The sequence below is a fragment of the Castor canadensis genome, chromosome 3, assembly GCF_047511655.1.
Source record: "Castor canadensis chromosome 3, mCasCan1.hap1v2, whole genome shotgun sequence".
NCBI lineage: Eukaryota > Metazoa > Chordata > Mammalia > Rodentia > Castoridae > Castor > Castor canadensis.
In genome coordinates this window covers 32107031-32250224 of record NC_133388.1, presented here as the reverse complement: position 1 = coordinate 32250224, position 143194 = coordinate 32107031, and the positions used below count along the sequence as shown (strand labels likewise).

Sequence of the window (143194 nt, the reverse complement as noted above, 5' to 3'; positions counted from 1 at the left end):
GTACTTTTATACACATTCCTGATTTACAATTAATGTTAGTATTATTTGCTTATTTGACTTGACAAAGAAATGGTAACATGCTCCTTATTTCTTTGATGCAACTACTTTTGTCATATATAGGTATTATAGTCTAGAATGAAGATAGTGTTTTAGGATAATGCTTATCACTCCTTACTGACTTTTCAGCTTCAGAAATAGTATTTTTAAGCTTATTTATCTAGGACTGGACATAGTGGTGCATCCCTGTTATCACAGCTATGAGGGAGGCATAAGTAGGAGGATCAAGATCCAGGGCCCACTTAAGGCAAAAAGCGTGAGACCTTATCTGAGAAATAACTAAAGCAAAAAAGGGCTGGTAGCATGGCTCAAGTGGTACCTGCACATGACCCTGAATTCAGATCCTAGTATTATTGCTACCAATAAATAAATAAATAAATAAATAAATAAAAAAAAACACTTATTTATCTTCTTTTTTTTGTTTTTCATTTATTTGACAAATAATTGAATTAGCAAATACTGTTTGTTAGATTGCCATAAGGGTAATATAGCCCAGACTGTGCTATAGCCCAGGCCAGCCTCAAATGCCTGATCTTCCTGCCTCATCCTCTTGAGTGCTGGAATTACAGGTGTGTGCCACTGAGTCTGGCTATTAAATAGAACCTTCTAAAAAAATCATTTGTTCAGCAAATATTTATTAAGTTCCTGCTCTGCTTATAGCAGTGAGTAAAACAGAACTGACAAAATCCCTGTCATCGTGGAGCTTACATCCTTTATATTTTCCTCAGTTAGGGAGATGACTTTCTCTTCTCTGAAATGCATGTTTATTTAGAAAAGAAAATTTATTTAGAAGAGGAAAAAAAAAGAGTGGTCTCTGTGTTCTTTCTTTTTATCTTTTAAAAAGTGTAAAATTTAGGACATGGTAATACATGCCTGTATCCCAGCACTTGGGAGACTGAGATGGGAGGATTGTGAGTTTGAGGGCAGCCTGGGCTGCATAGCAAGACTGTCTCAAAAAACAAAAGCAAAAATAAAAACAAAAAACCAAAAAAACCAAAAGCATCTCCTCCCAAAACAAAGAAACAAAGTATTAAATTCATCTTTCCAAGTTTGTAAGAATATGTTTTTCTCCTAGGGTAACCTAAATGCTAAATTTCCTATGGAAAAATATTTTCAATCAAGTTTTTATTGAAATTGGAAATTGTAGTGGAAATATATGTTCCTTACACAAAATTCAGACATTGGAGAAAAGTGTAGAGAAAAAGTGAATCATTTCATGCTATCATTAGGAGATTTAAAACATGCCGTAAACATAGGATCATGCTGTTTGTACTGATTATATTGTCTTATAACTTGCTTTTTCTACTCACTTTTGTTGCCTGGTTTTTCATCTTATTTCAATGGATCTATTATCATCATTTTAAATTTAAACCTATTTTAACATGTTAAACAATATATGTATATCTTTTGTTTTTTCCCAAGTTTAAACTTCTGAATCCAAAATCAAAGCTAAGACTAAGTTAGGTGTAATTAACATGAATTCTTCTGTGTACCAAGAAGCCTTGTTAGAGACTACACACCCGGGAGTTTTCTATAAAACCGGTGAGGTTATTCCACATTTATCCTTACAGACTGGAGCAAGAGGATAGATCACTTGGTCAGTCACTATTTAAGTCTGGTGGTTAATGGTGTGATTCAGATTCGTGCTGTCAGGATTACAAGTACATTTGTGGTCTTGATTTGTTTGGCATGTGTTTCATCTGGATTTGAATTTATATCTATCTCTTGGATTGAGCATCGCCTTTTCTGTCTGGAGACTAATTTGCTGTCAGAGAAGTACATTCTTAGCAGCTCATGAAATGTATTTCCTGCTTCTTTGAGTTCTATCATGTTAATGTTTTCTCTCTTTGCCTACCACATCTTGGCTTTGTAAAATTTAGGGCCTATTTTAGGGTTTTTCTTATCTTAAAGGTACAGTTAATAATCTCAGTGCTGGAAGAATTTTAGCATTTATCTATTGCAATACTTCTCTATGGCAACTTTTTTGTTTGCATTTTAGTTTTTCATGCTGGGTCTTGCATGCAACATCTTATTTCTCTCAATGATTTCATGAAGTAAATAAATAAGAAAAGGTGAGATTTGGGGAGATTATAAATAAAACTGCTCCCAACAATTATTCTGAGGTGAGATTGTAATCCACAGCCACTTTTAAGTCTGCTGTACTTCTTGTGGAAAGCAGGTGGACTCTGCTTGATCTTTGGCACTGTAACAAGGAGCACTGGCCTATAAAGTGTTGACAATTTTCTAGAAAATGTATTTTGTGCATTGAAGTTAAATATGTTTGTGTAATTTGTACCTGTTGATTCTAGATCTGCCTGTATGGAACAACACAATTAATTATCCAGTCCCTTTTCTGCAGTGTTTCACTACATTTACTTAAAAACTACCCTTGTGTTTTCCCACCTTGCCACCCCACTGCTCTGGCAGTCACATGAATTCTTTACTTTCCACATTATCTTTGATTCTAGACCTCTCCTGTTACACTGCTCACTGTTCCGTGAGCAGTTTGTTAGGCTTCTTCAGAATGAATGCTTATTTTGATGTAGAGAACCATGGGTCTATTCCCAACTTCATTATGCATATTGTACTTATCTAGTTTAACAAATTCTTTTTTGTTTCAGCACTCTCAAAATGTATAGAGCTAAACATTAGTTTGGCTTCCCAGGTATTTTTCACATTAGCTATTAAGCTATGTCTCTCTTATTCTCATCCTGAGCTTGCATGGTGTTTTTCTTTTTTTGTGTGGTTCTAGGGTTTGAACTCAGGGCCTCATGCTTACTAGGCAGGTGCTCTTCCACTTGAGACATTCTGTCAGCATGCATTTTTGCTTTTTTTTCTTTTTCTAAGACTTTACACTTGTGTTTGCATTTCATATAGTTAAGTTTGGGACATAATTTTAGTCCGCTGAAATCCTGGTGAATGTTGCTTATATTGTTCTAGGTATGTATAGCTTTTTCAGCTGCAACTTTTTTTTTTTTTTTAAGGCAGCATCTTGCTCTGTAGCTTAGGCTGATCTGGAACTGTAAATACTCCTATTTCAGCCTCCCGAGTACTGGGATTTAGGTGTTCACCACCAAACCTAGTTTCAGCTTCAACTTTAATAGAATGGCCTTTTTGATCTTGAATTGGATCCTTTGACTTGGATCCTGCTTGTATTAATTTACTTTGTTTTGAGAATTTTCCCCCAAGCTAGCTTATTTCATTGCCCTTCCTTTGCTCACTGGGTAAATAAAAAGTAGTTAGTGACTGTTGGTCAGGCATAGTTCTTTTTTCTCCTATGTAACTAGACTTAAAAAAAAAAATCAGTGGAAAACTGGTTAGTGAGTGAAAGAAGCTGAAGCAAGAATAATCTACACTGTTAAGGAAACTTGTGAACTCCCTTTATTAGCTCAGTTTAAACTGACACAATTGATATGGTAAGCCACTCTTAAAAAAAAAAAAAAGCTGGACAGAAAAAACAAGAATTGAAGACACAACTAAACTTATATACTAATAACATGCTATTAAAATAAAGTACTAAAAATTACTTTGAAGTTTTATAAAATCTAGATTTAGGCTGCTTTTTAAAAACTGAAGATTTCCAAAAAGTCTAGCCTATTGCATCGAGGGCAGCTGTTTTGACATTTTGTGTGTGTGTGTTAATCACTGGGTCTTCCTGAAGACTACCATTATTCCAAAAAACTGTCAAGCATTGATTTCCCAGGATCTTTTGTTTTTCAGTAATGCAACATTTTTATTGAAGGGTAACATGGAGAAGTGCACAATATTAAATGTACAACTCAGTGAGTTTTCACAAATCAGACACACTCATGTTATCATTTACTCAGATCAGAAATTTGAAGTTACTAGTATTGGAGTCTTCTTCAACCTCCTTCTCATTTTCTCCTACCCCAAACATGACCACAATACTGACATTTTACACCATAGATTGCCTATTCTTGAGCTTTATATTATTGGAATCATACTGTATATACTTCTCTGAGCGTGGTGTCTTTCACTTGACATTGTATTGTGAGATTCATTCATGTTGTGTATAGCATTTTCATTCCTGTATAATATTCCATTTTAGAAATACACCATAATCTGTTATTCAGTCTGATATTGATAGTGTTGATGTTTTGGGTTGTTAGGAAAAATGCTGCTGTGTGTCTTTTGGTGTTGTATACATCTTTTTTTTTTTTTGGGTGGTATTCAGGTTTGAATGGTACTATACATATCTTTTGAGATATGCAATATGTGCATGTATGTATATATTTTGTTCACATATATTGTATGTATGGGATGAAATCATACTGTAAGTACTGTTTGAGTGGCATCTTTCACTTGATGTTGTATTACTGTGAGATTCATCCATGTTGTGTGCTGTAGTTTATCTCTAATCATTCTTGTATAATATTCCATTGTGTGAATATACCACAGTCTATTTAAAGGGTTGGAATTGTTTGATCATAAGGTCTGCATTGATAGATACCATTAAATTTTTTCCAAAGTAGTCATTTCAGTTTACACCCTCACCAATAGTATTTCAGTGTTCCAGGTTTTTGTTTTTTTGGGTTTTTTTGCATCCTTTTCAACACTTAGTATTAAGCTTTTTTTAAGTTTTAGCAATGTTGGAGTGCTGTCGTGATAATAGTTTTAATTTATGTTTCCCAGATAACTAATGAGTCATATTTCCACTTGGTTATTATTCAGTTGCATTTCCTCTCCTGTGAAATGCTGATTCAAGTCTTTTCCTCATTTTTCTATTGGATTATCTGTTTTCTTATTGATAGGTAGTAGTTCTTTATAGACCTTAGGTATCAATTCTTTATGCATTACATGTGTTGCAAATTTCTCATTTTGCAGCACTTTTTACTTTCTTTTCTTTTTGGTGGTACTGAGGTTTGAGCTCAGGGCTTTGCACTTGCAAAGCAGGTGCTTTATCACATGCACTACATCTGCAGCGCGCTTTTTAACTTTCTTAACCCCCAGTGTACCAGAAAAGTGGCCATTACTATTTACCATCTAGGTCTGGTGGACCCATTTTATTTTAAACTTTAATTTACACAGGAATTTAAAAGAATAGTGAAAAACAACTTAGAAATTTTAATAAATATTTTAATGAGTAAATTTCCTTTGTATCAAATAAAGTTTGGCACACAATCACAAAAGATGAAATAATTGTTATATATCCTTTTAGTAAATCAAGGTGATCCAAGTTCTTGCCACAGAATATTTGATGAAGTCCTTCCTGTTAAGTAACCAAGTGGTGACAGTACTACATTTCTACTACATTTCTTATGTCCTTAAAAATACATTGTTTTTTTGAGCTGATGGAGTGGCTCAAGTGGTAGAGCGCCTGCCTAGCAAGTGTGAGGCCCTGAGTTCAAACCTCAATGCTGCCAAAAAGAGTATATATATATATATATATATTGTTTTTCCATCAAATCTCAAGTTTGAGAATATTCATCTAGAATATTGCCACCTGAGGACTCATAGTTGGAGATTTCACTTATATGATAAAAATTGATGTCATTTTTAGAATCTGGAATGCTGCTATCTCTTTGCATTTATCTTTATTTTTTTTGTGGTGGTGGTACTGGATTTGAATTCAGGGCTTTGCACTTGCTGGGCACACACTCTAACCACTTGAGCTATTACCAGCCCTTTTTGCTTTACTTATTGTTGAGATAGTGTCTTGTATTCTTTGCTTGGGCTGACCTTGGGCCATGGACTGAGATCCTCCTAATCTCTGCCTCTGAAGGAGCTCAGATTACAGGCTTGAACCCCCTTGCCTGGTTTGCATTTGTCTTTGGATTCTAATAATTTTAAAAACAACTTTCTCTGTCGGTTTTTTTCTCTTTGTTGTTATAGTCAAGAAATGAAAAATTCTGAATTTTTATCGTGCTCAAGTCCAAAAGTAGACTAATACTTTGGTTAACACTAAGGTAACGACAGTTTGTTTCATCCTTTTAATCACTTTCATCACTTTTTGTCATCTCCTTATTTTGATCTCTTTAAGTACAATTAAAGATAATTGACATGTATGATGAGTAATAGTGAATTCTAGGATAAGGAAATTATAGAATGTTTCAAGACAGGAAAATCATTAAAATCTCATAATTTGTCTTAGATTTATGAACGGATTCAATGAACTCAAGTGATAATTGCAAATCAATGTAATTTTTTTTTTTTTTGGGCAATACTGGGGTTTGAACTCTGCCTCACTCTTGGTAGGGAGACCCTCTACCATCAGCCCTTTATTTTTTTGTGTTAACTATTTTTGAGAGCCAGTCTCACAAACTAAACTGTTTACCCTGTCTGGTCTCGAACTGGAATCTTCCTTATCTGTGCCTCCCAAGTAGCTAGGATTATAGGGGCTAGCTGCCAGCACCTGGCTGGGACAGGGATTTTTTTTTTTTTTTAATTTTTATTTTATTCATATGTGCATACAATGTTTGGGTCATTTCTCCCCGCTTCCCCCACCCCCTCCCTCTTCCCCTCACCCCCTCGATACCTGGCAGAAACTATTTTGCCCTTATCTCTAATTTTGTTGAAGAGAGAGTATAAGGAATAATAGGAAGGAACAAGGGGTTTTGCTAGTTGAGATAAGGATAGCTATACAGGGAGTTGACTCGCATTGATTTCCTGTGCATGTGTGTTACCTTCTAAGTTAATTCTTCTTGAACTAACCTTGTCTCTAGTTCCTGGTCCCCTTCTCCTATTGGCCTCAGTTGCTTTAAAGTACCTGCTTTAGTTTCTCTGCGTTGAGGGCAACAAATGCTGTCTAGTTTTTGAGGTGTCTTACCTATCCTCATCCCTCCCTTGTGTGCTCTCGCTTTATCATGTGATCAAAGTCCAATCCCCTTATTGTGTTTGCCCTTGAGCTAATGTCCGCACATGAGGGAGAACATGCGATGTTTGGTCTTTTGGGCCAGGCTAACCTCACTCAGAATGATGTTCTCCAATTCCATACATTTACCAGCGAATGATAACATTTCGTTCTTCTACATGTCTGCATAAAATTCCATTGTATATAAATACCACATTTTCTTAATCCATTTGTCAGTAGTGGGGCATCTTGGCTCTTTCCATAACTTGGCTATTGTGAATAGTGCTGCAGTAAACATGGGTGTGCACGTGCCTCTGGAGTAACCTTGGAATAGGGTTTTGAATTCAGGTCTTCACACTTGCAAAGTAGGCACTCTACTGCTTGAGCCATACCTCCAGTCTATTTTTTGGTTATTTTGAAGATGGGGGTTTTGAGAACTATTTACCTGAACTGGCCTCAAATCACAATCCTCTTAATTTTAGCCTCCCAGGTAGCTAGGATTATAGACATGAGCCACTGCTGACCAGCCTTTCTTCTGTTTTTTAAAAATTAACTTTTCTCTTTGTTCATGGGTAGGCCTTTAAGAAATCATGTCATGAAATGTCAGTCCCTATAATTAGAACTATTTAAAATTTTTAAACTATAATTGGATCCTGTAGACCCTGGTAAACAAAAGAGTTAATGGTATCTTTTGATTAATAGAAACTCCTGTTTTTAATTTAATAGTCAAATTTATAAATCTTTTTTTCTTACGGTTACTGCTTTTTTGTATCCTGCTTAAGAAAAACTCTGAGGCCATAAATGTATTATCCTACTTTTATTTCTGTCCTTAAACCTTTTATTTATTTATTTATTATTATTTTTTTAAATTAACCACTCAGTCTCTTTTTATTTTTAGTTTAATTCTGCAGCCTAGAAAAATGTATGGTTTTTTTCCTTTCAGCGTTTTTTGATTACAGTCAGATTGAGAGAATTTTGTTAAAATAGCTTTTTTTTTTTCCTTTTTCTTTTATTATTCATATGTGCATACAAGCCTTGGTTCATTTCTCCCCCCTGCCCCCACCCCCTCCCTTACCACCCACTCCACCCCCTCCCGCTCCCCCCGCCAATACCCAACAGAAACTATTTTGCCCTTATTTCTAATTTTGTTGTAGAGAGAGTATAAGCAATAATAGGAAGGAACAAGGGTTTTTGCTGGTTGAGATAAGGATAGTTATACAGGGCATTGACTCACATTGATTTCCTGTGCGTGGGTGTTACCTTCTAGGTTAATTCTTCTTGAACTAACCTTTTCTCTAGTACCTGTTCCCCTTTTCCTATTGGCCTCAGTTGCTTTTAAGGTATCTGCTTTAGTTTCTCTGCATTGAGGGCAACAAATGCTAGCTGATTTTTTAGGTGCCTTACCTATCCTCACCCCTCCCTTGTGTGCTCTTGCTTTTATCATGTGCTCATAGTCCAATCCCCTTGTTGTGTTTACCCTTGATCTAATGTCCACATATGAGGGAGAACATGCGATGTTTGGTCTTTTGGGCCAGGCTAACCTCACTCAGAATGATGTTCTGCAATTCCATCCATTTACCAGCGAATGATAACATTTCGTTCTTCTTCATGGCTGCATAGAATTCCATTGTGTATAGATACCACATTTTCTTAATCCATTCATCAGTGCTGGGGCATCTTGGCTGTTTCCATAACTTGGCTATTGTGAATAGTGCCGCAATAAACATGGGTGTGCAGGTACCTCTGGAGTAACCTGTGTCACAGTATTTTGGGTATATCCCCAAGAGTGGTATTGCTGGATCAAATGGTAGATCGATGTCTAGCTTTTTAAGTAGCCTCCAAATTTTTTTCCAGAGTGGTTGTACTAGTCTACATTTCCACCAACAGTGTAAGAGGGTTCCTTTTTCCCCGCATCCTTGCCAACACCTGTTGTTGGTGGTGTTGCTGATGATGGCTGTTCTAACAGGGGTGAGGTGGAATCTTAGCGTGGTTTTAATTTGCATTTCCTTTATTGCTAGAGATGGTGAGCATTTTTTCATGTGTTTTCTGGCCATTTGAATTTCTTCTTTTGAGAAAGTTCTGTTTAGTTCATGTGCCCATTTCTTTATTGGTTCATTAGTTTTGGGAGAATTTAGTTTTTTAAGTTCCCTGTATATTCTGGTTATCAGTCCTTTGTTTGATGTATAGTTGGCAAATATTTTCTCCCACTCTGTGGGTGTTCTCTTCAGTTTAGAGACCATTTCTTTTGATGAACAGAAGCTTTTTAGTTTTATGAGGTCCCATTTATCTATGCTATCTCTTAGTTGCTGTGCTGCTGGGGTTTCATTGAGAAAGTTCTTACCTATACCTACTAACTCCAGAGTATTTCCTACTCTTTCTTGTATCAACTTAAGAGTTTGAGGTCTGATATTAAGATCCTTGATCCATTTTGAGTTAATCTTGATATAGGGTGATATACATGGATCTAGTTTCAGTTTTTTGCAGACTGCTAACCAGTTTTCCCAGCAGTTTTTGTTGAATAGGCTGCTTTTCTCCATCGTATATTTTTAGCTCCTTTGTCAAAGACAAGTTGGTTATAGTTGTGTGGCTTCATATCTGGGTCCTCTATTCTGTTCCACTGGTCTTCATGTCTGTTTTTGTGCCAGTACCACGCTGTTTTTATTGTTATTGCTTTGTAATATAGTTTGAAGTCAGGTATTGTGATACCTCCTGCATTGTTCTTTTGACTGAGTATTGCCTTGGCTATTTGTGGCCTCTTGTGTTTCCATATAAATTTCACAGATTTTTCAATCTCTTTAATGAATGTCATTGGAATTTTGATGGGAATTGCATTAAACATGTAGATTACTTTTGGGAGTATCGACATTTTTACTATGTTGATTCTACCAATCCATGAGCATGGGAGATCTCTCCACTTTCTATAGTCTTCCTCAATCTCTTTCTTCAGAAGTGTATAGTTTTCCTTGTAGAGGTCTTTCACATCTTTTGTTAGGTTTACACCTAGGTATTTGATTTTTTTTTTGAGGCTATTGTAAATGGAATTGTTTTCATACATTCTTTTTCCGTTTGCTCATTGTTAGTGTATAGAAATGCTAATGATTTTTCTATGTTGATTTTATATCCTGCTACCTTGCTATAGCTATTGATGATGTCTAGAAGCTTCTGAGTAGAGTTTTTTGGGTCTTTAAGGTATAGGATCATGTCATCTGCAAATAGGGATATTTTGACAGTTTCTTTACCTATTTGTATTCCTTTTATTCCTTCTTGCCTAATTGCTCTGGCTAGGAATTCCAGTACTATGTTGAATGGGAGTGGAGATAGTGGGCATCCTTGTCTGGTTCCTGATTTTAGAGGGAATGGTTTCAGTTTTTTCTCCGTGAAGTATAATGCTGGCTGTAGGTTTGTCATATATAGCTTTTATAATGTTGAGGAACTTTCCTTCTATTCCTAGTTTTCTTAGAGCTTTTATCATGAAATGATGTTGGATCTTATCAAAGGCTTTTTCTGCATCTATTGAGATGATCAAGTGGTTTTTGTCTTTGCTTCTGTTAATGTGGTTTATTACATTTATTGATTTTCGTATGTTGAACCACCCCTGCATCCCTGGGATGAAGCCTACTTGGTCATGGTGAATAATCTTTTTGATGTGTTGCTGAATTCGGTTTGCCATTATTTTGTTGAGGATTTTTGCATCAATGTTCATTAAGGAGATTGGCCTATAGTTCTCCTTTTTGGAGGTGTCTTTGCCTGCTTTTGGGATAAGTGTTATACTGGCTTCGTAAAATGTGTTTGGCAGCTTTCCTTCCCTTTCTATTTTGTGGAACAGTTTAAGGAGGGTTGGTATCAGTTCTTCTTTAAAGGTCTGATAGAATTCAGCAGAGAATCCATCAGGTCCTGGACTTTTCTTTTTGGGGAGACTCTTGATTGCTGCTTCAATTTCATTTTGTGTTATAGATTTATTCAGGTGATTAATTTCCTCTTGGTTCAGTTTTGGATGATCATATGTATCTAGAAATCTGTCCATTTCTTTTAGATTTTCAAATTTATTTGAATATAGGTTCTCAAAGTAGTCTCTGATGATTTCCTGGACTTCCATGGTGTTTGTTGTTATCTCCCCTTTTGCATTCCTAATTCTACTAATTTGGGTTTTTTCTCTCCTCATTTTAGTCATGTTTGCCAGGGGTCTATCGATCTTGTTTATTTTTTCAAAGAACCAACTTTTTGTTTCATTAATTCTTTGTATGGTTTTTTTGGTTTCTATTTCGTTGATTTCAGCTCTTATTTTTATTATTTCTCTCCTTCTATTTGTTTTGGGATTTGCTTGTTCTTGTTTTTCTAGGAGTTTGAGATGTATCATTAGGTCATTGATTTGGGATCTTTCAATCTTTTTGATATATGCACTCATGGCTATAAACTTTCCTCTCAAGACTGCCTTCAGCTGTGTCCCATAGGTTCCGGTAGGTTGTGTTTTCATTTTCATTGACTTCCAGGAACTTTTTAATTTCCTCTTTTATTTCATCGATGATCCATTCTTCATTAAGTAATGAGTTATTTAGTTTCCAGCTGTTTGCATGTTTTTTGTCTTTACTTTTGTTGTTGAGTTCTACTTTTACTGCATTGTGGTCAGATAGTATGCACGGTATTATTTCTATTTTCTTATATTTGCTGAGGCTTGCTTTGTGCCCTACGATATGATCTATTTTGGAGAAGGTTCCATGGGCTGCTGAGAAGAATGTATATTGTGTAGAAGTTGGATGAAATGTTCTGTAGACATCTAGTAGGTCCATTTGATCTATTGCATATTTTAGATCTTGGATTTCTTTATTGTTTTTGTTTGGATGACCTATCTATTGATGATAATGGGGTGTTAAAGTCTCCCACAACCACTATGTTGGCATTTATATATGCTTTTAGGTCTTTCAGGGTATGTTTGATGAAACTGGGTGCATTGTCATTGGGTGCATACAGATTGATGATTATTATTTCCTTTTGGTCTATTTCCCCTTTTATTAGTATGGAATGTCCTTCTTTATCTCGTTTGATCAATGTAGGTTTGAAGTCTACTTTGTCAGAGATAAGTACTGCTACTCCTGCTTGTTTTTGGGGGCCATTGGCTTGGTAAATCTTCTTCCAGCCTTTCATCCTAAGCACATGCTTATTTCTGTCGGTGAGATGAGTCTCCTGTAAGCAACAAATTGTTGGATCTTCTTTTTTAATCCATTTTGTCAAACAGTGTCTTTTGATGGGTGAATTAAGTCCATTAACATTAAGCGTTAGTACTGATAGGTATGTGGTGATTCCTGCCATTTAGTTGTCTTAGTTGTTTGAAGGTTTGTGTGTACCTAACTTGATGTTACTCTCTACTGTCTTGCTTTTTCTTATCCTGTGGTTTGGTGCTGCCTGCCTTTTCATGGTTAAGTTGGGTGTCACTTTCTGTGTGTAGGATCCCTTGCAGAATCTTTTGTAATGGTGGCTTTGTGGTCACATATTGTTTTAGTTTCTGCTTATCATGGAAGACTTTTATTGCTCCATCTAGTTTGAATGATAGCTTTGCTGGGTAGAGTATCCTGGGGTTGAAGTTATTTTCATTCAGTGCCCGGAAGATCTCACCCCACGCTATTTTTGCTTTTAATGTTTCTGTTGAGAAGTCTGCTGTGATTTTGATGGGTTTACCTTTGTATGTTACTTGTTTTTTCTCTTACAGCCTTCAATATTCTTTCCTTAGTTTCTGAACTTGTTGTTTTAATGATGATATGTCGTGGAGTAGTTCTATTTTGATCTGGTCTGTGTGGTGTCCTGGAGGCCTCTTGCATCTGTATGGGAGTATCTTTCTCTAGATTTGGGAAATTTTCTGTTATTATTTTGTTGAATATATTACGCATTCCCTTCGCTTGCACCTCTTCTCCTTCTTTGATGCCCATGATTCTCAAGTTTGGTCTTTTGATGTAGTCAGTGAGTTCTTGCATTTTCTTTTCACAGGTCTTGAGTTGTTTAATTAATAGTTCTTGGTTTTTCCTTTAATTACCATTTCATCTTCAAGTTCTGAGATTCTGTCTTCTGTTTGTTCTATTCTGCTGGATTGGCCTTCCGTTTTGTTTTGCAGTTCTGTTTCGTTCTTTTTTTCTGAGGTTTTCCATATCCTGGCAGTTTTCTTCTTTAATGTTGTCTATTTTTGTCCTGAGTTCATTTATCCGTTTATTCATTGTGTTCTCTTTTTCACTTTGGTGTTTATACAGTGCTTCTATGGTTTCCTTTTTTCTTCTTTTGCTTTTTCAAATTCTCTATTTTTGTTGTCTTGGAATTTCTTGAGTGTCTCCTGTACATTTTGGTTGACCCTATCCAGTATCATCTGTATAAAATTCTCATTGAGTACTTGTAGTATGTCTTCTTTTAAATTATTCTTGTGGGCTTCATTGGGTCCTTTGGCATAGTTTATCTTCATTTTGTTGGAGTCTGGATCTGAGTTTCTGTTCTCTTCATTCCCCTCTGGTTCCTGTACTAATTTTTTGCTGTGGGGAAACTGGTTTCCCTGTTTTTTCTGTCTTCCCGTCATTGTCCTTGGTGTTGTTACTGTCCCTGTACTGTGTGCAATTAAGTATTTTCTAGCTTGTAATAATAACAATGGTAATATTTAGAATGGAAGGGTGAGCTGAGATGGAAAGCAAGAAGTTAAAGAAAAGGGGAAAACAAATATACAGACAAGAGGGAGAAAGCAGAACAAGGTATCAGACAAGAGAGTTTCAAAGGTATAAACAGGGAGTGTTATCGACAGTAAGCTGAACAGACATTAGAGAGACAGAGAGAGGATTGAAAATCAAAGATAAAAAAATAAATAAGTAAATGAAAGAAATATCTATATATAAAAATGAATTAAAATAAAATGGAAAATAGAAAATGAAAAAAAAAAACAAAAAACTTCCAAGTTTATATGCAATGCAGTTTCAGTCTTAATAATTTGGGTGTCTGTCTCAATCTCCAGTCCTGGAGTTGGCGCCTCAGATGTTGTTCTGTAGTTGTCTCATCAAAGGGGAGACATAAAGTAGAACAAAACTACACACACACACACACACACACACACACACACACACACAACACACACACACACACACAAAAGCCCCACCAAGTGTCCCCAGTTCAAATGCAATACAGTTTCAGTAAGTTTTTCGGCTTGCAGGTGTAATTCAGTTGTTCTCTCATCAAAGGTAGGGAGAAAAAGAAAAAAAAAGCGTCTGGAGGCAGTTCTGAGAGTGGTATCTGCAACTGTGGCTTGCCTGCCTGCTGCTCTCAGCCTGTAGCTGGCGGCGTTATTTATGCAGATCTCTGGGGTGAGCTTAGCACTCACCTGGTCCCACAGGCTTTGTTTGCTCAGAGTTCTCCTGTGCGGGGGAGGGGGGCCTCTGCTACAGGCTTTTCCCTTTCCAAGCACTGGGAAAGGCGACACTGCCCCGCATTGTCAGGCCTGCGTGTTTATTTACAGTTCACGTGGGAAGTGGGTCTTCCCTCCTCTCACAAGCGTCCCCGCTCCTGGTTGCTGGGCGCGCCCCGCTCCCGCCAGAGCCTCTCCGGCCGCCCGGCTCGTTTTTTTACAGTCCCGGGAAGGGTTCCCTTCCCCCAATCTTCAGCGCTCAGGGCGCCCCACCCTCTTTCCAGCGTGTCTTAACTGTTCTTATTGCTTAGTACTCAGTTTCTCTTTTTTTTTTTTTTTCCCTGGTGGAGGTCAGTCTGTCCAGGGGGCTATGCTGCTCTGGCCCAGGCTTGTCTGTGGGGGAACCGCGGTACCACGAAGCTCACCTGGTCTGCGTCTTCCCAAGCCGTATGGGCGCTGGCCACTGGCGGCCCGGGGGCCTCCTCGGTTCTCCGTTTAACGTGAAGTGGAGATTCTCTGTGCCGGCTGGAGATGTGGAGGAGTCAAAGTTATGCCTTTTCTCAGTGATTATGCCTGCAAAGTGTGTCTCCAGCGTCTCTCCAAGATTTCACTATAGGAGGGTCGCTTTCTGCTTCCTCCCTCTAGCCGCCATCTTGGAATCCTCCAATAGCTTTTTAAAGGACAAGCATAATGATACAACTGTGCCTTTACTTTTCCAAAGCTGGCGTACACTACCCTCTGCTTCCTGAATCTAATTTACAGTCATCACCTATCATTTGTTAAGCACTTTCGCATTCATTATTTCCATAACCCGTATCATGCATGCCCACGTTACAGATCAAGAAACTAAGCCTCCAAACCTTTTATTTTTAAATCAACACTCCATATAGAATTGGCCTTTTTTGTTAAGGGCTGGTGTGATGTAGAAGGTCATCCCTTCTCTACTACTTTGCAGTGTCTCTGTCATAAAATCAAGCGTCTAAATGAATTTGTTTTTGGACTTTTTCCCTTGGTCATTTTGTCTATTCTTATACCAATGTCAAATGGTTTTAATTACTACAATTTTATAATCTTATCTGATAATGTAAATCTCCAATTTTATATTTCTAAATTTGGAAGTGGTCATTTTTTTCTATAAAGGGCCAAATAGCAAATATTGCTATATTTTCTTGGCCATACATAGCGGCCAATTAAATACTTTTCTTCTCTCTCACTCCCTGTCTCTCTCTCTCTGCCTCTGTCTCTGTTTCACTCTCCCTCTCAACTTTTAAACCTGCTAAAAATCATTCCTATTTAGCCCATATGTGGTAATTTGTTGATGCTTGTTCTAGATTGTTTTGATTATTCTCACTAGAATCAGCTTACCAGTTTTCAAAAATTTGCTAGAATTTTGATTATCACTTTATAGACTTTATTAGCCATTATAAGGAAGAATTGGCATCTTTGTAATATTAAGGCTTCTGACCATTCACAACAACTTTTGGTTGGTTTTAGAACTGGAATTGTGGGCCTCTTCCTTTTTTTGTAGCTGTTTTATTAGAATTAGTGGGCTTGGGTTGTAGTTCAGTGGTAGAAGGCTTGATTAGTAAGGGACTGTGAATACTAATAGCTTTTCTTTATGTTTCCACTTGTCATGGTTTTTTTCTGTTTATAGTGGCTATTTGTCTTTAGGAGTTTTTATACTATAACCTTGATTATGCATATTAGAAAATAGGCATTAATTTTAACAGAAAACAGAAAGAGAAGGAATTTGATTCCAAAATTTGAAATCTTGTAATTCCCATAATCTGTTGATTTTAGTATGTTTGTACAAATTGTGTGATACATACAATACCTCATTTAAGGGTATTTATTTCTTTATACATTTTATTTTTATGCCCAATTTTAAAATTTTGAATTCTGGTTTCAAGGGTTTTATACCTAGTGCTAGGGTTTTTATTTTTTAGGGATTTGTGAAATACTTAACTGTATAACAAAAATTTTCTAAATACTTAAACTTCAAGTATTTGTTTTTCTTTTTATCTAACCCTTGTGCAGTGCATCCATTCTTATGTGATTGTATTTAGTGAATACAGACTATGTTTTTATTGTATTTCAAATACTGTTTTTATGTGTCAGAAAGGTCATAGTGGGCTGGGGATGTGGCTCAAATGGTAGAGCTTTAGCACTTGCCTAGCAAGCTTGAGGCCCTGAGTTCAAACCCCAGGACTGTCAAAAAAAAAAAAAGGTCATAGTATTTCATTGCATTGATGTCAAGATGGAGTATTTTTTAAAATAAATGTTTAATGTGAGTTTCTCTTCATATATTTATTCCAAGGACCTAATAGCTCTTTTATAAATGAAAAAAGTTTTGGTTTTCTATCATTTGTAACATCTTTCAACTTTGAAACTTTGAAAATGAAGTAGTGATAAATATTTGCCTTTAATATGTAGTGTTAAAAGTATATTTTAAATGGTTTCAACATTTTCTGTTCCCAAAATGAAAATAAAATGACACCTTTTGGCTGTTAATCAGCAAAGCACCTTATCCTTTTCTGACCTTTGTCAGCCTTTCCTCCATGGTCTCTTGTCTACATACCTTTTAGTACCTCTTTCCATTTCTTTTCCTCTGGCCTGTGTACATGCTCATCTCTTTGTATGGAATCCCCTTCCTGCCACTTTTTTGCTTAATTAGTTAATTAATAGGAAGTAAGTAAGTCCTGTTTTTCCTGCACGAGAAGTAGCACTTCGTTAGTTGTGTATTGGGAGCCTTCAATGAGTCAGACGTTCTAGACACTGTGGTAAGCAAGACAGACATGTCCCATATTTATCAGATTCTGTTCTGATTGTCAATTTATTTGTATTACTCTTTCTGTGCACTTTGAACTTCCTTGAGATTAGATATTACTATTTTTAGCACTAGAAGAGTACCTGTCAATTAGTAAGTATTTAATAAATGTTGTTTGTGCCAAAATGCCAGTTATAAAATAAAATTCTAAGGGTATTCACAATTTAATTAGGGAGGCAGCTTGTTCATATTCAGAATTTATAATAGTAAATGGTGTTTTTATAAGGTTTCTCACTGACGTGTATTGTAAAAGATAGTAAGTCTTATTATTTATTAATCTAATACAGCAGATGATTTTGTATAATTCTTTTTTAGTGGAAATGAGGTTTGAGCTTAGGGCTTTGTGCTTGCAAAGCAGGCACTCTACTTGAGCCACACCTCTAGCTTAATTGTATAAAACTTTAATGACTTAATATATTATCCTGGGTATTTCAAATTAATAAATGTAACTAAAAAAAAAAAAATGAACCAAATCATTGCAAACCCTAAAGCAGTTTACTTTTTTCTCTGTGAATATGTGATCACTGACTTTATTTAGCATTATGATGTATACTTCAACAAGTCCCTTGTCAGCTCCTTTCCTCTGTGCCCATGGTAGCTGTGCCAAGTCTTCTATACTTTGCGTTGACTGTCTACCCTAGTACTGCTTTCTCGTTCTCAGCAACATTTTTATTTCACTTCATAAGCTTTAATATGGTTTCCTGCCTCACAGATAGAATCAAGGCTACCTATCAGGCCCAGTAAAACTACTCCCTTCCATGGTCATCTTATTTCTTATTGTATCCAAAGAAGCCTTTCTCCTGATAAGAGCCATTCCTTTCTCTGTGCCCTTTAAAGAAATACATTTTACATTTTCATCAAAGTAATACATACATAGATGGTTTTTAAAAATCCAGCAAAGGCTGGGTATTTAGCTTAGCATATACAAGGCCCTGGGTTCATTTCCCAGCACTGCAAAACAAACAAAAAAATTCCAGTAAAATGGACATCAGCTGCCTCACATCACCCTAGATGTAATCCCTAATGGTATCCTCTTTTACTATTAACTTTAGTTGTAAGGCTTGAGGCATGACTGAAGTGGTGGAGCACACCTGCCTAGTAAGTGTGAGGCCCTGAGTTCAAACACCAGTACAGCTAAAAAAAAAAAAATAAACCAAACAATAAACCCAAATACTTTAGCTATTTCATTGGATAACTATCTTCATATCACTGAATAATATGCTGCTCCCTTCTTGACTTACACATTTAGATATCACATATTTTCTGTACTGATAAAGATTTAGTTCTGAACCTTATCTTCCCAATCTATTTATAATACTGTTTTAATTCTTATAATGTATCCTCACCACAACCCCTTGAGCCACACCCCTACATAGGGTCTTTCATTGTCTTGGGTGGCCTCAGACTACATTCCTCCTACCTAACTACTGCCTCCCAGGTAGCTGGGATCACAGGCATGCTCCACCATGTTCAGCTTATTGATTGAGATGGGGGTCGCATTAACTTTTTCCCAGGCTGGCCTTGAACCAGTATCCTCCACATCTCTGTTCCTGAGTAGCTGGGATTATAGGTGTGAGCCACCACACCTGGCCTCTTATAATTTCTTTAAAATAATCCTCCATCCCTACTCCCCAAAGTCTGAGGTCCTTTCTCTTTGAGGGAGGTGGGAAAGGATCTCCCTCCCAAAGTCATGCATCTTTTGTCTTGGCTGGTTGGTTGTTGTGCATATCTGCCAGATGGCTGTTACTACATTTCCCTGGGCTATTCTCCTGGATGGAATTCACTGTTTATTGAATTTCTTGACTTCCTATTAGAGTTTAATGTTTCCTTTTCTGGGAGTGCATGCTCAAGTAACTTACTAAGGAAGTGTGAGTAGGAAGTAAAGTTTTTGAGTCCTGACATATCTGAAAGTGCCTTTATTTTTATCCTTGTCTGTGTAAGTATGTTTTATCACATGCTTGACTGTTAATGTAGAGATAGAATTTGGTGTTAAATATAACATTCCTCAGGACTTTAGGGTCATTGTTCTATTTTCTTCTGTCACCTGAAGTAGCTATTGTACTGTTCTGATTCTTATGTCTTTCCTTCCATTGCCAGAAATTTTTTAATTATTATTTCTAGTATTCTGAAGTTTCACAATTGTTTTTAATTTTATTAATTGTTCTGACTAAGTGCTGGGGAGATTGGAGTTTCTTTAACTCTGGAAAATTTCTGTGTGCTATTTCTTTATTTATTTTTTCTTTTCTGTTTTTCTCTTTCTGGAACTTACCAATAGAATTATTTTGGACCTGTTGAATTCATTATTTTTGTCTCTTTTCTCATTTTGTTGAACTTTCTGAGGTACTTTAACTTCTAATCCTTGTATTTTTATTTTGAGAATTTGGAAAAAATTCTATAGTTCTTTTGGGTCTGATCTCTTTTTTATAAATAGCAGGTTATTTTTTATTTTATAGGTACAGTCTTTTTAAGACTATTGCTAACAGTTCCAATTTGAGTGGATTTTTTTGTAAGTTCTCTTTTTTTAAGTTTTAGCAAGAATTTATTTTAGTATAACAGGATAAAGTAGGGCAAAGGAGGGGCATTTCATGTTCCCCATGTAGGAAATAGAAGTAAAGACTCCTGTTTTTTGCATTAATATTAATTCTCCTAATTCATGTTTTGTTTATCTCTCTTTGGTCTCTTCCTCTCATTTTGAAGGTGTTCCTCAAATACTTAGTGATACTTGGCTGTCCATTTGTATTAATTGTGGGAGACACAAGCTGATAGATCAACTGTCAGGTTTTGCTTTATTTAGGTGACAGGGCAAAAGCCTATCTATTACTGTAAGGGAATCCTCAAGTGTAAGAATTTAGAGACATTTAACCTAATTAATGGTTGTGAATGGAGGTTTTACTTTTTTTTTTTTTTTTTTTGCTGTACCAGGGCTTGAACTTGAACCACCCCACCAGCCCTTTTTATGTTAGGTATTTTTGAGATAGGATCTCTCGAACTATTTGCCCATGCTGGGTTCCAGCCACGATCCTCCTGATCTCTGCCTCCTGAGTAGCTAGGATTACAGGCCTGAGCCAATGGCACCCAGCGGTTTTACTTATTTTTAGCCCCAAGTTTTACTCCTGTCTTTCCATAGCATCCCTGGTATGTCAGAATCCTGACCCTCCCTGGGTTCACTGGACAAGCCAGCCCCATTTTAATTTTATCCTCTTTTGCTACCAGCACTCTAAATGGCAGCTTCTTCCTGTTTAATAAGTTACCACTCTATTCTTTCATTTTCACGAATCTAAAAACAAAGTCCTCATGTGCTAATGGTCATCTTTTTATTAAGGGTTTATGTAAGTTTAAATTACTTGTGATGTCTTGTAAAGTGCCAGCTAGGCTAGAGTGAACTTCATTTCTCAGAATTCCCTTTCTTACATGTTTCTGCTTGCAATGGGTCATCAGAATATTTTTATACCTAGCAGGAGACTTTTATCCCTGGACAAAAAACATCTCAGTCCTTTACCCAGAAGAGTCTTTTTGTCTCCTGGCTGATTCACACTCCCTGTTTTGATATTGTTTAACTTAAATACTGAGATACAAAGCTTATTAATAACACATCTCATGTTAGATGATAAAGAAGAAAACAAATGAACCGAAAATATTTGGTTGCTGTGTGTGTGTGTGTGTGTGTGTGTGTGTGTGTGTGTGTATCCAAATGCATATGTATCAAATACTCTATAACTATTACAGTTCTTAAATCTGCAGCTGGCAGTGGTCATAGCTGGTATTTATCTTCTGCTAGCCATTCCATTTTCATTTTGCTGTCAACCAGTATATTAGCTGGCCCTGATTCTTTGCCTGGGGGGATGACCCAGACCTCTGTTCTTATGGTCCTGCCTCAATGAGGCTATTGTACTGTACTTTCCTTTCTTTCTTTTTTTGAGTAGGGGGGTACTGGGGTTTGAACTCTGGATCTCACACTTGCTAGGTAGGCACCCTATCACTTGAAACACCCCGCTAGCCCTCTGTTGTACTTTCCATTGATTTTAATCACAGGACGTGGAAGTACTAGAAGGTACCCTGAAGGATATCTTGCATTTCAGACTCCTTACCCTCATTGTGCAGCAGTGATCCAATGTCCCCTCCAAATCAGGATCAGTCACCCCTGAACTGCGTAGGAGCCCCTTCTTTGCCTGTTGAATCTCATAGTAAAGTTATAATCTCATCTCCAGCTTAATAGAATCATTGTGCTCCCTGGTAGAATTATACCTCCCTTTGAAACTAAGACTTCTAGACTAGCAAAGCCTAAAGTCGCAGGAATGGGAACTAAATATTTTGCTGAAACTGAATTTATTACTCTTCATTGACTTCTCAAACAATGAAACAGAAACCTTTCCTAGTTTTCATTAAAGGCATGAAAGGCATGCATTGTCCCCATAGTCATCTAAGCCAGAAAGAAACTTTGGAATCATCCTAAATGCTTCCTTTTCCACAGTTACTTCTCACCAATTACAAAATCCTGTTCTATCTTCTTTCACTTCACTCACTTTATCTCCTCCTCTACATTCTCCCATTAGTCACTACCTTAGAATAGGTGTTACCTTCACTTGTCCAAATTATAAAAATAATCTTTCAACTTTCTTCCTCCTATTCATCTGCTGTTTTTCTTTTAAAGCAGCCTTTTAAAATTCAGACCATATTTAGTAATTCAGAGTGTTTATAAATAATTAAAAACGCCTTAATTGGCTGAATCAATTTATTTGTTGTAACAGAGCTTCAAAGACAGATGGCTTTAACAAGTTAGAAGTTTATTCTGTCAGGAGTTATATGATGGCTCAGGAACCCTTTCTGATTGGTTCCTTCACTATCCTTTAAGTATGTTGCCCTTATTTACATGGTCTAGGATGCTTCACCACTGTGTCAGAGCAGCATGGAAAAGGAAAGGGTGAAGAGGAAGACATGCCCTTCATTGTACAGGGACAACCCAGAAGGACATGTGAATCATTTTCACTCTCATCTCATTGGCCAGAATTTGACTGCAATTTCTAACTGCAAGAGAGGTTTGGAAAGAGTGTATAGTCTGATGACCTTTGTAATCTACCTAAAAATAGGAAGGCTCTATTTGATGTGGAAAAAGGGAAATTAGTACTATATGCCTTGTGTGGCCAATCATCAGTAATCTTGGCCACACAAGGAATGTAAGGTCTACTGGATACAGATGGTTGCCTGCCTCTTTATCTTATTTCTTAGTGTTCTGTCTTTCTACTCCTTCTTTCCCAGCTTTCCTGATTTTATTTCCCCTTTGCTTCATCTTTTACTAAACTATTTGTGCTTACAAACATCCTACACTGGTATGTACTTCTCTGTCCTTTGTCATTTTGCTTCCTGAGCCTGCCATGCCCTTGCCTCATCTCTAATGTACTCCAACAGCCTGGTCTCAGAGAATTTGTTTTTCATGATTCAGTTGAAGCCAGATGCTGGTGGCTCATGCCTGTAATCCTAGCTACTTAGAGGCAGAGATCAGGAGGATCTCAGTTCAAAGCCAGCCCTGGGCAAATAGTTTGTGAGACCCTATCTCAAAAGAAATCCATCACGAAAAAGGGTCGATGGAGTGGCTCAAGGTGTAGGCCCTAAGTTCAAACCCCAGTATCGCCCAAAAAAAAAAAAAGCACTCAGTTGAAACATTCCTTATCATATAAGGCCTTTATTAGACAATGCTTCTCTCACTCAGATAGAATTAACCATTCTCTCCTCTCTCGCCTCTTTTGTACACAGATGTTAGTCATTGTACACACTAGCATTTATTTACACTTCGATTCTCTTCCCATCTGAACATAAACTCTTTGAGGATACAGGTGACATTTATATGTCTTAGAAGTAGTATAGTATCTGACAGACAGGGAAAGTGCACTAAATACTTCTTTAATTGAGTGAGTGGGTCCATAGCAAAAACATCTCAGTTAAAGCTTTTTTTTTAAATGTCAGAGCACACTCTTAAGATATGCCTGCTGTTTTTAAACATTTTTGTCAATAAATAAAGATGTTAGTGCTAGTTTCAACAATATTTATAATTATCTTCTATTTTCTTGATAATTATTTTATGCTTATTTTCAGTTATAATTTAATTTAAAAGTACTCTCACAGTTAGTTATGGATGTTAATTTTTTCTACCTAAAATGAGTAGACTTTTCTGTATACCAAGGCACAATATTTGTAATTGCTTTTTAACAATTTAGTAGGTCAGTGACTTGCTGCATGAGATGTGTTGTAGGGGATTAGATAAATGCTGACATGATTTTCAAAGCTAGTCCTAAGACCTTCTGAGCACTGCCACCTTAGCATGCTGGTTCTAAGACATAGGTGACACGGGATTTGTTTAATGACTGAAAGAGTCATTGTTATAAACAAATTCTAAGGCAAGCAAGAGTGCCTTATATATTCTTACATGGAGAACATTTTTTTTTTTTTTGATTTACTGTCTGTGTAATATCTTTTGTTTTACTTGTAGATTTGATGGTCCTCGAAGATTTGAGGATTTAGGGTCAAGGTGTGAAGGACCGAGACCCAAAGGGCCTCGTTTTGAAGGAAATCGCCCCGATGGGCCAAGACCCAGATATGAAGGTCACCCCGCAGAGGGCACTAAAAGCAAATGGGGAATGATTCCCCGGGGGCCGGCATCTCAATTTTATATTACCCCCAATACATCCCTAAGTCCTCGACAGAGTGGACCACAGTGGAAAGGCCCCAAACCAACTTTTGGACAGCAACATCAGCAGCAACCTAAGTCACAAGCAGAACCTCTTTCAGGAAACAAAGAACCATTAGCAGACACCAGTAGTAACCAGCAGAAGAATTTTAAAATGCAATCAGCTGCATTTTCCATTGCTGCAGATGTAAAGGATGCCAAGGCGGCTCAGTCAAATGAGAATCTAAGCGACTCTCAACAAGAGCCACCTAAAAGCGAAGTCTCGGAAGGGCCCATAGAGCCCTCTAATTGGGACCAGAATTCTCAAAGTATGGAGACTCAAATGGACAAAGCCCAAGCTGTTACTCAGCCTGTATCCCTTGCAAATAAATCTGTACCTACTCAATCTACTTTTCCCTCAAAAGCAGGGGGCATGGAGGGAGGAACTGCAGTAGCAGCAGCAGCATTAACTGCAGATAATGATTTTAAACCTTTGGGTATTGGTCTGTCCCATTCAGAAAACAACCAAGATAAAGGGCCACCTCGGCCAGATAACAGAGATAGTAGATTAGAAGGCAATCGAGGCAGCAGTTCGTCTTACAGAGGTCCTGGGCAAAACAGAATGGAAGACACACGGGATAAAGGACTAGTAAACAGAGGTCGTGGCCAGGCAATCAGTCGAGGCCCTGGGTTGGTCAAGCAAGAAGACTTTCGTGATAAGATGATGGGTAGAAGAGAGGAGAGTCGAGAGAAGATGAGCAGAGGAGAAGGCAGCCGGGACAGAGGGTTGGTGAGGCCGGGAAACAGTCGGGAGAAAGTGCCAGGTGGTCTACAAGGCAGCCAGGACAGGGGTAGAGCTGGCAGTCGAGAAAGGGGACCACCCCGGAGGGCCAGCAGTCAAGAGAGAGGACCCACTCGAAGGGCTGGGAGTCGGGAGAGAGTACCACCCCGAAGAGCTGGGAGTAGGGAGAGGGGACCACCTCGAGGGCCTGGCAGTCGGGAAAGGGGACTGGGAAGACCAGATTTTGGTCGTGATAGAGGTCCATTCAGACCAGAACCAGGAGATGGTGGGGAGAAAATGTATCCATATCACCGAGATGAGCCTCCTAGGGCTCCATGGAACCATGGAGAAGAGAGAGGACATGAAGAGTTCCCATTAGATGGTAGAAATGCTCCAATGGAACGAGAAAGACTTGATGACTGGGATAGAGACAGATACTGGAGAGAGTGTGATCGTGACTATCAAGATGATACGCTAGAGCCATATAACAGGGAGGACAGGTTTTCAGCTCCACCATCTCGGTCTCATGATGGAGATAGGCGAGGCCCCTGGTGGGATGATTGGGAGCGAGATCAGGATATGGATGAGGACTATGGTAGGGAAATGGATAGGGACTTGGACAGGGATGTGGATCGGATTGGAAGACCAATGGATATGTACGATAGAAATTTGGATAATGAGTGGGACAGAGATTATGGGAGACCACTGGATGAACAAGAATCACAGTTTCATGAACGGGATATTACATCTCTTCCACCTTTACCACCCCTCCCACCTCTTCCACCTTTGGATAGATATCGGGATGATAGATGGAGAGAAGAAAGAAATCGAGAACATGGGTATGACCGAGATTTCCGTGATAGGGGTGAGTTGAGGATTCGAGAGTATCCAGAAAGAGGAGATACGTGGCGGGAAAAGCGAGATTATGTTCCTGAAAGAATGGACTGGGAAAGAGAACGGTTGTCAGACAGATGGTACCCATCTGATGTGGATAGACATTCCCCCATGGCGGAACATATGCCCTCCTCGCATCATTCCTCTGAAATGATGGGGTCCGATGCAAACTTAGACTCTGACCAAGGCCTTGGAGGGGTAATGGTTCTCAGTCAGAGGCAGCACGAAATCATTTTGAAAGCTGCACAAGAATTGAAAATGCTTCGGTAAGTTCACTCCTTAAGATCATTTCTTTTAGTTGAAACCAATTTTCAGACTGCTTTTTTTTTTAAGCGATGTGACATATTTAAATGGAATCATTTTATTTCATTTTCTTATCACATACTTTCAGTTTGTATTTCAATGCTGTTTTGGGGTTCAGATGAGTATTTAGGAACTGTGTTAATTATCAATGAATACCCTGAGATGTGCAAATTGAACACTATTCTTGGCCTTTGTAGATTTGTTGCTGGCATGCTTTGCCTGTGCATGTTTCAACACTTTAGGGCTCATGTATAACCTCCATTTTTTTCCAGTAAGCAGTTTGTTGTTTGGTATTAGATCTGATAGACTTTATATTCACTAATCTTTAATATAACATTGGAAAGTGCTGTTTTTCTCTTTTGAAGCTAACAATGGGTTACCTGGGAGTATCTTCAGATTTGTCTGACTTGATACTTTCTTTTTGGTATGTTTTATCTTTTACTATAACTAGAAGCAGACATTTCTACTTGAGAATATTACTTGTTTCTACCTAATCAAATATTTTCTTGGTGAGATTGAGAGTAGAATTTGGATTTCCTGAATCAACTATGTATGGGTATCTACATTATGTTTCCCATGTAGTAGCAATAATAACAAAGCTAACGTTTATTGCATGTGTAATTCTGTGCCAGGAACTGTACTGAGTACTCTGTATCCAATGACTAATTTAATCCTTAAACCAACTATATACCGAGTTAGGAATTTGGGAGTCAGCAACAGATTGAAAACTCTTTTTGGTGATTTTGTTTTGTTTTGTTTTTAGAAAATACATTAATGGTTAGGTTTTAATAGATTCTAATGCATTGTGTTTGTTTCATTTTGTAATTCTGGCCTACAATTGTGGATTATACCAGTTGAATTTGTAACTGAAATGTTGATGTAGTAAGATAACTAACTAAATATGAAAAACCAGATGCTTCAGGGAGCAAAACAGTTTTCTTCTGTCAATAGCTGATAAGAGTCTAAGGCTTTTATTTTTCCTAGATTACTCATGAAGATGATGTGAAAGCATGCTGTAGAACATTTAGCTATTCACTCTCAAGTTACATGTATCCTGAATTCACACCTACTCTGTTCTGGGCACTGTGCTAATAATTCAGTGTATATTATCTTAATCCTCCTTTCTCAAATCCTTGTATTTCAAAAGGCCTGCAAAGATAAGTAGTATCATTCCCACTTCACAAGTGATGCTGAAACTCAGTTAAGTTTACTTGGTTATTAAATTGCAGACTTACTCAGTATTTAAACTCAGTCTGTCTGACTCTTAAGTCTGTGTTTCTCGACTGCTAAACTGCCAGAGTTTCTTTCCTTTTCTTTTTTAAAAATTTGTTTTTCATCCATTATTGCTTTGCATAGAAATGCTGGATAAAAGATGCTGCTGCTGCTTCATCCTCTTTTTTTAAGCTCTTTTTAGGCAACATAAACATTTAAAATATATGGAGTGGTGGATAATAGTGGACATAGTTGAATACAAGTAATATATGTTGTATCTGTGTAAAGTCAAAGAATATCTTAAATATTTCTATGAAGCAGAAAATAATTTTATGCATTTTATGTCCATTTGGGTCACTACATTGTATAAAACATAAGAATAAATTTGTAAAAGGTCCAGGGAGGTTGTGGTGGATTGTAACAGGTGTTTAAGGCTAGCGCAGTAAGGAAAAATAAAAGGAATTTAACCAGGGATTTAATGAAAAGCCCAAAGTGTTTACATAATTATTCTTCAGGTACTATGATGTTGTTTTTAAAGGTGTAGACTGACAATTGTGCTCACCATCTACAGCAGGGACCGTAAACTTAAATGCCCACATAAATCAGATGGGTAATACAAATGAGTGAAAGTGGGCCAGGTAACTCAGTGGAGTGCGGAAGGGTTATGATGCATTGTATCTTCTAATACAGGCATGTAGGCCTAGTACTACCAAATCTTTTAAAAATTTGAACTGGAGGTGTGGCTCAAGTGGTAGAGCACCTACCTAGCAAGTGCAAGGCCCAGAGTACAAACCCTAGTACTGCCAAAAAAAATTTTTTTAATTAAAAAAATAAAATTTTAGTTTACATGTAAAATATTTGTTTTGCAAATAATGGCAACTAATTCAGGTTTTGAAAACTCATGTGAAAGCCAAGTAAATATTTACTCACGGGCCACTGTTTTACAACTTCTGGACTAAAGAGCATTGAGAAAAAATAGGAAGAGTACTTTTGGTTGGATGAAAGAGAAAACATAACAGGTAGATAAACTGTTGAGGTAGGTTATATTATCTTTTCTTGAAGATCACCAATAAGTATTTATAGCTTTAGATGACTGATGAGTTAGCTACGCGAAAGTAAGAGAATATTACACCAGAAGTGCTATATGGTCTCTACGGAGGATTTTAGGACAAAGTTTTTAGCCTTTCTCTTTTAAAATTTGATATTAATTGTAGTCACTTAGGGATGGTATAAACATGCTTTAAGTACAATGGCAATTTCATTTATTTACAGGGAACAGAAAGAACAACTTCAAAAGATGAAAGACTTTGGGTCTGAGCCACAGATGGCTGACCACCTCCCACCTCAGGACTCAAGATTGCAGAATTCAAGACCAGGGATGTATCCGGTATGGGAAAAATGTGTGCTCAGAAAATGAAGTGGTTTCTGCTTTGTATGTTTATATGTTAGGTTGTTGAAGTGTTTTATTATAGTAATTATAAATTTCCTTGTAAAATGTAAATTTTGTAAAAGTGAATGCTTATGTTAATTTTTCTTTGAACATCTCTAACTATGGTCAAGGGGAGGCAGAAATGCCCCTTTTCACCAAGTTTTGATAAGTACATGAATACATTTACATAGCTTCATGTTCACAGATTTGTGGAGTCTTCCTAATACTTTTTATGTTTAGATAGTCCTGTTTTCCATTGAAGCAGGGCTACATGTGAGCCTTATTACACACCTTCCCTCTTTATATTGGAGAAAGTATGAAACACCGTACCTCAGTGCATATTCCAGTACTGTTCAGACAGTAGCAAAAAGGGGCATTTATATTAAAGAGTTGAGTGATTAAGTTCTCCCTTGTTTTGCTTTGGGGTTTTTGTTTTTTCTGTTATTACATCCTTAGCCAGTGATGGATTTTAAAAATGTTACCATACAAATAATATTATAACCACACAATGAAGGAGGAAAATCTGCTGTTCAGCCATTTTATCAAATTAACTCTTTCATTTATCAGTGTTCCCTTCCATCCTGATCTGATACTTAACACTCACACAAGTCGTTGACATCAGTGACTACCATGATGTTATTGACTCCCAGATAATAACTCCTGACTGTTGTATACATCCATCTGCTCACAGATTCTATCTGTGGATATGACTCCTGTTAAATTCAGTTTGTACGTAATGGAGCTCATGATCATTCCCCACTGAATTCTTTCTCCTCACTATCACCTATCAAAAATTGGAAGTCAGCTTTATGCTCTGTCGTACCTCTCTATGCAATAAGTTTTCTACCTTTAAAATATTGATCAAATATTCTATCCTCTACTTCCTCACATCTCATTTCTAGCCTTCATTATTCTTGCCTAGATTATTTATTTCAGAAACAAATGTTCTAATTCATCTCTCTCCAGATCATTCTCCATTTTCCTGCCAGAATGATTATTTTTAATCAAATCTTAGGGTATTTTTTATATATATATATATATATATATATATATATATACACGTACGTGCATACAATACAATAGCATACACTTATTTTTAAGCCTACAGTTTGAGTTCTGCCAAATGTATCCAAAAGATAAACTGCACACTCCAAAAAGTTCTCTCATGCCCTTGTATTTTGGGTCTGTGCCTACATTCCACTTCAGGCAGCACTGATGTGATTTCTGGCCCAAACAGACATTTTAAAACATAAATCTCACCATGTTGCCCCCTGGCTTTAAGACTTTTGTAGACTTTTATATGGCCTTGTGTGTTTCTGTGCAGGTCTGACCTCTTGTGACCATTGGTCGCTACTCTACTCTCCTCCACATGGAGCTACTTAACAACTCTGTGAATGAGTCTGTTCTTCTGCTTCTCCATGCCCTTGCATATGCATGTTGTTCTCTAAGCCTAGAGAATTTCTTTTCTCTCCCCATCTCTCCTCCAGTTGGCTAATTCTTGTTTATCTCTTAGGAGTCAACTGTACTGTTTTCTCTTGCACTTGTGTAACATGATTGCCTTCATGTCTCCTACCCCTGTAATATCTTATACTGGTCCCTGTCATAGTCTTTATCCTATTGTATTTTGATTATTTTCTTCTCATCTTTCCTTATAAACTGAGCCCACAGGATAGAAACTATATCTTTTATATTTGTATCTCTTGGAAAATGGTAGAAGCTCTAGATTATAAATCCACATTTCTGTAACTTAACAAATTATAAATATTTTTCCATATTGCTAGATGCTGGGTTATTTTTAATATACAATAATTTATCAAGCTATACTATTTGAGTATTTCTATCTAACCTTTCACTCTTATTATTATTAATATAACCTTAATGAATTTCTTTGTATCAGATTCTTATTTTGGATAACTTTTTTTCTGTTTTTTATTGTTGTTACTGGGATTTGAACTCAGGACCTCATGCTTGTTAGGTTTGCTAGGCAGGTGCCCCATCATTTGAGCCATTCTACCAGCTCATTGTTTTGGATAACTTAAGAGTAATTTTAATTTCCCAATGTGGGACACTTCAGCCAAAGAATAAGAACATTGTCATTGTCATTCCCCATGAATAAAGTTTCTTAACTATATTTGTCTGCTGTATTCTGGTGGCAGCCAGGGATTCTTGGTCTTATATATGATGATAAAATTAAATATTGACCTGACCATAAATTAATAAAGAATAAGAATTTTTAAATTATTCCTATTTCAAAACAGCTCTCTTAAATAGTTATTACATAATATCTATATCATAGTCTTTTAGTCATCAGCTACTTAATATTTTGGTGGTTTTAATAGCTTTACTACAATGTTTTGTTTTTGTTTTAGGGGTACTGGGGTTTGAACTCAGGGCCTCGTGCTTGCTTGGCAAGTGCCCTATCACTTGAACCAGTCCACCAGCCCTTGTATGTGTTGGGTATTTTCGAGATAGGGTCTCACAAACTGTTTGCCCAGGCTAGCTTCAAACTGAGATCCTCCTGATCTTTGCCACATGAGTAGCTAGGATTGTAGGCATGAGCCACCAGGTGCCCAGAAATACAATGTTTTAATTTCCTTCCTTCCTCCCTTCCTCCCTCCCTCCCTCTCTCCCTCCCTCCCTCTCTCCCTCCCTCTCTCCCTTCCTCCTTCCCTCCCTCCATTCCTTCCTTTCTCATTGTATAGTCCAAGCTGGTCTTAAACTTGTGATCCTCACGCCTCTGCCTCCTGAGTGCTAGGATTACATGTTGCATGTGTGTGCCACCACTGGGCCTTCAATATGCATTTTTGATAACTAATGAACATGAATATTTTTCCATGTTAATTATATTTTTCCTCTTGTATAAATTCTGTTTTTGTCCTTTACCTATATTTGTCTTTGACTGTTAAGAATTTTCTTATCAATTTATATTACCTTTAATATAATTTAGTCCTTTCTGATATAAATACTGTGGAGTTGTTTCACAAATGTATCTTTTGTTCTCACTATATAGGATGAAGAAAAACCACTTTTTGATTTATTTGTAGATATACTCCCTACAGATCTTAAGATGATTGACTTGTCTGAATAGCTGTGCCCCAGTCAGAATAGCTTTGTTCCATACTGGTATTCTCTGAACAAAGTTTAAAAGGCCATACATATCCTAATAAAAAGTCTACCTATATGTAACAGCCATTTGTATTTAATTCAGACTGTAGTGGCCTCCACTTAATGTTCTTTTTTTTTCTTCTTCTTCTTCTTTTTTTTCTTTTTGATGGGACTGGGGTTTGAATTCAGGGCTTTTGTGTTTGCAGAGCAAGTGTTCTGCTTGAGCCACACCTCCAGCCTTAATGTTCTTTGTATATTAGCAAAATCCATTTTTTACTCAAAGTTTAGTTCTAAAGCACAGCCAACATTATGAGTAAATATGTAAATAATATATACTGTTTGCTCTCCAAGGTCTGAAATAGTTGTCAGTAAAGAATAAACAAACCAGAAATGGTGAACTAAGGAAAATGGGGAAAAAGTATTTGAATAAGGCTTGCAAAAATTAAAATAAAATATATTTGACAATTGGCTTTCACTATTGAGTAAACAGGACCTGTCTGCTAAGAGGTGCTGCCATCTCCTTAATGTACATTTCCTTGGCACTTGTGATGGCTTTGGAAAAACAGACATAAACATTTCATACAGCAATGGCACACCCTCTTGGAGAGATTGTGAAATGTCCCATTCAGCTTCTTTGTTTTGTTGTTTCCTGGTATTCATGTTCTTTGTCTATCCCAGCATTGTCACATACTGCTATAGTCAACCAGACAACTGAAAGGAATGGAAGGGAGGTGGCTCCTGGACTTTGTTTCTCTCACTGGAAATTTGCTATTTTTGTGGAGGAGATAGATCTCTAAGTTAGGAAGATGGTTTATAGCTGAGGTTCTTAATCAAGTGGTGAACATCAGAATTATTCGTGGAGGTGGTGGTTTTTTTGGGTTTTTTTGTTTTTTTCTTTTTGGCAGGGTCTCACTGTGTAGCCCAGGCTGGCCTCAAAATCTTTTTTTTTTTTCTTCTTTCTCTACAAAATGTCAGGTTATAAACCATTCTTAGTACTGACTGTCTTCTGAACACTGAGCATAGAAATGCCACTTGCTCTTTGCCCCAGTGTCACAGGCACAGCAGGTTGTCTGTGTGCCTATGGTGCTCTGGCCTCAAACACTTGAATTTCCTGCTTTTTGGGTGCTGGGATTATAACATGTACCACCATGCCTGGATCATAGAGGCTTTTTGTTTTTCATTTTTAATATATTTTTTAAAAATTAAGGTTTAGAGGAGTGGCTCAAGTAGTAGAGTTCCTGCCTAGCAAGTGTGAGGCCCTGAGTTCAAACCCTGGTCCCACCAAAAAAAAAAAAAAATACAGTGATTGTATGTAATTATAGGGTGCCATTTTAAAATATTCCATTAATAGTTGTCATCCATAGTTATTCTACTCTACTATAGAGTATTAGAAATTCTTATGTAACTGTACTTCGTACCTGTTAACTGTCTTCTCTCCATTTTCCCCCATCTTCTCCTTTCTCACACCCTTCCCAGCTTGTGGTTGTTTTTGTATTAAACTAGTGGTAGGACCCCACCCACAGAAATTTAGTAGGTTTGGCATGGGTCTGGGATGTTTGAATCTAAGTAGGGAAAGGGAAAGAAAGAGAGAGTGTGGTATGTTGTTAGAAGGGATGGTAGTATTGAAGACAATTTTTTTTCCCTTTGTGAGGACCACTTTGTTGAGGTATAATTTGCATTAACTGTACAGTTCAATTTTGAGGGGTGGGGTTTTACTAGGGTTTGAACTCAGAGCTTCATGCTTGCTAGGCAGGCACTCTACCACTTGAGGTACTCCGCCAGCCAATTCGATTATTTTAAACAATTAAGTCTTAAACAAAGCAATTGTCACTGTAACCCAGTTTTAGAACATTTCATCATGCCAAGATCCTTATGCCAGTTTACAGTTAATTCTCATTCTTTATCCCCAGTCCTAGGCAACCACTAGTCTACTTTCTATAGTTTTGCCTTTGGGCATTTCATAAATATGGAATCATACAGTATGTGATCTTTTACATCTGGCTTCTTTTACTTTTACTCAGCATAGTGTTTTCAAGTTCATCTATGACATAGCATGAATCAGTACTTCATTTCTTTTTATTTGCTGACTAACATCCATTGTGTGCACATACCACATTCTGCTCATCCATTCACCAGTAGATAGACATTTGGATTGTCTTTAGTTGGACATACTTTTTTTTGGCTAGATACCTAGAAATGGAATTGATGAGTCATATGATAAATTTGTTTGATTTTTTGAGAAACTGACAAACTATTTACCAAATCAGTGACACCATTTTACATTCCCACTAGGAATCTTAAGAGTTATCTTCTTTCTCCACATCCTCATCATCATTTGTTTTTGTCTGTTTTATTAATTATAGCCATTCCAGTAAATATGAAATGACATCTCATTTTGATTTTAATTTGTATTTTTTTTTAATTACTAATGATATTGACAGCATCTTTTCATGTGCATCTTAGTCATTTATATATCTTCTTTGGAGAAATATTCAAATCTTTGATTAAATGTCTTATTGAGTTATAAGTTTTATATATTCTGTATTCAAGTCCTTTATTAAATACGAGATTTGTACATATTTTCTCCCTCTCTGTGACTTGACTTTTCATTGCACAAAGTTTACAGTTTGAGTGAGTCTAATTGATTAATTTTTTTAATGGATTGAAAATGAGATTTTAATTTCCACTGATTTGTGACAATGTGGTGATATGCTCACTAAGCCATTTACTCTCTTCTCTAGCCTCCAGGGTCTTACAGACCACCCCCTCCTATGGGTAAGCCACCAGGTTCAGTTGTAAGACCCTCTGCTCCACCAGCAAGATCATCTATTCCTCTGACTAGGCCACCTGTGCCAATACCACCACCACCTCCTCCTCCGCCTCCACCGCCTCCCCCTCCTCCAGTTATAAAACCACAAACTTCAGCTGTGGAACAGGAACGCTGGGATGAAGATTCTTTCTATGGGCTATGGGATACAAATGATGAACAAGGACTAAATTCAGAATTTAAGTCAGAAACTGCAACAATTCCATCTGCTCCAGTATTACCACCCCCACCTGTTCACTCTTCCATTCCCCCCCCTGGCCCAATGCCTATGGGTATGCCACCCATGTCCAAACCACCACCAGTGCAGCAGACTGTTGATTATGGCCATGGCCGAGGTGAGTAATGATGATGACCTTGCATTTGGGCTTCTACAAGAATTGGCTTTTTGTGGATGATTTTTGTTTGTTTGTTTGTTTGAGATAGGGTCTCACTATGTAGCCTAAGCTGGTCTACAATTCACTATATAGCTCAGGCTAAACCTCGATCTCATTAATCTGTGATTTTTGTTAAGCTTCTCTCTTACAATATTTTATCCCTGTTTTTTGCTTTTTGTTTTATTTTTTTTAAATCAGATATGTCCACTAATAAAGTTGAACAAATACCATATGGAGAAAGAATAACCCTACGCCCAGATCCACTACCTGACAGGTCAACCTTTGAGACAGGTAGGATTCCCAGAGAGAAGAATATTTTTAAATTTAATTTTAGAGAGTAATTATTACATGATTTTCCATTTAGTGAGATTATCTGACCTTTAATATAGCTAGAAAATTCTTAAGTTGAATTTAGGGCATTAGTTTATACTAGTTGTGAAGTTAAATTTGTGCTTTTTTACTTTTATTTTTTAAAATGGATATAATACTTATTTTGTATTAATTGTTTTTGCAGAGCATATGAGCCAGCGCGATCGCTATGATAGAGACAGAGATCGTGAACCTTATTTTGATCGTCAAAGTAATGTCATAGCAGATCATCGAGATTTTAAAAGGGATCGAGAGACACATAGAGATAGAGACCGAGATCGTGTTATTGACTATGACCGGGATCGATTTGACAGAGAGCGTCGGCCCAGAGATGATAGGTATGCTATGAAAAATATGTTTACTGCTGATGGCTCACGCCTGTAATCCTAGCTACTTGAGAGGCCAAGATTAGGATTGTAGTTCGAGGCTAGCTCAGGCAAATAGTTCAGGAGTTCCCGTCTCCCAAATAACCAGAGCAAAATGGACTGGAGGTGTGGCTCAAGTGGTAGAGCAACTGCTTTGCAAACATGAAGCTCTGGGTTCAAACCCCAGTCCCACAAAAAAAAAAAAAAAAAACGTAAAAGAAAAATACCTTTGCTAAGTATACAAATTACCACATGTAAGTTCAGCAAAAGTCAATGTATCTAAAGGGAATTTAGTAAATGACATATTCTTCTCATGTATGTGTGTAATTTGAAGAAGGAAGAGCAGTTCTGGAACAATTTTTAGGAAAATACATTCTTGAGTTTTGCTTGCTTGAATTCCAGAGAATTAAATGGCAGATAGAATAACCAGTAAGGAAAGGAAACAGTATTGTCGATAAAGGTGCAACCATTACTTAATTATAGGCAAGCAGTCTATTTTTGCAATTCATGAGCTTTGTAGATACCTTTCTGTAAGGCAGATATAAATGAAATAAAAAATCAAAATATAAATATTGACTATGTGGAGTAACTGCCCATAGAGAAGATTGGACAGGTAATGGTGTTGCATTATATAAATATAAATATTTTTACTTACCAAAGCATTTCCTTTTACACCTTCTAGGACTCAGTCATATCGAGACAAAAAAGACCATTCCTCATCTAGAAGAGGAGGGTTTGATAGGCCATCCTATGACCGGAAGTCTGACCGACCAGCCTACGAAGGCCCATCCATGTTTGGAGGTAGTGTAATGCCATAGTAACTACAATAAGGATGTTGAGAATGTAAACAGTGGGAGATGCTTCCCACTGTAGTTATGGATTTGAATGTTCAGAGTCAAATGTACTTTAATATTTGTCAGAGAAGGCAGCATAATCAAAAATAGCAATGTAATTAATGGAATAAGACAAATGTTTTTTATTATTAAAGAAATTTTCAAAATTAGAAACAAAGCCACTTATAATCCACCATTCACCATTCCAAAACTAATAAGTTTGTGCATTTCCTCATTCTTTCTTCATGTACATATTTATGAGGTATCAAAGTATAAATGCAGGATTTCTTTTGCTGTGGTTGTTTTTTTGCCATGCTAGGATAGAGCCCAGGACCTTGCATATGCTGGGCTAGTACTCTACTGCTGAGTTACATCCCCAACCCTAAATACAGCGTGCTTGTTCTGCTTGATAATTGCACCGTACATTTCTCCACATATAAACCTATTAGTGGTTTTGTGGTATTCCATTGAGTGAATAAGACCCTTACTGTTGGACATTTAGTTTGCTTTTAGCTTTTCAGGATTGTAAGTTGTACTTAAACTAGAAACTCATATCTATTTGTAGTAATTTGTTTTCCTAAGCTGATGACTCTTATTCTTAATACTGTAAAACAGAAGCTATAGAATTATCAGTCATGCTTGAGATTGTCCCTCACAGTATTTATTCTTCTTCTATGCACCATTGCTTAACTTTTTTCCAACATTTAATACAAACAAGCTGAATTCAGTAGTTTGCAGAACATTCTGTTTTCCCGAAATAGACCTAAATCTTTTCATTTTCTTGATTTCAGATTTCTATTACATTAAACTTTCTCTAATTAAAGTTAAAAGTGGCCCTCAAGTCATTAGACTTGGTCTGAATTATGATTAAGATGAAAGCGGAGTTAACTTTCAAAATAATTACTATATAAATAGTAATTTTATTCAACTGCTGGAATTGTAGGAGAACGAAGAACTTACCCAGAGGAGCGAATACCTCTGCAGGCTCCTTCACTAAGTCACCAGCCACCTCCAGCTCCACGGGTTGAGAAGAAGCCTGAATCTAAGAATGTAGATGACATTTTGAAACCACCAGGCCGGGACAGCAGACCAGAGAGAGTGAGTCCAATGAAGCTGGCTAGTTTTCTTGCAAATCTGAAGATAGATCTTCTTAATATTATGAACAGAATTTCTCTACTTTTCTGCAACGTAGAAATAATATCAGATTCAAGGCATCTTAGCATCTCTAAATCACAAAACAGTCTCATGTACTACCTACATAAGAAGTTAGAGCTAAATTTCTTAGCAAAAAAATAAAAGTTAGAAACTTTAAAACAGTTCATGAAAGCTCAATTAAGTGCATTTTGAAGGAAGAAAAAGTAGATTTGGTTTTAAGGTATATAAAACAAAAAGGTAGACTTGATTAGCTTAGGTTTAATTTCCTAATGTATACATTCTTTTGAATTTGGCTTATATTGTAGAATGATTGGACTCCATTTGAATAAACTGACACTGTAGATTTCAGCCAGATAGTTTGACCGCCATTAATAGACCCAATATTTAGACTGAGTTATTAGTTCCTTGTTTGAGGTTGGTTTTTTTTGCCTACTGTTAATCTTTCCTGTGGTTGCTGTTTGCAAGCTACAGTAGACCTCCCTTATGTGTAGTGTCACTTTATTCATTTCCACTTACCCGAGGTCAGCAGTGATCCTAAACTATTAAGTGAAAAATTCCAGAAATAGACAATTCATAAGTTTAAAGTTTTGAGTTGTTCTGAGTAGCATACTGAAATCTTGCTATTCAGGAAGTAGATGATTCAGGAAGTGAATCATCCTTTTTTCCAGCATACCCGTACTCTAAGCAGTGCCTACCTGTTGGTCACTATCTGTTAGTAACTACCTTGGTTATCAGATTGACTGTCATGGTAGTGCAGTGCTTATATGTAAGTTTTGGTACTATCTGTGGTTTTAAGCTTTGCTAGGGGATCTTGGAATGTATTCCCAGTGGGAAAGGTGGAACTATGTATATTTCTTACCCATCGTTTTGCTTTTAGTATGTTTGTGTCTTTGAATGTAAAGTGTGTTTCCTGTAAACAACATATAGCTAAATCATGTTTTTTTATACAAGTCCGACAGTTTCTGCCTTTTTTCCCCCCCACCCCGCCGTCTGCAATGCTAGGGTTTGAACCCAACACCTCACACAGGCTAGCCAGGCACTCTACCACTGAGGTACACTCCTGGCCCAGTCTCTGCTGTCCCCCCACCCTTGGTAGTATTGAGATTTGAACTCAGGGCCCTGCACTTGCTAGACAGGCACTCTTATCACTTGAGCCATACCCCCAGCCCTTTTTTGTTAGTTATTTTTCATGTAGAGTTGTGTTTTTGCTCAGGGCCAGCTTTAGACTGCAATCTACTTATGCCTCCTGCATAGCTGGAGGTGTGTACAATCGATGGGACATACATGTATACCACTATCCCCAGCTTATGGATTGAGAATGGAGTCTCACTTTTTGCCCAGCCTGGCCTCAAACTACAATCCTCCCAGTCTCAGCCTCCCAAGTAGCTGAGATTACAGCTGTGAGTCACTGTGCCTGGCCAGTCTCTGTCTTTTGATTGGATTGTTTAATCCATTCACATTTGATGTTATTTTTTATATAATTGGCTTAATTTCCTTTCAGGGTTGTTCATACCAAGTGTATAGAAATACAGTTGGCAAAGGAGGTGGGAGGGAGAGGGAGGAGGTGGGGGATGACGACAGAGGGGTGAGATGGCCCAAACAATGTATGCGCATATGAATAAATGAATAAATAAACCAAATAAAATAAAATACAATTGATTTTTGTGTATTCATCTTGTATTCTGTAACATCAGTGAACTTATCAGTTCCAAAGCTTTTTAAAGGATTCTTAGGATTTTCTGTATATAAGATCATGTCACCTGCAAATACAGTTTTATTCTTTCCTTTCTAAGATGGATGCCTTATATTTCCTTTTCTTGCCTAATTGTCCTGGCTGAAACCTCCAGTACATTGAATAGATAGGGCAAGAGTGAACATCCTCACCCTGTTCCTGATCTTAGAGAGAAAATATTCAGTCTTTCACCATTAAGATGATGTTAGGGCCATGTATGTTGGCTCAAGCCTGTAATCCTAGCTATTTAGGGGGCAGAGATCGGAATGATCACTGTTCTAGGCCAGCCCAAGCAAATGGTTTGTGAGACTCCATCTCAACCAATGCCTGGGTACAGTGATTCACACCCATCATTCCAGCTACACGGGGAAGCACAAATAGGAGGATCACATCTCACATCCAGGTTGGCCTGGACATAAAGTGAGACCCTATTTTAAAAATAAAACCAACACACAAAGGGCTGGTAGAGTAGCTCAAGTGGTAGTGTGCCTGTCTAGCAAGCGCAAGACCCTGTGGTCAACTCAAGTACCAAAAAACAAAAAAAAGTATGATGTTAGCTGTGAATCTTTTTTGTTTGTGTGTGGTGGGACTGGGGTTTGAACTCAGGGCTTCACGCTTACAAAGCAGGCACTCTGCTGCTTGAGCCACACCTCCAGTCCCAGCTGTGGATTTTTTAAAGATAAACGTTATCAGGCTGAGGAAGTCTTCTTCTAGTCTTAGTTTGCTGAATGTGTTTATCATTAAGGATATTGGATTTTGTTGAATGCTTTTTTTTTTTCTGCATCAATTGAGATAGTTGTGTGATTGTTGTTTATAAATATATTATTCTAATGTATTATATTAATTGATCTTCACATCCCTGGGATAAGTCACACTTGGTCAGGGTATATAATTCTTTTTACATTTTGCTGGAATCAATTTGCTAGTGATTTGTTGATGGCTATTACACACACACCCGTCTTCATAACAGACTTTGTAGTGTTCTCTTGTGATGTCTTTGTTTTTTATATAAGGATAATGCTGGCCTCATAAAATATGTTAGGTATTGTTCCTTTTGTTTTTGGAAGAATCAGTATTGATTCTTTAAATGTTTTGGTAAAATTCAGTGAAGCCATCTGGACCTGAGCCTGCCTTTATGGGTAGTTTTTTTGTTGTTGTTTTAATTATTATTACTACTTTAGTCTATTTGCTTATCATAAGTATGCACATTGTCTATTTCTTCTTGTGTCAGTGTTGGCATACAGTTGCAGTATTGCTTTATAATCTTTTTCATTTTTGTAAGGTTAGTAGTAATGTCCCTTCTTTCATTTCTTTTTTTTCCTCTTTTTTTTTTTTTTTTTTTTTTTTTCAGTACTAGGGTTTGAACTTGGGTCCTCACACTTGCTAGGCAGGTACTCTACCACTTAAGCCGCTCCTCCAGCCCTTTTTTGTATTGGGTTTTTTTTGAGATTGGGTCTCACAGGCTGACTTTGAACCTCCATTCTCCTGATGTCTGCCTCCTGAATAGCTAGGATTATAGGCATGAGCCACCATTACCTGGCTCCCTTCTTTCATTTCTGATTGTAGTAATTTGAATCTTCTCTCCTTTTTTTCTTAGTCAACCTAATTAAAGGTTTCTCAATATTGTTGTATTGTTGATATTTTCAAAGAACCAGCTTTTGGTTTTGAAAAGTCTGTTTTTCTGTTGCTGTAACAAAATACCTGAGGCTGGGTACTTTATGAGGAAAAGTGGTTTATTTATTAGCTCACAGTGTTTAAGATTCAAGAGCATGGCATCTGCTCTCAAGAGAGCTGTCCGGACACCCTTAAGTACTGCATCACACACTGATACAGTGTGATCATTTAAAAATGATCCTGTTACTTCCTACTATGTCCCACCTCAACACTGCCACACTGGGGACCATGTTTCCATTGAGGAATACACTCAAATCATAGCCAAACCATAACAAGATTATTGATTTTTCTTTAGTTTTTGTTCTCTATTTTGCTTATGTATGCCTTAATCTTTATTGTTTCCTTCTGTTCTGTCTCTTAGATTTAGTTTGCTCTTCTTTTTCTAGCGTCTTAAGGTAGGAGGTTAGGTTATTGATTCTAGATGTTTCTTCTTTCTGAATATAGGCATTTATAATTAAAATTTTTTTTTAACACTTTCTTCATCCTATGAGCTCTGGTATGTTGGGTCTTTATTTTCATTCATCTCAGAGTATTTTTTGATTTTTGTTTTGATTTCTTCTTTGACCCACTGCTTATTAAGCAATGTATTATTTAATTTCCACTAATTTCATTCATTATTGTCAGAACATAACTTTCTATTCTTTCAAATACATTAACGTTTGTTTCATGACATATATCATCTGGTCTCTCCTGAAGAATGGTAGGTCATTATTAACTAAGAACTCATTGCTAAAAAATCTGATTTTTCTTTCTTTTTTCGTTTTTGGTGGTACTGGGGTTTGAACTCAGGGCCTTGCACTTGCTAGGCAGGTTCTCTACCACTTGAACCCCTAAACCCCAGAGTGATTTTTTTTTTTTAATCTCATGTGTTTCAGATTGTTGTTATAATGAGAGGATTGCCTGGCAGTGGAAAGACTCATGTTGCAAAACTTATTCGAGTGAGTATGGGAAAGCAAAAAAAATCATTTGTTGTGTAGTAAGCAGTGTGTTATTGATATAGGTGTCTCCCATTTAACCCATTGTAGTGGCCCATGAATTCATGGTAGATGTTGTCCCATGTGAACTTTTGATCTACTTAGATAAATATTTTTGCCTCTGCTTGACTTGAAACCACCGAAAATTATATATTATTTAGCCATAAATTTTTTGCTTTATTTCTTCATGTATATTGTTGTACATTTGTAATGTGATATAATTTCTTTTTTTGTTTTGGCTTGTAGTAGGGTTGGAACTCAGAGCCTCACACTAGGCAGTTAGTTGTTCTACCTCACCTTCAGCCCTTGTTTCATAGATTTTTTTTTTAAACTTTGGCTATTCAATTTTTAGGATAAGGAGGTAGAATTTGGAGGACCTGCACCCAGAGTTTTAAGCCTAGATGATTACTTCATCACTGAAGTAGAAAAAGAAGAAAAAGATCCAGATTCTGGAAAGAAAGTGAAAAAGAAGGTATGATTTATTTCTCTTAGGTTACATTCTGAATCTGATTCATTGACAGTATTTAAAGGAAAAAATGGTCAGAAGGAGTTGGAGCTTTTTTGAAGACTAAGACTTCTCCATTTTCTAATCAAACTTTGGTACTCAGGTGTGAAGGGACAATACAAAGTCATCTGTATCCAGATGTTAACCAGGGAAAAGGTTTAGGATGATTCTTTACTTTTCATTAACCCCAGATCTCTTTTGGGGGATCTTAGGTAATGGAATATGAATATGAAGCAGAGATGGAGGAAACTTACCGCACCAGCATGTTCAAAACTTTCAAAAAGACTCTGGATGATGGCTTTTTTCCCTTCATCATTTTGGATGCTATCAATGACAGAGTTAGACATTTTGACCAATTTTGGAGTGCAGCAAAAACCAAGGGATTTGAGGTATAGCCTTAAAAGAACTTTTAAAGCACTTCATTTTCATATAAGTTTTATATTTCTTTGTCTAATGATTACTTGTTGCTTAGGTATATTTGGCTGAAATGAGTGCCGATAACCAGACATGTGGCAAGAGAAATATTCATGGACGAAAACTTAAAGAAATAAATAAGGTAATGTTTAAAATCGTCGAGTACCCTAAATTTCATTTTTCAGCATCAGTACTCTTATCTGGAAGCTTTTTTTTTTTAATCTTTTTAAAAATTAGCATATATTAATGCATAAAGGGGTTTCGTTGTGATATTTCCATATTGGAAACTCTTGGTTTTTCCCATTTTCTTTCACAGTTTCTTTACTACCCATTTTAGTAAATATTTATTTTCCTTTGTATATGAATGAAAGGGTTTTCCTACCTCTTCCTGGAACTGGCCCATTACATGTCACAATGCTAGTTTAATTTATCTTGGATGCTCACTTGGCTTCCATTTGAGTAGCTTCCAGATATAACTTGATCTCACGAATTTCTCAATAGATGGCTGATCACTGGGAAGTTGCACCTCGTCACATGATGCGTCTAGACATCCGTTCTTTGCTGCAAGATGCTGCTATTGAAGAGGTGAGTGTGCACCCATGGCTCAAATGCAGCTTAAAACCTACAGAAAAGTTAAATGAACAGTGTAAGAGCACCTGTACCCCTTTTGTTGCGATTCACTAATTGTTAATATTTTGCCACATTCTTCTCTATACAGATACATGCTTAATATTATTACGATTAATGTTCACACTATTACTGTGGAATCATATGAGAATTAATAAGTTTAAGACCTAATAATGCTAAATACCTCAGTGGATATGTCTTAATAACAAGGACACTTCTCTTACAGAACCAGGAAGTTTAACATTGATAAAATACTATATTAAGTAAAATTAATTTCCTGAATTAAAATTTTTTATATAAGAAATTGCATGCATTTTTATTTATTTATTTTATTTTTGGCAGTATTGGAGAATTCAGGGCCTTGCACTTGCTAAGCAAGTGCTCTACTACTTTAGCTATGCCTACAACTTTAAATTTCTTGAATTATTTTATATATAGTTCATATTCAGATTTTTACCACCTTTCTCTACAATGTGTTTTATAGCAGTTTTTAAAAATCCAGGATCCAGACCTTTAATATAAAAAAGTAATTTCTCAGCTGTCATTGTCATGAATGACAAAGAATTTTATTTTTGCAGTACTGGGGTTTGAATTCAGGGCCTCGTGCCTCCTAGGCAGGTAACTCTACTACTTGAACTGTCCCTCTAGCCTGAGACAAAGAATTTTTGACAAGTATAGACATTATTTTGTCAAATGGCCCTCTTGGGTCTGTCTGATTCCACATGTTTTGGTTTAGGCTAAACTCTTAAAGGATGAATGGCAATATGTGGCCTCAGTGCATCACATTAGGTTGACATTAAGTGGAATGTCCATTTACCTCACTGTGATTTAGACATTCATCACTTTGTAATAAGTGAACTATGCAGAGATACTTCAGAATTATTAATATCCTGTTCCCTCATACATTTTTTACTTACTGGTAATTCTTGCCTGAATCAGTAATTAGTTTGGTGCTAGAACATCTTTATCATGAAAAAGGAAAGATTTTCTATTTCAATCACTTGTGTACTTTTGTTTGACCTCTTCTTGTAAGTGAGAAGTTATTTATACTTAATATTATAATTGTGTTTTCATGTGATTTTTGTTTTTGTTTTTTGGCAGTATGGGTTTTGAACTCATGGCCTTCTGCTTACTAGGCAGATGTTCTACTACTGGAGCCACACCTGCAGTCCTTTTTGCTTTAGTTATTTTTTCAAGTAGGGTCTTACCATTTATGCCTGAGCCAGCCTAGACCTTGGACCTCCTATCTATACCTCCCACTAACTGGGAAGACAGGTGTGCACCACCATGCCCAGCTTTTATTGGCTGAGATGGGGTCTCCAGACTTTTTATTGGGGTCAGACTGGCCTGAAACTGCAATCCTGATCTCTGCCTCAAGTAGCTAGAATTACAGATGTGAGCCCACCTCATCTGGCTTCATGTGTTATTACCTTCATACCACTTTCAAGCCATTTCTTCTGGCTTCTACCCTTCCATTCTCTAGAGACTTTCACCAGGGAGTTCCCTGTCACTGGACAATTCTCACTTCTCCTGTTGCTTATTTTTGTAGCCACATGTGACACAGTTGACCACATCTACCTTCCTTTGTTTTGTTTTGTTTCAAGGCAGGCTGATGCTCTGTAACCTACGCTGGTCTTAAACTCACAGTCCTCCTGCTTCTACTTCTGGAGTTCTGAGATTATAGACATGCACTACCATGCCTGACTCCATGTCCACTTTTTTTGAAAACATATTTTTCTCTTGGCTTACATGAGTCCATAGTCTTCCAGCTTTCCCTTTATCTCTTTGACCATGCCTATTTAGTCTTCTTCTTCCCAGGCCTTTTTAAGCTAGGGCTTTTTCATCTGCTCTGTGTTTACTTTGCACATTATTATATAAACAATCAGAATTATTTCTGGTAGCATGGATTTGCCACTTTCGTGCCCTTCCTATTAGCTTGAATTGCCACTTAATATGCCTTAAATTATAAGAACTGAAGTGAATAACATCTCTTGTCTTAATAACAATTTTGAGTGGAAGAATTGTTGGTAACTTTTATAAAGTCTTTACACAAAACAAAATTTAATATCTTAGTATACCTCAAATGCACCTACCTAAAATAGTAATACATACAAACCTGTTCCTCTTACATATTTTCTATTTTTCAGTTAGAATCACCTGACTGTTGCAACCATTAATCTAAGAAGTTGTCTCCAACTCTTTTTTTTGCTTGTTTGTTTGAACTCAGGATCTCATGCTTACTAGGCAGTTGCTGTACCACTTGAGCCACTCTGCCAGTCCTGTCTCTTACTGTTTACTTTTACTCTCCCTTATTCACCAGTTACAAGTTTTATCATTTTACCTTATAAATACTTCTCTAATCCATGTACTTTCCATGGTGTAGCTGGGCACTGGTGGTCCACTCTTGTAGTCCTAACTACTTGGGAGGCTGAGATTGAGAGGATCAAGATTCGAGGCCAGCATGGGCAAATAGTTCAAGAGACCCAATCTCCAAAGTAACCAGAGCAAAATGGACTAGAGGTGTGGCTCAAGCGGTAGGGTGCCTGCTTTGCAAGTGTGAAACCCTGGGTTCAAACCCTACTCCCACCAAAAAAAAAAAGAAAAGAAAATTACATGGTATGTAATGGTGAATCTGTATTGTCTTGTTCTGGGCAGCTGTGCTCATTCCAGATCTTAGTGAGTGATTTAACCTTTTCCTGAATGTTAACTCAGTCTTCTTTTAAATGATTATTGGCACGTTGTAGGTAGAGATGGAGGATTTTGATGCAAATATTGAAGAACAGAAGGAAGAAAAGAAAGATGCAGAGGAAGAGGAAAGCGAACTGGTAGGAGACAGACCAACCACTTTGAACAAAGTGTCTCTTTAGTAGAATTATTAAGGAGGGTTTATGTTCAAATCTGTGGTCAGATTACTACTGTTGATACACACTTGTTTATGGTAAAAGTTTCCATAATCACCTTCAAGGAAACTTTTGGATACTTTTTATTTTTCCCTTGACCAAAAGAGTGCCCTGTGTTGTTAAAAGAAAATTTGAAGAGTGCTAAGAAACTTACGTTTGTACTCACTAATCTATTTGTGGGTGGCTTTAGGGGAATACCGTTTTCTAGAAAATCAATTGCAAATGAAAGAGCATTCTTACATTCCAGCAGATATGTGGTATAGCCTACCCAACATATGCATAGTTGTCTCTTCTTTGCTACAAGATCTCAAAATTGGGTTTCTGTCAACTAAGGCAGAAGAACTTATTGAACGAGGAAACAGAAGGTTGCCACTGGCTGCTGGATTTGTTCTTCTCTGTCTTTTCCTGTTAAATGATTGAAAAAATTATTTGACTGTGTAGGCAATGTATTTTACTTAGGCTGATTTTAAACTTACATAATGTGAGTTTAAAGTTCCTGTGTACCTCCTGTAAATGCTTTTGATCACACCTCTGTAGAGATGATTGCCTTACTTGTCATTCAAGAAAATGCAACCTATAGAGCTATCTTGACTTTTCAGTGTTTGCTAATGAGGTACAGAGATTAGCAATGCCTTGGAACAGTGTTGCTTTTTAAACCCAGAATATTATTTGGTTTATTTAATACATCAGCTCTTGCTAAATTTGCTTCTCATATTCCTCTGAAAAATGTATAAATCAAGAACCCTGATTTTTCTACTCCCTAGAGTATACACAATTTCCAAGGAGTGGGCCCATGTGTGATATAGAGGACTCTTAACAGAAACTGTTCGTGTAGAGATGGTGTTGACCTCTACATTTCTAGATTTTAAATGTGGATTAAAAAATAAGCTTTAAAGTTAATGGTATTTGAGTGTCAGTATTTTTTTTAAAGTATTTTTCTTAAGTTGTATTTTGACATATATAATCTGAAATGTAGGCAAGAAATTCACTTAAGATCCATGCTGTTCTGGAATATGGTTAATAACCTCTACAAGTACTTGCAGCATATGTGCTAGAAATTGATCATGTGAGAAGTCTGCAGTAGTAACTTTCTGAAGCTGTCTTTTGTGGAGATTTCAGTTCAGGATATGGTTCATAACATCTCACTTGCTTAGTTGTAGGTCGAACTTGGAGCTTTTAATGAATGTACAACTATTTCAAAAAGTAAAACACACTGTAATACTATATTTTTACACCAAAGGCTTGGCAAGGAAGCCTTAGCATTCTACCCTGCTGGACTATCTCTTTCATTTCCAAGTGGCCTACCACTTCAAGCAGTGGAAAGATGGTAGTTTCAAGGAAAAACAAGATGGTTCCAGCAGGGAGAAACTAATATACTTGTTTACTTAACTTTATGGTCTACAACTTCTCTTAACCCATTCAAAGAGCAGAATCCAGATCTTTTACTATTGGAGTCGATCACAAGAGTAAAAGATTCGTGGAGAATATTAAGCAAAGGGTTAAGAGCAAGTCTAACATCATTCAGTCTGTTTTAACAGAATGCTCAGTCAACTTTGTATTTTCCACTCTGTACTGATAAACAACAACTGGATAAAATTCAAACTTTTCTTGGTTGAGAAAATCCTTTTGTGGGATCATTGGTGTGATAGTTTGCCTTCTTTAGTGCTTTAGTGAACCTACTATGATTCAGAATTTATAAATATATTATTCCAATGATGCTTAAGGTTTTCAGATGGTTGTTAAGCTACCACGTATATAAGTTTCCTCAGTACTTAACTTTTAGCACCATCACTTCAGCAAAGCTTTGTCTTGGTTTGTTCTAAATATGTGTCTGGGAAAGATGATATAATTTATAACCTGAAATACTACCTACTAATAGTTGAAATTGAATTACTAGTTCTGACTTAAAGACTAAAATGTATACAACCCATAGGTTTCCTGGAATAATGGTGATGCTCAAGTAAACTCTTCCATAGAAGCCATGTCATGATTATTTTTAACATGCTTTCCAACTTAGCTGTGTCAGTATGTTCTATGAACTTGAACATTCTTAACAGTAGAGAGAAATAATGATTTATAAAAGAAGATGCTGACACCTTTGATGAGTCTTTCCTGTTTACTAGGTCCTAATACTAAAGTTTCTGTATACTAGGGTCTAATAGAAAATAGACTCCACATGAAGAAAAGGGAATCACGATAAATCACGTGGAAAAAGCATAAACTTGCTAAGTTAATCAACAGAAAGGCTTACTCCATAGTTCAATAGGCACATTGGAAATTGGAAAATGGGGCGTTTGTTTGAAATAAACCACTCATTTATGAAATCTAAGATGTAAGTTGCTTGTGGTAATTTGTGGTTTTTAATAAGAAAACATAATTTTAAAAGGTATCAGAAATAATCTAATATCCAGAAATGCTCTTAAATTGATTCAATAAAATTAGCTTTGTAAGATGTAACTGATGCATGGATTGAGTCATTTTAAAATGAGTTTGAACTTTATAATTGGGTAGTTGGGTACAGTGATACTAGTCCTTTCTTTCAAGTACTGGAATATCAAGTAACTGTCTTGAAGAACTCTTTTGGATCTCATGGCTGAAATCACTTGAGAATAGCAGTTGTATTTAGAAAATATAATGTAGCTAATATAAATTCTTTTATCTTCAAATGGTGTTAATATTGGCACAGTAACTATCTGTACATCATTATCATAATTGCTGTACAGCTGTTGTTCAGACTACAATTGTGAGTCCTGAACTGTAGCTGCCACAAAGCGCCTTCATAACACTATCCTAAAGTGACTACTCTGAAATCTTTGTAGTGAAGTTTGGCGAATTTGGTCATTTAGTTTCTTCAAAGATAATGAGATTGTGTTTTCCCTTAGGATATATTTATAACTAGTGAATGGGAACTGAATCCATTCCCAGTTTTAATGCTTTTCCAATTCAAAAGTGTTATGCATGTATGTGTCTCTTTCTAACCCTTCGAGCTTCTCTCTGTGTACGATTTAGGGTTACATTCCGAAAAGCAAATGGGAGATGGACACATCTGAGGCAAAGCTAGGTGGGTATTTCCTTTTTCCTGTTTTTCTATGTGATACCTGATGGTAATGATCATAGAGCATTCCACTATAAGAGGAAAAAATTTCCCAAAACTTTGGCTTAAAGCAAGATTTTGGGCCTACCTTACATCCTCCAGTTATTTCACTAGCTTTTGGTTTAACTAGTTATATCTTATGACAGAGTAAAAGGAGTATTTTAAAAGAACTGCTTTCAATACCATTTAAAGTTTTCAGAGTCAACAAATATTTGATAAATTCAGGAACAAAATACTGTCACTTCTAACATTCATTTTTATATTAATCAGAAATGTTGGTGCTTATAACATTTCTTTTTTAAAAATAATATTTAACTGAGGTTCATAGTTAGACCTGTTTATGAATACTTTGGATAATAATAGTTTATAATAGTAATACATATTAAAGTTTTGAAAATTAGTTAAAAGGCAGCTATTTTTCTTTTGTAATAAATTCAAGTTTCTGAATAAAGAGAAGTAAATACATAGTTCAAATTTTTGAGGAGCCTAATTAAGAAATTCCATTAAAATTTTCCTTCAAGTTGTCCTTAGTGCTAGATTACATTGTAAAACCAGTTAAAATGATTATCTAAATCAAACTTTGAAGTTATTTAATAGAAGTTTTCCATCAAGTAAAAAAAATTGAATGGATTCCTCCATGGTGATACTGTAAAATGTTTGTTAATTTTTTTTTACTTCACTTAAGGAGAACAATTTAACATATCAGCTAAGATGTATCAGTAAAGATGTAAGAAAACCTGCTAGGGATTTTTTGATGTACAAAGGCCTTATTGATTATGAAGCATGACAATGTGTATTTCTCTTCTTAGTGTTATTCCAAAACTGAAGTAACCATCTAAACATCTTAAACTCATAAAATGAGTGTAGTCATTTAGCTACTTCACTGCTTAGTCGTGTTTCTGACATCAGAGGGAGTACATTTTACACGTGGCTTCATGCGTCATGCCTTCTATTGTGCCCAACCACTTGGGCTAGCAGTTGATGTTTACCAGTCTCTATCAAAAGACAGGTTCACAAACTGTAGTGTAACTCTACTGTTGGGGTAGGTGCTTTGCTGTAAAGCCTAAAAATTTTTTTTAGTGTATGTCAAATGAAAATTATATCTGGTTTATTAGCATATTCTTCTAATCTTCCCACAGTGGGAAATCTTAATAATAACAAACTGTCTCCTTCCTTAGACCATAAGTACATATGTGTTTAGCAATTAATAAATATATGAGAGTAATAACCACAAATTACTTTTTAAAATAATAATGGTTTGGGCTGGGATGTAGCTTGGTGGTACAGCGCTTGCTAGCATACGCGAGGCCCTGGGTTCTATCCCAGCACCAAAAAAGAAAAGACAATAATAATAATAATGCTTTAGTCCTACTTATTTTGACATTAGATTAACTCTGTTTTAAGTTCTGTACTTTTTGAATAACCCGTAAGACTCTAAGATAATTTCTTCTGGTTCTCTAAGCATTGATTATCTTTGTGACCAAGAGAGATAATAAATAAATTAGGTAAGGGGATTATAGAAGTAATAATTATTTTAACTAGGCATTATGTAATATACAATCTGGGTTAATGCTTTTTAAAACTGTAGCTAATCCATTTTCTACTTTTCTTGTTTCTAAGGAGAAAAGAAAATGGAATTTAGTTATGATGACTATTAAAGAAAATATTTTATCACTATTGGTAATTTTCTAGGAAAAAATTCTGGCATGTTTACTATTTACTTCTCCAAAAATACACCTTATACTGAGTCCATCGATTTTAAAAATTATATTAGACAATAAATTATAGAAATTGATTTCTTACATAAATCATTTCAGCTAATGGCACTGAAAAGCTGATAATGAATCTAGAAAGTAAATTCTGACATGTTTGCAGTTGAGTTTTTGCTTGTTTTTAAATAGGCGTGATAATGATGTTTTGTATAAGAACTTACCTCTTGCACTACTATATTATCTTGAGAGCTAATCCAGCCATGGAGGAAGGCAAACTGAGTGTGAGTTTTCTTGAAAGTATATATTTCTTTGAGATTGGTTCATTGAGCCAGTTGAGAAGTTTCTCCTCTAATTCATGAGGATATTCATCTGAGAATTATCCTATTTAGGTTGCCTTCCTTATAACAAATTTAATGTTTAATCACCAGGTATAATTTGTTTTTCTAGTACTCTACCAGCATCCTTAAATTACTCTTGGTAACATGATTATGCTGAGTGGACACAAATTAAACTTTAGTAGTGTCATACATTGAGCTAAAAGAACTGAAATGGGAACTGAAGAATTTTTTTTTTCTTGGCAACATTGGGGTTTGAACTCAGGGCCTCATCTTGTTAGACAGGTGCTCTTATTACCACTTGAGCCATTCTGCCAGACCTGAAACTGAGGAATTTTGATTTACAAATGAATCTGCCAGTAAGAAAATACCTATAATTTTTCAAGCACCTGGTTAGATCTCATTGCAAACTCTTACTCTATGCTCAGTATACATTTCTGTCTGTGTCTATTAAATAGAAGCAGCACAATTTTAATATAGTTCAGAACAGGATTGAGCTACATCTGGCATGGTTATCAGGGAGTTGATGAAGGCTGCCTGTGGCCCAGTGCCAGTCACACCTAACTGTTCCTCCCCAACAGGGACACAGGCACTATAGTGCAAGAATGAGGTGTTACATATCACATCAGATGCTAGAATTCAGCATTGAAGCTGCTTAAATTCCAGTCATGTGATTTTAGTTTCTTAAACTATAAGAACTAGAGTATTTGAGGCTGTTATCATCCTAACTTAGATTTCTCCACATAAAGTACTTTTGTTTTTCTCATCTCAATGTTATTTGACTGTACTTATGAGTTATATATTAGCCTTCTGCATGTCAGATAAACTCATCTCTTCACAGTTGGAATGTAATTATTATTTGTATAGGTACATAAATCTTGTGTGTATGTTTACCTCAGACAGATTTTAAAATATTATTTTTGGTAGAAAATATATAGATATATCTAAAAAAATTCTCTGTTGTGCTAAAAAATATACACTGTTTTAAAGATACAAAATTCTGTAACCTACCAAGTTGGACCTAAAGCTTCATCTTCATCTTAAAACTTCATCTTTTGAAACTCAGACCTCTGAGAATCATTAGAGTGACTGTGTTAGACCCCAGTCTTCCTTCTGTAATTAACACCCCAGATTCCTCTTTCCTCACCTATGCCATCCATCTGTGTGTTTGTTTCAATATGCCATATGGAAGAGGTATGAGCCTTTCTTCAGCCCCTAAAGGGAAACTTTAAACAAGCTTACACAATACAATTTCAAATGAAATATATTTCAAGCAAGAAATACATGGTCTTTTGGACTTCATGTTGCATATATAGAACATCTGGTCTGTAACTTATGTCATATACCCAGTGTATGAGGAAAAGTTCTAGCAGTTCTTGCACTGCCCTTCTGCATTGATGCCTGCCAGGCTCTGTTCTTGGAATTGAAATGTGAAATTTTTTCTTTGAAGTGTGTTAATGTCAAGTTGATTAATTAAATTTGGAAATCCATGAAGGTTTATTTAATAAGTGTGCTGGAGCTTCCTACTCTTCTGGTAATACTTAAACTAAGACCAGTTTGATTGCTTATGGGACCTTGTTGGTGTTCTAATACCATATCCCTGTGTTCCTATGCATCCAAGGGGTCACTTTAGGATCAAGTATACTTTTGCCTGTAGTATACATTAATGTAATAGCCATTTGGTACAGCATATGATTTACAGAGGAGATAGAAGACTGGTTCTATAAAACCCATCCATGTGAAAATTTTGCCAAAACAAGACCATAAAATTTTCCTGAGTTTTGTAAAGTGTTGTCGTTTGCCTTACCGATTTTCCAGTAATTGCTTTTGGGTGGGGAAGGAGTTTGAGAACTAAAAACTTTGCCACTTACGCCAAATCTTCCTGGTTTTTAAAGCTTGTACAGTTAGTTGTGTGTGAAATATGTATATTTGAAGCATAAATTCACCCTCCTTCTTGCCACTGGTTCCATTGCACTTTCCTTTCCATATCAAGTTCTCCCCAACTTGGTGCCTTAAGATTTCTATTATATACACTCTATACCCTTTATGGAGTTCAATGAAGTGTGATTATTGTGTGTTTCTGAATTTTTAGGCTTTCCTTTGTTGGTCTATTTTAATAATAGTGTGTTTCTATAACTTCAGGTGGCTCAAAATTTCAGTGCTTCATTAAAAATGTTTATAACTCATAATATTCCACATCTGTATTCAAAATCAATATTAACACCAATAAAAAAGACAACACATTTTCATTGTGTGTTCTTCTTTAAGACACGTACCCTCATGTCCCATAATTTCTGAACGTGCAGTCCCTTTTCATTTAATTGATTATAGCTGTCAGCCCTTGGGAGGAGGCCAAGTTCTCTCAAACTCTTGGTTCAGAAAGAAATATCAAATCTGGTTACTTTGCCTCAGTACTTCATGGTATTTCCAAAGAAAGTGGCAGTCTCATCTAGTCATCTTATTCATAAACATTAATTCATGGTGAATACCAAACTCCCAAGAAACTATTATCTAAAACATCTTAAACATTAGCTTTGGCTCATTAAGTTCTTTTTATTACCTGCTCTTCATATGACACAATCTTCATATGATTACAATCAAATGAGTTGTATTAATATTGTATGAAAGGATAAAAGAATGAAAGTAATTGTCTTCAGTTTTTTGTTTTCCTTCAGAACACAAGAACTAAAGTGTGATTTTGTGAGGGTGGGTGGCAAGGAGGCCAGGAGACAAGTGTCTGTCTTTTCTTGCCTTGGCTATATTTGTTACTTAAACCAACATGGTAATAATGTAATAGCTGCAAATAAGAACACCAGACAGACTGAAAATTGCGCAGGTCTTGATATCTCAGCCAAGAGGATAGTTTGGATCTGCAAGTGATGCTGCACTCACAAATGCCCTCTGAGAGTATCCCAGCCTTCCTTTTCCTTTGTGTGTGTGTGTGTGTGCACATTCACACTCTCCTTAATGCTGTGGCTCTGTGCTTGTCCCTCAGACAAGTTGGATGGCTTGAGGACTGGTACCAAAAGGAAACGTGACTGGGAGGCGATTGCCAGCAGAATGGAGGATTACCTTCAGCTCCCTGATGATTATGAAACGCGCGCTTCTGAGCCTGGGAAGAAGAGGGTAAGACGCCTTGTCAATAATTGACAACAGATGAAGGAAGGGCCCATTTAACTATCTGGTTTTAGAAAGATATAGGCAGATAATCATATAAATACTGTTTTTGGAGCAATTTAGGAGGGCTGCTGAAGACCTTCTAGAAGGTGTGGTATGTTCAAAAAAAGAATCAGACCTTAAAAATTTCATATCAAAAGGTGTAAGTAAGTTAAAAATGGAGAACAGAACCACACATGGCTAGCATGTTGTCAACTTTAAAGGAATTGGGAGTAGCTATTTGTGTCATTTTGTCATGGAGCAAGAAAGTCAGGTACATAGTGGGGTTTTGAAGAAAATCCATGGAACTTCTTAATGGGTTATATACATGGAGGGTCCAAGGGTAGGTGGCATCAAGAGTGACTCCTGGGGTTTGGGCCATGAGCACTCTGCTATGTGTGTTATTTGCCAAGCGAGAGGGGGAGTAATTAAATTAGAATTTAAACTGACTATTGGATTTACAAGTATGAAATTCATGGCCATATAGACAGATAATAAATTTGAGAAACCATGAGACCAAATGATCTTTCCCAAGGAGAAAATATAGATAGAAAAGAAAGTAGGGCTGAGGATTCCAAAATTTAGAAGTATAGATAGAGATGTCTTAGAAGTGTAAATTGAGGTTTTTCAAGAAGAAAATAACACTTTTTTTTTTTTTTTTTGGCGGTACTGGGGTCTGAACTCAGGACCTCACACTTGTTGGGCAGATGCTCTACCATTTGAGCCAATCCACCAGAACAGTCAATTTTTAAATGATGCAAAGAAGACAAGTAAATTGGGAACAGAAAATTGGCCATTAGATTTGGCAACATGAAGGCTGCTTTATTTGTAGTTTTCTTAGAGAGATGAGAGACAGAGTCCAGTTTGAAGCAGATTGAGGAATGAATAGGAAATGAAGTACAGAATAGCAAATGTAGACAACTTTTTTTGGAAGAAGTTTTTCTTTGAAAGGGAGCAGAGAAATGAAGACAAGACAGACCATGGAATGAGTCTTCCACATAGATACAGAATTCAGTAAAAGTGATAGATATGTATATCTTTTAAACCAAAATAACAAAACAAAGGGATCATATTATATTACTGTTCTGCACAAGCCTTTTTCAGCTAATCCATCTTTATCTTTGTAAATACCATTCCTTTTACAGGGCTACCTAATGGGCCATTGTTAGCTTGTACAATCAGTTATTTACCCAGCCCCTATTGATGGATGCCAGTTCTGTTTCCATTTTATTGCTAATACAAATACTATGGTGAAAGTCATGGTACATATTTTGACTTTTTTTTTGGTGGTAGTGGGGTTTGAACTCAGGGCCTTGCTTTGGCTAGGCAATTGCCTTTTTTTAGTTATTTTTCAAATAAGAGTCTCACATCTTTACTCTGGCTTGCCTGGACCTAGATCCTCCTGTTTATTCCTCCCATGTAGCTGGGATGACAGGGACACATCACCACACCTAGCTTTATTGGTTAAAATGGGTTGTGCTAACTTTTCATCCAGACTGTCCTTGAACCATGATCTTGTTGATCTCTACCTACCAAGTAGCTGGGATTACCAAATTGAGCAATCCCACCTGGCTTTTTTTTTTTGTCTTTTCCTGAGACTGCAGATGTGCACTACTTCCTCCAGCTCATGTCTTGGCATCTTTTTGTAAATATAGTCCTAGGGTGAATTTTTAGCACTAAAGCTTCAAGGTCATAGAATATGATTTATCATATAAGATAGTATGAAGATTATTTTCCAAAAAGGTTTCACCTGTTTGTTTACCCACATGCAAATAAATGCCTGTTTTTCCATATTTATATCCATAGTTCTGTTAATAACTTTTGACAGTATAATAAGTTAAAAAAAAAAAAACTTATCTAGCATTTCTTTAAGAATGAGGTTGTTATGTATCCTTTCTTTATCTTAATGCATGAGTTCTTGGTATTTCTTTTCTATGAATTTTCTTAGTGCTTAAATATTAAAAAATATTTTAAGATGATAATGACAAAACTTGTTACAGTGGATGTCTTTTTTTTATAATTTAAATAATAAAATAAATGATTGATTGATTGATTGGTACTGGGGTTTGGACTTGGGGCTTTGTGCTTGCTAGGCAGTCATTCTACCACTTGAGCCATGCCTCATGCCTCATTTTTTTCCTGTTATGGATTTTGATTCTGGTATCCTATTGGAGAACTTTTTGCTAACTGAAGTACATAAAAGTTTTCCTCATGACATCTAAATTTTGTAATTTTATGTGTTTTGTGTGTGTGTGTGTGATACTGGGGTTTGAACTCAGGGCCTCACTACTCAGGTGCTCTACCACTTGAGCCACTCCCAAGGTACAGTGGATATCATTCCAAAGAATCCAGATTTCAAAGCTCTTTCAAATACGCAGACAGTCCATAAGCTCACTCTTGTCTCTGTAGCTTGAGGGAGTGTAACTAGAGATCTGAAAAATCTACATTATGAAGAGTCAAGTGTCCCAGTGTCCCAAATCAAGTGCTACCAGTTTTCCCCTCATTACCCCATTACTATCACTACATATCTTCTGTTTGGTTAGATGGTTGCCATTAGGAGAAACCTAGCCTTGCATAGGGTGAAAGGGAAGATCAATGTACCTTAGAGCAATCACCAGATCCTATGTGGGTCTGGGATTTGAACTCAGGGCTTTGCACTTGAAAAGCAGGTGCTCTATCACTTGAGTCACACCTGTAGTCCATTCTACTGTGATTATTTTCAGAAGAGAAACTAGAACATGTAAAGTTACAGAGGTGTGAAATGGCCTGATGTGCTGTGAGAGTCTGTGTTGTTTGCATAAAATGCCATAGGCACTGGCCTGAGATGGCCACAGAACCGACGGGACAGATCAAGTGGGGCTTTACCTAATAGATAGGGGAAGAGTTTGAAGCAGATGTATTTTAGCAGAATGGATTGAAGATAGTGAGTTGAGACAGAACAACTAGGTAGAGAATTTTTTTTTTTTAATGAGGTCTGTGAGTTAAAATGAAATGAAGAGGAGGTAGAGAAGATAGGACTGAGCTGAAAAGTGCTCAGGAACTGTAATGGTTAGGACTTGGTGTTTGACCACAGTTTTTCTCTGTGACTTAAGATATATGGCTTTCTCTAAGTTCTCTTGGGTTAATTTTTAATTTTTTTTTTTAAAACTTCTAGCTTCAAATGTGTTACTCTGTCCCCTAAACTATCCAAAGAAGAAAGGGACCTTTGTATATTTCTTTTTTTTCCATACAGCCTAATGTTGTCTTTTCTTTAGGTGAGATGGGCAGACCTGGAAGAAAAGAAGGACGCAGATAGGAAAAGGGCCATAGGTTTTGTGGTCGGACAGACTGATTGGGAGAAGATCACAGATGAAAGTGGTCACCTGGCTGAAAAAGCTCTCAATCGAACCAAATATATATGAGACTTAGTTTTTGAATGGAGTCATTATTCCTGTAAGGTAAGGATACCCAGGGCATGAAAGTAGCTTACTATGTGGTTTCTTCAGAGAGTTTAAAATAAAGAAGACAGCATGCTTTGCTAAAAATATTCTTATTTCCTAGTTCTGAACAAGTAAGTATTTGCTTGTTGCTAACATTTTATAGTATATTAGAAAAGAAAGATGTTTTCTGTAACCCAGCTCATTTATAAAACTATAAGACTTGAGAAAATATTGGTTTCTGTGGATTTGGGAAGGGTGGAGTCATGTGAGGATACTGAGATCTGCTGAGCTTTCTGCCTGTTCTTTCCTGACGTGACAGCCTTTTCTTTTCTTTCCAGGTGGTTCGCTTTGAGGTGATCTGAAACCAAGGCCTCATGGAGCTTCTTTGTGTGTCACCTTGCTTCCACATTTCAGTTTTTATTTTGTTTCTACTGCTTTCGGTTTTTAAAGCTCTCCAGTGTCCCCAAGAGGTTTTAGACTCTTGCTGTACCCAAGCAAGATATTAATTTTTCTTTTTTAACTATTTTGGGAAGGGAGGGATAGCTTAAATGCTGAAGCCAGGTGGGGGTCCACTGGAGGATTCCAACAGAGAATATTTCCTCCACTGTACAATATCACGGACTATCTTTATCATCATTGCTTTGTGGCTGTTTTTGTTTTTTACTGTATGTAACTGGTAGCTAATTGTACTAGGATTAAAAACAATAAACTTTCATGATAAAGCCAATGAGATTCATGGGCTATACATATAGGCCCTTTTCTCTTATTTTCTTAATTTTATTTTTATTGCTTTTTACATATGGTGTGTCCTGATTACATGCTTGGTGAACATTCCCAAACATCTTTCCCATTGAATGTTACGTAGTGTAATGGTTCTGTAGCACTTGTAAAAACATAAGGTTCAGTAATGTTCAAAATACTCATTTTTGTTTTATAGCTAATATCTTTTTCTATCTTTGTGTCTTGAAGACTAATAAGAGACAAAGTTCAAATATTCAGCAGCTCCCTGGAACATGTCTGCTCTGTAACGTTTTATTTTTTTAACTTTTTTAGGGGGGTTTCCTCTCTGTGTTCTCCCTTTTCTTCCTCTTTATGATATGTTATGTTTTTTCTTATTTTTGTTTTTTCTTTATCTGGCTTTGAATCCTGATGAGCAGAACTGATGTGCTCCATGGAGCTCAAGTTTATTGCTTTACTTTGAAGTTGAGTTGTCAATTTTTAAATCAAGATCACAGGAAAGGAGTATGGTGATGGAGGGCCCTCTGGCATGCAGCCTTTAAGCCTGTCAAGCTTCCAGGTTCTTACCAGACTGCTCACTATTGGAAAGCATGGCCTTCACAGAATTTCCTTTCTTGTGGGTAATGCCAGGTGGAGCCCAGGATCACACAGAACTAAAACCCAAATACCATTCCTCTTTAAACACAGAAAGAGGGTTCTTTTCCTTTTTTCATTCTACAAAGAAAAAAAGCCATCTTCTAGCATAAAAGAAAATCGAGAAGAACCTTCTTCCTCAAATACTATTTCCACTTTGTGAGCCAGCTCAGAAATTTGGAAATGTGTTCGCTGAAGACCTCGATATTTTGAAGTGTTTTCTTTTGAGCCACAGTGAAAATCCTTTAGTTTTATGGCCTACATTAAAAACTGTGACTAGAACTAACATCTACTCGCAGTCAAATAGTATCACTTTGGGTTCACCAACTTGATATCATAGTACTGAAGACTTTAATTTGGTGGAAATCCTGACAACTTTCTGTACTTTTATCTTTCCTGAAATTCTGAATGTTTAAGCCTAAAAGACTTTTAAGTTCATTAACAAGTCAATATTGAATGTGTATAATTTGCTTCATTAAATAACTTCTGCTGTTCGTAGTATTTAATAAGCTTTTTATTGTTTATTGGCCTACAATACATTTCTATCTACTGATCTTTTTTAACCTCCTTTATTAAGCCAGCTTTGTGTTAATTGTTTTATCCTGCTAAAATTTTTATGAAGCTAGACAAATACAATTATATTCATTCAAAGACTTACTGTTTAGTAAAAACAAAAACTTCCAGAATATGTTCTCTAGTTCAGAAGATATGGAGGCCTGTGGTTCTAGTAGAAGATGATGCTTTACTTTAGTCATCCTTAACCTTTTTATAGCATTCATTTTTATAGCCAATGAAATAAGTGGTGTTCACTTATGAATCATGGGCCTTGGAGCCAGAGCTTTGCGTCTGTGTGCTGTCAACCAAGAGGGAAGGGGTAAAGTCAACAGAGTCAAAAATGGCCTCTGCCAGTATTCAGAAAATAAAGATTAACATGACCTTAGGAGATAGTCATAATGCTGCCTGCTTTTGGAAATTGGTATAATAAATGACATCACTCAAAGAGATTAATGTAAAAAGATGAAGTACCAAAAAGAAAGCAATGAGGACAGTGAATTGATATTTAATTTTGCTAGGACAATGTGAGACTGTTAAGAAATTTCCTGCCAGTGGCTCATACCTATAATCCTACCTATTCAGGAAGCAGAGATCAGGAGGATCATGGTTCGAAGCCAGCTTGGGCAAATAGTGAGACCCTATCTCAAAAAAAAAACATCACAATAAAAGGACTGGTGAAGTGGCTTAAGGTGTAGGTCCTGGAGTTCAAACCTCAGTACTGCAAAAAAAAAAAAAAGATATTTCTTGAACTTACATTACTTCTTGTACTTACAGAACAGAATGGAAAGTCAAAGGATGCCTGGAAAAATTTTGTGTGAATAGAAAAAAATCTCAGTAAGGCAAATATTTTAAGTTAAGAGATGTATAATGATACAGAGGGCCAAACTTGAATTCCATTTATTTGCTAGCTAGCATTTCATTTCAGTTTTGTTAGCATTTTTCTTGTTTCAGAAAGCTATTTGATATGTTTTTAAGTTTTCATTTCAATCATATTTGTTTTATCTTAACTGTTTGTAGTATCTTGTGTCTTAATACAAAATAGTCTGATATTGGAGAATGTTTCAGATTTTTTAAACTAACTCTCAGATTTCTTACTTAAGTGATTCAATTCATGAACTTCTTGTGCAAGGAACTTGGTAGATAGAGAAATTTTCTATCTGAGGATCATTTATTTAGGATTAATTTCACATGTTTGAAATATTTTAGTGACTGATTATAGAAATCAGAAGCCATCAGTAGTACACAATTGCATGTTTTTTGACATGTGATACTGGTTTTTGGTTTTTTTTGGTTTTTACTCTCCTGAAGTGCTGAGTATCAAATTCAAGGTCTCGTGTCCTCTAGGCATGAATTTTATCTTCAGCCCTTGTTATTTCTAACTCATACAGTTTTCTAGAAGTTTGAATTTAATTCAGATATCAGTGGATATTCAGAAAAAATTCATTAGCAAAGGGAAAATCTAAGTTTTCTAGTTGAATGTATTTCCCTAATGAGAGTTTTGATCATTCATTGAGCAAACTAAAGTAGATGCTCTCTCATCTGGAGAACTATTAAGTTTCAAATTGGATTGACTAAAAATTTTAGCTGTGTATTCACTACCTTGCTTTCCTTAGCAGTATGTCTTAGTGATCATTAAAATCATACATAAAATATTCCTATTCTCTATGTTTTCCAAAGGTACCTCTTCTTATTATAAGGAGGTTTACTGAAGCTATTCTGTTCTTTTCATGGCATAGAAAGTATGTTATGGGTATAATATGTATAAGTTATGTAACCATCCCTACTCTTTTCCTTCCTCCCCCACCTCTAACCTTTGGCAACTATTAATCTGTTCTATAATTTTGTCAAATCTTTTTGTGTGTGTATGTGTGGTACTGGGGCTTGAACTCAGGGCCTACACTTAGAGCCACTCCACCAGCCCTTTTTGTGTTAGGTATTTTCGAGATAGGGTCTCACGAACTATTTGCCTGGGCTGCTGACTTCGAACCTCAATCCTCCTGATCTCTGCCCCCTGAGTAGCTAGGATTTACAGGCGTGACCCACTGACACCCAGCTATAATTTTGTCACTTAGAGAATGTTACACATATGAAATATACTGTATAACCTTTTTGAGATTGGTGTTTTAGCTTTTTTCACTTGGTGTTTCCTTGAGATTAATTCAAATTGTTATGTGTATCAGTAGTTTGTTCCTTTTTATTGCTGACTAGCATTCCATCCCATTCTTTTTTGTAGCTGTAGAATATTTTATGTCTTTACCAAAATTTAATTTACCAGATCTCTATTAGTAGGTATTCATGCTCTTTTGCTGTTACAAATTGTGAATTTCATATATACTCAATCAGTGCCACTTCCTACAACTGCCTTATTTCTAGCATTGAAGGAACAGTTTTGATGGAATCCTTTACATAGACATCCTCAGAAGGCAATAAGCACTCAAGAGCCAGCACAGCACAGTGGTAAACTTCTATCAAGGGAGCATGATAGTAATGAGATAAAAAAGGCATATCTTGTTTCCTGAAAAATCCTTCATGATCGGAATTCTGACAAAGCTAAGAACCACGGCGTATCATAGAGGACAAGAATGGCTGGAGACACTAATGGTTCCTTGATTCACGTATCACAGAGTTAAGACCTTAGGCTGCTGTCCTTGGAAGCTGAATATTTTATATGTGTCTGTACCTCAGGGACTGATCTGATTTCAGTTCTCTTAACCATTGCTTTCACATTTGACCACAGTCAAGAGCATCCTTGAGACTGGAGCTAGCAACTGGAGTGATGGACCTGCCCTCTGCCTCCTCTGATTCCACAAGGAGCTTGTGAATTTAATGGTTTACAGTGTAAGGTAGAGCTTGACTTTGAGTCTTCCACTTAAGAAACCTGAACTTTCTGTCAAATACTCATATTCTTGTTTTTGACAATAGGTTATAGATCAAAAAATCAAGTTTTATCATATTTGAAGAACTGAAATAATCTCTTCTACCATAATTTAAAATACAACTCAACTCAAAGATCTATTATTTCTGACCGTGAGTTCATTTTTTTTTTTTTTTTTGTGGTAGGGGTTAGGGGGTTGGTGAACTCAGGATTTCCCACTTGCTTTGCAGGCACTCTATCACTTGAGCCACTTTGCTAGCCAGTGAGTTCCTATTTCTTGACTAGATAAATCTAATCCTTCTTTCTTTTAAACTTAGAGCCCTCAGAGCTCTGTGAGGAAGATGGGGGTCCTCAAAAGGGGTCAGCAGTGCCTTCCCTACCTTCCTCAAAGCGTCTTGAGAGTCAGCAGAGTAGTTTGGGTCCCTTTATGTGGTCACCAGAACTTTCACAAAGATCACAACAAATTCAAACCTATTAACTGACTTTTATTTGCAATTCTAAAATCGGGTAATACCTCATTCCTTAAAATAGAATGAGTATTCCCTGTGGTTATTCGTTTTACAATACCTAGCTCAGTGCATGACTTGTATATCCATAGAGTGAGTAATTTCAGCAAATATTTCCCTTGCATATGGCAAGGGTCACAAACTAATTCATCACTGAGCAGGAGACAAGTGAGGCAGAGGGTGGAAACTGGCATACTGAAGCACAAGATAGGTCCTGTTTCAGTGGGCAGCACCTTCATAGCCAGATTGTAGCTGTGGAGGAATGTGACTGGTTTGCCAGATTTTCTAGGTTTTCAAGAAAACTGAGGAATCCAGATTTTTTTTGTGTGAGAACTTCCAGTAGTTCAGCAGCTGGAACTTTTGTTTTTTAATTAGGGGAGATGAGATTGTAAGTGCTTTGGCCCACAGAGCCTGTGACCGCATCTGATGGGAGGACTGCCACTTTGAAACACTTGACACTTAGTAGATTAGAAAGACCTTAGAGTTTATTCTGGTTACATCCCCTCTTTTTACAGATTAGGATTCTGACATGAAAGGAGGGAAAGAGACTTGCTCAGATTCTCAGTTACTTAAAGGCTGTAGTTTGGGATTCCGGGGTCATAGCCACCTTACCTCTACAACATCTCTTTATGAGGATCTTCATTGATTCTAGAATGGTGAATTTTCCAGTATTGTAGGTTGTGTGCTCTTGTGTGTGTTTACTAAACACTGTGGACCTGAAAATCCATTCTGAGCTGAATCAGAACAATGTAATTACCTCTGAAACCATCTTCCTGAAACTCCCAAGTCTAGGCTAGCTGTACACCTAGGGTCTCCCTTAAACACTTACTGCTTCTTTTTACTCACAGAAGCTTAAAAATGAACATGAATATTGAATTTAATTATGGTGCAAGAATGATGGAGTTTTCTCCACAGAGTAGAGAAAATCACTTGTGTCTTGCTCTAAAGATAGCTTTTCTTTTGTCATTTCTTATGTAAGTAACCTTTAGCTCCAGTAACAAGCATCTCATCTACTTCCCTTGGTAGTTTGCCATTACCTTATTAAGGACAAACTCATCAACTTGGCACTGAAGTCTGCTAGTAACCCGATCCCAAGCACTTCTCTAGCTTTCTCTTACTTTATACACTTTTTAACTGCAGGCACACTGTGTGATCTATCTTCTCTGACTCTGTCCTACAGTTTCCAGTGTTTTCTGCCTTCTTTTTTTTTAATTTTTTTGGTGGTACTGGGGTTTGAATTCAGAGCCTCATGCTTACTACACAGGCACTCTGCTGCTTGAGCCACTCTTTTCAGTGTCTGCCTTCCTTTTCTTGTCTTTTAGAAATTACAATTATCTGAAGGCCCAGCTCACATGCTACCTTGTCCCTGAAGCGATCCTAATCTTCAGGGACAAGGCTCTCCTGGCTTTGCTTTATTTGTCCCACCATTTTCCTTAATTTGCCTTTCTAATAGGGTAATTTAGGTACCTATATTTCTTTTCTTTCACATCCATTCCCAAGCCTAAATGCAAGCTCCTAGAAGGTAAGAACTGTGTTTTACTCCTCTTCCATTCTTGTAACACTAATATGCAATATTTATTGTACATAGTTGGTGCTCAACAAACATTTAGAATTGGTACCTGGTGAATTTTAAATATAAAATTAATTCATGTAGGTCAATACATTTGTAATTTACAAAAGCAACTTTTGGGTTTGCCTTTTCACTGCCTTTGTATCTTCCAGCTGGTGGTGTATCCATATGTATGTAAACCAGGCACTGCAAATTCAAATGTTCTCAAAAGATAGGAAGATACTGTAAATGAGAGAATTGATCAGTAATTTCATAATGATAAGTTATATTCTTTCAACAGAAACATAATTTATTTGCAAAACAGACCTGTAGGACTATTCTCTCATGGAAAATGTCCTTCCATTTGTCTTGAAACATTTGGCACTAACTTTAATTTTCTCACTTTGGTAAATACACAAGTATTAATTTCTTCTTAGTTCTACTATGAGGAAAAACAACAGCCAAAGCAGAGTGATTCACGGCAATTGACTCAGCCTTTGTTGGGGAGACAGTAGGGCATGGTGGGGATTGGGTTGATGCAAAATGCTTGCTGTATCTTAATGGGACAGTTCCCCAGCCAGTATTGTCATCAGTAAATGTACACACTCAGTGTTAACAGATAGAGATAATTGGGGACTGGATGTGGTGGTTCACACCTATAATTCCAGCCATGCTGGAGGCATAGGTAAAAGGATTGCAGTCCCAGATCTCCCAGGCAAAAGCAAGACCCTTTATGAGAATCTAAAAGCTAAAAGGCCTGGGTGTATGGCTCAAGCACCTGCCTAGCAAATATGAGGGCCTGAATTCAAACCCCAGTACTGCAAAATAAATAAATAAGTGATTGGCAGTCTGGATTTCTGTGTGAGATAGCCTTTTCAAAACACTGTGGAGACAACATAATATAGCAAAACAAATCAGATCTGGGGCTGCATATTACCTAGAGGACGAATTGTATACCCTAATGGATGGGGACAATTCTGAAAGACAATGCACTGAAGATATTTGTGAGAAAGGAAACAGGTTAAATTACAGAGATACTTATGTAAATATTTGACCACCTTTTTTCTTACATTTTGGGAAAGCAGTTGTTCTCATTGAGCCAGATAGCAATGTGTATGTAATACACTCGTGCTGAATTTGCAGTGGGTTAATTTTGTCCATTGCTTGCTTTCACGTGAAGCATGATATTGCTTCCACCCCCTCACCCCCCAGGCATCCTTCTAGCGCCTCCATTTCCAAGATACAGGTAAGCCCCTTGAGTGTACTCCAGTAGTGAGCACTACCTATGCCAGAGAAAGAAGACAGATTGCCCCTTTGGTTAAGTGGAGCAGCTGAGTGGCTATATCTGAATGTGAATTTGACCAGAATATCCTGCTCTAAATTCCGCTGCTCTTTATTTCCACTGAGGAAAGAGGATGAGTGTCATTAGAGCTGCTTTATTGGCACCTGTCACCATCAAAGGTGGGTATACTTTTGGTATATTTCATTTCTTAAAGTGGGACATTATTGTTTTTTAAATTTATTTATTCCAGCCATAAGATTAATGCATTATCATTATAAAAAAAAAGTTAAAAGATTATGGACAAAACTCCCTCCACCCCCTTAAGCACAAATACCTTAAGTCTTTTTTTTTTTTTTTTTTTTGTGCTGTACTGGGGCTTGAACTCAGGGCCGGCCTACACCTTGAGCCACTCCACCAGCTCTGTTTTTGTGAAGGGTTTTTCTAGATAGGGTCTCATGGAACTATTTGCCCGGGCTGGCTTTTAACCTCAATCCTCCTGATCTCTGCCTCCTGAGTAGCTAGGATTACAGGCGTGAGCCACCAGCGCCCAGTTTACCTTAAGTCTTTAAGGTGTTACTATTACCATTAGGAAAGTGGCTTCCAAACCTTTTCCTCAGTGTGTGCATACATATGTGCATATTTTTATATTAGGAATATAATTTTAATTGTTTTTACATGCGTGATGTTCTTTACATATTCTGCACACTCACTGTCTTGGATGCAAGTGTGCATTCCATGATAGGCATATCACAGATTGGGTTTTTTTGTGTGTATGTGAATGTTTCACTGTTACATCAATGTGGCATTAAGCATCCTTGGTAATGCCCCTTATGGCATATTTTCCACTTCTCCCAGAGAAAATAACAAAAGGGTGGGGGTGGAGGGAGGTGCACAAACAGTGTATACACATGTAAGTAAATGTACAAGAATAAAATAAAAAGAGAAAAGAAAATAGCAAAAGAATCTAAATCCTGAGCCAAAGGGAAATAATTTCTCCTTTTATGTCTTAATAAGTATCTGTATGTGTGGTTTAGAAAGAGTCCTAACAATGTTTGGGGTAACAAAAAAATCCTCTTCCTGGTATTTTAGAATTCCACTCATTAGAATTCTGCCTTTTGAATCTAGGTTTGGAATTGATATGGGTAGGCAAAATAGGTTCAAAGTAGTAGCCATCAGTTAGAACTTAATCTTAATAGATTAATCTTAATAACTTAATCTTAATCTTAATAGGCACTGTGTTTCAGTTGTGGAGAAACTAAAATGTCATTTGAGGCCAGTCACCAGTGGCTCACACCTGTAATCCCAGCTACTTGAGAGGGCAAGATTTTGGTTTAAGGTCAGCCCGGATAAATAGTTTGAGAGACCCCCATTTCCAAGATAACCAGAGCAAAGCGGAATAGAGGTGTGGCCCAAGCAAAGAGCACCTGCTTTGCAAGTGGGAAGCCCTGAGTTCAAACCCCAATCCCTACCCAAAAAAAACCCCCCATTTTTGAGAAGGTAATCTTCCATAATCACAAAGTTCTTTTTTTTAGGTCATTCTCTGTTCTCTGTTCTCTTTGCAGTTATGACACCAGAACCCATAGGTGCTATGAAACTATTTTCTTATATCCTATCTCTTCTTTAATAGTACTGTGAATAATCCTGGAAAATGTAATTTTTGGTTCTTTACACTTTTAAAGAATAGTATTGGGACTGAGGATATAGCTTAGTGGTAGAACGTATGGTTTCCATGTGTTCAATTCCCGACACCCTCTGCCCCACCTCCCAAAAAAAAGTAGTGAAGTCTGAAGCATCCTCTTTTCTTGATAGGAACTAGTTCATTTATTTATGTCCTAAAAGTTTTTATTAAAAGAACATACTGTTTATCACATGAGCATTTTTGCTTTCACAGATATGAAACTGGTGGGTTGGTAGGGCCTCCACAAGACCATTATTTGCAGCACCTATTGTCAGGCCAGGAAGGGAGACCATTGAAAATTGGAGACCTAAGCTCTTGGATCCATTAGTACTAGTGAAAGGTTTGCTGAGATTCCATAGGTGCTCAAATACATGTTACTCCTGTGCATGTGCAAGTTTGGAACAGTGATGAAGTGTAAAAAGCACCTTGTGAAGAATTGTGCACTAAAGCGGGCTTTTACTGGGGAGCTTTTAAAACTACCGAAAATGGCTAGAACTCAATTCCAAAACAGAATCTAGGGTTGGGGCCAGGCATTTTGTTTCTTTTGTCTTGTTCTGTTTTTGAAACAGGGCCTTGCTATGTAGCCCAAGCCAGCCTCTAAGTCTTCCTGCGTAAACCTCCCGAATGCTGAGAGTATAGGTATGGTCAGCACACTGGATCTCTACCTTGTTCTGTTTTATTTATTTATTTATTTATTTATTTATTTAATTTATGGCAGTACTGGGATTCAAAAAGGCTTTGCACTTGCTAAGCAGGTGCTTTACCCCTTCAGCCGTGGCCCCAGCCCTGAATTGTTAATTTTTAAAGGTCACCAGATAAAGCCAAATTTCAGAACTAATGGAGTAAAGGAGATTTTAATTTTTATTTCCTCCCCAGACTAAGATACAGGCTTATTAGCCATAATTTCTGAAGGCGCTTTTGTTAACTTTGCAAGTGTGGAAGATAGAGTTGTTGGAAGGATACTACTACTAACAAACTCCTCAAAAATAAAACATAAAACCCACCTAGCCTGAAAGAGTTAATGCAGTTTTCAAGCGTTCTTGATAGCCACGGAACAGTTTAGGCATGGAATTGGTCTTACTAGAAGCAAGTAAAGCCAAGATTTAAAATGCCTTCTAATCTAAAACATGTGTGCCCCTGGATCTAAAATCAAGGGTAGGCCTCTGTAGTTGTGGTAAAGTTTCCTCACAATAGAAGTGAGTTGTGGTACAAAGTTAAATGTGAAAGTTTAGAGGAGAAATTTGATTTGTGGGAGAAGTACAGAGGGCAAGTAGGAATTTGTCTTTGACTTCTCCTTTCTGATCTTAAAGGGAGCAAAAGTAACATGGTTCCCATTATCTATGTACTCAGCCAAAACAAAACAGACCCCAACAAAATCAAAGTTGCTATTGAATCAAGAAGCTAGGATATACCTGCTTTGCTACCATATATCTGTAGCATAAAAGTCCTTATAGACACACAGTAATCCACAGTGGTGTGGACCTTTTTTCCTGATGCTTTAGGGGAAATCAGCCCTTCAATAGAACTCTTTCACAAAGATTCTGATTTCACATGGGTTTTTTAACTATTTTGAAGTAATTGTAGATTCACAGGACATTACCAAAAAAAATGCACAGGGTAGTCCCAGTATGTCCTTCACTCACTGTACCCAAAGATAACATCTTATATAAAGAGAAGTTTGTATCAACGCTGTCAAAGCCAAGAAGTTGACATTGATATCTCCACTGAGCATATTCCAATTTCACTGTGTTTTACAAGATAGGGTGTGTGTGTGTGTATCCATGCAGTTTTAGCTCAGGTAGCTTTGTGTAATCACTACCACAATCAAGATACAGAACTCGACCTGAAAAACTGTTAACGATATGAAGAATGGAGTACTTTGCTTATAGTCCCATACCAACAAAGTCATTTCAGGACTTTATATTCTTGGGGACTATGGCTTTGAGTGGGAAAGTAGTATAGCTTCTTTTTTTTTTTTTTCCCCCAAATACTGGGGTTTGAACTCAGGACCTACACTTTGAGCCACTCCACTAGCCCTTTTTTGTGAAAGTTTTTTTTTTTTTTTGAAGATAGGGTCTTGCAAACTATTTGCTTCAAATTGGGATCCTCCTGATCTCTGCCTCCTGAGTAGCGGGGATTACAGGCTCCAGTCACCAGCGCCCAGCTTGGTAGTATAGCTTTTGCAACTTAAAATGGGGTCATAATTGTTGGTGCTTTTTTCAGTAATGCCGTTTCTACTAGTTAAAGCATGTTTACTTTATTTGAAGGAAGTGAAATAATGAATATAAACCCCCAAACATAAGAATCTGTTACAGATTTTAGTTTGAGGGCAGATCTACCACTCTGGCACAACAGCCATGGATTGAATGCTAGCAAGGGTTTTGTGGTGTTGTACTTGAGTGTTGAAATCAGGGCCTTACACTTGCTAGGCAGGTGCTGTACCACTTGAGCCACTCCACCAGCCCTTGTTGTGTTGTTTATTTTTGAGACAGGTCTTACTTTATGTCCAAGCTGACCTGGACCACAATCCTCCTATTTGTGCTTCCCGGTATAGTTGGAATGGCAGGCAGCCAGCAATGATTGAGGTGGAAGCCTGGAACTGAGATCCACAGATCTTCACCTCCTGAATAGCTAAGATTACAGGCTTAAGTCACTGCATCCAACTAGGAAGTCCTTTTTCTGTTAGAATTTTCAAAACATTTAAGATCTGCTTAGTAAATAGTCACGGCATCTTTTCTAGTTCCTAAAAACAGTAAGACTGTTGGCCTCCCAAAGAAATTCCCTGTTGTGTTTGAATTGAATAGGCATGGCTCCATAACAAAGAAATATAAACAATCACTTAACAGCATAGTCTCAGCATTGAGTCAACATATTGAGCTCTGCCTCACATTCTTCAGGTTATTACTATCTCTAGAATTTAAGGAAACATAAGTGTGTCTACCATTCACATGACATGAGGATTTAAATCATCTTTGCACCTAATATATAAAAATTAAAGTGGGAAATAAGTCCAGTGTTATTAAACTTTCTCTTCCTGGGATTTGCTGATAAACCTACAGTCTAGCAAAAGAAGTATGTATGTGTGTTGTGTTGTAATGCCTACATCCTGTTATCTTCCACAGAAACTTTTTTTTTGTACAATTTTTGGCAAAAATTACAGGAGAGCAGCTTCTAGAGTTCCTTCTGGTTGAGCCAGAGTCAGTAAGCTCAGTTCTGATGAAATAATGGGGTATGTGATCAGCAAAGAAGTGTCTGAACAAGATAATAATCTTGAGCAAAAGCAGCCTTGGGGTCTTTATAGAGAGTACATTCCGCCAAATGCAATAGTGGTGTTTTATTAGAAATTTAATGTAGTGAGAACAAAGTATCAAATTGATAACCCCATTGTCTCATAAAACTTGATATGAAAATCTATTTTAGAAATAGACTAGCCCCCCCAAAAACTTTGAATCTTGAATATTCTAGAAAAGGTAATCATCAACCCTCATTCACGATAGAATAGAGGAAAAAGTAATCAACATTGAAGACTAAATTAAAAGAACTTGAAAGGAGGAAAGAAACTTTTTTAAAACGTATTTTCTGTACTTTTATTCATTAGTAGATGAGGATAGCGACAGTTTGGACCATACCATAAGATGTATAGTATCCAAGGTTATAGAAGCTGATAACTGGTTTTCCTACATATAACTCTTCATTTATTAATTTAAGTTAGAAAACATGGTCTTGCCATTAAATGTGCAAATTTTACTTTTTTTACTTGTGTACAGGACTAGTGCCCACATGTTGAATATAGAAAATATAAATTAGGTGTAAGCATCACTATTTCATCATTTAGGAAACAATTGAGAAGAAAAAAAACTCAGGGTTTGAAAGTGTCCTCTTTCCAATTTTATAGCGTGTTTCATTTCTTTTAACTTTTTATCAGCATAAATTAATTATTCAAAGGGGTCTCATTGTGATAGTTACATACATTCATATAATGTACTTTGATCGAATTCACCCTGTCCATATTACTCTTCCTTCCTCCCTCTGAGGAAGATGATTTTCAGTAAAAAAACTGATATGGAAAAATAATTCTGACTACAGACTTTAAATGTTAGGAGAGGAAAACCCGGGTTGTGTTGGTTGAATGTTCCCTTTCCTAACCCTCACCCAATCAAGAAAGAACCAGCCTTTTTTAACAAGTGGTACAACTACAGAGATGTTTTGAATAACTACAGAAGTTAATCAAGAAAATATTCAGGTCAGAAACAAGTCTAATATAACAGACATAGATCTAATCCTTTAAAAAGCAGTAAAGATGAAAGTTGCCTGATTTCAGAAATGCCACATTAGTCACTAAGCTTATATTTAAAAGAATGTCAAAAGTACAGAATATTATATTGGCCTGTAAAAGACAAAAGCAGGTCATTGTCTTAGCAACAAACTAGCAAACCAATAGTAGTTATGTCCTGTCAAACACATCAGCATAGGATTGTAATAAAGAGTGAGGAGCTGCATATAAAGTTTATAGCACCAGGCTTTTTAGCTGAGTTTCTTTACTCAGAAATATATGTAAATATATTAATGTATCAGTTTAAAGCTAAGTTTTATGCTGTCATAACAGACAGTGTATGTTACTGTATGACTAAAGTAAAAACAAGTTTCAAAATACATTTTGTATCAGTAATGCCACACTTCTGTGCCATTCTTAAGCTAAGAAAATCTTTTTCACTGTAAAGCACTACAAAGTTATGAGTGCTAAGTTTATGACATTAAGGAATAGCACAGCTAACACTAAGAACATACTGTGCACTACAAGTGTGCTAAGCATTCACATGTTTTAATTTACCAAAAACTTAGAATAGTACTATGAAATAAATAGGTACTATTTACAGATGGGAAAGCTGAGGGGAAGAGAGTAACTTCCAGAGGTCCATAGCTGGTAGGTACCTGAGTGCATGCACCAGGCACAGCACTCTACTTTGGAAGATATTGATGAGTGAGAAAGCAAAGGCTCAGGTCAGGTCCCTGAAGATACAGTAGGGAAAAGTGAAAGAGAGAGGCAGCATTTTTGCTTATGGCTAAATTTCTAAACCAGAAGGAGTAAACAAGGACACAAGAGTCTGAGCCACCAAAATCAGTAAATAGGAGGAAAAAAATTTATTTCCAAGGGAAGAATAAGAACTGACATTTGTTTAAGAGTGACTAGAAAATTTGAAAATGGCAAAACAAGAGTGTGAGCATAAAGAGGTGGGATCATGAGAAATAAAGTAACCCCCAAAAGATCTGGTGCAAGAAAAGACAAACTCTGGGACTCATAAAGCTGGGGTGGGATGTGTCCTTTCTGTTTTCATTGTGCTTGCCTGCAGCCTTTCATCACACACATCCTTTCTTCCTCTGAGGCAGGCATCTGCTTGGGTTTTGGTGTTTTGTTTTTTAATAACTGTACCAGCGCTTGAACTCAGGGCCTACACCTTGAGCCACTCCACCAGCCCTTTTTTGTAATGGGTTTTTTCAGGATAGGGTCTTGCAAAGTTTATGTGCCAGGCTGGCTTCAAACCACAATCCTGATCTCTGCCCCCTGAGTAGCTAGGATTACAGGTATGAGCCAGCGGGCACCCGGCAAAGGTTTTGGGTTTTTTTTAATTATGACTGAACACTCAACTTCTGGGCGCTTGATTAGAATGTTTAGGTTATATAGTCTGAAAGATCTTTTTCTTCTTTATAGGAATTGTCTAACCCTGGAAAATACTCTTCATGAATTTTCTTCCACAGTGAGCACGTAATATTTGTAAGTAGAGTGTATGCTCTACCTCAGGGATGTAGCATTTATTAATGCTCTCGAGTAGGTCACAAGAGCTCATTCTTTATAGACCTGTGGTAAATCTGACCAAGAATATTGTAATACTTTCACAAGAAGTATGACGTTTGCCATCTTGTTGCAAGCTTATCTTATCCACAAAGCATCAAGCCTGAAAGCAATTAAGAATTGTAGCACACTGACTGAGGGTGCGGCTCAGTGGTAGAGAGTGAGCTAAGCACACATGATGCCCTGGATTCAGTTCCCAGCACCAAAAAAAGAAAGAAAAGGAAAAAAAAATTGTAGAGCACTTTTCAAATTCAAATGTATTTAATTTAATCACCAGCCTATCTGGCAGAGCTATAATTTATTTTAGCTAAAGTATTTGTTTTCCACCCATCGCTGACTATATTTCCTTAATGTTTCTCAGCACTGAGAAAATGTTGCATTTGTGAAATACATGTAAATATTTAACAGTTTGTATGAAAACATCAAAGTGTTTTGCTTTGAATTGAATTCATATATCATCAAACTATGATCTGCTTTACAGAGCAAAGGGTCAAAACTCTAAAGGGCTAGAATCAATAATTATGAAAATTCAGAATATTTAGGACTTCAGGAAACTTGACTACCAAAATTTTACCTAATTTTATAAAATGGATTTTTAAAGAAATATTTTCTAAAGATATGGAAAATTAGGTTAAAGAAGTGTTATTTTAAATTAGTTTTTCTAAGGATCCTTATAACAAAGACAATACGAAAGAGTATTGTCTGCCCTTTCTTTGGTGGGGGAAAAATGGTTCAGGCACCCTTTTTATTCCCAGGAGATGGCTTTGGCCTCCCACTGTTTGATCCTAATTTGGAGTTGTGCATACTATCTGGAACCATGTTTGAACTAAAAGTTCCTAATGAACCTTTCCCTGCGTGGAATGCCAATTAACTGCCTACTTTTAATTGGTAATTGAGTGTTTACTCTTAAGGGCAATTGTCATCACACACCACAGACCAGGCCTGTCATCCGCCACTGAAAGATTAGACAATTATGCAGCACTTGACCAGACTGTGAATGTCTAATTTGGGAACGAACAGCACCCACATATACCTTAATGGAAAGACTGACCAGACCTTTGGCAGTGTTTTGACTGCTGAAAGAACATAATATCCAGCTCGGCTTACATTCAGATTGTGTGCCCCAACACTGCAAGAGCTATACTTGATAGAAACAGAAACTGTAATAAAATAGAATTCTTCTGCTGGCAGACTGTATGTATTTGTACATTCTTCTGTGTTTAGCTCAGTGGTTAGAGAACATGTCCTGGAAAGGCTGCAGTACACAAATGTTTTCAATTTGAGCTTGCACATTTCATCTAATTGGTCGTTGGGATAAGGTTCACTGCCCTGGAGGTAGCTTGGCTCAATCTTTAAAACATACACTAATGAATTTCAGGTTTGGGACAAAGAAGCGAGCTGATCCATATTGGACAATCATGTGAATTTGGAGTTGTTTCCTGTGAATATCTTCAATAGATCACTCTGGAGAGTGGTTCTTCTGTTTCCAAACAGAACTGATTACCCTTCCCCAGGGTACTCAGTCCTTGCCGATGTTTGAATCTTGGGTTTGATGGATTCCTTCGTTTGGATAGGGGACTTTGTGAAAGTAGAGCCAAAGTAGAGCAATGATTGTATGGGTATAATTGGATGTATTGAAGGGCATTTAAACATACCCCTTAGGTGGGTTGTAGCTTAGTGATGGAGCACATGCTTAACATGAGACCCTAGATTCAATCTGCAGCACAAAAACAAAAACAAATCATAAATAATTTGCAAAGACTGGTTTGGACTGGGCATATTTTATTTCTCTTTTCAGCTAAAGAAACAATTCAGAGGAAAGTTGTTTTCATACCTTTTTATGTTGATCTATCTAACAAGTTCGGGGAGTTTTTTTCTCATCTTTCGCAGCTTGCACCTCCCCCCAAAAGTTGTGCAAGTGAAGTCACTGAATATGGAACTGTTTTATGTAGATGGGAAGCAAGTTCGCTAATGCAGTCACAGACACCCCTTATTCAGGACTACAAATCCTGAGCTATGTATTACCCCCAGCCCACCCACCTTTGGCAGTGCTTCCAGCACTGATTCTGATTAATTTAGAAGACAGTTGGAGTTGCTTAGCTTTGCAGATCTCTTGCCTATGTGCACAGAGTGAGTCACAATTTGTGTTGGCCAGTAGGGAAGAAAGTGTGGATTTCACGAATCCCTTCACCTGCAGAAGTTCATTCATGAATATAATTCCTTTGTAGAGTGGGAAAATCTCCATTTCGGTGTATGGTGCTGTTTGTCCCAGTTATGATGTTCATCTCTTGTGAAACTGTACACAACCTGTGCTAGCCTCCTGCTTAGGCCTCAGTTTCTTCCCTGAGGTAAGCAGGGTAGATCAGACGATCTCCTAAGGCCCTTTCAAGTTCCATTTCTTGTGCGCATAGCAAGGTGGGGCATCAATTTCATTGTTCAAATAGAAACTATAAAGGTTGTCCAGCTGATCAACTCTTCCACCACACAGTGTGAACAACCAGCAATGCTCAAGTCCTTCAGGAAGTTTCTGCCTGCTTTGCTGAAACCATCAGTAAAAATCTTGAAGCATTCCTAAGTGCCAGGCAGGGCTCTCAGATGATAGTGCCACTTTGCTGGATGCTTACTAAGGATAGGCTCCTGTTCGAGGTCCTGAGTGTCTTCGTGGGGAGGCTCAGTACTCAGTCTGGCCACAAGGCTGTGTGCTCCTCCAAACTCCCTGACCAGCCTGAGTGTCCAACCTCAGCTTTTGAGGAGTCACCTCACAGTTCAAAAACTGAAGTCATTTTAAAAATGAGAATAATTTCCACTTTTCAGGGTGAAAAGCTTAAAGATAATATGTGTGAAAATGTCTAGCAAATAGATGGAGTTTGAGAAATGGGTAATTGAAATAAAAAAACCAACCATTTGTAAAAACTTCAAATAAGATAAACTTATCTGAAAGCTGGGGGATGGGGGTGGGGCATTGCTAACATTTGTGTCCCCATGTCACAGAGTACTTTAAGACATTTTAGCTTTTAATTCTTATAACCTCATTTTTCAGGTACAGAGATACCAGGAAGTTCCCATCTGGCAACAGTGGAATTGACATTCCAAGTCTTCTGATTCCAAATTTGTGTTTCTTTTTAAATACACTACCAACCTGTTCATACACTTAGTTGATATACTATAAAGTTAAATCTTTGATCAAACTAGTAATAGTGCCTACTTGGGGTATGGGGTCCTTGTGCCCTTTTTATGTGACTACAGCTAAAGTGCCATTTGAGACAAACTCAGGAAATCCTGCCCAGTTACTCATTGTCTTTGATCTTAACTCTGGAAACAGCTTCTAGGGATAGCTGGAAGATTTGAATACCTCTGGGATATCACTGTCCAGTTTTGAAATAATTTTGTAAATGGGTTTCTTCCAGGAAGGATCTGAGTCTTTCCCTGCGGAGACAGCCCTGAAGAACTCCTGTAACGTCAGGCTGGCGATTTCCAAGAAACAGTCTGGGACCTGCATCCCCAAAGAGACCCCCAAGGAAGAGAAGATGTGAGACTGGAAGTGCTAGCACTACACAGAGCCCACTGGCTGATGTCACCTGGTCCTTGGGCGGTAGGCAAAGAGTATACCTGCTCTTTGCCCTCTGATTCTGCAGCCCTAGGAATCCCTAGCTCCTTCGTCAAACACAAACCTTAAACTGACCATTCCAGTGAGACAGCCCTGGGAAAATTGTATTAGAGATGCTACCTTTGTAGGAGGAACTCAGTCCACTAATGCTGGTACTTTTTAGGAAATGAAATGAAATCTATGGTTCAAAGGGTTTGTTTTAGCATTCTTTTCCTTAGGAATGCTCCCAAGCTATGACTGTCATACCTCATCCCACCACCATTTAGGTCTGGATCTCAAGGACTTACATTCCCGCTTCCAAAGCCAACTGTTCCTGAACCCTCACCAAGGCTGCCCCATATCGAATGAGGTCCCACAGTTCCTCCAGATCCAGCATGGTCTGGGGTTTGCCACCCCTGCCTGCCAAATGACCATTCCCATGTAGAAAGATGACAGTCCTGCCATCCCACACTTGCCCTGACCCCTTTCCATAGGTAGGTTTAGGTCTCCATACATACTCTAGCTGGGCATTGGGTCCAGCAGTTCTTAACGTTCTTAGAGGTATCAATAAATTGCCGTTGTGATTACAGTCAAGTGAGAAAGGCAAGGGGAGAATGCAGTCTGTGACCAGACACACAGCACCTGCATAATAAGATGCCAGCCTAACAGCTGTTAGCTGCCCAAGAGGCTGTGCATGTCTCGTGACAGATTTCACACCAATGACACCTAGGCTTATCCTTTTCTGACAGTTTTACCTCTAAGGTGTCACCAATGTGCCTTCACAGAGATCCCTAGGGGCTGCAAAGCTTAAGCATTGTTATCTCCAGAAAGAGTTTGAGGCGATTTTCCACGGAAGGACCACAAATAAATTGTTCAAGTGAGAATACAGGTAAAAGCTCAGTGACAATAACAGCAGAAATTGTTGTTTAAAAAAAAAACTAGGCCAAGATGAGGTGCTATACCTGAGCCTAGCTTTTAGTATAGAGACTCCTGGCACTGAGCAAAACAAAGGCACTGAGGTCAACAAATTCTGTAACTTGATAACTACAGAGTAATAAGTCTAGAATACAGGCACCTGACAGGCCGGTGCTGCAGTTTGAGCAGAAAGACTGCTGTATCCATGTTTGTTGCCTGGGAGATGTTGAGGCTGTAATCTTTGTGGATGATACAGATACTGGCCTCAAACCACCATGATTCTCACTGACTTAAGGACAAACACAGAGGGGATCTTTTTTTAAAAACAAAACAAAACAAAACACCAATCAAATCATACAGGGAAGACACAGCTCAGACCTCACGGGACCCAGTACATTGTCTTACCTCAAAGTCATTTCCCTTGTTATAGTGCACATTGAGAGCTCGAAAAAGTTCTGAATCACGGAGAACCATTAGCATTTTGGGATTTGTCACACCATCTGAAATTGCTTGCCGGGCAAATTTTTCCGTTTGGATGTAATAAAATTCACGAAAGTTGCTGAACCACTTGATCATCTGGGAAGTAATGCAGCGGTTGAACTGTGCAAACGAGATCCATCAAAGTCAGACATTTGCCATGAGGAGCTCAGAATCAGAACTGTTAGTGTCCAGTTCAACATGGGGTAAATGTGAATGGCTTCAACCAACTCTAACAGGGCCTTCCTTTGGAAAAGAAGCCATAGTCGTTTGCCAAGTCTATGCTGTGTCATTAGAAAATAATTCTTACATACTACATTTATAAAGGTTTTTACCCATGAGAACCTTTTTGTGGTGTTTTAAGTGTAACTTTGGGACAGTCTAGAGTCAAGGAAACTTGCCAGCATGGCAGCCCCAGAGCCTTCTGCCTGAGTAAAGGGCCAAGGGAAGGGGTAAGGGTATGGGTTGGTAAGAATCCCCTAACCCAACACCCAGGATTATGGAGGCCCTCTGTTTCTGTGGGAACAGGCAATGTTTGGTTTCAACGATCAGTTTGATTTTCCATACTATCACAATTTGATCTGTATATACTTTTAGTTTTGAAACACAGCAAGAAAGTTTGACAGTGTCTTACTACATTTTATATATTTATCTACTCTGTACTTTCTTTTTCATAAGGTCCCCAGCAAGGATAGAAAACTAGGCCAAAGATTCCACTTAAGTAGTGTTTCTCTCCACCTCCCTTGTGGTTCTGGGATTTTCTTCTGCCCAAAGGTACAAAAATTCAGATACCCAACCTCCCTCGTGCAAGAGCAGTCTCAGAAGTAGAGATGGCATCAGTTCTATCAACAATATGAAGAGAGCTTGAAGTGTACCTTCAGGGACCTAGGACCTGCCACACATTGAGCACATGGGAGTTTTGCAGAGGCTTAAACTCTGAGTGGCTTTACCTGAACATCAGGGAAATAAGCCTTCAGGAGGTTAGAGCTGGGGTACCGTGTGAAGAAAAACATTAGTTTGGCCTTCTTCAAGTGACCAGGGTTTAGGCCTTCCTGGATTTGTTTTAGTGTCAAGGAAAAGTAACCCTTTAAAACACCAGTTTATCAAATAATCTTACCAGATAATCCAAAAGTCCTTGTGCTTTCTGTTTTATTCTTTTTTTTTTTTTCTTAGCTGAATGGAGAATTTGCTCCATTTTTCTTTCTCTGGAAACTGATTAGATAAGCTAGAAACCATACCATGCAGTTAAGTTGAAGAATTAAAAAAAAAAAAGCCTTGATGTGTAGAAAGTTACATATCATATGGCATGCATGACATCAAATATAATTTGCTGTAATTTGTATGTGTCCTTTTTCAAAATGGGATGGAGGTGGCACCTCTATCTTGGACAATCAATTTTGAAGCCCCAAGTAGACATTTACTTCCCCTCTGCCTCAACTTCCTCATTTGTAAAACAAGTGGAGCGATCTGGATGGCCTTCACTCTGGCTCTCATTCTAGTTGCCTTTGCAGGTGCAACCCAGCAAGGATCTAGCCAGGCTGAACTATTCCCATTGTGTTCCTGCTTGATGGAGAAGGTCCAACTCTGCTGCATCTGCCTCACCCCATGCCACCCCACCTCACCACTACTGCCTGATAGAACTTTCCCTCTTCCATCAAGCCCCAGCTCAGAAGCTTTATCCCCCATGGAATCTTTCCTTGCCAAATTAGACCTTGGTTACCCGGGACTCCCAAGGGTCCTTTTATAAACCTGTATTGTTGCAATGACTTTATTGGAATTTTTACTGCATGTATTGTCTCCCTATTTAGACTGTGAGCTCTTTGAGGGCAAGAACTGTATCTTTTTATCATGCCTATTCCAGTGCTAGGCACATAGTAGGTGCTCAATAAATGGTGTTGGGTGAAAGAGTGAGTGGATGGTCAATCTTAATCCACACCTATATGGAAATTATAGTCCATACTTCACCTCAAGGACAGATTCCTTCCCTTTAACAAGGGCAGAGGGGCTGTGGTATTACTCCTCAGCACCAGAGTGGGAGGAAAATAAAGACCCTCATGTAAGAACACTTAGCATTCTCAGGGACAGTCCCCATTCTGGATAAGAAGCATCCTACAGAGTAACCTTGGGTACCAGGCCTGTGAGCTATAGCTTTAGCACAATTAAGACTTAGCAGTAGGATAAATAGGTTTAGCCAAAAGAAATCAAATCCACTGACTATGGTTATAGCTGACTGAGGCTGCTGCTGGGAAGATCCCTGTCCCCTGCCCCATTGACCCCACTTCTTGCCCTTCATTCAGGTTCATAAATACTATGGAAAGAATCTTTGGGGACCCAAAGAATCTAGATTCAAATATTGATTTGGCCACCTATTAGCTGTGTGACCCGGGGCAAGCTACCTAAGTTTTCTGGGCCTCCTTTTTAAGATGTATAGTGTAGTGGTTAAAGTTTGTGCTTAGCCATCAAATCATTTTGGATATTGGCTCCTTGTCTGTCTTGTGACTGTGGGAAGTTAGTTTGTTTCTCTGCCTCTGCCTCTGCCTCTCAGATACCTGGTCCTAGGATGCATGAGGAATATGGGCTAATCCAGGCCCACAACCCCTTATCTGAAACACTGGGCCATGTGGAGTCAGATTTCAGAATTTCTGTTATTTTATGAAGGTAATGCACGCGCGCGCGCATGTGTGTGTGTGTGTGTGTGTGTGTGTGTGTGTGTGTGTGTGTGTGTGATATAGTGGACCTCCACAGCACAGGCAGTCTGAAATTCAATGCACTAATATTCTCACGGCAAAATGTATGATTATTCAGGCTTCTGTAAATAGGCTCCAGTCTGTATAGGTCAGATTTTGCCACAAGAAAAGTTGTTTGAATCAATCTTGGGAGGGGGGTCATAGGGAAAAGAGCTTTTTTGGGGTTTCAGAATTGTGGCTGAGTAGTGATGGGTACATTCATGGAACCCTCATTACCCACCCAGGGTTGGCGTGGCCCTGGGAACATTCTTTTCTACTTTAAAGCAGCCTGCTCAGTGGCTTTCATAAGAGTCAATCTCTAGTGTGGCATACAGGCATGGAGGAAGGGGATAGTTGGGAAGGCAGGACATCTCAGGGGTGGACACGCACTCACTCACCCATGCAACCAGGCCTGGTTTAGGTCAGCAGGGACCTCTCTCTGAGCCCAGTCATTTCACTAGGCAGGGATGCCTGGCAAATAACAAACCTCTGGGGGACCGTCTCCTTGGAGAGGTTGCGTCCTGCTGCCTGAATTCGGTAGGGAGTCTAACCAGTGGCCTCTCATTAAAGGCCCAGACAGGTAGAGTTCTCATACTGAAAATCAAGTCTATGCTGCTCTCTTTTTACCTCCAAGAGGATTCCTACTTCCTGAAGAGGCAGTGATTGGCTTTTTTTTTTTTTTTTCGATACTGAGGTTTAAATTCACCACCTGACGCTACCACTTGAGCCACTCCGCCAGCCCCAAAGGAAGTGTTTTTAGCGTTGGTTTTAAGATTGCTCACTGCCTTTCAGAGAAGCCTGAGCTTTGGAGTGTTTCTAACACCTGAGACCAGCAGGGGGCGCACATAACATTTAGGACCCAAGAGCAGGCTCTGACTGGTAGTGAGCCGGCCCCCATTTATGGCCCTGCACCTGCCAGGCAGAAAACAGGTTCATACCTGGATATGAGACTCCAGACACATGGACTGCTGGAGGCTGGGACTAATGCTGTCCATGATAAACAGCAGTGTGAGCAAAGGTCACTAAAAATAAATAAATACATAAACATCCAAAATATGTTCTCAGGAATTTTAGTCCACAAAATGCTTATTGGAAGAGGGCTCTTTAGTCACAAGAGTTTGGGGCTACTACATTCTCTCGGAGCTTTGCATTCATACTTCAGCATGTGAAAGGCTTTGAGAAGTCCCACAGTAAAGAAGCAAACCCAGTATTTACCCAAGTGACGCTTTCTTCTAACTCAACAACTAGTAATATCCTGAGGGTTACTCTGGGAAACACTGCTTAAGAGAGTGGGGTCTGCCTAAGGACTCTGAAAAAGATGTAGCAAGATCCAGACTGCTTCAGGCCAGCCCAAGCCTCTCAGGCTTCTCCAGGAGAAGGGGTCTCCTCTCCCTCCTGTGCCCAGCTCCCAGGTGACTGTGGCTTGAAAACTATGCCTTAAACTGAAGGCTTCTCACCTCTTCCAGCTGCTTTTTGGGGGTTCAGTCTCTGAGGAAAACAACTCTTTTGCCCCAGAAGTTCCTGGTCCCTCATGTATTATCCATGAATTATCTAGATAATGCAGGCCTTTGGCTTGTAGAGCTATGAGGCTGGGGAAGCCATACCTCAGATGAAGTCAATCCTTTGACCCTCTGGCCTGGGAGTATAGGCAGTTGGAAGCCAAATTACAGAGTTCCTCCTTCATAGAGTATCTTATTTTGGAAACCCATTTGAGTTTAAAGCAAACAAACAAAACCCTCTTAGACTCAAATGACTAAGTCAGTTGTGGCAGAATCTGATGGGCCACAAAAGTAAATGAACCTTCCCGGGGATCCTTAAATCCTAAAATGTGGTTTCCACTCAGTCACACCACCAGTAGGCTATGAAACACGGGAAGGAGGTCCAGATGCAACATGAAGAAGGCCATGGGAGTGGGACACAGTAGCTCAAGCTACACAGGAGGCAGAGATTGGGAGGATTATGGTTCAAGTCCAGCCCAGGGAAAAAGTTAGCAAAACCCCATCTCAACCAATAAAAATAAACAAATAAATAAATAAACTGGGTGTGGTGGCACATGACTATTAGCCAAACAGGAAGCACAAGTAGGATTGTGGTTCAGGCCAGCCTGGGCAAAAAGTGAGACCCTATCCCAAAAATAACTAAAGCAAAAAGGGCTGAGAGCATTATTCAAGTGGTAGAGTGCCTGCCTAGCAAGCACAAAATCTTGAGTTCAAACCCCAGGACCACCAAAAATGTTTTAAAAAGAAGATGAACATGGGCAAAGCCCAGCATGATAATGCATGCCTATAATCCCAGATATATGGGAACCAGAGGTAGGAAGATCACAGGCTGAGGCTGGCCTGGGCAAAAGTGTGAGATGTGAGAGCTTATCTGAAAAACAAACTAAAAGTATAAGGCCCTGAGTTCAATCCCTCCACTACTGAAAAAAAAAAGTTAAAAAAAACAAGGACAACAAAGCTATTCTGTATGTAATATAGTTATTTGTCCACCTCCTCCTCAACTTCCAGTTTTCCTGCTTCTCTGGGCAGTGACCACAAAAACTTCAATGACCAGAAAAGGATATGTGGATGGAAGAGAAAGGAAGAGCATCAGTGACAGCCTGCAGAACTCCTTGCTCCATCTTCACAGAGGGAAGGAGAGGCTGGCTCTCCAGATGTGCTGCTGTGAAAGGCAGGGGGAGCCTTGGGTTCAAAACCCAAGGCTGCTGGGCAGACTGTGGGGATGGGCAACTTTGGGAAGATGCATCCTGGGGAGGACCTCTGCTCCAATGGCCATTGGACCCATGACCCAGTAACCGATTAAGAATATGACTTTCCTGGATGTGGGAGGGTACAGTGAAGGGACAGTTTGCTGCAGGACCCTGATAGGGTTTGGTGACCCTTCTTGAAGAGACTGGGTATGTAGGAGAATCCAGAGGGTTGGCCAGTGATAAATTTCCCAAAGAAACCCCAGCTTGTGGCTGGACCCTCCTGGGCAAGGCGGTGGCCAGAGCAGGTAGATCTTTACAGGCACCTCCTCCAGAAAGTGAAGGCTCACTTCTACCATCTGGCACTAGCCTCTGGAAGCTTCTTCCCTGCTGGGTCAGGTGACCAGGCGGATCCAATAGCACCTTTTGTAATACTGAGTCCACAGCCTGGGCCACCACCCTGGTCAGTTCCTTCCTCAGGATCTCCAGCACTGCCCATGCTCCAGAAGGAAGGAAACTGGGCTCCTCTGACTGGTGTCCAATCTCAGCCATTCTGTGCTTTTCTCCTCCTTGGAAGTCCTGGTGGTGATCACTGTCCATATCCCAGGGGCTAGACCTACATCCATTCCTCTTCTTTGCACTCAGGGGGCCTCTTTCCTGCTCAGAGCCTCCCAGGCCCTGGACTGGAGCCCCGGGCTTGGCAGCCTGTAGGATGTGCTCTTGAAGATGTCTCAGCTGCTGCTTCAGCAGGTGAAGCTGTTGTCTCACCTGGTGGCTCCCTATCCCAGTGCCCTGGTCTTGGACAGGGCCTGACCTAAGGGAGCTTTGCTGCATGGGAAGGCTCTGCTTCCTCTTCCGTTCCCTGACCTTCTCTGGGTAGCATGGGCTGTCCCTGGCGTGGGCATTTTCTGGCACTAGAGAGATGGGGGAGAGACACACACCTTGGACGATGGTCTCTACTCTGGCCCTCTTTGCTTGGATGTGCTCGTTCCCAAACCAGTCAGGGTCAGCAAGGCTGGAGTTGGGCAGCTGGTCCCAGAGAAAGGGGGAGTCTCTGCCCAGCTCTTGGGAGGATAAGCTTCTCTCACCTTCCATGCAGGGGTCTTCCAGGTAGGAGCAGGTCCGGGATTGAGAAGAAAGCAAGATGGGATTTGGATCCATCACCTGGCTTTAGGAACCACACACCCTCAACCTTCTCAGTTGCAGGGCCTTTCTCCGTCCACACTCAGGAGGGTGAGAAACGGCTGTCACAGAGAAGGAAGGATTCAGATGCTGAAGTGCCAGGATTTACAAATCTTCTGAGCAGACTCCTGAAATTCAAGACAGGAAGAAAGCAGCACATGTGACCTGGACTGCACAAAGGATGGCCTCAGAATCTTGGTAAAATACAGATGTCAATTCATTAGATCTGGAGTAGGGCAGATTCTCCATTTCAAACCAGGCAATTCCAAGACTGAACCTTCAGGGAGAAATATCTGCCTGGGCACAACAATAAACACTAATAATAATAATAATAGAAATAATGACAGGCTCACTTCCACCATCTGGCACTAGCCTCTGGAAGCTTCCTCCCTGCTGGGTCAGGTGACCAGGCGGATCCAATAGCACCTTTTGTAATACTGAGTCCACAGCCTGGGCCACCACCCTGGTCTGTTCCTTCCTCAGGATCTGACATTAGGCCAAAACTTCACACCCATTACCCAACATCCCTATTATCTACGAATAAGGAAATGGGCCCAGAGGAGTTGCTGCCCTAAAGTCACTCAACTAATAAGTGGCAAGCTAAAGTCAAACCAAGATCTGTCAGATCTAGCCAGAGTGACTAAGGGGCAACAGAATCACCTGGGTACTTGTTTAAAACAGCAAATTCAGTTTGCCCAGCCAGACCTCCTAAATTGGACCCTCAGTGCTGGGCCAGGAGCCTAGATTTGAAATAAGCAAACCTAAGTTTGAGAACCACTGTTGTCTGGCCACTACAGTTGCCACCCTGCCTCCTGGAAAAAACAGACTATTTTTTCAACAACTATTTATTGAGAACCTGCTATGCATTAGGCCTCCTGGGCCTAATGCAGGAGAGACAGTCATATTGAGACTGGCAGAGTCTGCTCTCAGGGAACTGGCATTCCAGTGGGGGAAACAGATATGATTCCTGCCATGAAGAAAGAGCACAATCAGGGCTGGAAGCTGAAGAGAAGGGATAAGAAGGAGGGACTATTTCAGGAACGGCTACCTAAAGATGCTTTATTCTCACGAAGTATCTTAGTACATTGGACTTGACCCAGGAGGCTTCTGACAGAAAGGAGGAACAGGAAACAGTTATGAAGCACTTGGAATCTACAAAACGTCCTTCACCTGTTACCTCATTGCATGTCACACTAGCCTTGAGAGTCCTTGTCATTCTCTCATTTTATAGATGAATAAACTGACACTGGGAAGCCAAGAATAGCTCTCAGTTATTCAGTTATTAAGATTCCAAATCTTCCCACCCCTACCATACCTCAGCTTTCTCCCTAAAGAGGAGGAGACCTGCATGACTTCACTGTCCAGTAAGACAGTTCACCCTTTACTAGAGTAAATGAATTTTTTCCTCTTTTATAAATTTCTCCTTTGCTTCTCTTGCAAAACTGCTGGTAGAGAGCTTCTTCTGCCTACTTTTATCCTAAGGCTTACTTGGCATCCTCTCAGCCTCTCTGTGACCAGTGGGTTCTAGGCTCACCACTGCACACTTGGCCTCTGCCTCCATTTGGGGGTGCTGGGTGACTGGCAGAAACATTCAAGTTCCCTGTGTTCTGCCCAGGGCCAGGGCAGGGGGTGGGAGGCGGCAGTAGCAGCGGTGCCACCATGGAGAAAATGCCACTGAGAGGGGACTAGGTTCTTGGGTTTGAACAATTAGGAGGTTCTTGCTTTGAATAAGACCCCTGTAGACTGGACACAGTGGTTCACACTTGTAAATCCAGCTACTCTGGAGATAGTGATTAGGAAGATTGTGGTTCGAGGCCAGCTGGGGCTAGGGTAGTGGTATATACCTGTAATACCAGCTACTTGGGAGGCATAGGTAAGAAGATTACAGTCCAGGTGGCCCAGGCAATAACTCAAGACCCTATCCAAAAAACATCTAAAGCCAAAAAGGGCTGGGGGGCATGGCTCTGGTGGTAGAGAGCCTTCCTAGCAAGTGCAAGGACCTGAGTTCAAACTCCAATACTGCCAAAAAGCAAATAAAAATTTAAAATAAAATAAATGGGCTGGGATGTAGCTCAGTGGTAAAGTGCTTGTGTAGCATGCACACAGCCCTGGTTTGATCCCCAGCAATAAAAAAGAAAAGACAAAAAAATAAAATAAAATAACATCCGGAGGAGTGGCTCAAGTGGTAGTATGCCTACCTAGAAAGTGTGAGACCTTGAGTTCAAGCCCCAGTATTACCAAAACACAGAAGAAGAAAAACTAAAATAAAACAAAATAGATGATTTGCCAAATGAATATAAATTAAATAATCCATTATTCAAACAGTGTAGATGGTTTGCCACCTGTTGAAGAGAGAAGCATCTTAACTTCCTGTGATAGTTAAATAATGAATGTAATTAGTATAATAAGAAAAATTATTTTTAAAATAGATCTTATCCTCTGATGAGCTTGGCTGGATCACTAGGCACACAGTAGCTCTTTCCTGCTGATGATCATTGATTGGACTGGCAGAATTGATTTTTTTTTTTCAGATGGGGTCTCAATATGCAGGCTGCTCTTGAACTAGTGATTGTCCTGCCTTAGCCTCCCAAGTGCAGGAATTACAGATATGCACCACTCCCCCTAGCTCAGAATTTATATTTTAACCAAGAGGGATGGTACGATAGTGATACAGACTATATAATATATTTTCTTTTTTTTTTATTGAGATTCTTTTTTATTAGTGTATATTGATTACATAAGGGGGTTTCACTGTGATATTTCCATGCGAATATATTTTCAATTAAATAGCTTTCAAGGAGAAGAGGGATGGACTGGAGACATGGCTCAAATGGTAGCGCTCCTACTTAGCAAGCACAAGGCCCTGAGTTCAAACTCCAGTAACACTACCAACAACAACAACCACCAAAAAAAATAAAAGTTGTCAATGCTGGCAAGAGAGAGAGGTCTTCTGGAGCGATGTCCTTGGGCAGGAAGGAAAGGGATGAGACCTAGTGCATATGTGGAGGTATTCACTTAGGCAGGAGAGGGTGCAGCTCATCTGCCCAGCAAGAGGGAGGGCAGTGGGTGTGAGGTGCAAGCAGGTGGACACAGGTGGCAATGGAAACTGGTTGTTTCAGTTTTCTCAATGACGTTGGCAGTGACATTAATTTTCTAGAATGTGCTTATGTTCCTTTATGGAATCAAGTCTTTGCCAGCTTTCCATCAATGATCAGATCCAAATGTCTCAGCTCTTTATAAACGTGGTCTTGATCTGAGTCTGGACATTTCCTGAGCAGATCACATTCCTCCAGGCTTCATGTCTTTGCATGTACTATTCCATCGGCCTGGACACCCTTCCGCTTTTCCACTGAGTAACCCAGTTCTCTTTCAAAATTCAATGGAAATGTCATCTCCTTTCTGAAGCCATTAACATGTCTTCTCTTTAGATGGTGATCTCACTCTGTGTCCCCAAGTAATGCCTGAGTATGTTTGCTAACTCAGTTGAATAAATTGTTCTATAAACACTTTGTTTGTACTGAGCTATACTTCTCAGTGTGTAACAGTTGGCCTCCAGATCCACAGGTCCCAACCAATCAGACTGAAAAAAATTTTTTAATTATCTATGTACAGACTTTTTTTTTTTTTTTTGGCAGTACTGTGGTTTGAACTCAGGGCCTTATGCTTGCCAAGCAGGCAATCTACCATTGAAGCTACACCCCAATGTAGAGATGTTTTTTGTCATTATTCCCTAAACAACACAGTATGACAATTATTTACACACCATTTACATTGTAAGTAATGTAGAGAGGATTTAAAGTTTATAGTAAGGCATGCATAGGTTCTATTGCAAATATTACACCACAAGACACTTGAGCATGTGAGGATTCTGGCCTGTGGGAGGAGGGGTCCTGGAACCAATCCCCCATAGATGCCAGAGGATCCATCATGCACCTAGTACAAAGCCTGTGCAAGGTACAAAATTGATACAGAGAGACAGACAGACAGACAGGTAGATTAGAAGAGCATAGAGCTAACACCTTTACCAAATCCACTTGTGGTTTAAATTATTGTTTCTGAGGTTCCGTGGAGCCTGCATGCCCCAGATGGGAAAGAGATAGGGCCTGTGTGTTTAATGAAGCAACAATGAACAGAAATATCTTAGGCCAGAAACTTGAAATGCAGCCAGACTCCACTGTGATCGGGTGCCCAGAGAGAAGTTTACGCCCATGTCTGCGGGACAATCATGGAAACTGTGCATCTAGGCTGCTGAGAAACAGGAAACCTCTGTGCTGAGGCCAGCATGAGCCTGCACGAAGCAGCAGCCATGCTTTCTGTTTGAACGTCAACCAGCAGCACTCTCCAGCACTGACAGAAACAGCAGCGGTCACAATCCTTTAAAAATAGCTTGATTGCTTATCTGTGGTTCTATGAGGGATGCAGGATCACTTTACTCCCCACATACAGAAATGTCGTAAGAGAAAACAAGACAACTATCAAGCTGCCTCCCAGAGAAAAATCACAGTTAACATTTGGGTGCACATCATTTTTTCCAAACTGTTTACAATGTGTCCAAAGAAATTTGCATAATTTCTCATGATTGGGTAATTTTTTAAATGGTTGTATAGATACATAATTCTATAGCCTCCTTTTTTCTCTTTTTTTTTCCTTTATTGTTGTTTCCTTTTTTCTCTTTCATGTCAATCAATGAATGTGAATCCTCAATGACACTGTGAAAGCAGTCCATGGTATAAATATATCATAATTATTAATAATGTCTCTTTCTTGGTTTACATAAGCTTTTATTTTATTTTTCTATTTTTAACTTCTCTTTTGGTAGATAGACAAGTTTTTTCCTATGTTTTCACTATTTATTATAGTACAAACAATATAGTATGGAGGATGAACTCGTGAACCCCCAAGACACTTAACTAGCCTTGTATCTCAGTTTTCTTAGCATAATACTTACTGTTACTGATGACTCTTTTAAGGATCCACTGAGCTAACATATATTTTTAGAACAACTCCTGGTATGTAGCAATTGCTGGAAAATGTTAGCTATTGTTATTATGAATAATATCAGGATTAACATTCCTCATATGTCTTTGGGGGACTCTTAAACTGCCCCCCCCCGTTTGTTTCATCATGGTTTTTTCTTGCTATGTAGCCCAGGTTGGCCTTGAACCTTCAATTCTCCTGCCTCTACCTCCTTTCCTAGTACTGGGATTACAGATATGAAATCCCATGAAAATTCGGTATTAAAAATGCAAAGGATAGGAAAGCAATGTACCAACTGATTGAGGGTAGAGATGAGAAATGGTAGGAAAACTTTCAATTTTTCTCTTCATATTTCTATAGAAATTAAATTTTTATAAGACTATGTTCATGCTGAGTGCAGGTGACTCACAACTATAATCCTAGCTACTCAGGAGGCAGAGATCAGGAGGATCATGGTTCAAAGCCAGCCCAGGCAAATAGTTACACAAGACCTTATCTTGAAAAACCCTTCATAAAAAAATAGGGCTAGTGGACTGACTCAAAGTGTAGGCCTGGAGTTCAAACCCCAGCACCGCAAAAAAACCCAAACGAACAAAAGGAATACGTTCATGTGTTATATTTGCTTTCCTACTAACTGCTCTCATACTAATATAAAGAACACATTCCCCTATCTTCATCAACTCTGAGAATTGTCTTTTTAATTTTTGCCAATAATGATGGGTACAATTGTTATCTCATTATTTGTATTTCTTTTATTCTTAGTAATATTGCTTGTTTTCTATATATTTTGGGAAAATATTTATGTGCATATATTAAGAAATTTAAAATATTTTATATTATTTGAGTTAGTGACTTTATGTGTCTAAACTCAGGCCAAGAAAATGATGGCTGTACCCATGATTTTATGTCAAAGATGGTCATCCTATATTAATTATAAGCATAGAAAATACTTTTAAAAATTATTAAGTATGTATAGTATGATAATATCTACATGATATTATCTTTTTTTTTTGGCAGTACTGGGATTTGAGCTCAAGATCTCACACTCATTAGACAAGTGCTCTACCACCACTCCCAGCTCATTTAAGTAATATTTAAGTAGAGTTTCTGTAACATTATTTTATAATAATTTAAGGAGAGTTAAGAGAAAATCCGATATTAAAAATGCAAAGGAGAGGAAAGAAATACATCAAAATATCAGCAGTAGTTATTTATGGAAAATGGAACCATGAGTAATCTTTTCCTCTATTTTGTCTTTTTTACTTTTCTGAATTTTCCACTTTTTCAATGGATATGTTTCGTAATTTTAAAAAGGCAACCTTTAGAAAACAAACAACAACAAGAAGAAAAAAAAAACAAAAGGCAACCCTTGCCATTATTAAAAATTTGGATGCATGCATGTCGGGGTCAGGAAATATATGGGAAGTCTCTGTACTTTTCATTGAATTTTGCTGTGAACATGGAACTGCTCTAAAAAATAAAGCATATATTTTAAAAAGTAACAACCAGCATTTTCTGTCATTGATTCCTTCCCAAGTATACATTCCTGGGTACCACACATAAAAAGCTCCAATAGAGAAACAAATTTAGCTACAAAAAAATGTAGAACACAGAGCTTGAGAGACAGCAGCAAAGTTACATAGGATTTTATAGCCAGAAGGTATAAAATGAGGCTGAGGTTGAAGTTCAAGTAACTGATAGAAGAGAGAAGCCGTGCAATGCCTCCTTGCTGCTCATGGAACCCATGAGCAGGCACTAAAAGGAAACAGCCAGAGTCTGCAGCTTTGTCAACTGCTCTGATTTCTGAACATGGCAGCCCTTCTCCCTGTGAGTCTGTGCCCTTCCTTGAGATATCTCTGGAGCTCTCCCGAAATTCTGTCCAAGTGGGGCAAAGCTGGCCCATGAGGCCAGCTGAGGAGAGAGCAGCAGCTCTGGGCTTCGCCTCCCCTTCTGCAGTGCATGCATATTTAGGCAACAGCACATTCCAGCCAGGGCACCCTGGAGCCAATCCATAAAGCCAGGTGGGCTATGGGGACTCCTTAACATGAAAGGCACCTTGTGAACCTAAGAAATGCTAACTCATTCTCGTCACTGTCGCTGAGGCTCGATTCAGATTTACACAAGAAGGTGATAAAGTTCCTGTCTGCTTCTTGAGTTTGTCTTTCAGTACTTTGTTCATTTGTTTCCTGTATTCAGTTAGATTCCACCTGGACCAGCCTTGTGCCTTAGTAAATACATGTAACCACAAATCTCTTTGGAGAAACATGGAAGAAAATGCCTTATCCTAAGCAGATGTCACAAGACATGCTAAGGACCCTCCACTGGCAATTCATAATAATGACCACTCAGTCACATTTATATACAAATACAGTTTTGTTTTATCCACAGTGTTCTTAACTTACTTCTCATCCAAATACTAGATCCAACTAACTTTAGCTGCCAGTATAAGACTCGTTCAGAGTAGCACATCTCAAAGTCCTACAGCATTTTTATGCTATACTAAGGTGTCTTCATGTACAACCTCATCTCTGTTTCATTCTCTAAGATGAGAGGCCCTCTGCATTGTCTCCAGTCTGCTGCAAGCTAAGGGCCACCTCATTATCTCTGGTCCAGCCCTCAGCAGCTCTCTCCACTGCTTTGACCAATGGCAAAAATTGACAGAGGGGGTCAGACTGACAGGTTCAGTCCACACAGCCCTGTCCATAGACAGACACAGACACAACTGCCCCAGCAGACTGTGGCACCATCAGCTGTGAACTGTAGAATGTTCAGTTAGCTGCTGGACCTACCTCAGAATGGCTAGCTCTTTCCTGACCTTATGCAAATTACCTGCCTATCTCCCCACTGAGTTTCTCTGTCTATAAAATGGAGTTGGTAACAGTCTGTCTCTTAGGCTTGTGGCAAGGGTCCCATGTGGTAACCCACGCCAAGGGCCTTATGTTCCCCAGCACTAGGAACAGACACTTCTTCGATGGCAGTTTCCTCTCCTCCTTGGGTGGATCAGAGGCCCCACAGCCATAGAACTGTAGCACTAAGCAGGGGCTTAAGAAGCATCTGGTAGAGTGAGTGGTTTCCAGACTTTCAGACTTCAATCATTAATAAAAATGAAAGGAAGAAAAAGTGGAACGAGGGATGCAATTCAGTGGTAGAGCACTAGCCTAGCATGCACAAGGTCCCCCAGCTCTGCGAAAAAAGAAAGAATTAGGCCACCTGGGGAGTTGCCGACATTTTATTTTGCAGGTAAGGGTACCCAAAAAAGTATGAAAAGATTACAATCTTCTATCATGTCTACTTCATAAAACAAAAGAATCAACCATTTTGTTTTTTGGATTTTTGTTTTATTTTTGCAGTACTGGGGTTTGAACCCAGGGCCTACACTTTGAGTCACTCTACCAGCCCTTTTTTATGATGGGTTTTTTCCGAGACATGATCTCACAAACTATTTGCCCTGGCTGGCTTCAAAACGCGATCCTCCCGATCGCTGCTTCCTGAGTAGCTAGGATTACAGGCATGAGCCATTGGTGCCCAGCTAACCATTCTGTTTCTTAAAAAGGAGGAAGGGTATAACATACAAATAAATTTAGGTTTGTGAAAAAACTCTTGACCTGACTTTTGTCATTTTCTTGAAAACATCACAGACCAGTGCTAAGGATTCTTGAATCTTGCAGCATGGACAAGGAAACAGGAACCCAGAGAGATGAAGTGACATGCCAAAGGCCACACAGTGACTGTGATGCCTCATAGCTGTCTAGAAAAACACTCCTGGACATCAAAATTGCTTTCGTGTGGCTGTCCAGGTGCCTCGACTAGAAGAAGGGAGTCCGGCTCTACTCCAGACATTTGCCCTAGAGCCACACTTTCTGCTGGTCCCACATTTCTAAAGTGACAGTGATAATCACCTCTTCAATCAAGGACTGGTGTGAGAACCTACAGAAAGAATATCCTCAAGGGGACTCCAGAAATGCCTCTCAGGTACTCCAGAGTGAGATAAGGAATGAAAGATCTCATGTCTGGAATTTACTTGAAAGTATCTTAGCCAACAAAAACAGATGAGGCAATATGGCAGCATATTAACAATAAGTTAATATCTGAAAACTTTCATAACAAACATTCTCTAATAATAGAAAAAGGACTCTGGCAAGGCAAATGGAAGGAACAGCGTTACTCACTGAGAAGAGTCCTGGGGGAGGTCCAAACGCCCAGGAATGCCGTGGCTCAGTCTTCACCAGCCTTGGGCAGACACAGCCAGGGTCAGGAAGTGATTTTGGTTTCCTTGCTTCCTCCCCAAGTGGGCCTGGTGCTGTGGCTGGTGAGGAGAACCTCCTATCCCTTCTCAATGCGAGGCACCATCTGACAGACCCAACCCTGCTGGGGACCTTGGGGGCTGCTTAACACAGCCAACCAGCATGGGGGTCTTATGAATATGCAAATAGGGGCCCTGAGCTGGTTGGCTGGCCCCTGTTATTTCAGGTGCCCTGAAAACCAGCTTTGAGAGGATCTTCCTGAAATACCATCTTTTCTGTCCTTGTCCAGGACCCAAGGAGCTCTTTGAACATTTGGAGGCTGGGTTGCCTAGCTTCTCCCATTGCCCTGGCCTCCAGTGGAAAGCTCCTGCTCTCTGCTTCAAAATTCCCCAGTGAGGCTCCAAAGTGATCATCTTTCCTCTAGACCCTCCAGCATCCTCAGGAAACTGAATTCTGCCCAGCCCCAAAACATGGCGTCTCATATAGGCAGGAAGGATGGGCTGTACAGCCTGTCCCTGCAGCAGAGGTTGGAACGCTGTTGGGAAGGCTGGTTGCTGGGTCGAAAGGGCCCATCTGTGACAAGCCTGGAGAGAGCATCCTGTCCAAACTCATCTACCCTCAAACATCACCCAAATTTTGCCATGTTGTTCTTTAGCTTGGGAGATAGAGTGACTATTGTAAAATACAGCAATGAAAACCAATGTGCTATGGCTCACCTTATCAACATGGATAAAATCCTCAAAACACAGTGTGAAGTGTAAGAAGTCAATCATAGAATGATAGAGACACTGTGATTTCATTTCTATTAAGTTAAAAAATAGGCAACCTCTCTCCCAAAAACATGTCTAGATTTTCACTATGTATTTTTTTTAAGGGGGGGTGGCACTGGGGTTTGAACTCAGGGCCTCACACTTGCTAGGGAGGTACTCTTCCACTTGAGCCACTCTGCCGAGCCTAGATATATTCATCTATCCAGTAGTTTTCATTACAAGTGAATGGTAACATAGGCAGATATAGATAGAATCCAGGTATCATAGGTAATATATAGTGACTCTAGTGCATAGTCCCTATTTTAAGGAGCCCACAGAAGGACAGGCTAAAGCCCATCTACTACCTCATCAGTAATATTCACAAATATATAAGCAAGGTTGTGAGCATATGGTTTAGATCATACAGACCACACATATGAATACTAGGGGATAGAGGTAAGAAAAAAGAATGCCATGCGTGTTATTCAAGGTAAGCTGACAATTGCATGGTGTTTTCCATTAATGGAGGCACTTAATCCTTTCTAAAAATTTCTTTCTTATGTAACTTGAAAGCAAATACACCTTTTCTCAATTTAAAAAATGAACAAAATTATATGTATGCTCATGCATATTGAAACTATACTGAAAACAAGGGAATGATTGATACATAATTCAGGATAGTTGTAGTTAACTGACTGATGATCCAGGAGGCCCACATATGGTTTTTTCATTTCTTAAGTTGGGTGGTGAGTAAGGGCATTCCTTTCATTATTTTTCTTTAAACCATAGACATAGATTTATATACCCTTTTAATGTATAGTTTACAACGCAAATGTTTTCTTTAAAAATTCTCTTTTGGAAGAAGTTCAAATGGCCAAAAAACACATGAAAAATGCTCACCATCTCTAGTAATAAAGGAAATGTAAATTAAAACCACACTAAGATTCCACCTCACCCCTGTTAGAATAGCCATCATCAGCAACACCACCAACAACAGGTGTTGGCGAGGATGCAGGGGAAAAAGGGAAAAAGGAACCCTCTTACACTGTTGGTGGGAATGTAAACTAGTACAACCACTCTGGAAAAAAATTTGGAGGCTACTTAAAAAGCTAGACATTGATCTACCATTTGATCCAGCAATACCACTCTTGGGGATATACCCAAAAGACTGACACAGGTGACTCCAGAGGCACCTGCACACCCATGTTTATTGCAGAGCTATTCACAATAGCCAAGTTATGGAAACAGCCAAGATGTCCCACCACTGACGAATGGATTAAGAAAATGTGGTATCTATACACAATGAAATTTTATGCAGCCACGAAGAAGAATGAAATGTTATCATTCGCTGGTAAATGGATGGAATTGGAGAACATCATTCTGAGTGAGGTTAGCCTGGCCCAAAAGACCAAAAATCTTATGTTCTCCCTCATATGTAGACATTAGATCAAGGGCAAACACAACAAGGGGATTGGACTTTGATCACATGATAAAGCGAGAACACACAAGGGAGATATGAGGATAGGTAAGACACCTAAGAAACTAAACGGTATTTGTTGCCCTCAATGCAGAGAAACTAAAGCAGATACTTTGGGGCAACTGAGGCCAATAGGAAAGGGGGACCAGGAACTAGAGAAAAGGTTAGTTCAAGAAGAATTAACTTAGAAGGTAACACCCATGCACAGGAAATCAATGTGAGTCAACTCCCTGTATAGCTATCCTTATCTCAACCAGCAAAAACCCTTGGTCCTTCCTATTATTCCTTATACTCTCTCTTCAACAAAATTAGAGATAAGGGCAGAATAGTTTCTGCTGGGTAGCGAGGGGGTGGGGGGGAGAGGGAGAGGGTGGGGGGGTAAGGGAGGGGGTGGGGGAAGGAGGGAGAAATTATTCAAACATTGTATGCACATATGAATAAAATAAAAATTTAAAAAAAGAAATAAAGAAATAATACCCTCACTTAAAACCAATACAAAAAAATTCTCTTTTGAACCCTGCTGCAACATATATTCATGAGTTTCTGTCCCATGAAGCAATGCTGTGCCCTGGAAGCTCCAAATGCAGAAGAGGGTGCTGGCTTATCATGTTGTACCTTGTACCCTAGAGAAGCTCATAGGTGAATCTCAAGGAAATCGATTTCAGCCTTTATTCTCTGAGAGGGAGAAGGAACTTTGCCTGCTACCACGCATATGTGTGCATGTGTGTGTGCGTGTGCAGTGTCTAAGCCTGTAGAATTTTTTTTTTTGAGACAGGGTCTCACTACATACCCCAGGCTGTCCTTGGACTTTCAGTCCTCCTTCCTCAGTCTCCTGAGTGCTAGGATTGCATGCATGTACCACCATGCCTGGTCAAAGATTGTAAAATCTAACAATAATTTGTATAATCACTAATACTCCAGGAAAAATGCTTTGCTGGAGCTTCTAAACCTGAGAGAAGAATCTTAAAAATTAATCATAAAAATTATGAAAGAACTGGGCGTGATGGTACATGCCTGTAATCCCAGCACTAGAGAGGCTAAGGCAGGAGGATTGTGAGTTTGAGGACAGCCTTGGGCTACATAGTGAGGCCCTGTCTCAAAAAGCCAGAAATAGGGCTGGAGAATGAAGGTGGTAGAGCACCTGTCTAGTAAGTGCAAACCCCTGAGTTCAAACTGAGTTCTGCCAAAGATGAACAAAAAAACATGAAAGAATTAAGCAGCTATGAGAGGAGAAAGGCTGGGAGTGCTTGCTTGGTATTCTCAAGGCCTGGGTTCAATTCTCTCCCCCCTCCCACCTATCCCCATAGAAAGAATTAAGCAGCTAGCTAAGAAACATTAACAGCAATGCCAGAAAGATTGCCACAACTCCTGCTTGTTATTCTTGGACTCCTCATCTATGTCCAGCAGTGTGTGTGCATGGAAGAATTTAGTCATTTCACAACTACTTACTAGGTACCTACAGAATACTAAGCATTATGTTGTGTGCACAGGATTCAGGGAAAAAAAAAAAAGAGTGATGTTTTCCCCTCCTACTGCTTGGCTGACAGAGGAGACAGACAGGTAAAGAGGACAGGACATCATAGTACAATGCAATACAGAAATACAGATACATAACTTCAGAAGCATAGAGAAAGTATGTTAGCTCTGCCAAAGGGGATTAGGAAGAGATTCAGAAAGAGACTTAAAGGATGATTAGAAGTCCCTAGGCAAATAGGAGGGAACAGCCCATGAAAAGAAGTGAAGGAGTGAAATAGTGCACTGGGACGTCAGCCAGAGTGTAGTATGACTAAACCTCAGGATCTGTGAGAATGGGGGAGAGGATTAGAACTCAGAAACCAGATTAAGAGGTGTCAAACTGAAGAGTTTGGACTTTATCCTATAGGCAGGGAGAAGCAACTGAAAGACTTTAGGCAGGGGAGTGGCAGGATTAGGTTTGCATTTCAGAAGGATCTTTGACAGAGGTGTGAAGGCTGGGCTAGGGACTCAGCCCTGCTTAGGAAGCTTTGAAAATAATCCAGAAGGACACTGAGGACTTGATTATGGGCAGCCACTTGGCATGGATATTTTCTCTATATCTAGTTGGGACATCTGCCCATAGCTCCAGAATTCCATTGCCAGTGCTTTCAGGGTTTGGGTGAGTGAAGGCTCTGTGAAGGTTTTGAGGCTCAGGAAAGTTGCCTCAAGTAAAAGAAACCAAAATGAACAGGTACCAGGAGATCCATTCATTCATGCATACATTCATTATTCATTCAATAATGGGAACACCTTTTCTGTTAGGAAGGTGAGCTATAAAGGCCAATACTTGGGTCCTAAGGATTTAAAAGAAGACTGAGACTGGGAGAGGCGGTGTCACCTGCCCAAGGTCACACAAGTGTAAGATCAGGCAGCCAAGTCTGCTAAGGTCTGAGTTCAAAGCCTTTCGTTCTCTTCCGGTGATGCAAAGGCGGGGTGGCATGATGTCCTAGTGTCCCAGGAAAGAAGGGCGCCAAACTCAGAGCTAACTCAGTCCTAACCAGGTAGGGGAAGGACTGGTCCCGGGAGCGACTCGGTTGCTGGACAGGCCTAGATACCTTCAGGCGGACCAGCCCAGAGTGGCCAGCAGCCCAGACCGCTCCAAGAGCGCCGCGTCCCTAGGCTACTGTTGAAGCTGCTCCACCCCCACCGCTGCCAGTGGTTCGCCCCGATCACCCCTCGCCGCGTGGCGGGTGCTGCGGTCCGCCTCACTTCCGGTTGTTGCCTGGCCCTATATCCGGTGTCCGCCCGCCCTCGGCCCCGCTGCTGCCGCGATGCTGTCCCTGTCCCGCTGCGTGTCCCGGGCGTTCAGCCGCTCGCTCGCTGCCTATCAGAAGGTACTGTCTGGCCGGTCCGGGGCTCCGGTGGGTCAGGAATCGGCCGGCAGGCAGAAGGGCGGCCTGAGGGGCAGGGGTGCAGCACGTTGGCCACGCCGGGCACCAAGGACACCGGGACGCGGAGGCCTCCGTTGTCCACTGGACTGCCTTAAGTGGCCTGCGGAACCCGGCGAGCTTGCCTTCCCGAGGCAGCTTGCGCCGGCGGTTTCCTGCTGTACTCCACCCTCTGCGCCGGGGCTGCGAAGCCGCGCCCGTCCCGACATTAGACTGACTCACAGTGGGAGAGGAGTCGCTGCATAGCCCCCAACTGGATTCGGGGGCCAGTCTCTCCTCTTCCGTTAAAATCAGTGGGTGCTAGGCCCGTTGGGAAGTTTGAAGTAGTTTGGCAGACCCAGTATGTTGTGTTTTCCTTTGGAGTTATGAGATTCGCCTGTCATCAGCACTTTGTGCACTTAAAAAAAGCTATTTCTTCCATCCTTTCATCTCGGGTGACGTCGATAATGTCTTCTTTCTCAACAGGGGAACTGCCCTCTAGGGAGACGTTCCCTGCCTGGTAAGTTGTGCCCTTGCAGTCACCTAAAATGCTTTTCTCGTGAGCAGAGCGGTATCTGAGGCAATCTGGATGTGTTTCTTACAACGCTCACAGACAATTCAGTTCACCTTGGAGTGAGGCAGAATGTTACTTAATCAGAACAGCTATCATTTATTTGTTCAGCAGGTAGTTAAGGAGTTTTATTGTTTTGCTTTCTCTGGTGCTGGAGATGGGACCCAGGGCTTCACTGCATGTGAGGCAAACACCACCACTCAGGTACACCCTCAGCCCTTGGTGATGGAGTTTTTACTGTCAGGCACCTCACTAGGTACTCATTAGGGATACAGCAGTTAACAATTCTTGCTTGCATGGAGCTTACAGGTGGGAAATACAAAGTGTAAATTGCTGAATAAGTGAACAATCACAAATTGTAAAAGGCTTAGGAAATGTGATAGTGGACAGAAGAGAATTCTTTAAGTAGGTGACATTAAAGCTGTGATCTGGAGGATGGGACAGAGCTAGCACAGTGAAGAGCAGGAGAAAGAGAACAGCATCTACAAAGTGTCTGAAGAAAGAAGTTGGCAGTGTTTTTGAACTGGATAAAAGGTGATTTGCTAGACAGGCGCTCTACCACTTGAGCCACTCTACCAGCCCTGAAAGGTGATTTGGATAGTTGGTTGACCCAAGTGGCAGAACCCTTGCTAAGCACAACACCATGAGTTCAACTTCCAGAAAAAGTGATTTTGCCAGGGCATTTTGGTTAAGGGAGAGAGTCATGAGATAGAAGATGTTGTAGAGACTATTGAAAGGAGTTTAGATTTTATCCTAATGGAGAGGGGTGTGGGATAATTATTAACAGTGGATCTTACATAACATATTCTTTATTATATGCTTGGTATAAATATTTGTTGAATGAGTTAATCTTATTATAAGCTTTTTTTGTGCCATGTATTGTTCTGAGTGCTTTTTGTGCAATTTTTAATCACCACCATACAATATTACATGTATTATCTTTATTGTATGAATGCATAATCCAAGACTAGAGAGGTTAAGTGCCTTGGCCAACATCACTCAGCCAATTATTGGTTAAGTCAGGTCCACCTGATTCCTTCCTCAGCCTGAACTCTTAAACCACCATGTTCTTATTTACTCATGTACACAACAGATCATTTATTGAGCGCTTAACTACAGTGCCAACTGCTGTGCTAAGTGATGGGAATTCAGATGGTCTCTACCCAGGAGGATCTTATGGGCTAGTTGGACAGATAGCAAATACACATTATGCACACATATGGACATAATTATATTGTGGTTACTAGGAAAGAGAAGTACAGGGTGTGTGTGATGAGAGCATGGCATGATAAAGCTCAACTTGAGAGGGGTGGGAATACTGGTGAAGGCTTCTCCAAAAACAGTGACATTTGAGATGAAACTTGAAGATACCAGTTAGCTAGGAAAATGATATTCCAGGCAAATGGAATTGCTTGTGCAAAAGTTTCCAAACAGGAAGGGCCCAGTTAATAGGAATGGAAAGGAAGCCAGTGTGGCTGGAAAGATAGGGAAGGCTGGAAGGTACAGGACTATAAAGTGCTTGAACTTTTATCCTAAGCTAGGAGAACATAAGGCATCTAGTACAGTTCATAGTAGACTCTTAGTAGTAACTTTCTTTTCAATTGGAAATCAGAAACATTTTCTCTACTTTATAGACTGGCAGGACTAGAAAAAGAGGCCTGCTTGGGGGTTTACATCTTGGCTCAGGGATTCACCTCCGGCTAATCTCACCAGAAGCTCTACTTATATATGAAATAGGTGAAATGGCAGATGCTTGTTCTACTTCAGAGAGTTGCTGGAAGACTTGAAAATGAAAATGAGGTCATTATAAGAAAGCTTTTTGTAACACTAAAATAATAAAATACTATACAAATGAAACTTGCTATAGGATGAACTCTCCATTGGACCAGGTTTCCATAAATCAGTATAGGCAAGTAGTTAATGAGTTTTAGACTGCATAGTCATTGGCTGCTTAATATAGAGGTGAGTGACTGACTGACTTGACTCTTGCAATGTTTGTGAGGGGTATGTATAAGGAGGAGCTATCTCTCAATTCGTAGCTCCTAAGCTCATGGTTCAGAAAGAGTTGCTAATAGATCTGGGGTCTATTATATATTCAGGGGAAGCAGCTATAGCAATAGACATCAGTTGGGGAAATGCAGTTATTAATGACAAGGACATAAATAAGGGGCTTCTCCCTTGTTGAGAGTGACCAGTGTGAAAGACTTCAGAAAGACAAACTGCTGAAAGGTAGGGAGATGTTTTCCTCAGTCCTAGGACAAGTTGGAGAGCCTGGGCTTAAAGTAGCCCACTTTTTGCTAGGGTTCAGTCAATAAGGTTCCAGCCCAATCCACTCAAACTCAGACCACCTATATCCCCTCACTTCTCCAGTTAGGCTATTTGAAGTCACAGGATGTTGTATTTATTTTTTGAGATAGGCTGTCCCTGTGTAGCCAAGCTGACCTCAAACTCATCATCCTCTTGTCTTCTGAGTATAGGGATTGCAAACATACCACCATGCCTGGCTTCATCATGTATCTTTTTTCAAGCTTGAATTGCAAATATATGCTAATAAAAATTCATGAATCTTCGAGGTAAATACATTGCAAAAATTGTTTGAGCTATGCCATCAGGTATTTGCCCTTTTCTACCCACTCTCCACTCCCATACCCATTGTTCTCTGCCATTAAGACTATTTTGCTGGAAAAAATTTGAGAAGCAAGATTCTCTGTATTAAAGATTATATATATACCTGCAATTGGTCCTGAGTTGGTTTGAGGGTCAGGGGTGAGCAGACTTCCAATTCCATCTCATGTATTATGTAAGATAAGATGCTCTTGATTAAGAATTGTTTTGTTTCTTGCAGGAATCTCCTTATGTCAGGGACCAAGTTACCCTGATAGCAGGAAGATTGTGTAAGTATCACTGGGAGGACAGATAAGGGCATTTACTTGGATACCAGTTCTAGGTTTGACCATCTGATCTCCTTTGGTCCCCAGACCTAAAATCGGGGTGGTTTTTTTGAGTCCCTAGACATAACCTTGATGATCATTTTTTATTGATGATTTATCTCAGGCATCAGCTCTAAGTCATGTGTTGGACCAAGAGTGCCTGTCTTCCTCAGGTGGTTAGATTATAATGAAAGTTCAATTGGAACCCTTTTTTTATGGGATAGAAGAGTATTCTTCATGCTCTAGTTGGATACAAGTACAGCTGAGGATTGGAGGTCACATTATTACTGAGATTGAGAGCATCCTCTTGGTCTCATAGTTATTCATTTTAGAAACAGTAAAAACAAAAGACTGTTTGAACTCTGGGTCTTTGACTAGTTCAGAGAGAATGCTAATTTTGCATAATTCAGAGTTTGGAGAAAGGCCACCCATGGGTATTTCAGACTTCTGCTTAAGACTGTTGCTTTGAGCAACTTTGCATTCTAAGTATTTTTAAGGTAGAGGTAAGAGGATGCTCTCTAGTAATCTGTTGAAAAGCTATGAAGCTACCTTTTCTACAGGGAGATTTTTAAAGTGAAGGGTCATCAGCAGATTGACTTCCTTACTGTACATCACAGTGAGTTTTGGTTTTCATTCAGAAAATCTTGTGCTTAGTACTAGAAGTAATGAATTCCTATGTTATTTTTAGAGGGTATTTTGGCAATCATAAGTCTTTGAATTGTATGTACCTGTTGATCTAGAAGTTTCATTTCTAGGAATTTGCACTGAAGATCTCATAGTATTACCCAGATTTCTCTCAAAATGACAAATAGGGGATTGATTAAACTATAGCATATTAACATGTTCACACTTGGATAAATGGAAAAAAGCAGATTACAAAGTGATTCCATTTTCTACTATATGATACAGTCCCATTAAGTCATTCTTTTTGCTATTTCTAATGTTCTGCAGTGAATATCTAATGCTTTTGTAGTTTAGAAAATAATACATTACTCGTGATTTAAATAAAATTGGGGAAATCATGAACCTATGTAATAAATACAACAAATAATTATTCAAAAGTAAATTAAACTTTGAGTTGGATCACCCCTAATTATGTCACCCTAATCTAATACCTGTGTAGTATGTTGTCTTTTTTTTTTCTGAGTAAAGTACCTAAGTAACTACTTTGTTTTAGAGAAAAAAAATATATTGTAAAACTTTTTTTTTTTTTTTTTTAACTTGGGGGCCTCTCACTTGTTAGGCAGGCACTCTATCACTTGAGCCATGCTTCCAACCCTGTAAAACTGTTTTTGATTTTGTGTTTTTATTTCATTGGTAATTACATAGTTCAGAATTTGAAAGGCAAAAATGTATCAGTGAAGAATTTATCCTTCCTCTAACCCCATTGAATGCCTCTTCCTGGAGGCAGCCTGGGCTCCAGGTTCCTGGTGTCTGGAGGAGCAGTCTCTGCATTCGAATGTTACACATTAACTTTTCTTGCCCACCGGCATTACTTTTACATGGTAACAAACTTTATGCACAACATTACCTGTTCTGGTACAATTTTATGTGTTCTGGTTTTTTGTTTTTGTTTTTTTCTTTTTTCTCAGTAGTGACTTCGTGCTTGTAGGCAACCACTCTGCCATTTGAGCCAGCCTCTGGCCCTTTTTGCTTTATTTATTTTTTCAGATAGGATCACCCATTCTTGCTTGGGTTGCCTTCAGACTGAAATCCTCCTACCTCCTGCACAGCGGGATAACAAGCATGCTCTACCATGCCCAACTTGTTTTTTGAGATAGGGTCTTGCTAACTTTTTCTTGCACAGGCTGCCCTTGAACCAAGATTCCCCCAGTCTCTGTCTCCTGAGCAGCTGGTATTATAGGCTTGACCCATCATGCCCATATTCGTGTTCTGTATTTTAAAAATAATTTACATTGGTTCCCCGACATTATAAAAGTGACAAATATCAAAAAGCAACGTAATCTATTTTACTTTTCTTTTGTAAAGGTGTTTGTTGTAGAATATCCAAAACATCCTGAAGTGTAAAAAGTGAAACTCCCCATCTGTGTAAATCATTCTCTAGTTGTGTATAAGTAGCTTATGTAACAGCTAGCTCATGACTGTATACACCTACATCTCCCACTTCCCAAAGGTAATTGTTAGTGCTTTGTATTTACAAGTGATAAAATTCTCCAGCTTACACTATTTAACGTAAATGCCTTATCAGAAAATGCCTTAGTCTTTCAGAGGTTTCTTTGGAATGAGTTAGAATGGACTCACGGGGAGTGGGGGAAAGGGGGGAAGAAATGACCCAAACATTGTATGCATATATGAATAAAAGGAAGAAAAAAAAAAAAAGAATGGACTGACATGCTATTGAGAGAACAGGATTGGAGATAACCATGTAGGATTTCTTAGGTTCTTTTTTTTCCCCAAAATATCTTGTTTTACTTCTGAGTTACCTGTCTCATCTTGCTGCCTTATCTGATCTAATCCAGAGGACAGAAATTTCACTATGGCTGGTACGTTGTTGTGTACCCAGGAGGGCATGCCGTATATCTTACTTGTATTTGGTTAGTAAGAAAGAAACCTAAATTAGGAAGCTCAGTCATTTTGGTGGGTCTGCAAAGGACAAAGATGCATTTTTTTTCTTCAAAAAAATCTGTCTCTTTTAAGGAGTGGCATTTCATTACAGCACAGAGCACTATTTAAGGCACCCAGGTCATTAGGATCTGGGACTCAACCTGCTGACTCAAAATCTCTGCAGGTCTGGCCTGGGCATGTGTACTTTTCTTTTTTTTTCATTTTTCTTTTATTATTCATATGTGCATACAAGGCTTGGTTCATTTCTCCCCCCTGCCCCCACCCCCTCCCTTACCACCCACTCCACCCCCTCCCGCTCCCCCCCCTCAATACCCAGCAGAAACTATTTTGCCCTTATCTCTAATTTTGTTGTAGAGAGAGTATAAGCAATAATAGGAAGGAACAAGGGGTTTTGCTGGTTGAGATAAGGATAGCTATACAGGGCATTGACTCACATTGATTTCTGTGCGTGGGTGTTACCTTCTAGGTTAATTCTTTTTGATCTAACCTTTTCTCTAGTTCCTGGTCCCCTTTTCCTATTGGCCTCAGTTGCTTTAAGGTATCTGCTTTAGTTTCTCTGCATTAAGGGCAACAAATGCTAGCTAGTTTTTTAGGTGTCTTACCTATCCTCACCCCTCCCTTGTGTGCTCTCGCTTTTACCATGTGCTCATAGTCCAATCCCCTTGTTGTGTTTGCCCTTGATCTAATGTCCACATATGAGGGAGAACATACGATTTTTGGTCTTTTGGGCCAGGCTAACCTCACTCAGAATGATGTTCTCCAATTCTATCCATTTACCAGCGAATGATAACATTTCATTCTTCTTCATGGCTGCATAAAATTCCATTGTGTATAGATACCACATTTTCTTAATCCATTCATCAGTGGTGGGGCATCTTGGCTGTTTCCATAACTTGGCTATTGTGAATAGTGCCGCAATAAACATGGATGTGCAGGTGCCTCTGGAGTAACAGTCTTTTGGGTATATCCCCAAGAGTGGTATTGCTGGATCAAATGGTAGATCGATGTCCAGCTTTTTAAGTAGCCTCCAAATTTTTTTCCAGAGTGGTTGTACTAGTCTACATTCCCACCAACAGTGTAAGAGGGTTCCTTTTTCCCCGCATCCTCGCCAACACCTGTTGTTGGTGGTGTTGCTGATGATGGCTATTCTAACAGGTGTGAGGTGGAATCTTAGTGTGGTTTTAATTTGCATTTCCTTTATTGCTAGAGATGGTGAGCATTTTTTCATGTGTTTTCTGGCCATTTGAATTTCTTCTTTTGAGAAAGTTCTGTTTAGTTCACCTGCCCATTTCTTTATTGGTTCATTAGTTTTGGGAGAATTTAGTTTTTTAAGTTCCCTGTATATTCTGGTTATCAGTCCTTTGTCTGATGTATAATTGGCAAATATTTTCTCCCACTCTGTGGGTGTTCTCTTCAGTTTAGAGACCATTTCTTTTGATGTACAGAAGCTTTTTAGTTTTATGAGGTCCCATTTATCTATGCTATCTCTTAGTTGCTGTGCTGCTGGGGTTTCATTGAGAAAGTTCTTACCTATACCTACTAACTCCAGAGTATTTCCTACTCTTTCTTGTATCAACTTAAGAGTTTGGGGTCTGATATTAAGATCCTTGATCCATTTTGAGTTAATCTTGGTATAGGGTGATATACATGGATCTAGTTTCAGTTTTTTGCAGACTGCTAACCAGTTTTCCCAGCAGTTTTTGTTGAAGAGGCTGCTATTTCTCCATCGTATATTTTTAGCTCCTTTGTCAAAGATAAGTTGCTCATAGTTGTGTGGCTTCATATCTGGATCCTCTATTCTGTTCCACTGGTCTTCATGTCTGTTTTTGTGCCAGTACCATGCTGTTTTTATTGTTATTGCTTTGTAATATAGTTTGAAGTCAGGTATTGTGACACCTCCTGCATTGTTCTTTTAACTGAGTATTGCCTTGGCTATTCGTGTGGGCATGTGTACTTTGAAGAGTCCCCTGGATGACCCTGGTTAAGAATCACCAATTTAAAGGGAAGGTCATCTGTGGTGCCTGAACTGGACTAAAATGTGAGTGGTTCACAAGCTAAAGGAGTTAACTTTTGTTTATTTTGTAGCATTAACAACAGTGGTGTCTTCAGTGTTCGCTTCTTCAGAACCACAGCTGTGTGCAGTAAGTACCTGTCTCCTTATGAGTGGAATTCTTATGGAAAGAGCAACAACCAAGTTTAAAGAAAAAATGGACTTGTGATTTTTCTGTTTTGCTTTTTTCCTAGAGGATGATGTGATTACAGTTCAAACCCCAGCATTTGCAGAATCTGTCACAGAGGGAGATGTCAGGTGGGAGAAAGGTAAAATTTAATTTTCTCTCCCTTCTTAAATCCTTCCTAAAAGTCTCCCTTCTCCCCATGATAATCAGTGGAACCTATAGCTACACTGTACCTACTTCCACCTGGCTCTCCAGGAAAGGGGTCTTGTAACACATCTGGCAAAAGGGGTTTTATGGCTACTGGAGGCTCCCCCCTAATAGGTAGCCTTTGGTTGTGTTTTCAGCTGTTGGAGACACAGTTGCAGAAGATGAAGTGGTTTGTGAGATTGAAACTGACAAGGTGGGTTTATTTTGTATTAGTGACAATTTTTCATGGTCATTCCTTTCCTTTTTTTTTTTTTTTAGCAGTACTGGACTTTGAACTCAGGGCTTGACACTTGCTAAGCAGGTGTCTTACTGCTTGAGCCACACTTCCAGCTCCATTCCTTAGTTTTTTAACCTAAGGAAAGAAATAAGAATTTAGCTGTTGCTTAAAGATAATATTTAACTATCTCTAACCTCAGTTGTAAAAATGTTGGAGTAGATCATTAAAAAGAAAAGGCATTTATTAAAGTTTAATTTTAGATTGTTCTACAGGTATGTACTATGTAACTTACTAACTTTGGTAAGTTTTTTGGGGTTTTTTTGTTTTGTTTTTTGGTGGTTCGTAAGCTGTTTCTAGTTGTTTTTCCATATATCACTTGGAAACACATTAACTGAATTTTGCTTTAATGTTTCCAAGAAAGGACAAAAAGAGTGAATCTTCACAACAGCAATGACTTGTCATTGCTCTGACTCTGAAAATGTGGCCTTACGTATTTCTGTTGCAGGGCTTTGTATAACCATGTTGTGACTCATGTTGGTGATTCCATGCAATGAATTGGCTAATGCTGTATAAAAATGTAGACTCTCTCTCTCTTTCCCGCTTTTTCAGACATCTGTGCAGGTTCCATCACCAGCAAATGGTGTGATCGAAGCTCTTTTGGTACCTGATGGAGGAAAAGTTGAAGGAGGCACTCCTCTTTTCACACTCAGGAAAACTGGTGGTAAAGAAGTTCTCCTGGTGGTCAAGGTCTCCGGTGTTCCCCCTTGGGACTGGGGCTGAGCATACTGTATGAACTTTAAATGTCAAGTTCTAAAAGAAAAGGGTAGTTAAAAAAATATAAGCTTCATCTTCATGATACTGTTTTTGTTTGTTTGGATTTTTTTTTTTTTTTTTTTTTTGTGGAACTTTCAACTCAGGGTTTTGTGCTTGCAAAGCAAGTGCTCTATCACTTGAGTCACATCTCCAGTCCATTTTTGCCCTGGTTATTTTGGAGATGGGGATCTCACAAACTTTGTCAGGCTGGCATCAAACCATAATCCTCCTGATAGCCTCCCAAGTAATTAGGATTACAGTTGTGAGCCACTTGTGCCCAGCTTCTGTTCTTTCTGTGGATGTTTCTAGAACCAGACTTTTTTTTTTTTTGAAAGCAGCCCTGGATTTGAACCTCAGAGTCTTATACTTGCTAGGCAACTACTGGACCTTTTTCTAAAGACATAAGAGAAGTGAAGAAGATTCTAAAGATAATGACCTCCACTCCCTCCACATCAGATTTACATGGAAGCTTTAAATGTAATACAAATGCCTAGATTCCATGCCCCAGAGATTCTGATTTATCAGATCCTGGTTATCTATTATAGTTCGGTTATTTTTTTAAATGATCCCCAAGTGATTCTGATACATAGACAGGTCTGAGAGCCACTGTACCAAAATGAGAAGGAGAGTTATTTCCTGGTGTCTGTTAAGAATTCAGTATAGTTTGTTTTCACATCTGTTCTCAAGTAACACCTCTAGTAAAAGTTGGTTAATTCTCCTGGGAAGAAATGTAAAAGAAAGGAATTTGTCCAAGATAATCTTTTTTTTTTTTTTTTTACTTAGTTAAATATTATAACTACTAAACCCTTTTTCTTCCTAATTAAAACAGTTAAGCAGAAAGATGAAAGATTGCATCATTGAGGCTGAACAGGCCAAGACCAAACCCAAAGTGGGAAAAATATGTAATAACAGAGGAAGTAAGAATGAGTCTTCCAGTTGAAATTCATCTTCTGATCATTTCTTACTGTGAAAATAAAAGTTCTTCTAATTTAATTATAAAATTGGATATAGCATCTAGATTGTAAAAATTGAAATACCTAATTTAATGTCATGAATTCATAACTTGACCATCTCATTGGTTCATAACTACTGAGAGTCATCCTGGATGGGATGCTTTGAACTCATAAGCCTTATGTTTTAATGGCTAAGCATATATGTGATGTTAAAATAAATGAGCATATCAGTATTGCTTTAATTAGAAACACGCTGTCAGGTGCCAGTAGTTCACTTCTGTAATCCTAGCTTTTTGGTAGGCTGAGATTTGGAGGATCATTATTTGAGGACAGCTAGGGCAAATAGTTCCTGAAACCTTATCTCCAAAATAAGTGTAAAATGGACTGGAGGTGTGGCTCAAGTGGTAGAGCGCTTCTGTTTTGCAAGTGTAAAGCCTTGAGTTCAAACCCCATTCCCCACCAAAACAAAAAAAATTCATGTTTATATTTCAACCATTTTAAATTGCCTGAGTTTTTTTATTTTTATCTATTTTTCTTTTTGAGACAAGGTCTCCATATATAGATCACACTGGCCTGGAGCTCACTATGTGGCCCAGGCTGGTGTCCAACTCCTGCCTTTGCCTCCCAAGTGCTGGGCCCGAGTCATGACACCCAGTTACCTGAGCTTTTTTTTACTTGGACGTTTTGATTTCTTTGGGCTTAGTAGGTATTTGAAAGTACATGCTGAATTTGATGGCCAATAGACGGTGAAATTGGGGAAGGTGCTGAATTGAGCCTGTTATCTGATATAGGACATTTAGGAGTCGGGGAAATAGAGAATAGTGCCTGTGTCATTGTTTGTATCTCATAGTATCTTGGATATAACAAATACCCAGTAGACATTTATTAGTGGATTAGAAGTAGAGGTTTTGGAGTGAATTCTGCTTAGTATCTGCAATTTGGTTTGATTTCCATTCCAGGCAGTACCAATAGTATCTATTTTTCTTGTTTTCTAGCTGCTCCTGCTAAAGCCAAACCAGCTGAAGCTCCTGCTGAGGCCCCAAAAGCAGAACCTGCAGCATCAGCAGTTCCTTCTCCCCCTGTAGCACCCATTCCCACTCAGATGCCACCGGTACCCTCACCCTCACAAACTCCTTCTAGCAAACCAGGTAAGTCCCCAACTCCCACATATTGTTCTGTGGGAGAAGAAAATGTCATCTAGCAGACATTTCCTCACCAGGTAGAGTCTGAGACCATTCATGTCTCTGAACAGACCAGATTGGCTGCTTTGTAGAACTCTAGACTTTGTATCTGAAGACCTGGATTTGCATCCCAGCTTTCTGTTTTCTAACTGTATGAGTTTAGGCTGATTACTTGACTTCTCTGAGCAGATTGTCATCTGTGAGGTCAGAATGATACTAGTATGCCTCAGAATATTTGTAGCATTAAGTGACAGTATGGTATGAAGGCATAGGCACACACCCAATGAATGTTTCTTTCTCTCTGTGATGCAGCTGTGCCCCCTCTCTTCATTTGCAGTGTCTGCAGTAAAACCCACTGCTGTCCCTCCACTAGCTGAGCCAGGAGCTGGCAGAGGACTGCGTACAGAACATCGGGTAAGTCTCTGAGGACTATTTCCAGGAAAAGGGGGTTGGGTGCGGTGTTGACAGTAGTGGAGTGACTTGCTCGTGGCCACATAACCATCAAATGATCTGACTAGAACCTGAGGTCTTCTGCATGTCTATTCAGTGATTTTTCCACTCTAATATACCACCAATGAAATACCTCCAGTGAGTAAAATATTTGCAGGGAATAGTAATTTAGTAACACCCCCCCATTCCCATGAAGATACATACTTCAGCGATGGTTTGGTGAGAGCTCTTTTCCTAGACTTTGGATACTTAGCTGTTGCTAAGGCGTATATTACACAGTAGCAGTAGTTATGAGGGGCACACATAAAACCTCAAGGAAGTATGGCCAAGAGTGTGGGTTCCTCTGCCTGAGAATACTTCCTAAAAATACTGCAGCCTCAAAAGTGTGTTAGTCTTGAGTTTCCGTTCCACAAGTGGCTGTTCTCATGCAAGTTTTATCAATAGAAATTTTTCTTTCTGTAATGATTGTTAGGTTAGCTACACCTACACCACATTCTTCCTTTTTGTAAATTGGTTTTGGTTTTTAAATCACACCATTTCCTCTGCCTCTATTCTTGGTCAAACTTCAGGTACATCTGAGTGAGTAGTTTTAACCTCTGTTTTCTTGTTCAAGCTCAGAGAGAAAGGCCATGATAGGAAAGGGAAGCTTGGATCTCTGGTTGTATTTAAATACCATTGTGTTTGCCATTCACTCCTGGCAAGCTGAGTCTTTCTCTTAACTCCGTGGTGAAGCCTTTACCCAGAGAGATCAGATTGTCCATACTTGTTCTGCTTTCATTTCAGGAGAAAATGAACAGGATGCGGCAGCGCATAGCTCAGCGTCTGAAGGAGGCCCAGAATACATGTGCAATGCTGACTACTTTCAATGAGATTGACATGAGGTGGGATATCTCTTGTCCCTCTTTCTCCTCATGTCTGTTTTTCTTGGAGAACATTTGAACTTGCCGAAGTCCCTACCTAGTGCTGATTTCAAAACTAGCTGAAAGATATTCTTCACTTGGCTTGTTGTTGACTTACACAGGGTGACCCATTGGTTTCATTCTCTCATTGACTTGGTAATATTGATGCTTGCCTTCTCTATGATTTAAGAAACTTAACCTTTTAGACTTTTATAGTTGAATCTTATGATTTCTGATAAATAAGTCTAGTAAAGTCTTAAACTCTGATGACGAGTGTTTAATTGCCAAACAAAGATAAGGCAACCGGGCCAGTAGGCCAGTACTTCCAGGCCTGCCCCTTGAGGGTGTGAACCCTTGATAGCATGCCCAGAACTGAGGCGCCACACTCTGCTTCTTCCTCACAGTGATTGCTCTTTGTGCTTGTTCCTAAGCAACTCAGAATCAGGCAAGTGAAAAGTCCAAAGCTTGCCTCTCTTACTCTTCCCAGCTTTGATAGTGAAATGGAAAGCAAGTTGTGTTTTAAATAAAAACTTCACATGTTAACCAATGGGACCCATTTCTGTAGTGAGGTAATTATTGGCTCACGTTTTTCATTTTTATTTTTTGCAGTTCTGGGGTTTGAATTCAGGGCCTCACGCTTGCTAGGCAGGCACTCACTCTACAGCTTGAGCCAGTCCATCAGTCCTTTTTTTTGTGTGTGTGTTGGGTATTTTCAAGATAGGGTCTCTCGAATTGTGGCTGGCTTCAAATCACAATTCTCCTGATTGATCTCTGCCTCCTGAGTAGCTGGGATTACAGGAGTAAGCCACTTGCATCCAGCCTCTGTTTGCAAGATTTTTTGAATGCTTACTTTATACAGGGAACTAAAGTGTAGAATTTAAGGGGGATACAAAGACAAGTGAAGGAAGCCCCTGGCTCCTTAGAGCTTACCATCTAGTTTGTATGAACACAGAGTAAAATCTGGGGGAAAAAAGTGGAAAAGGGGTGAGTTCATTAGCTTTTGATGTTGGGGGTAGAGGTAGCAAGAATAGGGTTAGGGAAGGTATCTGGGAGGAAAGAGTTTTAGTAGGCCTTCAAGAATGATTAGCATTTGCTGGGCACAGGTGGCTCATGCCTAATCCTAACTACTCAGGAGGCAGAGAACAGGAGGATCATGGTTTGAAGGCCACCTGGTCAGAAAGTGAGAGCCTATCTTGAAAATACCCAATACAAAATAGGGCTGGTGGAGTGGCTTAAGTGGTAGAGTTCCTGCCTGACAACTGTGAAGCCCTAAATTCAAACCCCAGTACCACCAAGAAAAAAAAAAAAAGACATTTTGGCATCGCAGACAGTCTGGACTATGACACAGGCAGGAAAGTAAAGAAGTTGTGAAAGATCATTTCTGCCATGATGAATATATATAGAAAAGAATGGTAAAGGCTGAATCCAGATTTCAGAAGGTTTTGAATATCTAGGTAAGAATTTATGTTAAATCAGGAGGCAGATCATCAAGTCTTTAGGCCATCTCTTTGCTTTCCTTTTATTCTGAGTGTTAAGTCTCCCATCTGCTTTTCATTAGGAGAATTTGTTTTTCTTCCTTTGGAAGGGGCCTGAAAAAGAGAAGGGAGTGGTTTGTTGACAGGGTAGGACTCTGTGGCTAATTGCACTAGATGTCTCCGTTCTGTCAAGAAGCTTTCTAAAGAAACTTGATGTGATACTCTGTGCTACCCATAGTATGTAGGGAAGGACCTTGCCTAATGAATCACAAAGCTTGCAGCTTATGTTTCAGTACATTAGGGCCAAATTGTACACAAATTGAATTGAACTTTGAAATTCTAGCCAGTTTCTTAAGATGAAACATGTAAATATTTGTGACTCTGAAAGATGTAGTTGGCCTAACAGCCTTGATTGGAAGGTAAGTTTAGTAGTTGGATCTCCTTTCAGCAGCTAATTGAGGTGTCACTTAACAATGGCCCAGGGTCTCACTGCAGCCAGTAATCTGGTTTAGATCGAGCATCCTTTGGGTCTTATGCCAATCAGCCAACCCACAGAGGCCTTTCTGAGACTTCCTCCTTTCCCCTGTTGTCCCAGCTCTGCCTCCAAGGGCAAAGCTTTGAAATAGAAACTCCTTAATGACCAGACAGTGGCATTCAGGAAGGTCTGAGAGCAGAGATGTTTATCACTTCTCTTTCCCTCTTTTGCAGCCCTTGTATCTTGGGAACTGATAATGTCTTTAGGGCAGTAATCCTAGCACTAAAATAAGGTTAGACTCAGGAAAACAAACATTTTAAACACAATCAGTACCCCCAGGAAAATTTCCTTTTTCAAAAACAGAAGGTCTGAAGGGGGCAGTTAAAGTGGTACCATGCCTTGTCTTTTTCATGCTAATGTCTAATTAGGCCATTATAGGGGGAAAAGGAGACCCAAAGCCAGAGCCTTTGGGCTTGAGATAAAATTAATTTCCATCACAGAATACTATTCCAATAAATACTGAGGTTTCTGTAACAAAATCATGAGAAAGCCATTTCCCACTAACTGCAGTGTGTGTGCGTGTTGGCGGGGAAGCCTTGACAAACCAAAGGATGTTCAAGTTTTAAAGGGTTCTCAGTAGCAAGGCCCTACTGCTGAATACAAAGGGGCTGAGGTTCAGTACACACAGAGCCACTTTTCTAAATACCAAGGAAACTACAGTCATTAAAGGGATCTTAAGGGTGGGCACTGCCCAGTTGTCTATTATCTTGGTGCCCAGCTTTGACCCTGACAACCCTCACATGTGGTGGGTGTTAGTAACAAATGAATGGAACTGCTAACTCTGAGGAAATGAAGAGTGAATCTGCTGACTTTCTTAGGAGCCTTAAGGAACACTGGGTTGCCTTCCTACTTGCGTAGAGCCTATTCATCTTGTCACCTGTAGTTCGTTTTTCTTTTTTTGGTGGAACTGGGGTTTGAACTCAAGGCTTCCTTGTTTGCAAAGCAGGCACTTTACCAGTTGAACCACACACACCTCCAGTACATTTTGCTCTGGTTTTTTGGAGATGGGGATCTCTTGAACTCTTTGCTCAGGTTGGCCTTGAACTGTAGTTCTCTAAATCTCAGCCTCCCAAGTAGCTAGGATTACAAGCCTGAGCTACTACTGGTGCCCAGTTTTTCTTTTTTCTTTTTTTTCCTTTTTTCTCTGCTAATCAGATAGTGTCACAAGTAATCAGAGCTGGTGGTGTTTTTTAAAAAAAATCTAACAAAAAGAATATTGCTTTTGTCGACTTCGTTTATATTAAAACTTAAATACTATTTTTTCAAGATGGATAGTTCATGATTTTAGTAGAAATACTTTTGTCATGGGGGTCCACGGACGTGTCACAGGGCTCTTGCTCTCAAACACTCTTAAGATTAAGAAACAGGAGCACCAGAGTTACAGGCAGGAAAGAAATTGTATTGATAGAGAAAGGCTGAGTGGAGAGGCACACAGCGGGGTCAGGAAACTGGGTTTCCCCTGAGCGCTGGAGTAGGAGTTTTATATATATATATATATATATATACACACATATATATATATACATACATATATATGTAAGGCTTTTGCCTTGACCTAAAGAACAGTTCGTAGTGGAATCCTATATGTCCATTGTTGGCACGCATGGACCTCCTGCACCTTCTGGTCCTCTGGCCAAGCTGGTTCCTCTGCTATCTCCCAGGTTGTGTGTGCTTCCAAACATTCCTGAGATGTTATGGGGCTGATTTATGTTATGGGACTGCTATAAATAGATGGTCCAAAATAAAGGAAAATCTCAACCAGTTGTGTACTTAGTAGAAACCTGTGTGAAAGTCAAAGTCAGTGCTTCATTTGTGGTTAATTTTGTAACTTGTTTTTACAGTAACATCCAGGAGATGAGGGCTCGGCACAAGGATGCTTTCCTGAAGAAACATAGTCTCAAACTAGGCTTCATGTCAGCATTTGTGAAGGCCTCAGCCTTTGCTTTGCAGGAGCAGCCTGTTGTAAATGCAGGTGAGTTTCCTGTGACAAGAATTGCAAAGGTCTTGGGAAGGTTTACTGAACACACACCTGTTCTCACATTTGGGGGTCAGCAGATCAAGGCTTTTTATTTCATAACTGTAAATATGACCATCTTCCCCTGGGATTACTCTCTTGGCCTTCCTGAACTACCTATCATTTGCTCTCAGTGACTGAAATGCACAGGCTCCATTCCTGGTGTAATTGATCTTTTGGGTTGAAGGATTATGTCATGTATGGAAGTTAAAAGGAAATCTACACACAGCTGATCAATTGGGTGTTTTGGATACTCTTTGCATGCATTTAAAGCCGTGATTTACTTTCCCTACAGATGGGTAAACAGTTTTTTTTTCTAAGGCACAGCTTGGCAAACTGCTCTGATACGACAATAGGCAGTTCTGGGGCAGCTCAGTTCTCTAGGCTATGTCATGTCACTGGAGAGGCACAAGTTCTGGCTGCTTTCTTCCCTTCCCCAGTTTTATGGGCCCTTGTCTTGGGGCTTAACTTCCACACTATTTTTTCCCCACATACCTTTGATCTCAGGTCAGTGGGCCTCATTGGGAAACTTTGGGCTTGGTCTCTCTTTCATGGACTGGATACTCTTTTTCCTTCCTTTTTACTCACTCACAAGCAGTTCCCTTCTTGCTCTTGACATACTTCTCTGTTCCCTGGAAGATTGGAGAGGAGGCAGTGACACTTTTACAATCCTCAGCAAGATCTAGAATAGAAGCCCTAGTTCCTTCCATTGAGTGCTGTGCTCTGGGTAGGTAGAAGGACTGTCTTTGTTTTGCCCAAATGCATTCCTCTTTTTTGTTTCTCCCCTTTTTCTCATGCCTTCCTGACTGGCTTTTCCATCTTTTCTGTTGGCCCTGTTTAATTCTGTGTGCCCATACTTGTAGTCATCTCTCAAACTTCTCTAGGCACCTTTTGTCCTTTACATGCTAACAGTACAACATAGACTTTTTTCCTGTGGAAGAGATTTTCAAGCCTTTATTTTCTCATGAGTGCTAGATGTAAATTTTCAGCTTCTGGTTTGCTGTCAAGCTGACATATTTAAAAGCCAGACCACCCTACTTACAAGTCTCCTAGAAAGAAGCTTCTCTCTTCCCATTGTTGAGGGTGGGAAGCAGAATGAGCAGCGTCCCTATGCCTTTCTTTTTTGCTCATTTGCCTTTTTTGGAGCATTTGTTAACCCTAGCTATTCTGTGCTCAGGAAGGACCTGAGTACAACTTGCTAACAAGAACTTAATGAGCTCTTACCCTTTTAAGCCAGTATATTGAACCTTCTGACAGCTGTCAAAGAGTGGATCTAAAATACTCAGGTTCATTCAGAGACTTGGGATGGGAGTAAGTGGAGTGCTAGCTGCTATTTGTAATGTAATCATTTTCATTTTGGTTGGTCAGTCCGCACTGTAGATTTTTACTCTATTAATGTGAATATTAGCTCATTAGCCTTGGCCTGATGAGTTGTATGTAACATGTGTTTTCTCTCTTACAGTGATTGATGATGCAACCAAAGAAGTGGTGTATAGGGATTACATCGACATCAGTGTTGCAGTGGCCACCCCACGGGTATGTTGGGACAGGAGGGTGGGGATCTCATGGAAGAGATCATTTCCATAATCCTGTATTTTTAGAAGGTAGTTAGTACAAGTAACATTTTCTTTTTTTAATCATCCCACATTCCTTTATCTTAACTGTAAAACCTAAATACCTTAGACTTTCTGTGAATAGTAAATAGTGAATAGTAAAGGTATGCTGGGTAGGGCAGACCTTTAGGAATTGGATCAAGGGAGTTTAAAAGGTACTAGTATTATTGTAACTGAAAATGAATTTATACTCCCTTTAGGGTCTTGTGGTTCCTGTCATCAGGAATGTGGAAAGTATGAATTATGCAGATATTGAACGAACCATCAGTGAACTGGGAGAGAAGGTAAAGTAGACAGACTTGTGTGTGAACTGCTGGGCAGGTGAGGGGAAAAGAGCCCAAAGAAGTTGGGGCCTGCCAGCTAGCATTGCTCAAGGAGCTAGTCTTACTTTGTTCCTTAAGGAATGCATAGCCACTGGAAAGTAGTCCATAAGAGCTAACTACTGGGCAAGCCTAGCATACTGAGATGACCAGGATCTCATCAGACAAGAGCTGCTGGAAGAAGTAGCTGTGGAATCGTTTCTTTTTTTCTGGTGGAGCACTGGTCACAGTCACCTCAGCAGAACAACTCTTCTGTAGAAGCTAGAGCTTGTACTGCTGATCTCAGGAGCTTTCTGGACTTTCTTTGAATGAAGGAACCTAGGCTAGCTTAATGTTTCAATTATGAAATTTGTTTTTAGGCCCGAAAGAATGAGCTTGCCATTGAAGATATGGATGGTGGTACTTTCACCATTAGCAATGGAGGTGTTTTTGGTTCGCTTTTTGGAACACCCATTATCAACCCCCCTCAGTCTGCCATCCTGGGCATGCATGGCATCTTTGACAGGCCAGTGGCTGTGGGAGGCAAGGTAAGAACCATCTTAGAGGTGATGAGAGGGAAATCTAACTAAATGGTTATTATAAAGCATTCACCATAATTTCAGGCTTAAGATCCATTTCTTAGTTTTTAATTAATAGCTGAGGCACTGATTCTGAACTTGTGGCCTGTGGATCAGCATCATCTGGGAATTTGTTAGAAATGCAAATTATTCGACCTCATCCCAGACCCACAGAAGCAAAAGTGCAGACAATTCTGGTGCATGCTAAAACTTGAGAACCATTGAGCTGAGGAGGCCTGTCTATTCATCTGGGGCTGTTGACATACTTTATCGTCTAGGTAGGGAATGGAGAATACATGCTCCTTACTGCCAAGAAATGAATGGGAAGAATGCATAGCAGTCTACAAGCTGCAGAGTTATATGATGAGGCTCGAAAGTTTCCTGAGAGTTCAAGGAATGTAATCAAGGGGGCTTGAGCTAGCTTTTGGAAGCTATGTTAGTAGGAAAAAGCTTTCTGAGATTCCAGGGTTTAGAGCCTTCTTGGATTACTAACACCTTGGTGAATCAAAAACCATAGATTTTCCAGGAAAATGGCTGCACATCCAGTTTGGCATATAGTATCAAGGAGTTTTTGGACTCCAGGTTAAACACTTTTTTTTTTTTCTTTAAATTGTAACACTAAGGCTAGGGGTGTGGTTCAGTGATGGAGTGCTTGTCTAACTTATGCCAAGGTCCTGTGTTGGATCCCCAGCACTGCAAAAAATAATAAATTGTAGCTCCAAAGCAGCTACTGCAGGCAGCTAGAAATGAAGAGGAAACCTTTTCTCTAGGCAACAGATGAGTTAGAAGGCAGAGTATGCTTATGTTTAAGACTGTTGTTTGGAAACTGTTTTCTTGTTTAAACTTTGAGAGAACTTTGCTGTAAGGGTAAAGTTTGGTCTTTGAAAATATCTTGTTATCCAGTGGCAACACTGGATCTAGGACTTTGCAGTGGGCTGTGCTTTCTCATCTCCCTCTCTCAGCAGGACTTTCTCTGACCTGCTGGAGACAAACCTGTTGACTTCTCTTTCCAGGTTGAAGTGCGGCCTATGATGTATGTGGCCCTGACATACGACCACCGGCTGATTGATGGCAGAGAGGCTGTGACTTTCCTCCGCAAAATCAAGGCAGCGGTAGAGGATCCCAGAGTCCTTCTTCTGGACCTTTAGGAAGAAGCCACATGCCCTACCAGTTGATCATGCAGGAACTGAAAAATCAGTCTTCTCCCAGTCCCCTTGTGAGTCCCAGATTAGCCTGGTAACAGGCAGGCACATACTGTTGGCCTCAAGCAAGGAAACTATGGCACGATGTAACCAGCAGTTGCAGGCCTTTTCTTGATGTTTCTGCCAGGCTCTCTCCCTCTGTATGCCTTTCTTTTGCCTTCTAATATCTTGTATCATTAGGCTTGAGAAAGAGAGTGAGAAAGCCTAAATGGATGCTCATTAATATTTCTGCCTTTCACCTCTGCAAAGACAATTTTGTTTCTTCCTAGTGCCAGTGTACTATAGGGAAGCCACTGGGGACCATGTGATTAAGTTTCTGTCTTTGGAAAGTCTGTTCTCCAGAGATGCCTAGGAGGATGCTGTACCTCCCAAGCTCAAAGCAGCCTCTGTCCTGGCTCTGCACTCTCAATTGATGGCACCTTTGTGGAGGTATTAAACACGGGCAAAGAGGTGCTGCTTTGCTTCTTAAATGCACTGTCATTCTCAGCTGTCAGTGGCTTCAAGATGCCTCGTCTACCTCTTCCAGGAAGCATGGGGCAGAAGATCTGGGGGTTTGGGGAGAGGGCAGAATCCCCTGAGGTCACATGTTGTTCACTGATGAGAGAACCCAAGCCCGCCCTCATACTCTGTCATAGGCTCTCTCCAGGAAGAACCTCACTCAGCTGTGGTCATGCCAACCTTTTCTAGGCTACTAGAACACATTCTAGTACATCATGATAGTGGGACAGAACCTGGCAAGTGGAGATGTCTTCTAACTGGCTGAGATTGATTCAAGCTTTTAAATTGAACTGGGTATAAGCATGTGGACTGAGGAAGTTGTTCTCTTCCTCCCCGACTTGTAGCCTATAGGGAGCTGGGCCTTGTGCCTGCCCTGCAGGACACAGATCTAGGGAGGATGGACTATGGTGGAACCAGCCTCAAGGTGTTGGCACATGTGAAGAAATGGCTGATGTCTTCTCTAAGGTACTGCCCTTCGGTCCTGCACAATCATTGGAATTCCTTGAAGCATGGTTAAATACAAATAACTTGTCAAGAAGGCTACTAGGCTTCATGGCTTTGTATCCAACTGCACCAAGGCCTGACTCCTGACACCTGACATGGGGCCATCAGTTAGCGCAGAGTGCCCTTTTTATCTTGAGCCAAGAAGCAGGGCTGGGGGAAGGACAAGTACTGAGTGCCTGCAGCATCTACTACTAAGTCTTCACCATTCAGAACTTGTAACTAAAATATTTAAAGGAACTGAATTTGAATGAAAATTAAAGGGCAAATGTTCTCAAACGGTTCCTGCATCTGTTTCTTTTGGTTACTGGGGTTGTACAAGCTCCAGCACTGTTGCACCAAGGATGTCATTAGCTTTGGCTATTCTATGTTGTCCCATACCTTTTCTCTCCCACCCGCCCCCCCACTTTTTGGGTGGTAGTGGGGTTTGAACTCCATGCCTTGCATTTGCTAGGTAGATACTCTACTAGTTGAGCCATTCCCCAGTCCTTTTTTGTTTGTTTTCTGATAGGTCATGTACTTTTTCCCTGGGGCTAGTCTTAGACCCCGATCCCCCTACCTATGCCTTCTGCCTAGTCAGAATTATGGATGTGTACCACGCTTGGCTTATTTGTTGAGATGGGGGTCTCACTAACTTTTTGCCTGCCTGGCCTTGAACCACACTCCTGATCTCTGCCTCCTAAGTAGTTGAGATTACAGATGTGTACACCACACCCAGTTGTCCCATTCTTTTGACATAAGTTAACACTGATAGAAGTTAACTAATTTGACAGATGGTAGAACCCTGACTGCCAGCTAGGGAGGTTCACCAATCTGTTAGTGCCCTAGCTTCCTTCTAGGGATCCTGTGAGCCTGGCTTGCTAATTAAACAGAAATTGTGGCTCCCAGCTGTGTGGCAGCCCTTCAGAACATCAGAGGACAGTTGCCCTGTTGTAGGGGCTTGCATAATTGGGATGGATTGGAGAGAGGTGAGACATCTAATTTTACTTGGACTTGTCACAGGTGTACCAAGAGGCTTGATTTCAGTGTGAGCAAATGAAGGAAGGTCATCTGCAAGCAGTGGTCTCTGAGGGTCAGTGGACAGTGTTAGTGGCTAACCTAGACTGACTGTAGGTGACAGGCATGATGGAGTCCAGGCTCAAACACAGGCATATGTTTATACACTGAGTCTTTATCCTGGTTTTGTTTGCAGTGAGGCCATCCCTCCATGGAGGTCTGTCTCAGAAAAGAAGTGAGTCCTAGATGTAGGAGCTGGTGATAGATGGGTTTACTTTATTTTCCCCTGAGGACCAAGGGTGGTTGGTAAAGGCTCAGGCTGCTTCCTAGCAACCCCCAGGCTCACTCTTCAGCTTCTGTAATGGAGCCTTACAATCTTGGAGCCTTCCTGCAAGCCACCTGGAATTAATGATGCAAGGACATCATAGGAAGAGGAGACTTTATTAGAGAATGGGCAAACCCCAGGTCAGCCAGGATGTGAGCAATGGAGCATGGGTCACAGGTTTTGTTTTACTCATCTGCCCAGATTCAGCCTCCCCAGGACACAAATATCTGGCCCAAAAGTATAGTTACCCCACTGATGAGCTGTGAGAGGTGCCACCTGGTGGTGTTGGAGATGCTGCTTGGAAGGAGCTGGGGATAGGCCTGATGAAAATTTGTCTCAGGTGCCATACCCGTCCTGGGGAGTCCCTCAAACCTGGGGAGGGGTCGGCTTTGGGCTACCCACTTAACCCAGTTCTTCAGAGACCAGAAACAACTTGCTTCTGGCTAAAAATGTGGGTGATCTGTCCATATGTTTTGTGGTTTCTCACTTCAAAAGGGGATGAAGTCACAGTGGGCAATGAATTGAGTAGAACTTCACCACCAGAATGGTGAACAGAACCAAGGCCTGAGGAGAGAATCCTAATTGGCACAAGTCCTAGTGGCTTCAGCCTCTCCCAGACCTATGGGCCAGCTGGGGAAGAGCCCTTTGTATTCTGTTTCCAAACTTGCTCTAAGTGGCAAAGCTGCTGCCGCTCCTCCCCCCTTATTGCTCCATTCCACCAGTCCTCTGAGGCTCCCCACCTCCCTTTGTTCTCAAGTCAAGTCTGAAATCATAAAGATAGGGACCAGGTCAGGATTAGGATGTTCTCCTCCTGACCCCGCCCCCCCACTGAATTCTTCCCTGATTCCCAGCCTCCCCACCCCCATGGTACCACCTTCTGGTGAAAGTAGCCCACTGGTTGTGTTACTTAAGACAGATAGCCAGGACAGCTCTGACTTATGTCCACAGAGCCAGTGATAAGTATCCTGAGATGAATCTCCAGAGATGTCCCAAGTGGGGCACAGCATGACTGTCACTACACACACTGTCGGCTCAGCAGGTGGTCAGTATTTCAGAAGGTACCCTTTAACCTGTGTTAGGGGTACAAGGAATGCCCTCAACAGGTGTCTATTGACTATCAATGGAAGGGTGTTCAACTGTTTAGTAAGGTGGGCCTTGCCACCCCTCTCCTCTCCAGTGGGCAGCTTCTCCAAGGACAGTGGAAGTCATTGCTTCTGAGACCCGACCAGGAAAGCCAGCTGTTCTACATTCTTCTCCTGAAGCCCATTGATGAGAGGGGCCAGCCCTGGGTGACAGGCAGAGACAGGACATCCAGCACAGGCCAGCTGCTTCCATGCCCACTTTGCCCACCCCTCTTACCCTGCCAGTCTGCTCCACTGGATAGTACTGAAAAAGGGGTGGGACTTGAGTTTGCTGGTGCCGCCCCCTCCAACACCCAGGCGCCGCTCAGGATTGAACTGCAGCAGCTGTGAAGGGAGGCCAGTCAGCACTCAGGCATCCTTCCCCACCCCCACCACCGAGCAGCTCCAGGGACTCCAGGCCCTGCCAACTTAGCCCAAGGGACATTGGTGATGGTTAGCCAGTGAGGGCCCCCACATTAGCACATACAGCTCACACATAGTTGTGGAGATTCTGTCCCTCCAGTCCCCACCCATAGGCTAAGTAGTTGACTGCTCTCCGCTGGACTGCACCTCACCTCAGTCAGTAGACAGGCTGCTGGGTGACTGAGCCACTCCGGCAGCTGAAGCTGGGTGTGGGCTTGGAACCCTGAAGGGTGGTTCTGGGACAATGCCTAGGAGGATACAAGAGGGACCTCTAAAGAGGCAACCACAGGAAAGGTACACTTCAGGACTGTCCCCTACCCCACCCTATGTCACAGTCCATGGGAATGACATTGCTGATAGTTGCCTTTTGCTTATTACCTACTATGTGCCAGACACTGAGCTGGATCCCCAACATACCTTTATCCGTTAAAGACAAGAAGCAGGCTCAGAGGAAAAGGGACTTGTGCTGAGGTCAGGGTTTGAACCCAGGCCCCTCTGGCTGCAAGCTTGCTAGCAGCATCAATCTTGGGCTGCAATCAGGGTGGATACTGTATTGAGAACAGCACTGTCTCCTTACAGAAAAAAAAGCCTCCACATTTGACAGCAGGCCATGGCATGCTGTCATCAAGGCCAAGACAGGGATGTGGTGACAGAAGAAAGCAGGACCTCTCCACACCCCAAGTGCAGCTGTGGAGAGCAGAAAGTCTGTCTAGAGGTAAGAATAAGACACAAGAAGCTCCTGGGAGGTAGACCAGGAGAGCCATGTGGGGAGGTGGGGAAATATTTGCAGCCAGGGTTTTCAGAGGCCCTGAGCTATGGGACAAAAGTAGGAGAGACTGGTCAGGTGTGAACTTTAGCTCATACTGCATCCATTCCAGCCATTTCCCACCCATGCAGCTTGGGTTCTCTTGCCTCCCAGCCTAACTGGCCCCAGATGTAGTGCTGACCTCATCTGGGCAAAGGCCAGACCACCATTCTGAGTAAAATGTTTGAGGGGGAGCCTTAGCTCTTGGCTGACTCAGACTGGACAGGGCAACTAACTGCGGGCCTGGACAAAGAGCCCTCTCCCATCCTCTAGCTAAGATCTGGGTTACAGCCCAGAAGGGCATGGTTGGGAGGAGTAAGCAATTGGGAGGTGGCAAGGGATGATCAAGAGGCCTTCCAGGGGATGGGGCCGGTGTCAAATTCTACCTTCTCCTCAATTGTAGGCCCAGACACGTTCTTCCAGAAACCTTCCTTGACCATCTTAACTCATTCACAGAACCTGACAGTCTCTTTTACAATAGCCCCTATCTCTGGTGGCCTGAAGAGTGGCAGGATGTCCAGTCCAATGGCCAGGTCTTGGCAGCCTCTGCCCAGATGTTGGCTGACTGAACTGAACTGAACTGCACTTCACTGGCACCCACCAGGGCTTTCTACTCACCGTTCCTGTCAGCAGCTCATATAGTAATGACCCAAAACTCCACCAGTCACAAGCTTCAGTCAGCTCAGAAATCCCCCCCACTTCTGCGGGAACAAGAACACATACATCCTTGCTTCACCCAAAAGTGCCCTCCATTCTCATCCTAGTAGACACTGCCCATCCCCAGTCACCCTCAGTCCCCAGGCTCAACCTACACAAAGGTACCCAAGACCTAGGGACCCCCCCTTCTTGCCTGGGGCACTGTAAAGGTGGTCTGCAGCCTCCCTGCTGTACTGGGGCTCCACTTCTGACCACTGGCCAAAATATGTGAGCCGGATATGACCTTCTCGTCCAGCATGTGTAGAGAGGAATGATGAGGGAAAAGGCTTGAGGGTGGCATCACTGAGCAGCTGGCATGGAGGCAGTCCCAGGGCTTCCCCAACTCAAGCACATGGAAGGACCAAAGGTCATGCTGGGCAGAGCCTCCCTCAGGGCCTGGCCTCTGGGGCCCAGAAACCACCAGATGTTCTGGGAGCTGTTGCCCTCAACTCATGGAGAAAGGCCAGCCAGGGTTGAACAGAGTCCCATAAGAAAGGCCAGGTTGCAGGGCCTGGGTTGGGGGCACACCTCCAAGGTCCCCTTAACTCTGGGAGTCTCCCTCCTTGGGGTGAGGCAGAGTAGGGTGGTCCGGGCTCCTACCTGCCTGGTCCAGGAGCAGGTTCCGGGGATTGAGGTCCCGGCACAGCACCCCCTGCTCATGTAATGCCTCCAGTGCCACCAGCATCTCAGCTGCCCACTGCTTCACCTGCTCCTCCTTCACACTCCATACAGCTCCACCACATCCCCAGCTGGCCCTGTCTGATGGGGGGCTCTGAGCTCTGTGTCGGCCACAGCCCCCCAGCACCCGGCTGGCCCCCTCACGAACCCAAGAGAGCCTCTGAGGAGGCCCAGGGTCTGAGCTCTGGCCAGCTCTCCTGGCTTGAAGATGGACACTTGGGGCCTTTATGAGGTCCAAGGAACAGGAAGTACTGGTCCTGGCTGCAGGTTCACTATCAGCCTCACTCTGAGGTGTGAGGGATGGGAGAAGGCTCTGAGAAGTCCGCACAGTGTAGCCCATGGGGTGCCACGCAGGAGTCAGGACGCTGAGGTGGGTGTTGCACTGGGTCTTCGACTTCTGGGTGGAGCCAGAGCTGAGCCCAGGATATTGAGGGCGTGCTTGGGAGAGCAGGTGGGACCAGAGAGTGCCTCCTGGGCCAGGCAGTGGGAGCACAAACATGGGAAGGGAGAAGAAGAGTGTAGATACCAAGTCTGAGCCCTTTCCTGCCTCCCCTCCATCTTGGGCATAGCCCCTCTGCCTTCCAGGGGCCCTGGCCTTATTCCTCCTCACATCTATCTCCTCTCTCTTGCTCAGCTCATATACAGAGTGCTCAGCCTGACAGCCTGTACACCCTCGAAGCTTAACCCTTGGTTTGGGTAGTGGATTCACCGGTGTTCAACACATTGTAATTTCTTTCTTGCTTTAGGGAGAATGGTATAATGAAATGTAAAGAAGGCCAGGCATGGACTATAAGGCGTGACCTAAGGATGTACCTCATATTTTAAAAATCGCTATAATCATAGTATCTGGCACATGGCCAGTTCCAGCTTCAGTCACTGTCATCCTGTGTGGCCATGGACCAGGGATGGGCACTGACCAGAAAAATGAAAAGAGCTAAGACAGAGGACATGGTGACAAAGGAGACAGCTGTACAAATACCCTTTCATCTGTCTAAGGTGTGAACATCCTACCCATGATATCTCTTGCTCTGATGCCATCACACAGAGGCCCACAAGTCTGGCCCTGCCAACAGCTCTAGAAAGACTGTCCCTGGTCTGCGTCATACATCTGGAGCAAGCCACACCCCTCCCCAGGGTTCAGCATTTTAAGTGGGTAGGTACAACAAAGCTCAAAGGCCAGAGGACCTGGAAGGGGCCACTTGGACCCCCCTCACCTTGCACATGCTCCAGATGCAAGAAGATGGAATCCTCACTCACAAAGTACCGAAGAAGCTTTGTCATGTAGGGAACCCCGTGTGGGATAATGGTCTGCCGCTCTCGGCTCACCGTATGGCACCTGGGCAGGCTCTGAAGAGTGGGAAAGGCAGGCAGATCAGCTGGGGACAGGCCAGGGGCTATTCTGGTAGAGGATATCCTAGCCTTGGCTTCAGGGACACCCAGATGAGAAGTGGGAGCCACTCCACTTCATCCAGTTCCTAGCCTGGTCCTCAGCCCTGCTTCCCCCATGGAATTCAGGTCCTGCCCCCTCCTGGCCAAGGATGAGGTTGTGTGTATGTCTGTCCAGGAGGCAGGGCCCATGCTGAGTTGCAGAACAAGGAGTTTTTGGATTTGCAGGGGGCAAGGGCTCCAGATGCACATTCTAGGGAGGGGGTTCACTGGAGGGTAAGGGTTTCAAGAGCTCTAAGAAAGTCCCAAGGCAAATGTGGCATTGTAGGGGGTAGTGGCACCTACCTTCACCACGAAAGTCCCTCTGGTTGCTGGGTCCTGGACCAGCTGCACCTGCCAAGGTTCAGGAAGCACTGGTCAAGGCATATGTTAGTTCTTGGGACCCTATGCTCCCAGATCCCTCCACCATGTTCACTCACCCAGGAGCAGGGAGTATGTCCACATCCCCAGACTGACACCATCCTGTCCTATTTGCCCACCTTTGCAAAACCTTCAGGTTTCAGTTCTGACGCTCCTTTCTTCAGCACCTGGGGACTATAGCCTGTCTCTCCTGCTCTCTGGACTCAACTCCTGAGAGCTCTACCACACTGTGACTAACCTCTTATCCCTGATTGTGACCTCCAGAAGGTCAGGAACCATCCTATCCAGCCCTGTATTCAGCACAGTGCAGAATGTGGTAGGTGCTTCACGCATGCATGGCAAGTGGCCAAAACAGCAGCTGCTGTGGTCAGGGGGACTCTCTCCCCCACAATGTGAGAAGAATGCCTCTTCCTTCCCTGCCAACACTGGGCCTAGCCTGAGGAAAGGGATAAGGATACCAACCCTTCACTTCAGACCTCAGCCAGAGCCCACCATCCCTTAGGACTTAAAGGTGAGGCTGAAGCACCTCCCTACCATCACTTTCTCTGATCGCTGTTTTACCAGTGAGGAAGCTGTGACTGAGTGCAGCTCCAGATTGTATAGGCTGACCCAATACAATCTGGGCTTGACACACTTCTTTTGTGTCTCCCTCCCTGCCTTGCTGCATCTCCTTATAAATAAAGTCCTCTCTAGGGCAGGAGTACTGCTTGAGCTCATGAGTTCAAGGCAAGCCTGTGCAACATAGCAAGAACTTGTCTCAATAAAATAATAAAGTTCTCCTGAATGCTGTCCTCAGAGAGCAGCCCTCTTCTTCTGCTGGCTTTGGTTAGAGGCAGTGATCTGCCCACCACTCTGCCTGGGCCGTATTTGGAGTTGGTCTTCTCACTGGTAGGCAGGGGTGTGTCAGGGGACTCAGCATGGATGAGGGCATGTGGAGACCAGACGGCACCCTGGTGTGGTGATCCCTTGGCCACTGGACTGCCTGGCAGACATTCCCTAGGGAGGGCCTTGGCTGGCCTCCATGAGGAGTGGGCGCCAGGCCCTGAGGCCAGGGCACTAGACAAGTGGTGAAGGCTACAGCCTAGGACAAGGTAGGGAGAAGGGCTCTTGGTTTAGATCTTGGGCAAATGAACTGATTTTCTCAACCAACAAATAGGAGTTACAAACACCCACCTTCCCTTTCTCACTGATTTGTTGTGGCTATAAATGGGAAAGCCTTCTGAAGACAGGGGCTGTGAGAAAGTCAGTTATCACACTTGGTAAGTCACATGGCTTCTCTGAAACTTGCTTTTTTTTTTTTTTTTTTTTTTGGTACTGGGGTTTGAACTCAGAGCCTACACCTTGAACCATTCCACCAGCCCTTTGTTGTGATGGGTACTCTCAAGATAGGGTCTCATGAACTATTTACCTGGGTCTGGCTTTGAACCGCAGGATCACAGGCATGGGCCATTGGCGCCCAGCTAAACCTTGCTATTCTTAACTGCCAAATGGCATCATAGTTCCTCTTCAGAGGGTCCCTGGTTGGGGGACTGATTACAGCAGACAATTTAAATATAAACTTTCATAATTCATGGCAATCATCAATATAATTGTAGAAAAAACCAACATTGACTATGAAGTCCTTACTCCACGCTAAGTATACTTTACATGGATTACTTAATTTTACTGCCACAACCCTACTAGGTGAGGTGGTTAGTTTTATTGATAAAGAAACAGGTTCAGAGACATGATATTTATTGCCTTTCTATGGTCAGTCCTACCGCTAAAAAGTAAGGCAATCAGGATTTGAATCCAGGCAGTCTGATCTCAGAGCCCTGCAGACTTTACTGCAACTGGGGACACAACCAGTTGACATTAGCAAGTACCCTCCCTTCTGGGCCTCAGTTTTCTCATCATCAGCAAAATGGAAGTGAGCCCCAGGGCCTTCCTGAGCAGGAGGGAGGTTTCTCTTTTGGCCACCAGAGGTCTCCCCTCCAGTGGCCAGAGACAGCCCAGCCTGGCCTTGGCTTCCTGACCAAATTTGTGCAATGTTTGAAAAAGGAAGGCAGAAAACTGAGGTCATTTAGGAGAACAGAGTTTCCCACAAGCACTGACACCCCAGATAATTCCCCACCATCCTTCGCCAAGTGGGATTCCCCACCACCTCATCCTGGGCAAGGCCTTCTGATTTACAGTCCAAAAGACCAGTGGAGAAGGATAAGGGAGCCAGAAATACAACTTGCCCGTACATCAAAAGAACTTGTTAAAAAAAGACTCTAAAACCTAACTATTTATTTAGAAGGAATTAGACCTAAATATTAACAGTGACTCTCTTATAGTTAGGTAAGGTGGTGAGTTTTGGTTTGTTTTTTCCAGGTTCAAACTCCTTTCTCTTTCATTATATCTGAAAAGAGTAGCAGAGGGGGCATCTTCCCATTAATACAACCACATAAAAATTCCCCATACAGGCACTGGGGGCTCATGCCTGTAATCCTAGCTACCTGGGAGGCAGAGATCACAAGGATCACAGTTTGAAGCCACCACCAGGCAAATAGTTCACAAGACCCTATCTCAAAAAACCCATCACACACAAAAAAAGGGCTGGTGGAGTGGCTCAAGCAGAAAGAGGTCCTGCCTAGCAACTGAGAGGCCCCGAGTTCAAACTCCAGTACTTTCAAAAAAGAAAAAATTCCTTTGCTTGTTGTCTTGGGGATTAGAGCACTACCTAATACTTGCCCTCCATGAACCTGTTTCATTCTCTATGAGACAATTAAAATGCAGCACTGTCCAACAGAACTTTATGTCATGGTAGAAATACTGTATTTCTGCACTGTCCATTGGGGAGGTCAGTGACAAAGCCCTTGAAATGTATACATGCAATACTTGATTTTAATTAATGCAAATAGTCATTTGTGATCATGACTACCATACTGGACAGTATAGCATGCTTTTTTTTTTTTTTTCCACAATACTGGGGTTTAAAGGCAACCACTCTACCACTTGAGTCACTCTGCCAGCCCTTTATGTTTTAGTTATTTTTCAGGCAGGGTCTCTTGTTTTTACCCCGGGCCAGCCTTGGACTGTAATCTTCCTGCCTCCCCATCCCTTGTAGCTGGAATTAGAGGCCAGCCAGGCTCCCAGATTTTTTTTTTTTTTTTTTTGGCAATACCTGTGTTTGAACTCAGGACTTTGCAGTTACATTCCTCCACTTGAGCCAAGTTCCCACCCTTTACTGTTATACATTCTTTTCAGACAGGGTCTTGCATTTTTATCCAGGGCTAGCCTCAGACCACAATCCTACCTATAGCCTCTAGCATAACTCCAAAAATAACCAGAGCAAGGGCTGGCAGAATGGCTCAAGTGGTAAAGCTCCTGCCTAGTAAGCGTGAGACCCTGAGTTCGAACCATGGTATCACTAACTAAATAAAAAATAAATAAATAGCCAGAGCAAAATGGACTGGAGGTGTGACTCAAATGGGAGAGCTCCTGCCTTGCAAGCACAAAGCTCTGAGTTCAAACCCATGTTCTGCCAAAGAAGAAGAAGCTGAAAATCTGGACTTTTATATGAAATCTACACATTTCAAAATGTTGGTAACAATTTTTTAAAAATCGCTGTGTTTCAGCCAAATAAAACAAGAAGTGACTTGGATGACCTTTTTCTTTGCCATACACAACTCAAGAGTGTGACTCCTGCAGAAAGTTCAGCAAAAACAGGGTGACCCTCAGGTATCATGGCTGCCTACCTAGTCCCTGACTAGGGACTCACCTTAGCAGCATTTTTTCAGACCCTGGAGACCCCCTACCTGTCCCAGTTAGCTCAACATCTGCACATCTTTGGGGCACTTAAGGATCTTCCTGAGCAAGCCTTTGCTCCCTCCCTGGGCCTGAGGGCTCCTGCTAGCAGCAGTGCAGCCTGGATTTGCCTGGGCAGAGCAATGGAATAGGCCCAGTGGCCCTAACACCTTCCCTAATTTGGGGAAAGTGCTGCTCCTAGCTTGGGCATGACCCAGGGAAAGGGAGCAGGTTCTCAGGAGGGAACTGGAATTGGATCAACTAAGTGCCTGAGAAAGGGTGGAAAAGGAAAGACTGGTTAGGGTTTGGTCTTAATTTGTGCTTTCCCCGTGCACAGGCCTCAGAATATAGTATGTCTAAAATGCTTTGCAAACACATACATGTCCTGGGTTAAACATATCAGGAAATTCTACGTCACAGACCTCCCTCTTGAATATATTTGTATCCTAAAATCTCTGAGAACTCCTATAATTAAAATACAAAGTAATATAGCTTTAATTCACTGTTTCTCAAACTTACTCAACTTGGAACCCCCCTCACCATAATACCTATGGCTCAGCAGGTTCTCAGAGAAATGGTGTCAGTGGCTCCCCAGCCTGTCTTTGGGAATTGGCTGTGCTTAGCCAAGGTTGGGATGTGGCCGCTGAGTAGGGCAGTGGAAGGAGAACTGTGGCAGATGGAGTCTGGCTGGGCCTGTGCTGACAGTCTGGGGCCTGTTCCAGGGTCCCAGGAGAAGCAGCTGGAGCAAGCCCTGGACATGGGATCTTATGCCTCCCCACTTACTCTTGTCACTCATGTTGAGAGCTATCAAACATGCATTAAATATCTCAGCGTATTCCAGGCTTTTCCCAAAAATCACTTCATTTTCCTTTCCAGATCACCTCCTGGTGGGAGAATTCCCACCCCACTTTACAGATAAGGAAACCAAAGCTCAGAGCGGTGAGGAGTACCTCCTGCATCGCTCAGATTCCAGGCCTGCTCCCTCCCCCAGACAGTACAATGTCCTCTTGCATGAAGAAGGGGAGACAGAACACACACTGGTCTTTTCTCTATGTCCCCAGACCCACCCAAATCATCTGACAAGTGTTTTAAATGACAGATTCCTGTGTTCCACCCTAGAAATTCTGACTCCATAGGTCTGGAGTGGGGCCCAGGCATCTGTATTTTGGGGAAGCTCTCCAGATGATTCTCATAAATGGGCAATTTGGGAAAGAACCATTTCAGCAACTATGCAGGGAGCCATGGGTTAGGCAGAGGGAAATCTGACGGCCGCTCAAGTCTCATTTGACCCGCTTGTTCCTCTGATTCCCTGACTTTAATAAGGGTTGGGCCACCATCGCCTATCTTCCTGTCTGCTCTCAATTAAGGGAAAGAGTGCAAGATGGGGTCAGAATGAGGGTGTGTATGCCAGGAGAGAAAGGGCAGAGGGGCCAAGGGCCTGGACAAGGCAGGCCACATTAGCCCTCTGCCAGACAGGTTTCTGGAGATGAGCACCTTCCAGCTACAGGAAATGCCCAGCTGTGCTCAGCGGAGAGCCATGCTGGGCTGCAGCCCTGGGTGCAGAGTGCATGCAGGGTGGAGGCCTGTGGGAAGTGGGAGTGGGCAGGGCAGCAAGTGCTGGCAGGGTGCCCTGGGCACAGCTTCTCCCATGGTTTCTGTGTTTGAGCTGGAGGCGTGGAAAGGAAGCTGCCTGCCTCTTATTCCCCACGATTTCCTCTGCAGGACCTGACTTGTGTGTGTCAGGGTAGGGAGATGAGGGTCATTGGACTCAGCTGCTGTCCCTCCAACCCTACCCACCCCCTGGAGGAATGCAGGTAGCACTTCTACTTATCACACCTCTGTCCCACCCACCCCTCATCGCACTGCCCACCTCCCTCCTCCCCTCCCACACTGTGGGCATCCACTCTCACCTTTTCGATGACCCCAACCACCCTGCAGCCCCTCAGCTGTTCCAGGGCAGAGCTCAGTGTGCGGATGGGCCGAAGCCTCAAGCTACTGAATCCCTAAGGAGGAGGGAAAAAGGCCATATGTAACCTCAACCACAGTTGCCTCTCCCAGTTGTTGGTAGGGGCTTCTGGCTGCCTGGAGAGCATGGAGGCCATAGTGGGTAGGACAAGTATCCAGGCAGTTCTCCCCTCACAGGAACAGGCTGAGCAGAGAAGCTGGACTTGACTCACGGGGCTCACACTCACACTGGTTCTGAGTGGCCAGGCTGACCTCTTCACTCAGCCTCCACCCAGTCCTCCCAGGCCCAGAAGTCCCCTCTCAAAAGCCCCCATCGACAGCAGGCTGATATTCCCAGGGTGAGGAGTGGGGATAACCTGGGAATGTGTGCGTCTCAGCAACCTGCTTTGGGGAAAGGCAGCCTGCAAGATGCAGCGAGGTATGTGTGCATGCCTGGGCATGCCTGTGGGTATGGCAAGTGTGCATGCATTTTCAACTCTTATCAGCGCCCACTGGGTCAGGAAAACCCACATGGAGAGAGTCTTGGGCACATATGCGTACATATGCATTCACGTATGCATGTGTGCTCCAACAGAAACAGGATCTGGAGGCTTTGAGTGTGTGCACATAGAAGACAGGATGGAGCTGTGTGCAAGCTGGGGGATGTATATGTATACACATGCCACATGCTCTGTGAGGGCACGAGACGGGCCTAGGGATGATTTAGTGAGAGTCTGATAATGAATGAACCATGAGGGTGTGGGAGAGAGGGGACCTTGGACTTACAGCCTCCACTACCTACCCTGTCCTGCAGCCAGATGGGCAAGGGGCAGGGGGCCTCAGCTCTGCCCTCCAGACCCCTCCCCTCAGGCCTCTGGGAGGTCTCCTCACCGTGTCAGGGCTGACTCCGCTGCCTAGCGTCCGTTGCAAGTGGCAGTTGAAGATCTCCTCTGCCCGCTGCAGGTATTTGGTAATTTTCAGCTTTACTGCCTCACATCTCTCCTTGTTGGGGTCAACTGTGGGGGACAAGGATCACTAGGGTCTTCCCCCTCCCATTTTGCTGGAGGGCTGAGATGCCAGCTCCCACTAACCTCTCCGCTCCATGGCAGATGGCTCGTATTTCTAAGGCTGCTTCAGTGGAGTCTACCCCGAGACCTGTTATTAAACCCCTGCTCTAGGGTGGGATACTAGCAGGGGAGGAGGAGGAAGAAGATGGCAGGAGGAGGCTCGGAGCCACAGTCTCCCCACAGCCAACTGCACTTTGGTGGCACCCACCATCTCCTTGGTTGCCATCACACCCTGGGAAGAAACAGGGTGGGGGCTTCCATGTCCATTTTTTCAGAAGAGATGGAAGCTTCCAGAGAACATTGTTTCCTCCATCTCTGATGCCCAGTATGAAAAAGGCCAGGGTGGAGACCAGATCAGAAGGCAAAGGAATGCACCGGACACGCTGAAGCCCAGACTTACCAAGGTCTCCTCAGCAGCAGCATAGGAAGGGTGAGGAAGGGTGAGTCAGGGCGACTCCTACCTGCAGCCTGGTCCTAAGGCCCCTGGGCGTCTCAAACTGACCTCAGCAGCAGCCTCTCCCCTGGCACGGAAATGCCTCATTCTGCCCTGAACACCCCTGGCCGCTCTCTCTGGAACCCTGCCAGGCCCTCCACTGGACAATATGCCTGCTGTTCTGCAACATTTATGTTAGAGTTTTTACTTATAGAAAATGCCCAATGCTGGCCCAGTCTGCCCTTAGTTTCCTTCTTCCCTTCCTTTACTTCCCCCTCATTGCTCTGCCCACCTGGGACTGTAATTACACGTTATCCACTCATCAGTCACCCATCTCTCCCCAGCTAGAATGCAGGCTTCCAGAGGGCAGCTGCCCAGCCCAGCTCCAGGAGTAGCCAAATATAATGGGCCAAGCACACAGCCTCAGAAACTGAAACTGCTCCAACCACAGCTGTGCCACTTGGCAGCTGTGGAGCCTTGAGCAATTTTTTTTTAATGGTCCTGGGGTGTGGAACTCAGGGCCTAACACTGGCTAGGCAGGCACTCTATCACTTGAGCCACTCCACCAGCTCTTTACTGTTTTGGGTGTTTCAAGATACGTCTCATGAACTATTTGCCCAGGGCTGGCTTCGAACTGTGGTGCTCCTGATCTCTGCCTCCTGAGTAGCTAGGAATACAGTGTGAGCCACCAGCACCTGGCTTGAGCAAGCTCTTTAATTGTTCAATGCCTCATTAAAAATGAGTATTAAAAAAATAGCTCCTGCCCAATGCAGTGTGCACCTATAGTCCCAGCACTCAGGAGGCTGAGGTGGTAGGATCGCTTGAATCCAGGAATTCAAGATCAGCCTGGGCAACAGAGAGAGATGCCCCATCTCAAAAATGAAAAGAAAACAATGGGAGGGAGGGAGGGAGGGAGAGAGGGAAAGGGAGAGAGAGAGAGAGAGAGAGAGAGAGAGAGAGAGAGAGAGAATTAAGTTTCTATATACTTGTAACTATAGGCAATTTTAAAAATCTAGTAATTTCAGGTTCAGGGTAGGTGCAGTAGCTCATACCTGTAATTTCAGCTATAGGGAAGCAGAGATTGGAGGGTTGAGGTCTGAATTTAGCCAGGACTAAAGGTTAGCGTGACCCCACCTCAACAAACAAGTCAGGAGTGGTGGCCCAAGCCTGTATTCCCAGCTACATGGGAGGCATGGGAAGGAGAATCATGGTCTTAGGCTAGCCCAGGCAAAAATGTAAGACTCTATCTGAAAAATAACTAAAAGCAAAAAGGGTGGAGGTGTAGCTCATGTGGTAAAGCACTTGCCTAGCAAGCATGAGGCCCTGAGTTCAAACCCCAATACCAATTGTTCTAAGAAGAAGGAGGAAGGGGGATGAGGGAGAATGATGGAGCAGTGAATCTATTTAAGATACATTGTAAGCACATATGTAAATGTCACAATGAAACCCCCTGTACAGCTAATATATAAAATAAGGGATGGAAATATGGCTCATGCAGTAGAGTACCTGTCTAGCAAGCTTGAGGCCCTGAGTTCAAACCCCATACCACAAAAATAAATAAGTAAATTAATTAATTAATATAAAATAAGTAAAAAAAGAAAAACTGATACAATAAAAAGTATGTATCACTATTATAAAACAAAACAACCCAATGCCACCAAAAAAAAAAAAAAAAAAGCTAGCCATTTCTATTACTGTGAGGCTCAACTGAGTTAACATGGGTAAAGCCCCAACAATGGTGCCTGGCTTACAGGAACTGCTTAATAAATGCCACTGATTATGTCTCCATGGAGGTCCTACAGGGCCAGCACAGTGCCCTGCTGCACTCCCAAGTGTGGACAGACAGAAGACGGGATGGATAGATGACAGGGCCATTCCCACACTGGCCTTTGGCCACCCACTGTATCCTGTCCCTGCCCACCCCACTCTCACCATGCATGCCTCGAAGCAGTACGTCCACACCATTCTGGTAGTGGTTGAAGGCTGCTTCGTAGTCTTCACTGACATCGCGCTCCAGGGCCAGCCGGATCTGCGTGGCCGCGTCCACCAGGTAGTCACGCTTCGTCATGTCAGGTGTTCCTATAGCTACCCGGTTGCGAATCTGCTCCAGGTACACAGCGGCCTGGGATCGTGCTCGTGAGCAGGGCTCAGGTTCCAGGCCTGGGCCAGGCAGGCATTCACAAGCCACCAGGCTCATGGCTGCCCCACAGCTGGGCTCTGGAAGAGAACAAATGAGTAGGGAGGACCTAGCTGGGAGTCATACCCATACGTGCACCTAGTTTCTTACATGAACTACCGGCTAGACTAACATTCACCTCCAAAGGCTGGAGGGATCAGAGCTAACATGGGTAATGTCCCTTCACAAGACTGATCCTTTCTAAGTGGTGGTAATGATATATAATAACAGCCTGGACTCTTTTTCCTTTCCATTCAAATTCAGTTCCACAAAAATTTCTCAAGCATGTGCTATGTGTTGAGCTTTGGAAAAAGACAGGGATAGCTGTGACCCAGAGCTGCTTTCATCAGGCTTCCACAGAGCATATGGAGGTCACAGCGTGCTGGTGGCTCAAGCCTGTAATCCTAGATACTCAGGAGGTAGAAATCAAGAGGATCGTGGTTTGAAGCCAGCCCAGGGAAAATAGTTCATGAGACCCTATCTTGAAAAAATACATCCCAAAAAAAGGGCTGGTGGAGTGGCTCAAGGTGTAGGCCTTGAGTTTAAACCCCATTACTGAAACAAACAAAAAAATGGAGTCCACACACTCTGGGCTCAATGCCAGCCGTTCCTCACACTGGTCCCCTACCCTGCCTGTTCTCACCTTCCTGCTCCTCCTAAGGGAATATCATTCATCCTGCCCATTCAGCCCAGTGGCACCTCCTCAAGACAGGATGGTTTGTCCATGCTTTGTTCTGGCTTCTCTGGTCCTGAGGTCCACATGGTCAGTGAGTGAAGACCTCACTCCCCCCGCCCCAGCCAGCAGGGAGCTGGGCATGAAACCCACTTTAGATGGAGTGATGAGGGAGCTGAGGGTGACCTACCCCTAACTGAACGAATGGCTCTGTCTTCCTGGCCCTGTCTCTGAGAAGGCCAGAGGCCATGTGTGACACTGATGGCCAAAGGCGTTAAGAGCAGTGGTTGTAGGAGCAGAAGGGGCTCAGAGCGAGGCCAGCAGCACTGCCTCCGCCTGTCACTGCAGCCTGGCAGCCGCCTTTGCTTTCTCAGGTGCTATTGGGAAAGGGCCAGTGGGGAACTCCCAACCCCGGGTCTTTTGGGCCTCAATGCTGGGAGGCAGGCGAGAACAGGATAAAGGGAGGGGTGGGAAGGAAACCCACATCCCCAAGACAGCGGAAAGCTGAGCCCGGGCCAGGATGCGTCCAGGAGGGGGAGGGGAGGGGGCAACCCTGCCTGTTTGGCCAGCAGTAGGAGACATGCAGCTCTGAGGCCTGTGCTCTGGCGACACCGAGACCGGCTGGGCCTCAGTGTCCAACTGTCGGGTCCTGCCATCAGAGCCGCATGGCCACTCAGACACGGAATGCGGCGCGTGCAGCCCGCGGGTCCCCGGCACGCAAGGTGCACCGTCCAGTGGGAACCGGCCGAGGCAGGCAGGGCGGGGAGGGGCTCTGCGCGCCTGGGAAAACCGAGCAGGAGCCGGGTAGACACCGTACCTGCCCGAGCCAGGAGCTCGGTCCGCGGGACCAGACCTGCCGGGCCGCCACCACCCCCTCCACCGCGCCAGCGGGCAGCGCGCGCCGCGGTCCGCCGCCCTCCGCCCCCCAGCCAGTGCGGGGGCTTCTGGTCCCGGGGTCGCCCGGCCATTGGCTGAGGATGAGCTCATCCTCCGCCGTTAGAATAAACCACCAATCACCGCCCGGCTCGGCTTCCGCCCGCCCTTAAAGTCGCAGGGACTGCGCTGCGGTGCTGGGACTAGGGTGGGGGTGGGGAGGGTGCGCGGTAACAGCGAGAAGGGGTGCGGAGGGAGGAGGACGTCATTGTCACCCTGGGATGCGAGAGGGGCTGCTTCAGGAATCTAGGCTGATTGAAGAGCACCCATGACACTTTTAGGACTTTTCAGTCATCATTTCACTCACTTATTTAACAATTTAATGAGTAAATGTCCGCCCACTCTGCCCAAGGGCTCGGGGTGGAGATGCAGAGCGGACCTAGACAGCTCTGCGCACGTCGGAGATTAAAGAGGAGATTAAAGAGCTAAATAACACAGCGGACACAGGGGTCTGTGACCTAGCCTGCAGGTCAGAAGGTGTTCCTTGTCCCCTGATGCCCTTTCACTCAGCCCCCCTCTCCTGACTCCACCTTCTCCCCCATCCTCCCTCTCAAAAGAGCTGGCGCTTTCTCCTTCGCTTGAAAGTATGGGTGCAGAGTCCTGTCCCCAGCCGCCAGGTCTGTATGCACACTGCTCCCAGTCTTTCTGTAGATGACCAGCTCCCCGCCTCATGGAAGCCAGCCTCCCCTTGGGGTGAATCCTGTCCCATCACCTACTCAAGTCACCTCTCCAGCAATTCCCCTTTACTGCATTATTAATTTTTGGTCCTCACAGGTTCATTTCCATTTTATATAAAAACATATCGTTTCTCCCACATCCCCTCCCCCCTTTTGTGGTACTGGGGATGGAACCCAGGGCCTCCTTCATACTACGCACACACTCATTTGTGTAGTACTGAGCTACACCCCCCATTTCTCCCACCTTAAAGCAAAACAAGTACCAGGTAAGGTGGTGAGTATCTGTAGTCCCATCTATTTGGGATGCTGAGGCAGGAGGATTGATTGAGGATAGGAGTTCCAGTCAGCCTGGGCAGTATAGTGACACCATGTCTCTTTAAAAAAAAAAAGCCAGGTACAGGAGTTCCTGCCTGTAATCCCAGCTACTCAGAAGGTGGATATCAGGAGGATTGAGGTTCCAGGTCAGCCAGGCATAAAGTTAGCAAGACCCCCATCTCAACAAGTAAGCTGGGCATTGTGGTGCATACCTGTCATCTCAGCTATGCTGCAGGAATAAGTAGGAGGATTGCAGACCGGGCAACAACACAAGACTATCTGAAAAATAACCTGAAGCAAAAAGAACTGGAGGTGTGGCTCAAGTGGTAGACAGTTTATATGGCAAGCAAAAGAGCCGAAGTTCAAGCCCCAGTACTGCCAAAAAAAGAAAGAGAAAGAAAAAGCAAAACAAGAAAACAAAAGATACCCTTAATGTCACTTTTCCCTTCTACCTGCTGCTCTAGATTTGAAGAAAAACTTGAAAAAGATGTCAAGCTTGCTGGCTGTTTTTCTTCCACTTTTTCTTGAACTTTCTCCAATGGGGCTTTTCCCCAGCATTCCTCTGAAGCTGCTCTTGTTCCTCTGAAACAACCCAAGGCTGGATTGGTTTCTCATTGTGCTTGACCTGTCGGAAGCATCTGAACCAGGTGGTCACGGCCTTCTCTCCTTACGCTTTCTCTCTAGCTCCCCAGGCCCACGCTTTTGGTTTCCACCAATCGCCTTGGCCCCCTTTCTGTCTCTTGCGGTGGTGCTTCCCTTTTGGTTGACTGTGTGTGTGTGTGTGTGTGTGTGTGTGTGTGTGTGTGTGTGTGTGTGTGTGTTACTGGGGATTGGGCTCAGGGTCTCTCACCTGCTAGGCACACACTTCTAGCACTGAATCACACTCTAGTCCTCTTGCTTTTAGTTTGTCTTTCAGATAATGTCTCTTGCTGGGACCAGTCTCCAGCTGTAATCCTCCTGATCTCTGCCTCCCAAGAAGCTGGGATGTTTTCCGGTGTGCACCACAGTGCCCAGCTCCTTTTTTTTTTTCTTTTATTATTCATATGTGCATACAAGGCTTGGTTCATTTCTCCCCCCTGCCCCCACCCCCTCCCTTACCACCCACTCCGCCCCCTCCCTCTCCCAGTGCCCAGCTCCTGACTGACTTCTGAATGTGAGGGTATCCCAGCACTCAGTACTTGACATTTTCTTCCTTCTCTCTATCCTTATTCTCTCTCTCTGTCTTTTTTCTTTTTTCTTTTTTTTGTTATTGCTTTGTGGTACTGGGGCTTGAACTCAGGGCCTTCACCTTGAGCCACTCCACCAGCCCTTTTTTGTAATGGGTTTTTTCAAAAAAAACCAAGATAGGGTCTTGGTTTTTTTTTTTGTTTGTTTTTTGGTAGGACTGGGGTTTGAACTCAGGACTTTGTGTTTGCAAAGCAGGTGCTCTATCCCCTGAGCCACCCCTCCAGTCCTCAACATAGGGTCTTGGGAACTATTTACCCTGGATGTCTTTGAACCACGATCCTCCTGATCTCTGCCTTTTGAGTAGCTAGGATTACAGGCATGAGCCACCCACACCTGACTTCCTTATTCTCTTGATGAGAGATTGCACCTTGTCTCATGATTTAAAATATTATGCTAATAATTTTCTCTTATCTGTCTGACAGATTGGACTATTTAATAGTTTAATAGCACATCTCAAATTCAACAAATCTAGATCTAAACTCTTAAAACACAGAATGAGAGAAAATATTTGTAAATTATATATCTGATAAGGGTTTAGTATTCAAAATATATAAAGAATTCTTTCATTTAACAATAAAAAGACAAATAATTGCTAGGCACCAGTAGCTCACACCTGTAATCCTAGCTCCTTGGGAAGCTAAAATCAGGAAGATTGTGGTTTGAGGCCAGCCTGGGCAAATAGTTCAAGAGACCCAATTTCCAAAATAACTAGAGCAAAATGGATTAGAATCCAGTTTAAAAATGGACAAATGATGAAGATGGATTTTTTTTTTGCTTACTGTGTAGCCCAGGATGGTCTTGAACTTATGATCCTCTTGCCTCAGCCTCCTAAGGCACATGCCACCACAACTGGCTCGGGACAAAGGATTTAAATAAACATTTCTCCAAATAAGACATGCACATACCAATCAGCACACGAGAAGGTGCCCATCGTCATTAGTCAATAGGGGAATGCAAATTAAAACCACAAGGAAGCTGGGTGCCAGTGGCTTACCCTGTAATCCTGGCAACTCGTGAGGTAGAGATCAGGAAAATCATAGTTCGAAGCCAAACTAGGCAAATAGTTCATGAGACCTTATCTCAAAAAACCCAACACAGACACACACACACACACACACACACACACAAGGGCTGGTGGAGTGGCTAAGTGTAGGCCTTAAGTTCAAACCCCAGTACCGCAAAAAAAAAAAAAAAAAAGAGAGGGGCAAATTTTATGTGAACTATGTGTTGATAAAAATTGATTGTAAAGAAAAAAAGTTAAAAAAGGAAAAAAAACCTGATTTCTTGGTTCTGCCCTAAAACTTTCTTCACCTGAAGCTTCTCCCAATGTCATCCTTGTGGCCCATCCACAAGGTCACCCACTCATCCTGTTGCTCAGGCCAAAAGTTTTGGGACCATTCTGACTTCTTTTTTCATCTCTCTCATTTAATCCATTAAAGTAGCATAGTGGTTTTTCCTTCAAAATTTACCCAGACATCGAACAATTCTTGCCCCTCCACTTCTATGGCTCTTGTGAGAACATGTTTATCTGGTGCTTCATTTACTGCAGGAGATTTTAAAATTCATTTTTTGGTAGGGGAGGGGCAGAATCTGGCTTTGTAACCCATGTTGGCCTCAAACTCTTGATCCCCCTGCCTCAGCCTCCTGAGTGTTGGGATCATAGGTGTGCAGTCCCATATCTGGTGTGTACCAGTACCAGGTTCTGCCCCCCCACCTCCCCCCAGCCTTCCACCCCCCCAACCGTGGTACTGGAGTTTCAACTCAGGGCCTCACACTTGCTATCACTTGAGTCAGGTCTCTAACTAAAAGTAATATATAGATTTTTTGAGACAGAGTCTTGCTATGTAGTCCAGGGTGTCCTTAAATTCACAATACTCCTGCTTCAAAAGTAGCTGGGATTACAGGCACACACCACTATGCCTGATTTAGTAATTTATTTTTAACTGACAC

General features: G+C 40.8%; 4 protein-coding genes and 1 non-coding gene across 17 annotated transcripts in view; 2 read left to right on the top strand and 3 right to left on the bottom strand.

The window, feature by feature from the left end:
* Positions 1-58638, top strand: part of Ylpm1 (YLP motif containing 1) — a 72695-nt gene extending 14057 nt beyond the window's left edge. Inside the window, exons 5-21 of one of the 4 annotated variants that reach the window (XM_020175621.2) lie at positions 23546-25663; positions 28185-28299; positions 34188-34608; positions 34846-34938; positions 35162-35354; positions 36064-36182; positions 37158-37312; positions 41651-41713; positions 42102-42221; positions 42467-42643; positions 42727-42810; positions 43170-43253; positions 46040-46120; positions 49205-49256; positions 54332-54462; positions 57747-57929; positions 58250-58638. In XM_020175621.2, the coding sequence (XP_020031210.1) occupies positions 23546-25663; positions 28185-28299; positions 34188-34608; positions 34846-34938; positions 35162-35354; positions 36064-36182; positions 37158-37312; positions 41651-41713; positions 42102-42221; positions 42467-42643; positions 42727-42810; positions 43170-43253; positions 46040-46120; positions 49205-49256; positions 54332-54462; positions 57747-57893 (4153 nt within the window). In that variant the 3' untranslated portion in view covers positions 57894-57929; positions 58250-58638. Of the gene's footprint in view, positions 1-23545; positions 25664-28184; positions 28300-34187; positions 34609-34845; positions 34939-35161; positions 35355-36063; positions 36183-37157; positions 37313-41650; positions 41714-42101; positions 42222-42466; positions 42644-42726; positions 42811-43169; positions 43254-46039; positions 46121-49204; positions 49257-54331; positions 54463-57746; positions 57930-58249 lie in introns of those variants that run through there. The other 3 variants (XM_074067533.1, XM_020175622.2, XR_012446094.1) reach the window with 3 other exon arrangements.
* LOC141422254 (small nucleolar RNA SNORA43) lies at positions 32413-32549 on the bottom strand. The gene has a single exon (XR_012446852.1). It is a non-coding gene; the product is annotated as a small nucleolar RNA SNORA43 (small nucleolar RNA).
* A 16666-nt stretch (positions 58639-75304) lies between the features above and the next one.
* On the bottom strand, positions 75305-94462 carry Prox2 (prospero homeobox 2). Its single transcript, XM_020175623.2, has 5 exons — positions 94297-94462; positions 83846-85278; positions 79507-79614; positions 78485-78679; positions 75305-77071 (listed from the first exon to the last, which is right to left on the bottom strand). Exons 2-5 carry the CDS (start codon positions 85127-85129, stop codon positions 76904-76906), a joined length of 1755 nt encoding a protein of 584 aa, XP_020031212.1. The 5' UTR covers positions 85130-85278; positions 94297-94462; the 3' UTR covers positions 75305-76903.
* Positions 94463-99322: 4860 nt separating this feature from the next.
* Positions 99323-121457, top strand: Dlst (dihydrolipoamide S-succinyltransferase). The gene is made up of 15 exons (XM_020175629.2): positions 99323-99446; positions 99966-99999; positions 102896-102944; positions 107652-107707; positions 107811-107885; positions 108088-108143; positions 108777-108888; positions 110929-111081; positions 111452-111528; positions 112348-112445; positions 116315-116445; positions 117950-118023; positions 118301-118384; positions 118780-118947; positions 119991-121457. Exons 1-15 carry the CDS (start codon positions 99384-99386, stop codon positions 120123-120125), a joined length of 1365 nt encoding a protein of 454 aa, XP_020031218.1. The 5' UTR covers positions 99323-99383; the 3' UTR covers positions 120126-121457.
* Positions 121458-122596: 1139 nt separating this feature from the next.
* On the bottom strand, positions 122597-139033 carry Rps6kl1 (ribosomal protein S6 kinase like 1). 10 transcript variants are annotated; one of them, XM_074067527.1, is made up of 12 exons: positions 138910-139033; positions 137176-137460; positions 134635-134759; positions 133710-133802; positions 127954-128001; positions 127437-127569; positions 126145-126693; positions 125699-125788; positions 125467-125549; positions 124196-124291; positions 123859-123965; positions 122597-123784 (listed from the first exon to the last, which is right to left on the bottom strand). In XM_074067527.1, exons 2-12 carry the CDS (start codon positions 137438-137440, stop codon positions 123640-123642), a joined length of 1734 nt encoding a protein of 577 aa, XP_073923628.1. In that variant the 5' UTR covers positions 137441-137460; positions 138910-139033; the 3' UTR covers positions 122597-123639. The 10 variants fall into 10 exon arrangements, 5 of the variants coding, with proteins under 5 accessions (XP_073923628.1, XP_073923630.1, XP_073923629.1 ...); XR_012446092.1 differs by lacking the exon at positions 122597-123784 and adding an exon at positions 124461-124573 and having other exon boundaries at positions 123922-123965; XM_074067529.1 differs by lacking the exon at positions 123859-123965.
* Positions 139034-143194: the final 4161 nt, after the last annotated feature.

Excerpts from the sequence above, each read along its gene's own strand:
- Prox2 (XM_020175623.2), bottom strand. The coding sequence starts at position 85,129 with ATGGATCCAAATCCCATCTTGCTTTCTTCTCAATCCCGGACCTGCTCC. Across the intron at positions 79,615-83,845 it reads TTCCTTTCTCTTCCATCCAC|ATCCAGGAAGGCCTAAACCC; the intron begins ATATCCTTTTCT and ends ACACTAAAACAA. Across the intron at positions 78,680-79,506 it reads CTTATTTCCCTGATGTTCAG|TTCAACCGCTGCATTACTTC; the intron begins GTAAAGCCACTC and ends TCGTTTGCACAG.
- Rps6kl1 (XM_074067527.1), bottom strand. The coding sequence starts at position 137,440 with ATGAGCCTGGTGGCTTGTGAATGCCTGCCTGGCCCAGGCCTGGAACCT. Across the intron at positions 128,002-133,709 it reads TGGTTGGGGTCATCGAAAAG|GTGCAGCTGGTCCAGGACCC; the intron begins GTGAGAGTGGAT and ends GAACCTTGGCAG. Across the intron at positions 123,966-124,195 it reads CAGCCTGTCTACTGACTGAG|CTGCTGCAGTTCAATCCTGA; the intron begins GTGAGGTGCAGT and ends CTCCCTTCACAG.
- Dlst (XM_020175629.2), top strand. The coding sequence starts at position 99,384 with ATGCTGTCCCTGTCCCGCTGCGTGTCCCGGGCGTTCAGCCGCTCGCTC. Across the intron at positions 102,945-107,651 it reads CCTGATAGCAGGAAGATTGT|CATTAACAACAGTGGTGTCT; the intron begins GTAAGTATCACT and ends TTTATTTTGTAG. Across the intron at positions 112,446-116,314 it reads TTCAATGAGATTGACATGAG|TAACATCCAGGAGATGAGGG; the intron begins GTGGGATATCTC and ends TTGTTTTTACAG.